We start from the raw sequence: 140172 nt of genomic DNA on the forward strand, positions 1-140172 counted from the left end.
CTCACCCCCGTGAGATCAAGAGTTTGCACGCTCTAGCGACGGAGCCAGCCAGGCGTCCCTGGGGAGGGTAGGATTATTCCCATTCTACAGTCAAGGGCACAGAGCGACAAGAACCGCACCCGAGCTGGCCAGGGCGCGCTCCAAGGGCCGCGGCCAGGATCAGACCCCAGGAAGTCTGGCTCCAGAGCCCGGCAAGCTCTTCCTGCCCCGGAGCACCGGCCCCAGAGCGGGGAGGCCCTTGCCAAGCCCAGCAGAGCGCCTCGCGTCCTCTCCGTCCTCCACCTGAGCTCTCCCCCATGCCGCTCGCGCCCGGGCCTCCCGAGGACCCACTCGCGGCTGAGGGTGCTGCTGCTTCCCGCCTTGGCGCACCGACTCGCTAAGTGCTGCCAGAGCCAGGGCATATCTGGGCTTTTCTATTTGTGTCTCAGCACTTGCCGGACACCTGGCATGTGGGAAACATGAATATTTACGAAAGAAATGGAAGAAAACATCATCAAGTCACTCAGGCTTCAGATTTCCCGGAAACGTAAGGACATGTGTCAGAAATTGGGCACTTTCAGCCTCATAAACTCTTACCTGACAGTCGGTGACATCGATCAAGCGATTGAAGTCTTCGGGAGGGGGGTCTTTATTAGGGGTTCACATCACGGCAGCAAAGGAAGTGAGCAAACACAAGTAGCTTAGGAATCCATTTGCAGGTGAGCTAAGCCCAACCTGGTTTTGTGCCCGGGACCGTCTGGCAGCGTGGATGCCTCAAGAAGGTCCTCAAAACACCGAAATTATGCTTAATTACTTCATGAGTCATTTGACTTGAAAATTGATCTTCAGCTTGGAAAAGCCTTAATGGCAAATACTACCACAGAATGAATTGCAGGGATTTAAGGCTTAATTGGTGGGAGTTTGCTCTGAAGTGGGGCGAGGAGATGAGGAGGAAACGGAGCCGACCGTGAACAAAGGAAGGGCCAAAGCCTGTCTCCGATCTGGCAGGAAAGGGGCTTTCTGCGTGAGCGTGTCCCCAGGGAAACGCGGAGGGAGGCCCCGCTGCAGACCAGGGCTGGCCTCCTGCGTCCGCCACCCTGCAGGGCTCTTTCCTCTGCCGGGTTCAGGGCCTGTGACCCAAGGGAGGCCGGATGCAGGCTCCCCGGTGCGCTGGCCCGAGGTCAAGGATGCGTGGGCCACAGCTCCTCCCCTGTGTCCGCCCCGTGGGCCGCAGCCCTTCCCTTGTGTCCCTCCAGTGGGCTGGGGCTCCTCCCGTGGGGGTGGTGTGCAGGGGAGGGTACCCGCTTCCACAGCAGCGTGGTGGGACTGGGCATGTGTTCGGGGGCTCGGCCCAGGGGGACAGCCCTCTTCCCTCTCTCTCGGGGTCCTCCCCTTTGCCAGGGGCACCTGCCCGCTTGCTTGGATGTGCCGGGAGTCTGCGTGATGTCCTGGCCTAACAACAAAGCCGCTTGCACTTCCGAGGGCAGAGCCCCAGGTCCCCAGACGGCCACGGAGAAGCCCTGGGCCGTGGGCAGGGCAGGGCAGGTTCACGGTGTCACTCGTTTGGGTTCATCTCCGCAGACATGCCTTGGGTAGGAGAATAGGGAAAATCTGTCCTTCTCGAAGTGCAGTCTTATGTTCTCTGCCTTTAAGTGTCCCACCTATGTGTTTGTAGTTTGTTTTTTTTCCATTTTTTTTCCGAAGAATTTATTTGGCAGACAGAGAGAACATAGGCAGAGGGAGCAGCAGAGGGAGAGACAGAAACAGACGCCCCGCTGGGCATGAGGCCCGATCCCAGGACCCTGGGATCATGACCTGAGACAAAGGCAGATGCTCAACTATTAAGCCACCCAGGAGTCCCTGTAGTTTGATGTTTATTCATTTAAAAAAATAAATAAATAAAAAAAACCGTGGGCCGCGGCCCCTCCCCTGCGTCCGTCCAGTGGGCCGCGGCCCCTCCCCTGCATCTGACCCATGGGCCGCGGCCCCTCCCCTGCGTCCATCCAGTGGGGCCCCTCCCCTGCGTCCGTCCAGTGGGCCGCGGCCCCTCCCCTGCGTCCATCCAGTGGGCCGCGGCCCTTCCCGTGTGTCCGCCCCCTGGGCCGCGGGCCCTCCCAGGCGTCTAGGCCGCGTGGGCGCTCGCAGAGTTCAGTGCTCACTTGCTCACTGGCTGGTTGACCGAGGCTGCCACGCCGCCGCTGCCCTAGGGTCGGAGCTCCCTGGGGGACCACCAGGCCCTCTGGCCGCTTCCTCCTGGTGAAATAACAAACATGCGGGTGCTTGGGGATGGATCGGGGTGTGTTGGCCGCTCGGCCTCTGCTGAGCTCAGCGTCTCAGGGTCGTGAGATGGAGCCCGGGTGGGCTCTGTGCTTGATGACGAGTGGGCTTGGAACGAGCTCTGGCTCTCCCTCTGCTCCTCCCCTTCATGCTCTCTCTCTTCTCCCTCTCTGTCTCAAATAAATAAATCTTTAAAAAAAACAATAAAATAAAATGATAAAACAGTACGTACCTCACAGAACTGTGGTGTGGATTAATGGTGGTGGAGGCCCATCCCTCCCATGCTCCGGGTAGAGGCCCTTGCCATCCTAGACCCTTCCGCAGCCCCTGTCAGGCCCAGGAAACCACAGGGGCCCGGCTGCTCCTTCAGGTGTCAGCTGCCCCCCTGCAGGCCTTGGAACCCCATAAAGTTTTTTACCTGCCCCTTCCAAGTTGCCCTGGTTCAAAAAGCAATTTCATAAGAGACAATAATTAGGGGTTTTATAGTTCTTTTTTCTTCTTCTCTCTCTATTTGGGAACAAAAACCTCCTCTTTTATAACATGCAAAATGTTTGTTGAGTACCCACCCCATGTCAGACTCCCTGCTAGGCCTGGTGACGTCTGTTTAATGCTCACCAAGACTGTGAAAGTGCTACTAGCATTTTTTTTTTTAAGATTAATTTATTTATTAATGAGAGACACACAGAGAGAGGCAGAGACACAGGCAGAGGGAGAAGCAGGCCCCATGCAGGGAGCCCGATGCGGGACTCGATCCCGGGTCTCCAGGATCACACCCTGGGCTGAAGGCGGCGCTAAACTGCTGAGCCACCCAGGGGTCTCCCTTAAGGATTCTAAAATACTCTTAAACACAATCACCGTCACCGCCCTCTCTTACAAGAATACCGGGAGGCAGGTAGAGTCACCGAGTCCGGTTTCCAGGTGACAAAGCCCAGCTCCAGAGCACCCGCGGCCCAGCGCCGAGCCAGGGCCCAGCCGGCTGCACGCTGTAGCCCAAACCCGGACAACCCTTGCGTGGCTATTTGTCTGTGTTGTTCCCTTGGGAAATACAGATCGGAGTCACTTTTAATTTTAATTTTTTAAAAAGATTTTATGTATTTATTCATGAGAGACACACACAGAGAGGCAGAGACCCAGGCAGAGGGAGAAGCAGACTCCCCGCGGGGGACCCGATTCGGGACTCGATCCCGGGATCCCGGGGTCATGCCCTGGGCCAGAGGCAGGTGCTCAACCGCTGAGCCCCCCAGGTGTCCCTCACTTTTAATTTTTAAAGAGATCTGATAGAAACTGGGTTTTCCTTAAAGCCAGTGGCAGTGGCGACCACGGTGGCACATGTTGCACCCTCAGGTCTGCAACTGCAGGCCCACCCCCTCACGGCCACTCTGGATTGCTCTCAGGCCCCGGGTGCAGGCTGTGAGGAGGAGCCGGGCCTGGAGCCCGCCTCAGGCTCTCTGTCCCTCCGCCCCTGCGGCCTCTCATGTGCCTTGTCCCTGTGTCTCTCACGCTCTCCTCTCAAAGAGACATTGTCCTGTATGCACCTCTTTTTAATTAAGTGCCCTTGAAGCAAAGGGGACCGCGTGGGTGGGTGCGCAGTATTTTATCTCCAGCCTGTCACTTCCAGATGGGGAACCTGGAGCCCAGGAACTGAGGCCAGTTCCTCTAAGGGGACCCTCGGGGCTGGGGGAGGCAGTGTGGCTGTCGCCCACAGGAAAGGGAGCCCAGGAGCTGGGGCTGTCCCCTGCGGGAGGTGCGTGCTGGGACTGCCGGATGCTTGAGACTCGCCGGGGCACCGCGTGTTTCCCGCTGTGAGCCCCCCACGGGCTGTGGGTGCCGGGAGAGGTTCGCAGCAGGACCCGAGAAGGGGACACAGCAGGCGGGTCAAGCTGCGTGCCGTGGTCTGGCCCTCCAGATGCCTCCCTGTGCCGCATGCTGCCTCCCCGCATGCTCGAGACACCTGCGTGCCGAACCAGGTGCGTGAGCGAGGAATCACTGTGCCAGAGCCTCAGGCTGCTCACCGACCTCCTGACAAGAAGGCACGAGGATCACCTGCTTTGGGCCCATCGGGCCCCCGCTGACAACAGGTAAGTGAAACCCCAGAAAACCAAGCGAGGATACGGGGCAGACGACTAAACACATTCTTGTGGATCCAGGTCACATTTCAAGTGCATAGAAACACCACCTCTTTCTTCTCCTTTTTCTTTTTAAGATTTTATTTATTTATTCATGAGAAACACAGAGAGTGAGAGGCAGAGACACAGGCAGAGGGAGGAGCAGGCTCCATGCAGGGAGCCCGATGCAGGACTCGATCCCGGGTCTCCAGGATCAGGCTCTGGGCTGAAGGAGGCGCTAAACCACTGAGCCACCCGGGGTTCCCTCTTCTCCTTTTTCTTAAAGATTTTATTTATTATTTATTTAAGAGAGACAGAGCAAGCAGGAGCAGGAGACAGGGAGAGGCGGACTCCTCGCTGGGCAGGGAGCCCTGACGCAGGCTGATGGGATCCAGGACCCCGAGATCTCGCCCTGAGCCCAAGGCAGGCGCTCAACCCCCTGAGCCCCCCGGGCGCCCTCCTTTCTTTCTTAAATAGCAAAACATTGGATCAAGCGGAGGGTGAGTCTTGATGTTGTGCCCTATCAGCCCTCACTTAAGTTCCTTGGTATTAAAAGGAACGTCTCACCTAGAGGCATCATTACTGCTCCAACGGGCGGAGCTGGCAGCCTGCCGAGCCCAGCGCACCCCGTGGAGTGGCCTGGGCACGGGCGAGAGGGGCCTTCCCAGCCTTCACGATGCCCCGGGACCTGCCCTCGTCCAGGGAAGCAGAAATGAGGCAAGACTGTGGAGAGATGGTGGAGACAGGTGGGTCACCGGTGTGGGGTGCGGGTGCGGGGGTGTGCGGGTGCGGGGGTGCCAGGCGCTGCGGACCCTGCTCGGCCGCCTTCTGCTCGCCTGCAGCGGGCCTGGGGCATCCGGGGTGAAGGCTGCTGTGTCTGCTGGGGGGGGGGGGGGGCGGCTCCTGCAGGCCGCGGCGGCTTCGCGTCCTGCCCTCCTCGGGCTGAGGGGCCCCAGCCTGGAGCGGGAGCCGGGCTCGGTTTGGGAGCGGCTGCTCCGGGGCGCAGGACGGGGTGGTGTCGGGGCCTGCTCGACTCCCAGGGGGGCCGTTCTCACGCGGGGCTGGTGCGTGTCCCCGCGGCGCGTGGGCCCGGGTGGGGGCTGGAGACGGGCACCTGCCCCGGGCAGGGGGGAGGCTGGGGGAGCCGCTGGCGCGGGGGTGCGGGGGCGGGGGCGCGAGGGCCCGGGGTCCGGGCGGCGGCGGGCGGCGGCGACCTTGTGCGTGTGGCCGGGCGCAGGCCCGGGGGGCTTCGGTGGGGCCGCGGCCGTCCTGGATGGAGCCGTCGGAGGCCGCGCCGCCCCCGGAAGCCGCAGGTACACGCGCGTGCCCCCGCGGGGCCTCGCTCCGCCCCGGCGTGGTCCCGCCCGCGCAAGTTCGCGGAGGAGCGTGCGGGGCCGAGGTTCGTGGGGGGCGGGCCCGGGGCTGCACCAGGGGACCCTCCCCCCCGCGGCGCGCCGGGGCTCGCTGGGGGCTCGCTGGGGGCTCGCGGGCGTGCAGGTGGGGCGCGGGGCGCGGGGCGCGGGGCGCGGGGCGCGGGGCGCGGGGCGCGGGGCGCGGGGCGCGGGGCTGCGCGGGGCGGGCGGGGCGGGCGGGCCGCGGGGGGAGCGGCGGGCGGGGCGCGGGCGCGGGCGCGGGGGGCGGCGGCGGGCGCGGGGGGCGGGGGCGGGGGCGGGGGCGGGGGCGGGCGCGCGGCGTCACGTGACCGCTCCTGCTCCTTTAAGCGGCGGCCGGCGGCGGGCGGCCCAGTCTCGGCGCCGGCCCCGGGAGCGCCCCGCGCCGCGCAGCCCGGAGTCGGGGCGCCCGAGGGCGCGGGGGGCGCGCGCGCGGCGAGGGGCGCAGCCATGGCCGGGGCCATCATCGAGAACATGAGCACCAGGAAGCTGTGCGCGGTCGGGGGCGCCCTGCTGGCGCTGCAGGTCGCCGCCTTCCTGGTGGGAGGCCTGGTCGGTGAGTGGCGGCCGCAAACTTTTCCCCGCGGCCCGGCCCGCGGCCGCCTCGCGGCGACGGGTCCCGGCGCCGGCGCCGCCTCCATGAGCTAATTAGCGCCGCTATTGTGCGGGGAGCGGCCGCCCGGCGCCCGGGGCACCCTCCGCTGCAGGCTCGCGCGGAAGCGGGCGAAAAAGTTTTGGCCTAGTTTGGGGGCGCCCGGGCGGCGGCGGCGGGGGGGGGCCCGGCCCCATCGCGGCCCCATCGCGGCCCCATCGCGGCCCCATCGCGGCCCCGGCCCCATCGCGGCCCCCGCCCCCGCCCGGGGGTGCGCCCCGGGGAACCCCCTGCGCCCCGCGGCCGCGCCCCGACACCCGGCGGGAGGCGGCGGGGGACCCCGCGGAGGGGCCGGAGGGGGGACCCGCCCCGGGAGGTGCTGCCCCGTCCCCGGACCCCCCGGACCCCCGCCCCGGCTCCCCGCGCCCCGCGGTCGCGCCCCGAGACCCGGCGGGAGGCGGCGGGGGACGGGGCCGGGAGGGGGGACCGCCCCGGAGCTGCTGCCCCGCCCCCGGGACCCCCGCCCGCGCCCCCCAAGGCCCCGCGCCCCGCGGTCGGCCCCAGACCCCGGCGGGACGCGGGAGGCGGGAGGCGGAGGCGGCGAAGGGGGGGAGTCCGGGGCGGGCGCCGGGGGCCTGCAGGGGGGACCCGCCCCGGAGGTGCCGCCCCGCCCCCGCCTCGGGCCCCCCGACCGCCCCCTGCGCCCCGCGGTCGGGCTCCGAGACCCGGGCCGGGAGGCGGGATGCGGCGGGGCGGGGAGGGGGGGGGTGAGAGGGGGCCCCGCCCCCGAGGAGCTGCCCCGCCCCCGCCCCCGCCCCCGCCCGAGCGCGTCCGGGACCCGACCCCACCCCCATCCCCCGCCCCCATCCCCCACCCCCACCCCGTTCCCTCCGGGCCCCCCCCCCGGTGGCCGCTCCCCGCCGGTCAGCGCCGCCGCGCCCGGGGGGTGGGGGCCCAGCGGGCTTCCTGGAGGAGGCGTCCCGCCCCGCCGTGGCGCCGCCGCCCCTGCCCGCGGGTCCCGGCCGCCCTCGCCCCCTCGCCCCGACCCCGACCCCGACCCCGACCCCGACGCCTCGGACCGCGCGGCGCAAACTTCGGCGCCAACTTGGCGGCGGGTGCGGGGAGGTGCGGGGGGTGCGGGGGGGTGCGGGGCGCCCCGTGCGGAGCCCCCCCCGCCCCCCGCCCCAGGGCACTCGGCCCCGCGGGTCCCCGGGGCTCCCGGGCAGGCCCTCACACAAAGGGCAGGGGCGGAGCGCCCCCCCCCCGCAGCCCTGCAGCCCCCCCGCCCCCTGCGCCCTGGCCGAGCCCAGCCCTGGGCCCCCCGCGGTGACCCCGGTCGCAGCCGCTGCTCCGCGCACACCGGGGCCAGAACTTCCCGCGCCTCGTGCTCCGGGACTGAACCGGCCCGTCCCCCGCCCGACCCCGCCGTCCCCGAGGCCCCGCACAGGCCGCGGAGCGCACACGCGGGGCTGCCGGGGTCGGGCGCGAGCCCTTCCCTCCCGCGACTCCCTCCCCGCGAGGCTGGTCCCGGCCTCGGCCTCGGGGAGCCCGTGCCCGCCTGGGGCCGCCCTCGGGGGCGCCTGCTGCACCGGCGGTGTCGGGCATCGTCGTGCCGCGGACAGAGGTGCGGGGCAGCCGCGGCGGCCGGACAGCGGGTGCCCGGGGGGGGGGCCGCCCCGTGTTCCAGGGGCCTCCTGGGGAGGCGGTGCCGGGGCTGCTCCCCGCGGAGCTGGGGCCCGGGCGGCACCGCGCAGAGTTAGCGCTGGGTCCTCACTGCGGATCCCTCCGGGGACGGGGCTGCGGTCCCACTGCCCTGGAGGAGGAGGACCCCTGTGCGGGGCACTGGCTGGGGCAGCCTGCGGGTCCGCCCCGGGCCCCCCCCCCCCTCCGGTGCAGGGCCTGTGCCCCCTGCCCGAGGCTGCGAGACCAGACCCAGTCCACTGGGTCAGCCCGGCCCCGCCGGCTAGAGCCTGTCCCTGTGTCCACCCATCTGAACTGGGCTGCAGGGGGCTGGGGAAATAGGGGCGGAGGCCAGGGGGATGCTTCCCCGCAGGACGTCCCTGACACGGGCAGCGGTGAAGCTGGGGGAGGGCGAGGGCGAGGGCGAGGGCGAGGGCGAGGGCGAGGGCGAGGGCCGGGGCTGAGCACTGGGCCGGGGCTGAGCACTGGGCCGCTGGCACCGGTGCTTGAAGACGCGGTTCCCGGGCTGCCAAGTGGCAGCTCCGCAGAGAAACCTCCTTCCCCCTCCACTGTCCCCAGTGGGAAGAGCAGCCCTGGCAGCTCAGCGCCCCTGCTGAGTGGGAAGCGGGTGTGTGTGTGTGTGTGTGTGTGTGTGTGTGTGTGTGTGAAGTGTCTTTTCACCTCATCTGCAGAGGCCAAGTGAGAAAGGAAAATCCTTGCTTTGAATCGGCCCTAATATTTGTTTCTTTTTCATCACTCTTGTCCCCCACGAAAGGGAAACGCGGCAGCCTAGGAAGGGGGGGTCTGAAGGGCAAAGCCCCGTCCGTGAGAGCCCAAGGCCCCCGCGTGTGGACCTGCCAAGCTCAGCAACCAGCCACCCCCTGGGTCGCGGCACACTGTGCACCCCAAAGCCACCAGGCACTTAGCCAACAAGTTTCACTTCCCTCCTCGGTGGAGTTTCATGGGATGTTTAGACTGGTGTCTGGCTGCAGCCTTCTAGAGTGGATGGGAAAATGGAAACGTTAGATAAAAGCAAATAGGGATTGGGTTTTCCTTTAGCCGGCTTAAATACTTCCCGGGGGCCTCCTCTGAACCAAGTTTTTGTCTCGGTTTCTGCTTGTTTTGGTCGTCAGCTCTTCTCTTGCCAGTTCTTTATGCTGCAGACCTTTCCCGGTATTTTGTAAAAAGGCTCTAGAAACCAGTACCTTATATGATAGCCTTTGGGGTATTCAGAAATTCACAGAGTTATGCCATGCTTCTGTAAAAACTTTGAGCCGCTATAAAATCCTGCATCTGATTGTTTTCCTGCGTGTTGAGAAGGGTTCTTAAGTGGCTGGCTTCCTTAGTCTTTAGAATGTATTTAAAAACTGTGAGAACCCCTAAAGGAAAATAAGATATTTTAAAAGATGTAGCCTAATCTTTATCCTCCTTAAAAAGAAGCCTGCAGAAAATGTAAAAAAAAAATAATTTCCCTTTGATTTCATGCAGGGAGAGGCAGCTGCTGGGGTGGTGGGGAGGGGGAGGGGGAGGGGGCCATGTGCCCTGAAACAAGAGTGCAGCCTACTAAAAATCATGAACTTGAATCCCTGGCCCATTATGTGCAATTTGCTCAGCTTCAAATTAGTCATGTCTGGGGGATATAATGGTTGCAGAAGCAGGTCACCGTTCCCACCTGTTCTAACCCTGCGAGGAAGAGTGTGGAGATCAGAGCTGAATGAATAAAACATGATTGCATTGTTCTGAGCAGGCCGGAAACGAGGCTATTCCAAACTGAAACTCCAGATAAGTATCAACAAATCGCCAAATATTTCATCTTCCGGGAGGATCGCCTTCTTCCCGAAGCTTACCCTGAGTAGCCTTCCTTGTGTCTTAATGCCGAGAATATCCCATATTTATAAACAACATATAATCAGTTTTCTCCGTTGGTACGTGGACTTATTTACTGCTTTTCAGTGATACGGCCCATGTTACGCTGCTATTGTTATTTAAATGGGAACTATTGATAGTCTTGATTGTGGTCCATTCATGTGGATTTTTGTTTCTGCTACTGTTGTTTAGCTGGCAGTTGCAGGATTTTAAGAAACCAAGTAAAGTGAGAGCTACGCAGAGTATGTGAAGGTTTGCTTCCCAGGACGTTAGGTTTTAAGCTTGCTGTGCTGTACGTTATATTTCCGCATATATTAATAATGGAATGTCTGTAACCCTGCAGTGTTTGGGTGTCCGGTGAGAATCTCAAAAAGAACTAATTAGTTGGCATGTGGTGGATGTTAGCCTACATTTTTTTCTGTATTGGAGTCTCCTTTTTGTTTTGCAAAATTTCACATCTGGCTAACCATGTAATTTTTTTCTCTTTGTTGAACCACTGGAGTACCTGGTGTGGTTTGTGGGACTACCGTGCAATCTCAAAAATTCTGCTTGTAAAAGGTGGGAGATTTTTTTTTTTCCAGTGGGAATTACATTATTTGACTTTTAAAAAAACTTCATTATCCTCTGGGTTATTGCAGCAAAACCATGCTTGTTCTCGTAATCTCTCATCACGCTTTCATCTAATCGCTAGCCGCCCGTCTACCTTTCTACTGGAACTTTCCCTTTTCCTTATTCAAGGTGAGAAACATTTCCTTGAGATAATCATGTCGTGTAGGGCTTTGGAAGGCTTTTTCAGATCTCCCGCCTGAACTCAGATCTAGACTCAAAGCCTTTCCTAGCTAGTTGACATTTTGCAATAATTTGGCCTTTACATTTTTTTTGAGTTCGTGTAGACTGAGGAAAGATTCTTATCACCCTCGTAAAGGTGTTTCTATGGAGATTTAGAATTTGAGATTCTGTGAAAGTCCTTAGCTCAGAGCTCCTGTGGGTCCCCTGCCTCATACGCCGACTATTGATGAGAGCCGGCCGTGTGCCCAGGACGGGGCTGCAATGCCTCCTGGGGGTTAGGAAAGAGGAGGCTTGAAGCCGGGGTAGCCCAGGAGAACCAGAGGTAGGAGGGGGTGCTTCTTAGTCCAAGTGCACTGGCAGAAGATTTCCTACCGTGAAGTTCTAGCATCAAGATCATTCTCGCTTATTTACCGAGAATCTGAGAACACGCGAGATGCGTAGCCCTGTCAGTCACACTGTCAAATGGTTAATCTTTCATCTCGAAGAGGCGTATCGCTAAAGCAGCACAGCGGATGTTTAGCGTGTGTGTTAGACGTGCGCCGTGAGCCAGACTACCTGGTTCGGTCCATGCAAAGCCTTGGCGGATTGGTAGCCCCGAACCTGCCTTACATGGAAGTAAACCGAGATGACCCAGTGAGTCAAGACTACCCAGCTGGCCGGGGTCAGAGCTCCGCGTGGACTCTAGTCGGTCTGACATCAGAGCCACAGTCCTCAACCATCGGGTTATCCTGCCCCCACCTTCCAAAGCCTTGAAGATCAAACGGATGCGGTTCAAATCCAGAAAGAGACGATGAGTAACGCTGTGAACGCAGCTGCTTTCTCATTTTACTCATTACGTGACATATCAAATGGGAAAAATCCAATACGATGATGAGTGAAACGGAGCTCGGCTTTTTATGACTGCGGTGCCTGACCACGGCTAAGGGGAGGGCACCTTTCGAGAAGTTCTGCATGTGCCTCTCTGACCAACTTCTTACAGGTTCTAGCTAGTTCCTGTAATTGTCTGAATCATCCAGTTGGCTGAGCAGCCAAGTTCATTATCCATAAAAGCGTTTGAGCTCTACTTTAAGAAAGATTACCCGATTTTATCTTCCCAGGTTGGTGGTTTTAGCGTATTTACACAGTTTATATACATCAGGGCTTTTTCAAAGGAAGAGGAGAGAAGGGATCCACTGGGTGGAGAGGCTTTTAGAGGGTGTGGATTGGCAGCGATGGGAGAGCCTTGAAAGAAGAGCCTTTAACTCAAAGTTGAAAGTTCTCTTCTCCAAAGGGGAATTTCTGTTTGTACACACGCCCGTGCATAATAACGAGAGAGCATGTCGGACCGGAGGCTTCCATGCTGACACCATGAATAGGTACATTTTGTTCTTTGGGAGAAATGCTGACGGGCTTTCTCTATTCAAAGATGTACCGCCCTCCGTTCTGATAGAGCCTCTGGGAGACGGTGGGAGACGGGACACCGAGAGGTGAAATGATTGTGTCTGATTCATTCATGCCTGGTGTGGTCGGGGCGGCCTAACACTCGTGCGCCCGAGGTGGACGCTTCTGAAAGTGCCAGGATGGGGAGCGGGTGGCAGTGGAGGGGACCTCGACGTGTTGATGATTGCAAACTTTTTTTTTTAAATGGCTTTTTTGAAAAAAAAAAAAAAGATTTTATTGTATTTCTTTGGGAGAGAGAGGGAGCACAAGCAGGGGGAGAGGGAGGGGCCGAGGGGAGGGGGAGAAGCAGGCTCGCTACCCAGCAGGGAGCCTGGGTGTGCTGCAAGGCTCCAGCCCGGGACCCCGGGATCATGACCCGAGCCAAAGGCAGTTGCTTAACTGACTGAGCCACCCAGGCGCCCCGATGATTTCAAAATTGATGATGAAATGTTTTGCAATCACTCATTTTCCTAATAGGGCTAATGTAAAGGGATTGCTAAATACCAGAAAGGAGCAACCCTGTGTTTGAGAATACAGAAATACTTGGTTCACCTCTTTGCCTTTTACTGCTACCTCTTCTCCCCTGCGTCCACCATGTTCCACCTCTAATTAAATTTTATAGGGGAGCAAAAGCAGTAATCAGATTGTCATCGGACCAGTAGTGAGGGATCTGCCTACTTGTGATTTGTTGCTTTTTGAGGATTCATTGGGAGGCTACGGAAAGTATTTTACACGTGTGGATTCCTTTAACCATCATGACCTGGAGAAGCAGGTGCTTTCTCCAGTTTTCAGATGAACCAGATGCTCATCTAAGGAGCGTTTCAGAGGTGACCGAGACCGGAAACGAGAAGGCAGGCACGTGAGTGCGTGATTCTCCACTGCCTCCGAAGTCGTGCTCGTAAGTCCAATGCCGCTCCCCTATTGTTCCTTCAAGTTCTACGGAGACCAGGTGTTGAGCGTGATAAGACCCGTTCCGCACAGGTTCAGCACAGGCTGGAAGTCCACCCTCCCCCTTTTCTGTTTCTACCTCTTTCCCAAACCACGTGCCCTCGTCGCTGCGTGGGTACTAATCGTTGACCTAGTTACGTCCTAAACCAATGATCCTGATTTGGAGTGCAGCGGCCGCCGGAAATGCTGACCAGCGCTTGCAGGCCGAGCTGGGGAGAGCGGACCTGGGAAAGTACCACCCCAGCTCCCTCCAGAGAGAAGTTCTCCCACGCAGCGACGGGAACTGAGAGTTGTCGTTGAAGAGGACTCAAGATAACCACAAAGTCCCGAACGCCCGGGATGCCTCCTGGACCCAGCTCGCAGGAGAGGTCCTGAGTATAGCCCCTGAGCGCAGGGGAGGCGAGGGAGGGAAACTCAAGGCCCTCTCTTTGGGACACGACTTAGGTCGTACCTGGGTTTCCGAAACCGATCTCCGATGCCGTCCGCCGCCCCCAACCTGAGCTGTTTCCGTCTCCTGTGTTTTTTAAACCCCGGCCCTCAAGGGCGATTTCCTGCTCCCTCTTCCTCCTTCTCCCCCACTCGGTGAGACGGGTGTTCCTCCTTCCCTGGACCCTGGGAGTCTGGGGCCTTCTGAAACGCCCGGGAGTGCCCTGGGTTAACTCAGAGGCTTTATCCGCAACTACGCATTTCCAGAGCCCAAGTAACTAAAGAAGAGGCCAAGTTCTTACATTTGCTCTGCAAGCTCAGTTATGATTTTCATTAGAAGGAAGGTAATGGAGCTGCAAGTGGTTGGTTCTTCTTCTTCTTCTGTTTCTTTTCTTCTTTTCCCCCAAAGCCCAGATTAATAAACCAAGCTCACCAGGCCTGGTTGGGGCCCAGTTGACTGCTGCCTTAGTCCTGGCTGAGCTGCTCCCAAAGAGAGAGGGAGGAGCTCCCCATGGTGGAGGGAAACCTGGCTTGACCTCGGCAAACCTCCTGTGGTCTCAAGGGTCTCAAGTCACAAAAGCCTCTTGGCCTCCCCCCTCGACTCTGTGGGACAGGGCCCTCCTGCGTCATGGTGATTGATGGCCGTGAGGAGCCACCCTCTCCGGGACATGGCACCTGTTGGGCTGTCTCAGCGGAGCAGGCCCAGCGAAGATGCGATTCCCAGAGGACTTCCACCGAAGCCGTCTGCCTGACCTCACGTCCATCGCCTACTCTTCTTTCCCCGTCCTTCTCCGTTCCTGGATCTGGGGCAACTTCCCTATGATATCGTTTATTTCCTATTCCTCGTCTTCCTTGAGTCAGCACCACTTTGTCCAACACCTCCAGATTCGGGAGGTCTGGGAATGACCCAGAACATAGCTGCTTTGGGCTCGAGAGTGCGCAGAGAGGTCATCTTGCTTCCAAACTGCAGTTCCCGTTAGCACCTGGGGTCTCGTGAGCCTTCCCCAGATGGTGCTAACGTAGATGGTCAGTCAGAACGCAAGTCTACGTGGTCGTCTGAGCAAGCGCACTTTATTCCCAGGAGAATTCCTCATGCTTTTATTTGAGGCCTGTTCATTACTTTTGCTTCATACACGATTAAAAAACATTTAAGTAACTTGCCTACCCAGCGTGGGGCTCAAACTCCAAGATCAAGAGTCACACGCCCCACCCACCGACCCAGCCAGGCGCCCCTGCTTTCTACACCATTTTAATAGAGCTCAGGTGTGCCGTTTCCTAAGTCTACGGTCGTTGGGGTGATTCGCCACCCGAATTCACTGGCGGCAGGGAGATGTGGACGTGTAGCAGGTAACACGAGGACGAAGGAAGCAGGCCCAGGGTCCTGGGGTCTCTGGGATACAGGCGCGTCGTCTCGCACCTCGGTGGCCCCCGGGCGGCGTCATTGCAGGCCGCCGTGACAGCTGTGCTCTGCAGCCGTGGGTCTTGTGACCTGCAGGAGTGCAGCTCGTCGGGTCCACCGAGTCTGCACGGTGGTGGTGTTTGGCCTGAGTGGAGGCTGTGGGTCTGCTATCAAACTGTAAAGGGGCCTTCGGGACCATCTTGCTTGACCTCTGTCGAGGAGGCATCAGAGTCCCAGGAGGGGGAGGGGCCTCGGCTTACGCAGTTGGAGGCAGGGCCATGGCTTGGACTGAGCGTAGGGCCAGTCAGCCCTGCAAGCTCGTATCTGCCGAGCTTCAACGTCAGGCTCACCCGGAAGGCCCTGTGGTTTGTGTGCAGAAACCGCCGCGTGTGGTTCCTAGAGCTCCGTTGACTTTGCTGTTACTTGAAAACGTGATCGTGAGGCCCCTGGGGGGCTTGAGGTGCCTGGGGGCTCAGTCGGTTGAGCATCTGCCTCTCGTTTTTGGGTGGGGTCATGGTCTGGGGGTGGTGAGGTCGAGCCTAGAGCCTGCTTGAGATGCTCTCTCGCCCTTTCCCTCTGCCCCGCCCCCCCTCCTCTCTTACAAAAGAAGAAGGAAAGAACAACACGAATGTCTTCTCACTCTTGCCTTCCACTTGGTATTCGTGGCAGTAGAATCACACCCAGTGCTGCCCTGTTCTACGCGGATTTTGAAGAAACTACAGAACTTGACAACAACTAAATTCCTTCCCTGCGTGCAGAGTGTGGCCCGGGCCCTGCGTCCTGCTTGAGAGCCTGCGGATTTAAAACTTAATGATAAAAGAGAAACCCCACAACCTTGGTCCTTCCTCCTGCCACCTGGAGTTCCGTCCTTGTGCTGAGTCTTAAGACGTCACCAGTCGCAGGCGTCCTTGTCTGAGAGTCTGTGACTCGCTCTTCTACTTTCAGGGATGTCTGGGGCGGGGATAGATCTGAAGTCGCAGTGGGTCTGGGGGCGTCCACGTGCCCTAAATTCTTTTGGTCTGCACTTGCTCATTCTTCATCACCACCTCTTTACCCCGCCGGTAGTCGCAAGCAGAACGTTCCAGTTGGCCCAGTAGGACTTAGAGTGGAGCGCTCCGTGCCTTGAGGGCTGCCGTGCATGTTTGTGATTCCACAGGGCCACGCAGGGCACCGTGAATTCTCCGTCCTCCGCCTGCCCCTTGGTTGGAAGGAGGCAGTCACAAAGACGAGTTTTCCCCGCGTCCTCTGATTTAGCAGGAGAGTACGGACTTCCTAAGTGACGTCTGATGAGCCTGGAGCATAAGTGCCCGGCGTGCAGCACGACGCCTGGGTGCTTGTCTGTCCCGCGAAGTGGTCACCACGGAAGTCTGCCTACCGTCGGTCACCATGCAAGCGTACACGGTGGATTTTTCTTGCAATGAGAACCTTTAAGATCTCCTGTTTGAGCAACTTCCAGCCAAGCGCTGCAGTGCTGAGGCTGCGGCCCCTGCCGTACCCTGCACACACCCCCGTGACTGACTTATTTCATCCCTGGGGGTTAGTGCCCCTTGACCACATTCACCAAGTTTGCCTGACCCCAACCCCCACCCCTCTGTTAACTACCAGTCGGCTCCCTGTAGCTCTTAGTTTGGTTTCGTGTCTTCATCTGGTTTGTTTTGCAGGTTAAGATACAAGTGACACCATAGGGTATTTGTCTTCGGGTTATTTCATTTATTAGTATGATGTATTCAGGGGCCGTCTTTGTTGCTGCAGATGGCAAGACCTCACCCTTTTTCATGGCTCAGGACTATTCCGTTGCGCACAGGCCTCACATCCGCGCCCGTTCATGTGTCGATGACACTTGGGATGTGTCCGTAGCCTGTCGTAAAGAATGCTGCAGTGAACGAGGGGATGCATGTATTTTTTTGAATGAGTGTTTTCACTTTCCTTGGCTAAATACCCAGGAGTGGAATTGCTGGATCACACGGTCATCCTATTTTTAATATTTGGAGGAAGCTCCGCAGGTTTCCCACTGTTTACACAGTGGCTGCGCTGGCTTCCTTTCCGACCCTGCACAAGGGTCCCCTTTACTCCACGTCTTTGCCAACACTGGTTATTTCTTGTCGTTTTGGTAGTAGCCATTCTAAGGGGTGAGGTGATATCTTTCTGTGGGTTTTGGTTTGCCTTTCCGTGCGGATTAGTTCTGCTGAGCATCTTCTCGTGTCTGTTGGCCATCTGTATGTCTTCTTTGGAAAAATGTCTATTCAGGTTCTCTGCCCATTTTTAAATCAGATTGTTTTTTGTTGTTGCTGTCGTTATTCGGTTGTGTGATGTGGCTTTTGTTTTTGTTTTTTTTTAAATATTTATTTATTCATGAGAAACACAGAGAGACAGGCAGAGACCCAGGCAGAGGGAGAAGCAGGCTCCTTGCAAGGAACTCGACGTGGGACTCGATCCCGGGACTTCAGGACCAGGCTCTGGGCTGAAGGCAGGCCCTAAACCTGCTGAGCCACCCAGACATCCCTGTTTTTCGTGTTTCTTTTTTCTTTCTTTCTTTCTTTTTTTTTTTTTTTTTTTAAGATTTTAAAGTAGTCTCTACCCCTAACTCAGGGCTCAAACTCAGGACCCTGTGATCAGAGTTGTGTGCTATGCTGACCGAGCCACCCAGGCACCCCAAGTTCTTTATGTATTTTGGGTATTAGCCCCTTTGGGGATCTGTGTTTTGCAGATATTTTCTCCCATTCAGTAGATTTCCTTTTCATTTTGCTGATGGTTTCCTTTGCTGTGCAGAAGCTTTTAAGTTTGACGTAGCCTTGCTTGTTTATTTTTGCTTTTGTTGCCCTTGCCTTTGAAGTCCGATCCAAAAAATCATCGCCAAGACCAGTGTCAAGGAGCCTACCAACTATGTTTTCTTCTAGGAGTTCTGTGGTTTTAGGTCATACATTCAAGTCTTTAATCCGTTTTGAGTTCGTTTTTGTTGCGTGGTGGAAGAGAGCAATCTGATTTCCTTCTTTTGTTCAGTTTTCCCATTTATTGGCGAGACCGTCCCTTCCCCCTTGTACATTCTTTGCCTCAAATCTTGGCTTTTGAGTCCCTGTTTCACATGCTTGCCTTTAGGTGATCACAACCAAAAGTTGGGTTCCATATTTTATTAAATCCAGCCCTTTCTCAAGGCAAATCGGGTCTTTTTGAAGCCCTGTTCTTTTTACTCTGGGTTCTTAGAGATTTTATCTGCTCTCATTTAGGTTGTAACTTGCCCGAGAATGGAATGCCTTCAATGTGGAAAAGACATGTCCCCACATTCCTTTCTTTTCTCTGTTCTGTTAAGCTCGTTCTGGCTTGTGTGAAATGGGCTCCAGCCTCAGCCCCAGCCTGCCTGGGCGAAGGGAACGGGTAGATAAGATTTTTACTGAGCCTTTGAAAAGGCTGAACCGCGTGGGGCCGGGCTGCCGCTCACAGAACACACCTCTCTAAGCTTAGAAAGGCTCAGCTTCTGAATTCTAAGTAGGGCGTGGGGTGGGGCTCGCCTGCGACTGCCACGGGAATCCGGGACCTTAGGCATCTTTTTGCTCACCCGTCCTCCTCATTTACCCAGTTTGCAGGTCCGTGAGCCAGCCAGGGTCACATCCCCAGCATCATCCTTTGAACATGCCTAAACACAAAAGAGTTTTGTACTGAGAACATGACGTTTCTGGACAATCGATGAAAGAGAAACAGGATAATTTGTACACAAGATCTGTAACCTCAAAGGACACTTAAGGTCACTTTTCAATTAGTATGCTTGCTTGCTTTTCTTTCTTTCTTTCTCTTTCTTTCTTTCTTTCTTTCTTCTTTCTTTTTCTTTCTTTTCTTTCTTCCTTCCTTCTTTCTTTTTTTTTTCTTTTCTTTTCTTTTCTTTTCTTTTCTTTTCTTTTCTTTTCTTTCCTTTCCTTTCCTTTCCTTTCCTTTCCTTTCCTTTCCTTTTCTCTTTTCTTTTTCTTTTTCTTTTTCTTTTCTTTCTTTTCTTTCTAATAGGTATCAGAAGAATCCTCCCATTCCCCTCCTCCCTGCTTCACCCACCTGTTTAAAAAAAGGCAAGAGAGAAAATAGAGTTTGGGAGAAGGATGAGCAATCCATTTGGGATCCGAACAAAATCAGCATACGTATATATTTAAGACGGTAATATTTCTTGTCGGGTTACGTCCTACGTTCTTGGGTTACGTCCTGACACCAGCCCCCTCTGGGGAAGTCCTCTGCCTCACATCATAGTAAGTCTCCTGGCTAACCTCAGCTGCTGCGATAATTTTCGACGTTGCCTTTGATGACTTGGGCTTCTGACGGGATTCCTAGGGAACAGTCACTGTATAAACAACAAGGCAGTTGGTTCAGGGTTTTCCCTATGATGCTTATGTGTTTCGATAAACATACTGATCCTTCCATTCAAAGTGATCAGCGTTCTGACTGTCGGCATGTGGTTTTATGGTTGATCAGTGGGTATGATCTGGTTTGTTCACAGATTTGCTTTGTAACTTGGATAAACCATGTACGTGCTGTGAGCCTCAGTTTCCTCATCTAAAAATGTCTCCTGGGGCACCTGTCGGTAGAGCGTGCGGCTGTTGATCTCAGGATTGTGAGTTCAGGCCCCACGTTGGTGTAGAGCGTACTTAAAAAAATAAGATAAAACTTCCCCTTTATAGGGAGGCTGTAGGGTTTGAGGAACCTAAGTGACCTACACCTACGTGTCACATCAATCTGTGTATTTAGCTATTTCCCTGATTTACGAGTTGTCACTAATTAACTTCCCAAGGTTCGCTCTTTGATTCTTTGCTTCTTTTGATCCATCTTTCTCACTCTCCCTCCTTCTTTCTTTCCTTTTTTGAGTCCTCCTCTGTCTGGTTAGGCTCATGGCAGAGTGTTTCTGCTTCTTAGTGGAGGATGTAAAGTTAGAAACCCAGCAACCCTGCTTGACAGCCTTCTGTTAGGCACCTTCCATGCTATAGCCAGCAATTTAAGAAGCATGTCATTTACCCATTTGGTGAATTAGAGCAATTAACTTTTTGAGCCAGTTAGTGATAGTTTTCACCAAGGTTTAGTTTAAATCCTAAATTTTTGCCTTCTTTTAAAATGCCAGACCAGTTTTCATGGCTCTTTATAGCATGGAGAAGCCCAGGTAGCAAGACTTAAATGGATATCACTCAGTACATGGGAAGAGGTGTAGTCCATCCATGCTTGCTGCAAAATTGAATCCCAGTTGTTCTGTTTTAAATTATAAAATTGAAGTCATTATCCATTGGGAAATTTTCTGCTTGCAGATAGGATGTAAATGACAAAGACCTTTGAAAGTCAAACTTCGAGGGGAAAAAAAAGTGATGATGATCTTTTTCTTATAAAATATTAACTACTTCTGATACATTAGCTAGACTTAGAATTGTATAAGAAATCGTAAACAAAAAATAAAGATGAACATCTCACCTCCATGAGACCGTAAGCTACATGAGAGCAAGGAAGGGCCTAGTTTGCTTGCCTCTATCTTGAGGGCTTGCCACAGTGCAGTGCAGCATGGGTGCCCAGAAATAGAGAAGAGAGGGAGGGAGGATGGGAGGGAGGATGGGAGGGATGGAAAAGAGGAGGGAGGAAGGGAAAATGGGAAGGAGGATGGGAGGGAGGGAGGATGGGAGGAGAATGGGAGGGATGGAAAAATGGGAGGAAGGGAAAATGGGGAGGGAGGATGGGAGGGAGGGTGGGAGGGAGGGAGGAGGATGGGAGGGAGGATGGAGGGAGGGAGGGAGGATGGGCCTCCCCGGTCCCTTAGACTGGGCCTCCCCTGAGCTCAGGCCCAGGGTCAGGGAAGCCCGCCGCGGGGCAGGGAGCCCAGGCTCCTGACTTTGGTCTCCAGACTGACCATACGATTGAGAACATTGACCGGTGTTGGCAATTGTGCTTTACTGTCTACGTTTCCTTCGTAGTAAATGCGTTTCTTCTGCCCCAGGAAGGCTGGGTTTCAGGGGCTTCTTTAAGAAGAGCACATGGTTTGTGTGACGTCCTGTAAGCTCTTCAAGCTGGGAAACTCCCATTGCCCACTTTGCCCCTAAGAACTGTGCAGACGCGTTTGCAGCTCCTCGGAGGGATGGGTGATGCGTCAGGATGGCCGCCCTTGTCCTGCCCTCCACAGGAGAGCCCGGCGCTCAGGTGGCCGCCTGTGTGCGGGCGAGTGTCCCCTGGCCTCCAGGCCCCGGCCCGGCCGAGAGGGATGGGGGCCTGCCGACTGTCCAGCGGAGCAGGTGGACGTGGGAAGAGACTGAGGAAGCCGATGTGATCTGACAGGGACGGAGACAGAAGCCAAAGAGAAGCCCCACGGACGCTGGACAGGGACGGGACGTGGGATGGGACCGGGATGCCGGACAGGGACAGCTCTCAGCTTGGGGGGGGGGTGCTGGGAGAGCTGGGGCTGGAGAGCAGGTGCCGGGCCTTCCTCCCCAGCTGGGTCATCGTGTCACTGTCTTCCTCTAAAATAATGAAGATTCTCTTACCCCTCCCCCACCTCCCCTCCCCCTCCTCCCTTCCCTCCTCTTCCCCTCCTCCTCCTCCCCCCCTCCTCCCCCCTCCTCCCCCTCATCCCTCTCCTCCCCCTCCACTCTTCCTCCTCCCTTCCCTCCTCTTCCCCTCCACCCCCCCCTCCTCCCTCCCTCCCTCCCCCCTCCCTCCTCCCTCCCTCCTCCTCACAGTGCCCCATCCAAGGCTCCAAAGCCTGGGTAAAACCGCACTGGCTAGGGGGTTGCTGTTCTGTTGTGCCCCAGAACTGAGGGGTGGGGAGCAGCACTGGGCGCACAGGCCAGCCCCCCCTCACGTGGCTCTGTGGCCCCCGCGGACACCCCACCCCAGAGCCTCAGTTGCCTGGTCCCTCAGATGGGTGAATAGGGCGCGGGAATGCGAGGATTGAAGGGCCTAGTAAGTGAAGAAGATGAAGCTTTGAGATAGGAGCAGGGCCTGGGCTGGGGACGTGTGGGGTGCGAGGTGCTGCTGCGTCGTGGCTGGTGGCGTTTGGGCCGGGGGGAGTGCCTGGGGTCCCCGCCACCCTGCTCCGCGGGGAGGTAGGCGCTTCCAGGGTCGGCTGGGGGGTGCCCTGTGGACATCTAAAATCTAGAGATGAGGGTCACATATTTTTGTTCCCTCCTCCTCCTCGTTTTTACTGATGTTTTCGAACAAGAATACGATGCTGGTAAGGGCATTAAAAACGAAGAGAAGGGTCCTCCGGAAAGCCACCATTTCAGTACAAATCCGTGTTGATTTTTTATTCTTTTTCTGCGACTGAACGTTTCCAAGTTCATGTAAAGAAGCGGAAAAGCCCAGCGGCAGAGGCTGAGGAGCTGGCGGCTCGGGCAGGTCAGCAGTCGCCCCCGCCCTCCGCCGCCGCCTCCACCCGGCTGCTTGCTGAACCACTGAGCCATGGGAAATTCATTTTCAAAATCGGCTTAATTGCTGTGAGACTTTTAATTTGTTCTGGATGATGGTGCTAATGTCTGGGAACGGAGCGCAGCCTCCGAGGTGGCTGATTCAGCCGGCCGGCGGGGGGGCGCCCAGCTTCCCACGGGGCGTCGGGCCCCTCGTGGCCGCCTGGGCCCGGAGGGACGGGAGCCGCCCGCCGTGGGGTCGGCGCTCGGGGCGGACTCCCGGGACGCTCTCCGCGGCCCCCTCTGGGCTTGCCCCGCCGCCGACGCCGGCTCGGGTTCAGGTGGGGCCTCCGCTCGGGGCAGGTGTGGTGTGTGCCCACCTGCGCCTCTGCGGGGACCCGGGGACCGGGGGTGTCGGTGCGACCCCGGCCGTCGGGGCCCGTAGCCGCCGCGCTTCTCCGCGGCGCGACTGGTGAAAGCTCGCTCTGTCCTCCTGATAAATTAGCTTGTTTATTCCTCTTCTGCTTATTTCCATCCCGCTGTTGATTAGCGTAATGAAGCGGAAGCGCATTGTGTGTGTTCACTGGGTAGCGCTCCTCGGGCTCCAAAGGGGGTAATTGAGTAGAAAGGCAGAGGCTGCTGGCGCCGGGAGAAGTTAACACCGCATGAGGTCACCGGGCTGCGGGCTCTAATCAGCGCAGACACAATGCGACCGAGGCTGTGAAAGGGGTTTGTTTATGGTGTGCGAGCAAGGGTCAGTAGTTAATTTGAAATGCTGTAGGTGTGTTTTCCTTGAACCGAGAAGGTACAGAGCATGTGTCACGGGGGACTGTAAATATCCTCGAGGGAGGGATGTAATTGGGGTAGAGGTTTAAAAGGACGCCGCTTACGCTCCAGCCTGCTTCCCATTGACCCGGCGCGCTTCATTTAAACGTGCACCGTCCTTCCAAGCGGGAGGGAGGCTGCGGGGGACGCCGCGGAGGCCTGGAGGACCGAGGAGCGGGCCGCCGAGAGGCACTTGTCGTCGTGGTCGTGGTCGTGGTCGTGGTCGTCGCCCCGAGCAGCGGTTTCCGTGGGGGGTATCGGGAGCGCTCGGCCTGCCACCCTCGGGAGCCCCTGGCCTCGGGGACCGTCCCCGCCGACAGCCCGTCCTGTCCCCTCTCCCCTCGGCGTGGCCCTGCCCCTGGCGCCCTCCGGGACTCCGTCCCCGTTCCCACGGCTGGGAGCGCCAGGCCTCCAGGATGGCCCGGGACCCGCTGGCGAGGGGACGCCGGCGCTCGGTCGGGTCGCAGGGCAGCCCTGAGGGTGGACCCGGCTCCTCGGAAACGGCCGGGCGGGGTGCGTGGAGCCCACGCGGGCGCCCGGGCACTTTGTGGGTGCGTGTTGCGTTTAGGCGGTGAATCCCTGCCCTCGCCACCTGGCGCCTTCAGACTCTCCTCCTTCCTCACAGCGCGTCCTTCAGCCTCGGAAGGGGCGTCGGGCCTCGGGTGGCGGGTGGGGGCCTCGGATGGCGCCTCAGACCTCGGATGGCACGTCGGGGCCTCGGGCAGCACGTCGGGACCTTGGGCCGTGCCTCAGGTGGCGGGTCGGGCCTCGGGCAGCACGTTGAGACCTTGGGCGGCAGGTCAGACCTTGGGCAGTGGGTCAGGACCTCGGGCAGTACGTCGGGACCTCGGGCGGCGGGTCAGACCTTGGGCAGTGGGTCAGGACCTCGGGCGGCGTCAGGTGGGCCCCCGAGCACAGCCGCCTTCTAAACCCCCGGGAACCGAGGGCGCGCGGCCCCGTGGCAGGGAGTTGGGCGACGTCTCACTCGCTGCGACCGGCCGGGTGGAATCACGGGGATTTGCGGTCCAGTGGCCGCCGAGCGTCCGTGGGGCTGCGGAGGGTGACCTGTCACGGGAGCCCCGTGTTGGCCGAGCGTCGGGCTGCGAGCTGCCCCAGGGACGGTCAGGGCCTCAGCGCTCTCTTCTCGTCACCCTAACCTGCTGGGACACGGAGATGCCCCATGAACAGTTGCCGAGTATGAGGAACGGCCCTTTGAAGGATCCGCTAACTTCAGGTGTCGGGGAACATCCAGATGTTGCGATCTTTCCTGGGCAGCATCTGGATCCTCAGAACCTTGTGGTAAATCTTGAGGAGGAGCCGGGGAGCCCCAGGCTGGAGTGCGCTGACTCGCGAGGTTTAGCGAGCGGGTGGCGTGTGGGGTCCCCACTGCGCTGACCCGGGCGCCTTCTTCCGTTGATGCCGCCCGCCGTGTAGGCGTCCGAGGGCCCTTTTTGGTGCTGGTGTGATACCCGTAGAGTCGAGGTCCTGTGACTAGGTCACTCGGGGTCCTGCAGCTGGACATTGATCTTTCCCCTTGGGGGGCGGTGTGTTAGCAGCACTGGGGACATCCCTCTGGCAGTTAAATTCTTGTTGATACCCTTGATTGATTATTTCCTTAGAAATTTCCTTCTGGGCCCCTGGGTGGCTCAGTCGGGAATAAGCACCTGCCTTCGGCTCAGGTCACCATCCCGGGGTCCTGGGGTGGAGCCCCATGCCTGGCTCCCCGCTTCCCTGCTTCTCCCTCTCCCTCTGCCGCTCCCCCTGCTTGTGCGCTCTCTCTCCGTCAAATAAATAAAATCTCAACCAAAAACAAGAAAACAAACTCCGTTCTATGAATTTATCTTAGGTCAAAAGTCATACTTTAAGGGGTCCCTGGGTGGCTCAGCGGGTTAAGTGTCCAGCTCTCGATTTCAGCCCAGGTCTTTATCTCCGTGTTGTGAGGTTGAGCCCTGCGAGGTTGGCTCCACGTTCACAGGGAGTCTGCTTCTCTCTTTCTCCCTCTCTCCCTCCCCCTGCTCGCACATACATGGCGCTCTCTCTCTAAAATAGGTAAATAAATATTTTTTTAAGGCGTGCTCATTTTTAAGGATTTTGATGGAGCCTGCCAACTTGCGTTTCGGATCCCTGATAACCGCTGTATAACCCATCAGTCAAGTCCGGAAGTGTCCATCTCCCTGCATCTTGGCCGGTCCTGGCATTGTTTCTATTTTTAAAAATTTTCTGATGTGCCAAGAATATCTTGTAATTTCCATGTCTTTGATTACTGGTGAGGATGCATCTCTTTTCATATGCTTTCTGGCTGTTTATACTCTTTTGTGACTTGCCTGGTTATTTCCCTCTTTATGTCCATCCCTGTGAATACAACTTCTTAGAGATGAGGGCAAGAGAGAAGACTTCCTGGGGAGGGTGGTTCAGCCTAATCCTGTCCGTAGCAGGACCCTGAGTGTCCTTGTTGCATCTCCCCCTCCCCACTCCTCAACTGTGTGGTTGAAGAGAATCTTCACCTGCGTCTCCGGTGATGAGCACGTAACCAGGCCACAGTGAACACCCGCCTCACGGTAGTAGTCTTCTCGGACTGAGTTCTGAGGCTTGTTGGAGGCCACCACCACGACAGGTCTCTTCTTTTTCTTCCTGACCTTGAACCTGGATAATGGGAGCCCAGAGCTGTTGGAGTCCCTCTAATGAAGCCCAAGAATGAAGCTAATAAGATCTATGGTAGAATTCAGAGACTGTAGAGAAGTGAGATCTGTTCACAGGATGTCGTCATTTCTCAGAACAATCCCTCTCCAAAGACCACTCTGTCTCTGGACATTTTTCAGCTTCACCTTGTTAATCGGTTGATTAATTTTTGCTAAGGCAACTTTGAGCGAGATTTCCATCTCTCTTGCAACCCCAAGACCCAGACTGATGCACTTTACTGCACTTTGGTTTGAGGATAAGTTGGTGGAGACCATCCGTATACTGCAGAAGGGCGTATTCAGAGAGTTGGCTCATGTTTTATGCAGTAAGTCTTCCGTAACAATAAAAAATCAAATCAGGTATGGAACCAGCCCTCTGTGAGGCGTAGCTCATCCAACCAGGGTAGCGGTCGAAATGATGTGTATGTGTGCGTATTGTACACTGTTGGAGCATCAAGTTGCTGGTGAAGATCATTAGTGACAATTCCTGGAGCTCGGCCAGGCTGCTGGCTTTGAAGTGAAGCTCATTGCGACACGTACTCCTGCTGAGCTGGATGTCTGTGTGAAATGGATGGCAACAGGATGTCCCAGCAGCTAAAACGAGGTTCTCGACGGCATCGGAGAAGCTTTAATGACTGCCCAAGCAGAGCTGTGTTTCTGGGGATGGTTGGGAAGCTCGAGGGGATGCTGCAGTGGCTTGAGGTTCCTTCAGGACACCCAGGAAGGAGTCTGAAGCAGAACAAAGACCGAACCGGCACGTGTTCCCATCGTCCCCGAACCCGGTTAGTGACGGCTACAGACGGAAGTGCACACGTGGCCCTTGCTTCGAGCAACTTAAATCTGATTGGAGAGGCAGGATCGATGACATGAGACAGTTTGTCGTTAAGGTCAACGCTGGGGGAAATAGAGTGTGTTCTAAGCACTTTTCAGATCAGATCAAAAGGGTTTTTTTAAGAACTAGAGAGTTTGACCTGGTCCTGTAAAGTACAGGGTGGGCATTTGAAGCAGAACTTGATGTGCGTAATCCATGACAAGACTCACCGCATGTAAGGCACTGAATGAAAAATTGAGCTAAATAGAAAAAGCCATGAGCAGATTATCCAGAGATCTGACTCTAGCCCCTTTTGCCCCCTTACACGGATCTTTCAGTCCCCCTGCTGCTTCTTGTCTTTATTATTTGCTAAATGGACCTGGTAATGCTTTTCCTTGGCAAATAAAAACAGAGCCATGTCTTTCTCAAAGCCAGATAGGTTGGCTTTTCCACCCATTTCTTTTTAGAAAATCCTTAATAAATCCTCAGAGCCTTTAGGTTACCCACAGTTTGGAAAACCTAAACAAATTTTAGATGGCGAAAAAAAAAATTTTAGATGGCGATTAAGGTATATTTTAGTGCGTTGCTGAATTCTGAGGAATATCAAGAGCCACAAGAAGTGATGACGCGCTCGTCCACGGAAAGAAAGCACCGGATGTGAAATGAACAAATTTGGGAATTGACCACTTGCCCGCGGTGAGACCAGGTTTGCGTTCCGTGTCCCATCCATCACGTGCCATAGACCGGCAGGACCTAGGATGACGACGCGCAAGAAGGTGTCGATGATGGTGTAGATGGCGCTTACCCTTTGGAATGGATCGAAGACCAAGTGGCGCTGCGTTCGCGGAGTAGATAGGCAGGACGTGAACAAGACTCTCCTTAATAAATCAGCGGCGTATGGTGAAACGCCAGTGGTATTAACTGGAGCGTTTACCGCGTGCCTGCAGCATGCTAAGTGTTTAACATGTGTTCTCTCAACTGCTAAGGTGCGTGGAGCTGGGAACTAGAATCTTTGTCTCACTTTTGTTTTTATGTTCAAAAGTCTTAGAGATAGGAGGATCCTTAAAGCCGTGGTTTGGACTTTCTTAACTTGTTAACTGGTATTTTTTTTTTTTTTAATTCTTAATTCTAAAAGCAGAGGAGTTTGGGGGACACGATCTGGAGGTGGTTGTAAATCGACCAGAGGGTTTACAAATACCCGTAAGGACAGGCATTATGCTGGACATTGTGGGCAAATCCATTCAGCCCAGGGCCTTCGGTCGGTATTTTCTTTTGTGAACTCTTTTGCTGAATGTCCCATCATCCTTTGTTGAGATGAGGTCCTGTTCATCCTGTCTGCTTGCACGACATGAATGTTTTAGGGACTCTCCACAGACTGGCTGGATTGTCTCTGTGAGCTCTGAACAGATTGTGTGGGTGATGAGACAAGTAGGAAAAGACTCAGCAGTCAACAAAGCGAGTGGAAAGCTCTTTCTCTGGCTTTCAGAATGGAGCTTAGACACAAAGGAAACTTCGTTAATCATGCCTCCTTTGTAATCAGAGTGGTAGGGGCATTTTTTTCAGCCACTATTATTTTGTCCTCTGTCTCGTCTGAGTTAAGCCAATTGTTAATAGCTAATTGAGGGGTTAAAATTTTCCCAGACACAGCCAGGCGGAATCCACTTCCCTTGCTAAAGGAGCCGGACGGTTCTGGTCGGGAAAACCAAACCAGGTGTAGGGCAGGTTTCCCGTGGTCGGGGCCCGTGGCCTGGTAGGCTGCCCTCGTCCAGGGTCTACGTGGGGGCAGCGTTGTGCTTCGAGGATGATGAAAACGTGATGTGAGCGTGAGAAGTGGGGAAGAGATGGGTAAGACTTGGGGGTTTGGGTGCGTTTACAAGACTCAGTCACTTTTTAGTACTGAGTCTCTAAAACAAGCACTGGATGGAAAGCTCCAAGCATCTCAATTACTGAGCAACCTTGGACAACTTCACTTGCTTAATCTTTCTGTAGTTGCTTTCTTAGAAATCAAAGGAGGATAGTAATCTTTGGTACCCACTTAACCAGCCTTGTGTGAAGTAATGAGACTGTAAATGCTTTGAGTGCCCTGGAGATGAAGAGATAGGGAAGATTCTCTTGAGTATTATTCATGTTTAATATGGAAAGATGAATCAGTATAGGGTTTTTTTTTTTCTCTAACCTGTTGGGCTCTGAGCACCTCCCTTTTACAAGAGGATGTGTGCCTGAGCAGAGGCTGACTTTGTAAGAATTCAGTTCTCCAACACAGGCCCCGCAAGTTTACGACGTGGGTTGGTTTTCGACATGGGTTGGTTTTCGAAGAGGCGAGTTTGAGGGCGGCCCCGTCCTCCCCATCCCCCGACTCTACTGGTGAGGGGTCCTCTCTAAGGAACTCTTGGTTGAGCGTGAACCAAGGGTAGTGGTACCACGGCGATCTTCGCGTTTACCAGAGAGCTAATCGGCTGTTGCTCCAGCGAGCCCCTCGCTGTGTGTTCGCTACTTCCTCTTCATGGACTTTGAAGCCAGAGTAGTGAGAGGTGGCCGCGGATCCCAAGGGGAGGCAACACCGTGCTTTAGGGCTGGAAGCTGCCTGACTCCTGCTCTCTTTCAGCCCTCGTGCCCCGTCTTGGTCGTCTGTCTAGGGCAGGAGGAAAACGTCCCCCGCAGAGCCTTCGCCTCCTGTATCTTGTCTCCCCTACATGTTTGCTTCCCAGGCGTGGCCGGGGTTCACGCCTCCCCCCGCGGGGAGCGGCTGTGCTGGCGCTTTCCGCCCAGTGGAGATTCCCACCGCCCCTCCCCACCATTTTTCTGTTTCCCACAGGAATCGACGATTTCCCAGTTCTTCAGAGAAGCAGGTGCATGAGCATTATCCCGTCCGGCCTCACCCACCTGGGGTCTGCCCACAGGGACCACCTCCCTGCCATCACCTTCTCATTCCAGTGCTTGTTTAACTTTTCAGTCCAGTTGAAACGCTGATGGTTAAGTGTCCTCTCTCATCACTTAGTGGAGACGGAAAACTTCCATTACCACGTCGTAATTTCCATTTACAGATCCTGGATTTTCCTTTTGAAATAATCTAGAACACATGCTCCCCTTCTGTGGGCTGGTGGCCTTTCAGATACTTGAAAACAATGACCATGTCTGTCCGATGACTTTCTATTTTCCAGGTAAAAAACATTCCTCATCCGGTTTGACTCCTTCCCGAACTTGCTGTCCCTCTCGGGTGATTGTATTCCCAGTCAAGATTAAGTTTATCTCGGCTACTATGGCAACTAGCTATTGCTTGTTTCTCCTCAGAGGAAACCACCATTTTCCTGTTTTCAGTAGAAAATCTGTAATTAAAAAATCGACATTTGCGTTGCCGGTGGCCAGTTTATTGCGGAGGCCCGTGACGTCTGCAGCAGCCTACGCGCCGGCCTCCCCGTTCTAACTCCCGTAACTTACCCTAAATGCGTTTCCCAAATCTCTCTCTGCGGTGGTTTTCTCATTAGGATACATCGTGTGGCATGAGTCAAAGAGAGACTGTAGGCTCCGATGAATTTAGGTTCAAACCCCAGTTCAGCCACTTACTGGCTGTGACCTTGGATGAGTCACTTACATGTCAGAGCCTCATTTTCCTCATCTCTAAGTGAGACAGTAACTACTACTTCTGCGTAGACGCAAATCAATCGAGTTAAATCCCCTAGGCCAGTGCTTGGCACATAAGAAATTTCCAGCAGACGGTGGTTGTTATAATCCTTTATAGCGTGTAGATGATAGCCTGATGCGGGAAGTCCGGCAGGTGGGCAACTGCAATGGTCATGGACTGTCGAGACTTTGGAAGCCCCGAGTTGTCAGCTCTGTACAGGGAGGGTCACGGAATGGCTTGTGGGGTTGAGTATCCCTTCTAAGCCTGGGTGGTTAACCAGGAGCGGTTTCCCACAAGGGGACGTTCGGCCATATCTGGAGACGTTTTTTATTTTCACGACTTGCTGGAGGAGGGTGGAAGATGCTATTAGCAACCGGTGGGAGTAGCAAGTAGCATCCTGCGATGCACAGACGGCCCCCAGACAGTCATCTAGCCCCGGGTGTCAGTGGCGCCTAGGTCGAGAAACCTGGGATAGAAGCACGGGGCGGGGGGCTTCCAGGATGACTAAGAAGGACCCGGCAGGTGCAGCTCTCTGATGGTGAGGAGCCCAGACTTTGACCAAAATATTGAAATAAGATAATGACCTGGTGTAGCTGCAGCTCTAACCTCATGTAGTCTAGCCCCATAATCCCAATGTGCCTTCCTAGGATGTCCCTCCTTTCCAGCTTCCAGTGTCCTGGGGTAATTAAGTAAATCCTGCCAAAGGCTTATATGAGAGGTTTGTGCCTGCCGTCTTATGTTTTTATGTCGCCCCTACTAAAGGCGTCCCTGAGCTAATTGGTCCAGTCTTGAAGCACTGATTGTGTCACAGAAATGGACAATCAACCAAAAATCAATTCCAAATAATCCCATAACTTCAGTTCTTTACTTACATTGCCAAAACCTGGTAGGGAAGACCTGTAGTCTGTAGCAATGCTTCTAGACATCCTCCTTTCCCCTCCCCTCCATTTGATACTTCTAGGCTCTTCCGGAATCTCTCAGAGACCTCCTCTGGTGAGACGGTCCCCCCAACCTTAGCCGGTCTCCTCTGCTGCTCCCTTTGTCTTGATTGTGTCTCATGAAAACCCAGAGGGGCCGCACCTAGCGACAGCTTAACTCTCACGGGGTGGGGGGTGGCTGGGCAGGTGAGGGCGTGCAACAGAGGAGGCAAAAAGCATCCCCTGTACCTGTTGGGAGGAGGGGAAGGAGCAGGGAACACCCACGTAAATACTTGGGACTATCATGATTTTATAATTTGCGAACACAGTTGTGGAAAGGAGGTGTCATAGACCCATTTCACTGAGGAGAAAACTGAAGGCTCATTCTCGTGTTCCCTCAAACAACAGGTTGCTTAGGATGTCCCTGGGGTATTTCTCAGGGAACGGCGTCTTAAACGTTCAAGTTAAAGTTCTTCAAGAATCATCTCTGATTGTGGGGGCTCTTCGCTGAGAGGCCAGGAGACCTAAGGTCCCCAGATCCAGACCTTCTAGTTCCCTACACGTTGGCTTACCCGTCCCTAGGATAGAGAACAAGGAGCATGGTGCCCGCTTCCACCACATCATCCTTGTCCGTGTGTTGGCAGCACCGTTACCGCTAACATTTAGGGCCTCACTATGTGCACGGTGCTGGAATAGGCTCTTTCTATTAATTATCTTCGCTAGAAACCTACGGGGTGGGAGCTCCTCGTGGCATTTCACAAAGGGAAGCCGCCTGTGAAGCTGTGCGAGTTCCCTGACTGAATGGCTAGTAAGTAACAGAACTGGGATTTGAATCCCAAGGTTTTGGGTTTTTTTTTTTTAATTTTTATTATTTTTTTTTTGTATCTACAGCTTTTGCTTTCAATTTTTTCTCATTCTGATTTCATAGAATACTTTGGTTTTTTTCCAGCAGCACAAAGAGCCCTTCCTGTAAGAGCAGTTCGTTCCCTTGTCGCACTGTAATCATGGTGTTTCTCCTACGGAATATTTATTTTGTAAAGGGTAATCTGGGGGTAAATTTTGAAATATATTCCGAATCCCGCAGTTTAAATGAAAATTTGAATGTCGTGAAGTGAAGTCTCATTAGCAGATTTTGTCAGTGATCTTTTGGCTTAGGGCAGCGTGTGCCACGACTTCCATTTCTTCTGAATAATAGAGTCGGCTCTGGCGAGCTTATTTCTATCACCCTGAAAAATAGAGGTTGGACTGGCTCCAAATTATTTCATTGTATTGGAATGTCTTTGTGTTGTATTACGCGGTGAGTGTACGGGCCATTGGCTGGAAGCTGGAACGGAGTTTTGCTTTTTTATGCCTTAAATGATTTCATTATGATTGGATTAGACCCACCTTCCCGTGGTTTCTTTTATGGGGATGCATTTCGTCATGCCGAATACATCAGCGTATGAAGGTCTACATTTGCTCTGGTTTGCCCTTGCTTCCAGAAGAGTTAGTTGGTCTCACCAGCTGTTGAGAGATAGAAAACACCCAGAGCCCCCCGGGACCCCTAAGAGCACCGGAGCAGAGTAGGAGGGTTCAGACCTTTTCCTCTAACAAATGTGAACATAGAAGGAAAACGAGGGGAGAAGGAAGGGGCCTCCACGGACAAGGCTTGGTGGCCTCTACTCTGGGTGTATAAATTGACCCTGACTTAAAGGTTATTTTTTAACCTTAAAAGAATGACTTTTGCCGTAACCTAGAGCATATACATTCCCCTCAGAGGCACGGGACTTCCAAGTCAGGAGTGACCGACAGGTAAAATACTGCCTTTCCCAGCTGAGAGACCTGGGGCCCCGTGTCAGTTGGTTGCCTGCCTCGTCGTGTGTCCGGCACTAGACCCCGGCGATCTGACGTTGTGGGGTGATCCCTTCCGCCCAGATCTTCCCAGGGCGCAGGAGTTCAGGAGTAGCAGACGGATTGGTGGCACGGAGGTGGGGCTCTGCATGCACCAGGGGTGGTCACAGTGATGAAGGAAGCCCTAGAGGCTCTTGTCCTCCCCGTCCAGTGCCCAGATGTCCTCTGCTCGCTCTGCCCTCCCGAGGGGTACAGCAGGTGCGCCTCACTCACGGCGTGGGCAGCGCAGGGTCTCCAGCTCGGGTTGACTTTGGGTCCTCAGATTGTACGGGCCTCAGATTTCCTTCCTTGGAACTTGCAGCATTGGGACCATCTGGAATAAATCTAATTCTTCTAACAGATCTTTTTTTTTTTTTAAAGATATTATTCATTTATTCATGAGAGACACAGAGAGAGAGAGGCAGAGACCCAGGCAGAGGGAGAAGCAGGCTCCATACGGGACTCGATCCCGGGACCCAGGGTCACGCCCTGAGCCGAGGGCAGATGCTCCACCGCGGAGCCCCCCAGGGGCCCCCTCAGCCGAGTGTTTGACCTTGGATCTGTAACCCGTTCCCCTCCGCCCCCCTCCAAGTCCAGCTCTCCCTGTTTACAGGCTCTGCGGCCTCTGCAAGGGCCCGATTCTCCTCTCATTCCTCTCCCTAGCAGTGACGCTGCCCCCTCTGCTCTCCGGAGGACCCTCGGGGACACCCCTCCCTTTCTCACTCACATCCCCAGGAGTCAGTAGGGTCTGCAGACTCTTCCTCCTGAGTAGGGCTTCCCTCCCTGCACGTCGCATCTACCTGTCACCAGCCAGAACTTCCGTGTGTCCCCTCGAGGCTTCTGGTCCCTGTCCCGTGCTCCATGGTTTCTTTCTTTCTTTTTTCTTTTTTTTTTTTTTTTAAGATTTTATTTATTTTTGAGAAACACACACACAGAGAGAGAGAGAGAGAGAGAGAGAGGCAGAGACCCAGGCAGAGGGAGAAGCAGGCTCCACTCAGGGGGCCCGACGTGGGACTCGATCCCGGGTCTCCAGGGTCACGCCCTGGGCTGCAGGCTAGACCGCTGAGCCCCCCGGGCCGCCCACCACGGTTTCTTCACACCTCGTCCTCCGCTGCTTTTCCGCGCTGGTTCTTCGGGAACTTTCAGACGTGAAGCATTCAACCAGAGAGAAGAACGAACGCATTTAGAGCTGCGAGGAAAATGGGGTCCTTGGCCCATATTTCTGTCTGAGCCTGTTTGTAGATTTGACCTCAAAAGTAGGAATTGGTGTCTTTGGGCGGGGGGGGGGGGGGGGGGGGGGGTGTTTGTTTTTCTCTCTGGTAGGACGTGTTTAGAGGATATTAATGAAATGGCCTGAATTCTCCCTCTGCGTGTTCTGAGCAATATAGACTTTGCCGTAGAAACTTTAGAGGCAGCCGTGAATTATACGCACTTAAGGCAAAGGTGCGAATATTTTATCTCACGTTGTCTCCTGTTTTCTCTCCAGCATGTGGGCTTTGATCTCCTTAGAGCAGTGCTCCAATATGGTAAATAACTATAAGTCTTCCTTTTGAGAACCTCAATTTCCAGAAAATATGCTCAACAGTAGTTACCTAAACATGTTTCCACAATTTTAATGTTGGCTGCAATCCCTTTAGGGAGGACTTTTTTCAGAAATTCCCATGTTTTTGCTTGCCTGTTGTCAGTCTCCTACACAGTCTTTTGATGTGTAAATTTACTTTATTTCCTGTGGACTGGGATGATAGCATTTCAGTTTAGGAAGAGGTCGTTTTGTGGTTGTTGAAAGTTTTTTTTTTTTTTTCTTTTAGCAATGTTTATACCCATCTTGGATCAGGACCCCAAGATCAGGAGTCACAGGCTTCTTCTGACTGAGCCAGCCAGGCACCCCATTTTGATGTTCAAAATTTAGTATTCAGTTTATGTGTAGGTCGGGACAGTTCTGAAGGAACCATCCTAAGTGGCCATCGTGAACCTCAGCTGGGGAACAGGTGTAGCACCGAGAGGCTGGCATCATGGAAGACAGCCACGGCGTCTCCCCAACTCTGAATGCCTGTCTCGGTCGTACTTCCACGTAGGCAGGCTATGGATCTAATCCACTATGGCATTTTTATTTTTTTAGATTTATTTTTAAAATTTCCTTTATTTATTTGAGACAGAGAGAGAGCATGAGCGGAGAGAGGGAGAAGCAGACTTCCTGACGGGCAGGGATCCTGACACGGGGCTCCACTCCAGGACCCCAAGATCACGACCTGAGCTGAAGGCGGACGCTTAACCCACTGAGCCACCCAGGTGCCCCACTATGGCATCTTTCAAAAATGCCTTTTAGGTGTTTGATAAAAGCTTCTTAGGTAAATCAGCATAATTTATTATTTATTTATTTATTTATTTATTTATTATTATTTTTAAAGATTTTTATTTTTTAAGATTCATTTATTTATTCAGAGAGAGAGAGAGAGAGAGAGGCACAGACACAGGCAGAGGGAGAAGCAGGCTCCATGCAGGGAGCCCCACGTGGGACCCGATCCTGGGTCTCCAGGATCACATACCAGGCTACAGGCAGCGCTAAACCACTGAGCCACCAGGGCTGCCCATTTATTATTATTTTTTATTTTATTTTTAAGTAATCTCTACAACCCAATGTGGGGCTAGAGCTCACAACCCCCGAGATCAAGAGTCCCGCCCTTTTACTGACTGAGCCAGCCCCGACACCTGTAAATCAGCATAATGTAATGCTAATGTGCTCATTAGGGCGGAGGGACTTGTGTTCAGGTTTGGAGGACGGGCGTGTTCAAATCCTTATGCTTGGTGCCGTAAGGAAGGATAAGATGTGGTCCCTGCTCTCCGGAGCCTATAGTTTTGTAGCGTTCAGAAGCTGTATCTGCAAATAAAGTGGAATCTGCAAGGCAGACCCGGGCCAGGTGCTCTTGGCATCAGAGGAAGTAGGGATCATTCGTTGCTGAGGGGAAATTGGTGAAGGCCTCACGTGCTGGCACGGTGGAAGCACTGAACAGGTGGAGGGAGGTGGCCTTGGAGCTAGAACCTAGAACTGATGAAAATATTAGAATATTTACCAATACATAGTGATTTTGCTTTATTTTGTCATTTCAGTGTTTTTGTAAAAACAGTTCCTAAGAGTGTGGCTGTTAAAATTGCAGTTCACCCTTAAAATTTGCCTCTTTGCCTCCAGTTCTAGGGAATTCAGAAGTCCTGAGGTCTCACCTTTTCTTTGAATATTCAGGGAAGGACACATGGTGATTCCTGGCATTTCTGAAATTCCAGATCAAGCCCTAAATGAGTCTTGCTTGACCTTGGCTTCAGCTTGAATGATCGGGCGCTGAAGCTGTGGCCCTTCCGGCCCGTGTGTCGGTCCTTTGATTGCTTTGTCTGTTGTTTGATGTTCTGAGATGGGTCAGAATGTGGGGAAAATAAATGGGTAAGTTGATGGCGCTTTGTAGTGGGTCTTTCGGCCTCCGTTCCCTGGCACCCCCAAATGTGGTGGGCGTCCTGGTTGCGGTGGCCCCGAGGAAACCTTGCTTGGTCAGGTTCTCGCGGCTCGGCTGGCTAAGGTTTCCGCGGGTGGCCGTCGCCTCCCCCGAGTGTGCCCCATGAGCAGCGAGGCCTGGGTTAGGCTCCTGGAGCTGGCGGCCGGCCACTGTGTCCTCGGGTCTGGGCCCGGTGGGTCCGGGACGGCAGCCCCCGGCCTCCAGGGAGATCGCCGCTGTTTGGCAGCGCATGACCCCGGCGTCCCTGTGCGGAACCGTGTCCCCGAGCGAGGCCCCGGCGGCTGGCTGGCGGTCCGTGCGTCCTGTGGGCCGAGCGGCAGCAGGGCCCGATCCCGGGTCAGGGCGGCGCAGGGAGGCGGCGGGGATGGGAGGTCGGGGTGGCTGCCCGTGACCGTGACCGTGGTGGCCCCGGGGAGCGCTCTCCAGGAGGTACGTGCGGTCCACGGGCGGCATCTGTGCTCGTGCCAACCCTGGCAGTGCCGCCGCCAGTGGACTCTCGTGGCTCCTAAGTGAGCGGGTGCAGGCAGCAAGCGGGGCCGGACGGGCCGCGGCGGCCTCCGAGCAGAGCCTGCCTCCTAGCCGGGCCGTCGGGGCCATCGGTACCCGCGGTCCTAAGGCTGAGGTGCCGGCGGGCTTGCTCGCCAGGGAGGGCCGGCCGCCCCCCGTCGCCCCCCCACCCCCAGCTTGGCCGCCGGCTCCGAGGCCTTTCCCACGCTGGCGGCCTGAGATCACGGCCGCGGAGCAGACGGGGAGGTGCGGCACCCGTGGCCGTCGGTGGTCTTGGCTGCGCTCCCGGCCTTCTGGCTGCAAGGTGGCTGGTTTTGAAGCCTGGCCCAGACTCAGAACTTCGGCCCAGATGACTGGCTTGCGAGCAGTGAGCAGGAGCGTCGGCAGATGAGCCGTTTGGTTTTTCTGTGGAGGTCTTTGGTGTTTACTTCATGTGCGTTTGATTTTTACTGTTTTGGGTATTTCTGGAGCGATGGAGAAACAGGAATTTCAGGCATTTTTCAGACACAGAGGTTAGAATTAGTAATTTAATGTACTTACCTTGAGCTTCCTGATTTAGTCTCTGTTTGCTGCTAGATGTTAAAGGTGAAGGTCATTTTTTTTTAAGATCTTATTTATCTATTAGAGAGAGAGAGTGTGCACACACGGAGGGAGAGGGAGAAGCAGACTCTCCACTCAGCAGGGAGCCCAACGCGGGACTCGATCTCAGGACCTCGGGATCATGACCTGAGCCAAAGGCAGGCGCTCCACCGACTGAGCCACCCAGGCGCCCTGAGGGTCGGTTTTTTAATCTGCATTCAGGATTTGAGGTTTTTTTCCCCCAAATAGCCTATCCAATGGCTGGCAGATTTTATGTGCCCTTTTCTACGGGGCCCTTTATGTGCATTTTATTGTTTTTTTCAAGAAGATAAAAAAAAAAAAAAAACCCAAAAAACTAACACCAATCTTGAGCCTAAAGTAATTTCATGTTTACCACAGCATCTCAGAGACGATGTAAGAGTTTGGCTCTGTGTCCCACAGCACTCTTCATTTTTTTCCCCTCTTGGTTCCAACGCTCCTCATTTCCACGGGATCCAAGCCAGGCCAAGTAATGGAAGCCAAGTGGCGCTGCTTGCTTGCCGCATAGATCCTGACAAATATAGAGTAATTCTTCTATTCTTCAAAGCTGTCACATCTTTGCCTCCAGAACAATTGGGGTTGCAGGCCACGCATTTAAAGTTCTCATCAGCCTAACATGTAAGCATTAATATTAATAATAATGTTTATTATTTAAAATTAATAATATTTTTCAATATTTCTTTTTTATCAGAATGAATTACACCAGTGTTTGCTACGGTTTCTGAGACGTCGCCGTCAGAATGTGTCATTTATCCTTGAATTTGTCACGTGGGGAATACTTTTAAGGGCTTGACTTGTGTGTACGGCACGAGTTACTTTGCGTTCGACTCTGCCGTGTGTGTGTGTGTTTTGGTGCTAGAAGTTGAGCGTAGAGGAATGTTCCGTGTTGGAGAATTTAGCTCTCCTAGAACAGATGTTAGCATAATTAAGACTCACTGAAGATCGCTGGCGAGAACGAGTTCCTTTCACTCGGCAGACCCCGTTACCCGCGCTAGGGCGCAGCGGGGACCATTCGGAAAATCATTTCTCCAGGCCTTGGCCCTGCGGACCCACTTTCCGTTCCCCGGCACTTGAGATTGAATCGTAAAGTACTATCTCAACTAGTAACCTAGTGGGGTCGAATGGTATGGTTGACAGATGGGGGTTCCCTCTTCCAGGCCAGTGGCCGAGGTGCAGCGAGCGCCTGCCCCGTACGGCTTCGGCGCACTGTCAGTAAAGGAATTAGCAGACCGAGTCGGTTAATTAATTCCAAGGCACTAAGGCCGTTTAACCCAAGTATTTACACTTTAGCTGAACAATCCGAAGCGGCCCTTCCACCGGGACATCCTGCAATGTGCAACCTGCTGGAGCAGACACCAAGGGAGCTTCTTAGAAAGGACTGACCTGGGGGGGACCATACGCAGACCCGGCTCAAGGAATCGCTGGTCGTCTAAAGCCTCACAACGCAATCGGATAACACGACCTGGCTCCTTCATTCGTTCCGTGAATCCCACGCGTTGCCTTTTAACCAGACATAAAGCAGGAGGCTTTTGAGCTTGAGAAAGGGAGGCAGCGTCTTTGAGGGAACTCCGTTTAATACATTAAAAGCCAATTTCTAAACCCTGCCGAAGTTTCCTTTATGTGAAATAAGTGCTTTTGGGGGCCTTTGAGTAAAAAGCGTAGTTGTATAAATAACAGAAATTCATGGGGTCCACGTGGTTTCTGCCACCTGTGGTCCTTTCCCCTCCCTGAGGCACATCAGAAAGTCCCAAACAAACCCTGCAGTCGTGCAAGGGCCCGGGAGCCCAGTACGTTTCGTACAGGTTCTCATTAGGACAAACATAGATGTTGGGAAGGAAAGGCCTGGGACCCACGTGAGTGTATAATCTCTAACGAATCTGAAATCCCGCTCATTGTGAGGCCGTGGAAGTTGTGTCCACGATACAGAATGAAAAGTAGCTTTTAGCGACCTTCAGCTTTGTAGCCCGTGTGAGCGTGGTGGGGGCTCCGGCTTCCAGCTTTTGTCCTCCGCTTCTGTAGCTGTGGACCTGGGCCAAGCCATTCTCCGCGCCCTACCCCCCACGCCCGCCCCCAGCAGGAGTCCTGTCCTTTCAAATCAGCCTCAATTCTTTTTTTTTTTTTTTAATAAAGTCTAAAGTCTACTTTCTAGTAACCCCAGATCTTTTAGGAATGAGCTAGAAAGTAAACAAATGATATTAGAAGAGATAGATAAATAAACGAAGCATCAGCGTGTCTACAGGTGCAGGGACCGCGGCAGCAGAACCTTAAGTGAGCCTAGAGCGCCGCGGTGAGAGCGCCACGGTGAGAGCGCCGGTGAGAGCGCCGCGGTGAGAGCTCCACGGTGAGAGCACCACGGTGAGAGCACCGCGGTGAGAGCTCCACTGTGAGAGCACCACGGTGAGAGCTCCACGGTTAGAGCACCACGGTGAGAGCTCCACGGTTAGAGCACCACGGTGAGAGCGCCGCGGTGAGAGCTCCACGGTGAGAGCACCACGGTGAGAGCTCCACGCGCCGCGGTTAGAGCACCACGGTGAGAGCTCCACGCGCCGCGGTTAGAGCTCCACGGTTAGAGCGACCGCCTTGCTGATCCCTAGAAGAAGTTCTGTGGTAGCAGTCGCCCGTGTGTTGTTAACCGGGGGGGGGGTGTATTTTGTTTTCATCTCTGTTAGCTGATTGCTGCGGCGAAAGCGCAAGTGTCTCAAGTGTTTCCGAAGCGTTTGACCATTTTTACTTAAAATCATTACTTTTTCAAGTGAGGGTTTCTGATCGCTGATGTTTGTAAATGCGCCTCTACCCCCTGATGGTCCGTTCTGCACGTCCCTTCCCCTCGCAAGGCCGACATGGATCACGTCTTTGTCGCAGGAAGACGCGCTTTCTCTGGTTTAGGTGACCCAGACTCCGGAGGCTCCTTGGAGGCCCGGTGGCCAGAGTAGGAGGCAGAGCTTCGCCGTCCCCCATCCCTGCCCCCGTCCCCACCCGTTCCCTCCCCAGGCCCCCTTGCTCCTCCTCCCAGGAGCCCTCACGGCTGGCCTTGGGGCTGCCTGCAGGACAGAGGCGGGCGTCTGGGAAGGAAAGCTCCCCGAAGTACAGGTTCGGGGCCATGTGCAGATCTCGTCCGTCGTCTTCTCTCCGTTGCTTTGCAGCATGGAGCGGAGGCCGCGGGGCGGGGGAAGCCAAGGCGCCTGCCTGACCGCCGGCGCCGCGTTTCCAGCTACCGAATGGTCTCTTCATAAATTCTGATACTCAGGTGCCGGTGTTTCCAGAACGCCCTGCGCCCCAGGTGTCCGTGGCCTGGCACACGCTCTTCCCCGGTGTCCCCCCGGCCGGCCGCCCTGTCCCAGCTGCCTCCGCCCGGGCGGGTTGCAATCCGGAGGGACGTCCCACGCGGCTGTGAGCCGCTCGGGGCCGGGGCGGTCATCGTCCCTGCAGGTGGCGCGGTGCCCGCGGCGGCGGTACTCCTGGGCCGGCGTGCGGGAGGCCGTGCGGGAGGCCGCCTGCCTCGCCCCGGGGCGAAGGGAGGCCTGGCCTGGGCTGACCTGAGCGGAGACCATGTGTCATGTCAGCGTGTTGTTTTAATTTTATTTTAACCTTTCTAGGAGGCGACTAAGTCTCGTCTGTCCGTCCGGCTCTTTAATGACCGGTTCGGGCAGGGGTGGGGGCCAAGGATTTGCCGTTGACTCAGCTCGGCCGGCCGGGGCCGCGGGGGCCTGGCTGGCAATTTGCGAGCGGGCGGCCGCTGGAGATGCTCCAGCGGGAAGCGGCCCGGGGCCAGGAGCGCTCCAGAAGGAGGGCAGGGTTAGTCACTGGTCCTTACGTTTCCACTCGAGGTTCTGTTGGCACGACTGGAGTTTCTGCCTCATTCTAGTGAATTCGTTTCTCTTAGCTCCCAGGCGTCTCCCTGGTGCCCTTTCTCGGGTGGCGTCAGGACGAGATGCGGAGGCGAGCCGCTGTGCCGCGGGGGCCCCGGGGTGTCTGCAGCGTCTCAGGGCCCTGAGCTGGAGGTCCCGCTGCTTTCGTCTCCTTTCGCATCCAGTGTCGTCGGGAATCGCGTCTCCCGATCGCTGTGCCGCGGGGGACGGGCGCGGGCCGAGGACACGGGTGTGCAAGTGCGCGAGGAAGGCAGCGGCCCACGTGGCACCCGGGGAGAGAACTGCGCTCCAGGGAAGGGCTCGCAGCTTTATGACCCCTGCGCTTGGCGGGAGCCGCCGCGAGCCACCGCGAGCCACCGCGAGCCACTGGGAGCCACTGGGAGCCACCGCGAGCCACCGCGAGCCACCGAGAGCCAGCCGGCCCCGTCCTGCGCACGCTCCTCTCCGGCCACATTGCCCTGACGACTCCATCCTGATGCTGGGGGCACCTCTGGCCCGTCTTACCCCCCAGTTAAAGGCTTTGGGTGGGCAGAGGGGACATGCAGGACGCGTGTGCGGCAGCGGGCGCAGCGGGTGGTGTCGCGTTACCGTCCCGTCCGGGAGCTCTGAGGAGTGGTGACTTTGAGCTTTCACCTGAGCAAACATGACTCAGTGTGTTGACCTGAATCCATCCAGGCCCTTCCTAAATACACAAACTCTACTAATTCCCGGAGCCACGCTAGTGACTAAGTAGGGCCTTCGTGACCTATACCTGCTCGTTAGTTGCTTGTGGTGTCTTCAAAGGTCGCGGGGAATGTCAACATTTTCCATTTTATTCTTTCCACTTACAGTAAAACCCCTCATACTTTTTCTTTGTTATTGTTGATTTAAAGATAGAAATCAAGCTTTTTTTTTTTTTTTTTAATTTTAGACACTGTTCTGTGATCCGTGTAGTCACAATTTTGGCTATAGCTAGTGAAAACACGGCCTCCTAGCTAGAAGCTTTGCTTTCAGTTGACTTTGATGGACTTTTTCTACATAAAGAAACATCCAGGAGTTCACCTGTAGCTGGTATAGGAAGTTGTCTTAAGTTGTAAATATAGGGGCGCCTGGGGGCTCCGTGGTGGAGCGTCTGCCTTCAGCCCGGGGTGTGACCCGGGGTCCCGGGATCGAGTCCCACGTCGGGCTCCCTGCATGGAGCCTGCTTCTCCCTCTGCCTGGGTCTCTGCCCCTGTCTGCGTGTCTCTCATGAATACATAAATAAAAACTTAAAAAAAAGTTATAAATATGTTATTGGGAGAGCATCAGCTGTTTGAATATCAGAATATTACTTTCTCAAAAATTACAAGCACTGCTGGAAAATCGAGAATGTTGAATTATCTTTAGGTTTTGAACCTATGCTAAAGGTTTTTGAGACTAGAGACTAGAGGGCTAATTTATTCAAGTGAAGAAAAATGTTTGTGACTCTCATAATACGGCTTGAGATGCACTTGAGGCTTCTCCAAGTTCGCTGCCATGAGATTTATGAAAATATTAGTATTCCTGGGATTTTTTTTTCTTTATGCAAGATACACTAGACTAACGAAAGAATGAAAATAATTCAGGCTGCTACAAAGGCAGGCGTTCACTGTGTCCATTAAAAATGCAGCCTTTGTGCCCGTAAAGTGTTCAGCTTCTCTGTTATTAAGTTTGGAATGTGGTTTTGGAGCTTAGCTGAGGAACTCAGTTATTTTTCATTTTGGTCTAAGGAGGGAGAGACTTGTTTTTCAAAAGTGGGGAGGGGAAGGAAAGAAATGAAAAAAAGGTTCGTTTTAGAAGAATCGAAGGTTTAAAATGTAGTAACTATTTTCTGCAGCAAATAGGCTGAGTGTGTTATAGTCAAAAATAAAATTCATGAGTTTTGTCTCCCTGTTTATTTCTTTAGCTACATTAAAAAGGGTTCAGTGAAATGGACCATTTGGTTTTTCCAACGTCAGGGGGCGGTTTGGCTAGGTCGGGATAACCAAAGTTTGATGGATTCATATTTCTCATAAGCCAGATGTCTGATTTTAGGTGGATTAGGTGTAAAATGTCTTTGTGATACAGTTTTGAGTTTTAAAGAAAAACTTCCCTTGCCTGGATTACTAGTGGTTCTGTGGTGCCCGAAGGACCTTCAGCCAGAGCTTAGTGGTGTTGTGTTTCCTGATACATTTTAGTAGACTTTGCCACACCTTTCTGCAAACATAACATTTTGCCAAAAATTTACTGCTAGGACAGATATTTAGGGATAGAAAAAATATGTATCTGAGCATTAGACGCAGGGCAAATATTAATAATGCACACTTTTGCCTCCTTTTTTTTTTTTAAGATTTTCTTTTTTTTAAGTGAACTCAGTACCCACCAAGGGGGCTCGAACTCACAACCCCGAGATCAGGAGCTGTGCAGTCCCCTGACTGAGCCCTCCAGGCACCCAGACCGCTGTCTCCTAAGTGACCTTCCTCCTGCTTTATTTATTATTTCTCTGGTTGTTACCTGATGTCTGTCACATAGGCAGTGATTTCTGTTCATAAAAGGTGTGAAAGCACAGTGTGCCAGGGATCAGATGCACAGAAGTAAACGTGCTTAAGCCACCATGATCTATAATGTTGTCCTTTCCCTGTTCATTTTCAGAGTTACATTTTATAAATCTATTTTATTTTTTTTAAGATTTTTACAAATTTATTTATTAATGAGAGACACAGACAGAGAGAGGCAGAGACACAGGCAGAGGGAGGAGCAGGCTCCCTGCAGGGAACCCCACGTGGGACTCGATCCCGGGTCTTCAGGATCACGTCCTGGGCCAGAGGCAGTGCTAAACCACTGCGCCACCGGGGCTGCCCTATTAATCTGTTTTAAAAGTATATTGTACTCGCAGGACCTATAGGAAGAAAATTGTGAAAATTTTCAAAGAGATATCAAAACGGACTCCAGCTCATGGGGAAGGAATCGCTGTTCTTTGACAGGAAAACTAAATGTTGGGAAAGGATGTCCATATTCATTTGTAGGTTTAATGTAATTTCAGTCAAATCCCAGCAAAAGGATAAAAAGGGTAAATTTGAAATGGATTGGGGGGGATTTACTCTATCAGATATTGATAGAAGCTAATTTATAGGATTCAGCACAATGTTGTATTGAACCATGAAGTGACATGACAGTTCAATACATGAAATCGAGCAGACTGTCCAAAAACATCTATAGGCCTACATGAGATAAAGGTGAGGTCATAAGTCAACAAGAAAGGAGAGTCTGTTCAGTAAAGAATAATGTAAATGTTTAGCAAAAATAAAACTTGGGACCTCAATTCGTCTTTTATATCAAAACAAATTTCAGATGGACCAACTATGTAAAGATTTTTAAAAATTAAGTTGTAAAAAAATAGAAATTAATAACGGTGGCTGTTTATTGGATTTGGAGATAAAGAAGGTCTAAGCACAAAAGCACGGGAAAAACCTAAAGCTAAAGAAATATTCCTTTTTTTTTTTTTTTTTTAAGATTTCATATATTTGAGAGAGAGCGAGAAAGCCGGCATGTGAGAGTGGGGCAGGGGCAGAGGGAGAAGCAGGCTCCCTACGGGGCCGACCCCAAGACCCTGGGATCAGGACCTGAGCCAAAGTCAGATGCTTACCTGGCTGAGCCACCCAGGTACCCCAGGTAGAGACAGATTCTGTATAAAATCTGGAACTTTGGGGATCCCTGGGGGGCTCAGCAGTTTGGCACCTGCCTTTGGTCCAGGGTGTGATCCTGGAGTCCCGGGGTCGAGTCCCGTGTAGGGCTCCCCGCATGGAGCCTGCTTCTCCCTCTGCCTGTGTGTCTGCCTCTCTCTCTCTCTGTGTGTCTCATGAATAAATAAATAAAATCTTAAAAAGAAAAATAAGTAAAAACATGCATTTTTAAAAAAAACTCTATCAGGTGTGCTCCTGTTTTCTAGAAATGTACATTAATGTTAGTATGTATTATGAAGTTACAGACTGTAACTCATTTATAAATTTTATCTAATTACACCCTCCTAGAAAAGATAGTATTTTGATATTTTTCCAACAGCGGTTACTTCCCTCTAGTGGGATTTTGGGTAAATGTTGTCCTGAACTTTAAAATTTCTGTATTTCGCAGATTTTCTTTTATAATCGTGTGACCATTTGATAATCACAAAACGGTGTGTTCTTGAATGTTCCGTAGTTAGATGTGCCGACCTCTTTTGCGACGCACAGATCAAGTGCGTGGGTTAGATACTCCCGACGTCCGGCCTGTGCTTCAGTCCTCCCGACAGCTGCGTGCCACACGGGGCCCGGGGTCGGCGTGGCTCTTTCTGTCCGTCGGATGCAGCGTAGAGCTCAGGAGCGTCTCGGAAACCAGCTGCCTTGGCCGGTCTTAGGAACGGCCCGTCTTGTTTCTCAGATGAGGGTCCTAAAGCCACCAGATCAGACCCGCTTGCCCGAGACTCAGTGGCGGTTCACGCGGGCTTCAGGCCCTGTGCTCGCTGAAGTCCTGGGGCCTCCAGCCCGAGTGGCTGGGAGCTGCAGCACGGTCGGTCGATTTTTGTCACATTTGTTTGGAGGAAGAAAGTAACTGAACCAGGGATGCACGGGCGGGTGTTTTGGTGGTTGAGCGTCTGCGTCTGGCTCAGGTGATCCCGGGGTCCCGGGATCCAGTCCTGCGTCGGGCTCCCCGCACGGAGCCTGCTTCTCCCTCTGCCTGCGTCCCTGCCTCTCTCTGTCTCTCTGTCTCTCATGAATAAGTAAATAAAATCTTTAAAAAAAAAAAAAAAGGAAGTAACTGAACCAGAGTGGTTACGAATATATTCTTTCCATCAAAGTGACAGTGATTGAAAACCTAGTGCGAAGACTCTTGGAGAAACTTGGTGACACCTGTGGAGATCCTGAAGGATCCTCACCTGGGTTTGGGGGCTCCCTGGGGACTACGATCCCAATTATAGAAGGCCGTGTGAAAATTGGAGGCAAATGTCAGCCAAAAAAATGAACATTTCAGTGGAAGATTTTTCTAAAACGAAAACATTTTCTTTTCAGCTCCAGGACCCACGACGGCAGTGTCCTACATGTCCGTGAAATGTGTGGACGTCCGTAAAAACCATCACAAGGCAAAATGGTTAATGCCTTGGGGACCCAACCAGTGCGACAAGATCCGGGACATCGAGGAAGCGATTCCAAGAGAAATCGAAGCCAACGACATTGTATTTTCTGTCCACATTCCCCTGCCCTCCATGGAGATGAGTCCGTGGTTCCAGTTCATGCTGTTTATTCTGCAGCTGGACATCGCGTTCAAGCTGAACAACCAAATCAGTAAGTGTTCTCTCTCCTCGCTCGTTCCTGCCTCGGCCGTTTTCCTCTTCAGGTTCACGTTCTCGGCGGTTCCCTGAGGTAGGTCTTACTATTTCTTCCTGTGGATAGAAACCTCGGGCCCCCGCGAGGTTGCTCAAGGTCAGAGGCTTAAGAGAGTGGAAGGGCTGGGGTTCAAACCCGGGCCGCCTGGCTTCCGAGCGTCCCCTCACCACCGGGCTTCATCGCCTTCGTCCTGTGAAGACGGAGCTCAGCCCAGCAGAGCGATTTGAAGAATTCTGAAAGGTCCCGTGTTTCAAAATGTCTTTTCCCACTAGACTTTGGGAAAAGGCGTCATCTTGGTTAGGGTCCCTGTCAAAATGGGAATGCCAACCCATGAGCACCCATTTTCCCATAAAACAGGGGTTGGGTTTTGTTTTGTTTTTGTTTTTTGTATCTTACTCGGTTGTGGCTCAGGGTTCTGAGGGCGTGGGACATGCAGACATCTCATGAGCGGGAGAAAAAAACGTTTGTCTCAACCTAACGTCCCCTATACTGTTTCTCAGACGCAAAAGTTAGGTTGAGACAAACTTTTTTTTTTTTTTTTTTTTTACTAACACAGGGTTAGGGGTGAGACGGAAAGAGAAGACGTGTGTTGGAGGCCTCCCTGCCCGGGGCCTGTCCTTGGATCAAGGCACTTTTTCTAATTCTGATTTTCCTGTATCAGCAATAATCCCCATATATAATCAGGAAATTAATTTTGCTTAGGACTTTTGCTAGTATATGTGCTTGATTGACATCTTATTGGGAACAAACAGATATGCTGAGATAATTTCCAGAATGAAGAGCCCCCCCCCGCCCTGCCCCGTCCATTCGTTTAGTGCACCCCATTGTTCCAAACCGTTTGCGGTGCCTACCACTGCGGGGCCCTGTGCTGATGGCCAGACATACGGAGACGGGAAGGTACGACTGCCCTTTAGGGGTTTATACTCAAGTGCAATGACGGGCAAATGAATGATCATGCCAGTGTGATGCGCAGGAGGCTGTGGAACACGGTGAGGGAAGCTTGCCTCGGTACACGTGTGAGCAGGTGTGTGTGCACGCGCGTGTGTGCGGAGCTGAGCAAATAGATCTCTGGAGTGAGCCTCACGGAGTGGAGACCCTGGGGGCACCCGGGTGGCTCAGTCCGGGTAGAGCGCAGCTGGGAGCAGTCAGAGGTACTTTGCATTTCACATGTCCACATTCTCGTATCTGTTGTCGCCGCTGTTGGTCGTGTAACAGGCTCATTCACTCATTCAAACCTTATTATGTCTCAACCGTATGTTAAACACGAAGTACTGAGGATGCAGGACTGGAAAACAAACGTCCTTTTAAGGAGTTGGGAGAGACCGTGGTTGGGAAATAGACACTTAAGCTTACCAGACTGTATGTGTGTGTACATGTGCTCTAGTAGGGGAACAGGCGGTGTTGTGAGTGTGATTTACGGGAAATATGTATTTGGTCATCCAGGTCACCAACACGTATTTCTCATATATTTTGGGTTTTACCCACAGTTCCTGGCTCATGGTTCCCAAAACCCTTAGAATTTCCGGAGTGATGAGAATAATGGGAGCATCTTTTGTTATAATATTTGGTCTCTTGTCCTCAGTTCCTGAAAGAGCGTCAGAAGCCATAAAAGTGAAATGGGTGTTCTGGTTCATAACAAGCCCCTTTCCGCCGCAACTGGGCTTGTGTTAATGAGGTGACTTCTGGAAAGCACCTAAGGGGTGGGGGCTGGTTGCCAGGGGAACCAACCGTGAATAGAGGGGTGGCACTTTCAGTTCCACTCCTGGTTTTCAGGGAGGGGAGAGGGGCTGGAGGTCGACTCAGTCACCAGTAGCCAAGGATCTAATCAGTTGTGAATATTAACGAAACCTCCATAAAAATCCCAAAGGAAGGGAGTGCAGAGAGCTACCCGTTTGGGAAACCAGAATGCTTTCTTCTGCTACCCTCCCGGCCCCAAACTCTGTGAGGAAAGAAGGAATTTCTTTGTTTTAGATTTTCCTTATTTATTTATTTGAAAGAGAGAGAGAGAGAGCGAGCACACGCACACGGGCAAGTGGGGGGGGTGGAGAGGGAGAGGGGGAAGCAGACTCCCCACTGAGCAGGGAGCCCGGCTCCAGCCCACGACCCTGAGCCGAAGGCAGACACTTAACCAACTGATCACCCAGACACCCCAGAAAGAAGGAATTTCATTAGGGATCTTGTCCCAGGGATCTCTGACCCGGCTGTTGGTTCATATCCTTTGTAACAAATCAGTAATCTAGTGAGTTAATGGGTTTTTCTGAATTCTTTGAACTGCCCTAGCAAATTAAACCCAAGTGGGGGCTTTTGGGAACCTCTAATTTTAAAGCCAGTTGGTGAGAAATGCAGGTAACGCCCCGGGCTTGAGATTGGCACCTGGAGTGGGTACAGTCTGTGGGACTGGGCCCGTAACATCTCCAGGTGGACGGGGTCAGAACTGAACTGTGTTGTAGGACTAGGCTGGTGTCCGAGAACTGTTGGGTATGTGGCCCCCCCCCCCATCTTACTGGGTGGTCAGAAGCGATCACATGTTTTAACAATGAATCACTTCCCAGCAGATATTTGTTTTTAAATATTGTGTTTGTTTATTTGAGAGAGTGAGCCCACACACGCAAGGGGGGGCAGAGGGAGAAGCAGGCCCCCCGCTGACCAGGGAGCCCAACGAGGGGCCGGGCCCCAGGCCCCAGGATCATGACCCGAGCCGAAGGCAGATGCCCCACCCACCGAGCCACCCAGGCGCCCCTACTTCCCAGCGAATATTAATCCGAGACATTAAAAATGCCTTCACTGGTGAGGCTTTAACTAAAACATTTCTTTTTTTTTTTAAGAGACAGCTCTTTTTTTTTTTTAAGATTTTATTTCTTTATTCATGAGAGACACAGGGAGAGGGAGAGAGAGAGAGAGAGAGAGAGAGAGAGAGAGAGAGAGGCAGAGACACAGGCAGGGGGAGAAGCAGGCCCCATGCAGGGAGCCCGATGCAGGACTCGATCCCGGGTCTCCAGGATCACACCCTGGGCCGAAGGTGGCGCTAAACCCCTGAGGCACCCAGGGGTCCCAACTAAAACATTTCTATATGTAAATGAATTAGAATGTGTCTTCTATTTTCTCTCTCAAGTATGTACCCTGCCTCGAAAATATATTTTATCTCCATCTAGAAAAAAAGACTGTACTAAAGATTCTTATCTTAAAACATTGTTAAATTTCTTGTACTGGGAGGGCCCATACCTCATAGGGGCACATTAAAAAATTAACCAACAGCTCCTTCAGTTAATGTATAAAATAACTGACACCGTAGAGCCATCAAGAAAACCAGGTCAAAAAAGTGCTTTCTGGGGGCAGTAGCTGTGGGTGGGAGCTGTTACCTTTACTCTGAGAAGGCTGGCCATGTGTCAGGTTTGTGGGAATATTTTTTTCCTTAAAATTTATTCTCTGTACCTTTGTTTATGGACACTGAGGGAGGCACCCATTAAATTAAATATTAAATAGGGATGGTGTGTCTTTGCTCACAGAGAGGTATTTTTAATTATAATAACATTTAGTAGGCCCCGTAGGTCTGTTTTCCTCTGATTCTTATGTTAAGAATGCATGAAAGTTCTGTTTATGTTTTACCATGAGTCTGGATGCCTTTCTGGCAGCAGTAAGTAGGACAGGAGGAAAGGGATCAGGAATGTGGTGAACAAGATCCTATTACATGTGGTCGACTTCCTGTTTATCAGAGATTGAGCCATAACAGTATTATCTCAAGTGTAAGGGAAAGTCAGGACCGATTCTGTTTTTTCTTCAAACTTTCTTAGGCAGTCTGTGAGATGAATTCCTGATTTCAGATAATGAGAAGAGATTTTACATTTGGGCTATGAAATTAATATTGAGATTTCCGGGTATACGTAAGCATGGCCAGAGTTTCCAGCTGCCTTTGAAGGGCCTTTGAGCAGATAAAAGAATCTAAGGACTATGTATCTTAAGTGACTTTAGTCCTTGGGTGTTAAATGTATATTCTTTTTAAGCTTTTCCATTTATTTTGATACAGGTTTTGGCTGGAATTTGAGGTCTTGACAAACCCCAGAAAGCAGAAATCATTGACTGACTCTTTAAGAGCTTGTCATTACTTAATCAGTTCCACGATTTCATCACATCGAAGCCTTTAGGGGGGAAAATGGTGATATTACGGGGAAATTGTCCTCAAAGTGGTTAGAGAATGTGCAAATTATATTTGATTGTTGACAAAGAAGATGATCCCATGTGTGTTAATGTAAAAAAACATAATCCTTGTTTGAAAAAGCAATTGTAAACAGAACCTCTACTTTTCACCATTAAAATTTTTTAAAAGATTTTATTTATTTATTCATGAGAGACAGAGAGAGAGAGAGAGAGAGGAAGAGGGAGACGCAGGCTCCATGCAGGGAGCCCGACGCGGGACTCGATCCCGGGTCTCCAGGATCACGGCCTGGGCTGAAGGCAGACGCTTCACCGCCGAGCCACCCAGGGATCCCAAAACATAAGCATTTTAAAACCGACAATTGTCAAGGGAGAAGTATAAAAAGTGGCGGGTTGAACTTTGAAGCGGTGACAGTTTTAAAACCACAGGCTGCAGGAGCCGGGAGGGGAAGCCCGTTGGAGGGGATCTGTACTCAGAGATGCTTGGAGGCGGGAGTGACCGACCTGTTGGTGAATGGCAGTGACAGGTCCGGAGCAGACCCCTCTGTCAGGATCTGTGATTGGGTCAGTGCTCACTTTTTCCTGACTATTTCAAAGACTTGGAATTAGCCTGTCTGTCGGGGCCCTAACGTGGTGCTTCCGTAGGGTCGTAGGAGTGCCCTGAGACGGGAACAGTGGGCCGAGCCCTCTGGCCTCTGGATAAGGGGTTAATCACTGGGGGAAATGAATGCTTATCTGTGTGATGGGCATCGATTTTTCTGTGATCCCAAATTCTGTTACTTGAAAATATCTTCTAAAGTGGATGTACCTCGGGACACCTGAGGGGCTCAGGGGTTGAGCATCTGCCTCTGGCTCAGGGTGTGACCCCGGGGTCCCGGGATCAAGTCCCCCATCGGGCTCCCTGCATGGAGCCTGCTCCTCCCTCTGCCCATATCTCTGCCTCTCTCTGTGTCTCTCATGAATAAATACATAAAGTCTTAAAAAAAATAAATTGGGTGTACCTTCATTTTAAAGTGTATTATCAGTCATTCAATTTATGTATTTTTCTGCAAAGCCAGGTTTGGATTGGCTAAGATGGTGCCTGCTCCTAAAAAGGAATGTCACTCTGCTGATTAACGCTGCAAGTCACATACTTAGCATAACCTCAGACTCTCCATGGGGCTTCTTCTGAGGAACCTGGGCGCAGAGATCAAAGAAAGTTGGGTTTTTCTGACATGTCTCTACCCAGCTTTCACATCTACAGGCCGTTGAAATAGCAGCCCCGAGAGTCATTGGCGGAAAGCCTCAAGATGGATTGATCTGTGTTGGGTAGTAAATCTAGAATTTTAAGGGGTTGAGAAATTCCTTAGTCTGAAAAAATACTGGAAAATGCTGTGGGGTAGGAAAAGCCAGCACATCCGTTCTGTTCTTAGGTAATGAAGTCGTTATGTTTTGCCTTGAGCCCTGTGCTGTACGTCACGATGGAGTATTAAGCCTTTCTTGGTTGGTTCGTTACCGCGAATGACTACATGAAATGATGGAATCATTTCTATAACTGACAAGTGATTTTTTCTTCTCTCAACATTTCTGTAAAACAAATTTCTAGTCAAAAAAATAATTACAATGATAATATTACCCCCTTTCTTTTCAAGTTTCATAGCTGAGAGTCCTAACTCTTTACAAAGGGATTGTGCTTTGCCATTTGTACGTCTATGATGGAATGTTAGGCACCACATGAAGACACTTGGGATAAAAAAGACCAGTCTGCTAACTGTAAAAAAAAAAACAAAACAACCAAAAAACAACAACAACAAAAAAACCCAACTGTCATGTTATCTAAAATGATTAGGGGTGATTTATAGGAGGAGGAAAGTCTGTGGACTTTTGGACCATTAGCAAGGGTTGTGGTTCATCAGTTCTGTATTTCCAGACGCCTCTTGGGAGGAGTCCACGCGCCTGCTAATAACGGCGCCAGGCCATTGGTAAGATGGCATTCATGCGGCTGATTTCCGTGCTTTATCAGATAGTCCTTTTTAACAAAATATGTTGAAGCAACTACTAAGAAACCTGATCGTATTCTCCCAGTCCTTTCAAAAAGACACCTTTGAGTCCTGACCATGTTACGGTCTCTGTTTATAACAAACATTTCTGATCGGATAGGGTTTTTGTTGTTGTTTTTAGGTTTACTTATACATTTGACAGAGACAGGGAGGACGAGGGGGGCCCAGAGGGAGAAAGAGTCCATCCGGGGCTGGTCGCAGGGCTTGATCTCATGACCCTGAGATCACCACCCAAGCCTCGGAGTCCAAGGCTTAACCAGCTGCACCACCCAGGTGCTCCTGATTGCATAGTTTTTGTTACAGGCGGTGTCACCAATATTTTTAAATTATCTATTAAATTTCTTTACCTAAATCAGAGTCAGTATGAGCAGAAATGACCTCACATTTTCCCTCTGCCCTCACCTCCCTCCCCTAAAACGATAAACTGAAAAAGCTCAAGATCCACCAAAAAAGATCCAGGAGACTTAAATGTGGCAGAGTTTGCAGAGGTGGGTAAAATTAGGGGGTCGTCAGTGTTTGAGGTGGGCTTATGGGGCCAGTCTGCTTTCTTCTTATGGAGTCACGTACCCCTTCAAACCCGGATGAGAACCTAGAATTTTCTAAAGTGAATCAGTTTTACCTACTGACTTGGGTTAGGAAGAAAGTAAATCACAGGAGAAGACTATTTTGTTGATTCACCCAGGATAGTGGAGATTAGGGACATCATGTTTGTTTGCTTTCGTTTATGGATTATCTTTCCCTTTGAGGGACTCTTCAGGCACAACTATGGAATTAACCGTTATGAACAAGTTTATATTGGCAGGAAAGTGGGAACCTTCGGCTTTGTTTTATTTGGGTGTGATTATTGGTAAGCTCGTTATGTGGCCGGCATCACTAGAAAACCCTCAGGATCTCCGTCATGTGGCCGGAAGGTTTCGTGTGAGGTCATGTGTATCCAAACGAAGAAACACAGCCTGGAGACGGGGTTGGGCTCCTCTAAAACCTTCCCAGATTGCTAAACTAATGTTTAGAGTTTGGTGTATCCGGTCCCTCCTACTTCCTCCCAGTCATCCATTGGCTTATGGGTCAATTTAACATTGGAAAGGAGATCCTATTGGGTCGGTGTTTAGTCACAACAAAACGCTCACCTGTGGTTTGAATGATTTTCATTCAGTAATTGTTATTAAACCAGCTGTGTGATTGCAGACTTCCGCACTGAAGGAACTTGACAGTGCCTTAGTCTGGAGATCTTCAACCAAGAAGCCCGGGGGTGGATCCCAAGGGCCAGGCCAGCCCCCTGGTATTCTATGTAAAATTTCGGTCATATTTATTATATGTATTTTTGGAGTAAGAGGGTTTGTGGCTTTTGTCAAGGTTTCAGATTGGCTACTTAATGCCAAAATGTTAAAGGGGCTAATCCTTTAATTTACTGGGTCAGGAAGCCTTATACCCCGAGATAGGTGCGCACCGTGGCACAGCTGGCGGAGACAGAGCAGGACCTTGTCGCTGTCGTTAACCACGTAGGTGGGTGGACGCTCCATAGCAACAGGCGCGCTCCCACATGCAGGTCCTGAGCCTTCTACCCAACAGCACCCAAATATTCCTGGACAGAAGTTGCACTGGTCTCCCTAAAATGGTGTATTTTCTGTTTTTCGTTTCTAAATCTCCCAATCTGTAGTTGAGGGAATGTAGTGCAGGCTAGAATCTGTTTATAGTGCCACAGCTGCACATCACCCACGTGTCTGATTTCCTGCTCTGAGTTTAGAATATAGACGAGGAGATTCTCTTTGCATCCATAACAAGTATATCCTGGTTACTAAAATAAATCCTTGTGACATCAGTGAAGAATGTGAATAGCAAAGCAGCAGCAGATTCCTTGGTAGCACCCCCACTGTACGTATAAGGTGGTTTCAGGGTTGTTTCGTTGTTTTTTTCTTTTTATCTCCTCTCCTCACTTGGAGTATTCCTGTCAGTATTTAAATGCCCGTCAGTCATCCCATAGCTAGTGAGAGGTTATTTTACTGAGAAGCGTGCGTATCTTTATTTTGGTTCACTTAAGAACATGTGAAGAAAAACTGTTTTCTGGATTATGCTTTTCAAAGCAAAAATAAGTGAGGTGGGGGAGGAAGATCCTCTGATAAACAAGGCAGAGCAGAATTCTACTTGCAGAAGTAACAGGGACTCTACATTTGGGGAAAAAATTTCCCTTAGTATCTACCTGTAGTTTGCACACTGATGCTAGACGTGGTTCCAGTTCCTCTTTTGCTTTGGCAAGTTGGTGCTAATTTGGTTGGAGGGCAGTAGCAATTTTTTAAAGCAAGAGGAGGTTCTGATTTTTAAATTTTTCTGGGTTTAGGTTATTTCAAAATAATTACCCAATCAGTGTATCTTTGCTGCCTTAACTGTTCATTCGTGTGGCCATCAGGAAAGCCCAGGCCTAACCTAACAAGCAAGATTGTTATCTTCTTTAAGGAGGTAAGATTTGGGGGGGAAGATTGAAAATATTTAAATGAAGCATCTTGGGAAAAAAAAGGTGTTGTCACATGGTTGGACTTGTCCCTTCAAGTACGGAGCAGCTTGTCACGGTGGGTATCAAGCGAACGCTGATTGGGGTGGAGAGTCCAGGATGACCACAGTGGTACCCTATGCTGGGCGGCCCTCTCTTTACAAAGTACTTCTTTTTTATTTTTTAAGATTTTATTTCTGTTTATATATCCATGAGAGGCAGAGAGAGAGAGGCAGAGACACAGGCAGAGGGAGAAGCAGGCTCCATGCAGGGAGCCCGACGTGGGACTCGATCCCAGGACTCCAGGGTCACACCCTGGGCCGAAGGCAGGCGGCTTAACTGCTGAGCCCCCCGGGCGTCCCTACAAAGTACTTTTGTACCAGAGATGCTGATGGTTGTCTTTGTTGCCAGCCATTTGCTTTGGCTTCACACCATGTTCTTGCAGCACTTGCCCCCTGCCCTCCCTCAGGGTGTGGGCCTCCCCGTGCCTGCCCCCCTCCCAGATGATGGGATTAGGACGGGGCCTTCACCCAAGGAGAGCCAGCGGGTTCCCGTGTGCCCGCTCAGGCCTCTGTATTTCCAGGCCCCTCTCACTGGCGTGTGCCTGGGAAGTCCCGAGGGCTCCCCGGGCGGCCATCCGTCACCCCACGCCTGGAGAAGCACAGAAGGTTGTTTGGCAGAGCAGGGAGCCAGGGGCCACGGACGGGTGGACGTGGAGTGGGCGGTTGCTACGACCGACCAGCGGTGACCTTCTTGCTGGTTCAGGTTCCTCAGGTTTGGTAGCACTTTGTGCCCTCAAATTTCTTGAGATATCCGTCTCCTTCCAGCTAATTTCCGTGGGAGCTCGCGTGGGTGGAACCTTCCTACCCACAACCAAACCATGTCCGATTAAGACGACGTGACTTTTATTTCAACCGATCATCTCAGCAGGTCCCCCTGGCAGGTTCCCTGAGCTGTCCGGGGTCTCACAGCTGAGAAATAGAGGGATTGAAAGCTAAAGCGATCTCGGGGCTCCAGTGCCTCGACCCCCAGCCTGAGTCTGTCTGTAGTGCCAGGGGCGTGCCCCTCCTCTGGGTAGGAAATGGCCCCGGATGGCCCCTGAAGTCCTGCCTACTCCAGCTCTGCTGCGAGGCCATGACTCACTTCAGATTCTCTGGTTTTCTAAAAGCCTGTGAGTATCCGTCCCTCCAGCTTTGTAAACAGGCGGCTTCTCAGACCCTCACGTATGAGCCATTTTAGACGATGCCCGGCCGCTAGTGGGTGAGCCTGGTGTTGACATGAGTGAGTTTTCTAGTATCTTCTTCCATTACGTGTTTACCTTGTGTTCATTTCTAGTCCTTGGGTAGGCAGACGGACGGTGGACTGGAAGTGTATTTTTAGTCTGACATTAAAAAATGTATCATAGACACCAACACAGGAAGCAGTTTTTAGGTGAGTCAGTGTATAAATAACCTCAAAGAGTTTTCATAAAGGGAAGGTGGACTTTTAATTCAACAGCCCGGCTCCTGAGGCCCTCTTCCCAGCTTCCTTTATTCATTCAGGGTCACTTATTGGGCTTCTACTATGTGCTGGCATTTTTTTTTACTTTGAGTCCTTACCCTTTACACTACAGTGTCAGAAAACTTCAATGGCCCTTCTTTGTTTACTTGTCTCCATCCAGCAAGACTGGGTTTTGAGAGCAGGGCCTGTATCTTGTTCTTCCTTTTGTCTCCGTACTTAGCATAGCCCCAGGCCGTATAAATACTCAAGGATGTACTCAAAATAATTAATTAGGAGCTCACGGTCTAGTCCAGCGAGAAACAAAAAATCATACCGATGTGTTCAGTGCTAAGTGCCCAGAGTATCGCATGAACAAAGAAGGGGGAAATGATTAACTTCTACTGAAAAGGCAAGTTTTCTTTTCTTTTTCTTTTTTTTGGTTTTTAAAAAGTCTTATTTAAATTCGACTTTCCAACGTACAGTATAACACCCAGTGCTCATCTCATCGTGCGCCTTCTCTAATGCCGGTCGCCCAGTTGCCCCATCGCCCCCCCCCCCCCCCCCCCCCGCCCCCAGCCCTTTGCTTTCCAGAGTCAGGAGTCTCTCATGGTTTGTCTTCCTCTCTCATTTTTCAGAAAAGGTTTTTTTTTTTTTTTTTAAATTGAGTTTTGAAGGGTGGAATCTTCTAGGAGTTGTTGAGATTCATGACTGCCTAATGTATGACGGCCAAGAAACAGCCCCAGAGCAGCTATATTTTGTTCGGGGAAACCAGAGTGTTTGGGCTAAATTCTTGTCCTGACACTTGTCGATTTCGAGACACCTTTGGTAAGTTCATGAACTTCCTTCATTTCTTCAGTATAAAATAGAGATAATTGTAGGGCCATCCTTTAGGATTGTTTTAAGGATGAAACTAGAATAGTATGTATGTGGCTTTTTCATAGAAAGTGCTGGTATGTGGTAAATGCTCAATAAAGGTGAGTTGTTCCTGGACCTGGGCAGAGAGGAGGGGTGTGAGTTCTGGAGAGAATGCAGAAGCCTAGCAAGTCCAGGCGTGCAGAACAAGCACCTGCGGGGCCTCTGGCATCGGCCTTTCATTACTTCAGGACAGTGGTTCTTTTTTTTTTTTTTGAAGATTTTATTTATTTATTCATGAGAGACACACAGAGAGAGGCAGAGACACAGGCAGAGGGAGAAGCAGGTCCCATGCAGGGAGCCGGGCGCGGGACTCGATCCTGGGACTGTAGGATCACGGCCTGGGCTGAAGGCGGCGCTAACCGCGGAGCCACCCAGGCGACCCGAGGACGGTGGTTCTTAACTTTGGATCAAGGACCTTGACCTTGGGGGAAAAATGTGCGTAGGTCCCATTCAGGTGTTTTGTGTTCATATTTCAGCTGAGTCCCCGAAGGTCATCTGTGGGACTCAGAGGTTCATGATTCTCGGGGTAGGGCTCCAAGTTCGTGAGATAGGTTGACCCCGTGAGTTTCAAGTTACGTATCGGTCAGCACTTGGGCAGTCGGAGACACTGTAAGGTAGAAGATGCGGAGAATTCTCAGCTCCGCGGAGTATGCCCAGGAGGCAGGGGCTTAACTACGCGGGACTGTAAACACGTTAGCAGAAGATTAAAGGTCTTGGAATAGGATGAGAGCAGAAGTGTCTGGACACGACCTCTTGAAGCTCTGCAGGCTGAACGTGTGGCAGTGAAGTGACTTCTCCAGGGTCACGGGGTTTGCACACGAGAAAGGGCCCAGGTCCCGGGTTTCCTGAGTGAAATGCTGTGAAAGATCCCGTGGCAGGAGGACAGTGAGCCCGCGTGTTAGGCTGCAGCAGAATTCCCTCTGGGTGAGGGAAGATAAGCTCCTGACACACGGGGGGCCTGGGGCTCGCAGGATGGCCAGGCAAAGAAATCGGAGTCTGATCCTTAAAAGGAAGTGGTCTGGCGGGTGGAGCGCTGAGGTGCGAAATGTGGAATTCAGGATGTGGGCCTCAGGGCCTGCACCGGCACCCGGGCCCAGCCGGGCCTCACGGCAGGAAGGCTGCTGAGCCCCGAGTGGGAGAAGTGGGCCGCGGGGTCAGGGCTGCGGGGTCAGGCCGTGGGGTCAGGCCGTGGGGGTCAGGGCCGCAGGGTCAGGGCCGCTGCAGGGTCGGGCCGCGGGGCGCCCCGGGCGGCGGTGGAACCCCAGGCCCCTCGGCCGCAGCCGCAGCCCGGTGGCCCGCATCCGGGGCTGCCAGTAATTGTGGGTTTAAGCCGCAGAGGAAAAAGATGAGAGAGGAGCAGGGCTGGTTTTTCCGCAATTAAACGTGGCCTCCCGGGCTTCCCTGGCGGCAGGGATCCGAGGGGTCAGGAACCGCCGGGCACATCCTCTCCCTCCGGCGCCCGCCTTCATCTGTGTCCGCTCCTCGCGCGGGGACGAAGAAAAGGTGCGTCGGAAATGAAAGGCCGCGCTAGCCCCCTGTCTCCTGCGGAACTTGCGGGAAACAAAGCTCTCCCGTGAACGCGGCGGAATCCCGCCTGGCAGCTGCCTTTCCTACGGGCGGGGACGGGGACGGGGACGGGGGCCCGTAGAGCAGGTGCCGTCCCGGGGCCGGGGTGGCTTTCAGCCCCTGACACGCTGCGCGCCCGCCGTCTGCGCGGTGGCCACTGTGCCCGCTGCTGAAGGCCGAGGCCGCCGCCGTGGCCCAGGGTGGAGGAGGCCGCCCACGGCGGGGTCGGGAAGGCCCTGGCTAGTCCCCCGCAGGGCCCGAGCTGCACGCGGAGCCTCTGCCCCGAATGCCCGCCGCCGCCTCGCCAAGCATCCCCGTGCGAAGAGCACCGGTGCCACAGCGGCAGACGCGGCCCTGCCCGGACCTGGGGTGCGGCTCGACGGGACCTGGCTGCAGCAGCCCCAGGGCGGCCTGACGGGCCCTGACCCCCCAGGGTCTGTCCCCCGCCGGGTCTGTCCCCCCCCCCAGGTCTGTACCCCCCCAGGTCTGTCCCCTCCCAGGTCTGTCTCCCCCCAGGGTCTGTACACCCCCAGGTCTGTCCCCCCAGGTCTGTCTCCCCCCAGGGTCTGTCCCCCCCAGGTCTGTTCCCCCCAGGGTCTGTACCCCCCCCCGAGGTCTGTCCCCCCAGAGTCTGCCCCCCTTCTACCCCCCCATCTGCTTCCTGCCCACAGGCCTTCCCTTGCTTCTTGAAGCCCAAGGCTCGTTCTCTCCGTGGGTGGCTCAGAATGAGCAGAGAAACTCAGACATTGTCCGACCAGGAGAGGAAGAGAAATGGTCACTCCGTGAGGCACCTGGCCTCGCCCTCCCCGTCCCGGCTTCCCTCCGGGGTCACGGGCAGCCCCGGGAAGGCGGCAGGCCTGGGCCGCGGTGGGGGAGGGCGAGGCCAGGTGCCCCACAGAGGGGGCCTCTTCCACGCAGTCCGGAGCAGGCGTCGATGGCTGAGCGCGTGCGGGGCCGGTGGTGCGGGAAGGAGTCCAGGGGCAGGCGCCCAGGGCCGCCCAGCGGATCTGGCCAAAGCCTTGGCTGCTTTCATCAGGATTTGGGGAGGGCTGATGAAGGGCCACGGGGCCGCCCGCAGCCCTGCAGCCCCTGAAGACCTGCCCGCTGGGTTTCTGTGCAGCCGGGGCGGCCTGTGCACTGTCGGTTGTCGGTTCCGCAGTCGTTTCGTTCAGTTACTGGGGTGGGCGGCCGGCGGCTGCGTCCCGAACCTGCCGTGGGCTCGGGTTAGATGGAGTGTGAGTGAAGCCTTCCCCTGACTGGGGGGGGGGGGGGGGGTCTCGGCAGCTGTTCTGAAGGCGCTGGCATTGGGGCGTCCCGGGGGAGCAGCAGAGAAGCCTGGGCCTAGTCCTCCTTGGGCCGCAGGTTTCTTTTCTCTCCACATTTGTGTCGATCGTGGTCAAATGGGAAATCTCGGGGTCCCGGGGCCCCGGTCAGCAGGGAGCAGTGCGCTGCTGAAGACAGGGAGGGCGGCTGGCGATCGTTGCCAGGAGGGACAGGCCTCTTGCGCTTGCTGAGAACCGGGTGGGAGCCGCGGTGACCTCCAGCCGCTCACCCTGCCCGGTTCCTCTCTGCCTTTCACACCCCTGCCGGGTCTCTGCTCCGACATCTCTGTGAACAGGATGCCCCGGCGTGGGGAGCAGGCTGGTCCCCCTGCCATCACCCCCCCCCCCCCGTCCCACCCTCCGCCACGTGGGAGCTGGTTTCTCCGACTACAGGCCGCTTTGACGCTTCCACGTCCGTCTGTCTGTGGTTCTTTCTCTTCGGTACCCAACGACCTTACTCCTGTGCGTCAGTTAGACGTCACCTCCGAGGGAGGCCCAGGGGTCCCCTCAAGGAGCCACTTTGGCCCCAGCCAGCGCTCGCCGTGGTCGTGCTGACCGTCCGCCTCAGGCTCTCCCGTAGCGCCAGCCCCCGTGGTTGTCCTGATTCGTGTTGACGCTTGCGTCCCTGCTTCACCGTGGGCAGTTCAGGCCAAAGTGCCTCGTAGGTCCTTGTGATCCTCCACCATTGGTGAAAACTGGGAGGTGCTTAAAAGTACCTGGTGGAAGACAAAAGGCATCGGCCTGGACGGTGCATCCAGTATTAGAGGTTTGGGAGGCATCTCGACTGCGTCCTGGCAGCGCCGGCTCTTACGGGCTCCGGGATCCTCGGGCTTCCCTTCCCGCCTGGCCCGGGAGGCCTCGGTAGGTTACCAAGGACACGGCAGCTAGAGCTCGGCGCGGTCTCTCCTCTGGAGCTCTTGCAAGCAGCCCGTCTGTTCTCATCCTCCAGACTTGGGCAGGCGTGACGTATCCCTCCAAGGGCCACCCTTTAACTACTTTGCTTGATCCTTAAACCGAGAGACTCCTTTGATCCGTAGCCTCCGAGTCACACCTTGTTTCCTCCTTTGCCCTCACGAGCCCTCTCAAGCAGAGCATTAGTGCAGCCCCGTATTATAACTGAGGGGGAGGGGACAGCACCTCCCTCGGGATCACTTCCCTTAAAAGCCCCCCTTCCCAGTCCTGGGGAACAGGTGCGTTGTTCCTTGACGGGACCACTGGGCCAACCTCGAGGGCACCGCCTTCCTGAGGGGCGCGTGTGTGCATGGGGCGGGGGGACCACGGCAGGCACCGGGGGAAGAGTGAGTGAGTGAGTGCCGACGAGACAGCGAACGGCAGACCACACGCGTGGGGTATACAGAAGAGCTCTGGGGTCGTGAGGTCCCCGGAGGAAGAAGGATGATGGTAATTGGACAGTTCATGACCGTCCCATAAAGACGTGAGCGAGGATAGTTGTGAGCAAGACCGAGCAGTCCCCGGCTTCCGGGAGCCTCTCCGTGCACGGGGTGGTGGGTGGGGAAAGGCACGGTGAGGTGGTTGCATGGCTGGGGTCCTGGGGCTACGTGCGACAGAGCTGGGTGCGCCGGGTACCGAGGGGTAAGGGGGCGCTGGGGCGAGGCGCAGTGAGTGCGGGAGGCGGGAGTGGGCAGGGAACCCAGAGGTGAACGGGAGTCTGCCGCGAGGGGCTGCAGTGTTGTCTACGGCCACAGGAAAGGGAACCTTCAGTGATTCAGCCTAAGGAGACCCCTGCTTAAAGCTTGGGGTGCTAGCAGAGGCCCCGAGTGCAGCCAGCGCGGGGGACCCCGAGTAGCAGCCCCGAGGACCGCCGTCCGCGTTTACTGAGTGTTTGCTGTCTGCCGGGGCTGTGCCGAGCTCGTTTAACCCTCACAACCGCAGGGCGTGGCCGTCGCCCGTCCCCATCCGTAGGTGGCAGAGGCACTTGCCCCCACTGCGCACGCAGATGCGGCCCCGTGGGCTACCGGTGCCACCGCCTGAGCTCTCAGCGTGTCCCGAGGCCGCGGGTGGGGCGCCGAGCTACGCCCCAATGGAGAGGAACCCCGAAGGTAGGAACCTGGGGTGCCAACCGGGGCCCCATATTCGCCTTTTTCTTTTTCCCGTTGAAGGAGTTTCTGCGTTAAACATTCTGAGGAGGACCCGCGAGGGCACCGGCAGTGCCTTCCGAGTCCTCTCCTGGCAGCGCGCAGAGGGACAGGAGCGGGGCCCGTGGCGGGCGGCTGAGGCCTGGAACGGAGGTGGCCGTGAGCAGGAGCTGGGTCTGTGGCTTCGGCCGCCGGCAGACAGAGCCGTCGGTGGGGAGGGGGCAGGCAGCTGTGGGACCCGGCGGGGGGACCTGGACTTGGGAAGGGGGCCGGTGCCCCAGCGGCAGGTGAGACGCAGGTGAGACGGCCGGCGGCGGCCTGGCAGAGGCAGAGGGAGCCCCTGCCAGCCTGCTGAGCGGCGCCGCGGCTTCTCTATCCCGCGGGGCTGTGGGCCCGTTCTCGCGCGGAGCAGGGGACCTCCCCAGCGGCTTCCCGGAGGGACAGGAGCAGCGAGCGGCGGACTTCCCAGGACGTTCCCTTTGATTTCCCAGGATGTTCCCTTTGCAAGTGGCCCGGGGGGGGGGGGGGGGGGGGGGGGAAGGGACGCTCCCCTCATGCTGCCGGACGCTCCGAACCTGCCTCCTCACACCTGGAAAATCTTGCTCCCAGGTGCAGAGGCTTGATGCGATGGAGGAAAAGGAGGGAGGCGAGAGGCTGTGAACTAAACTGTTAGGCCGGTTTGCGAAATAATCGTCCTCATTCATTTTTATGACCGTGCACACCCAGGCCCCGAGGGCATCTTAGGAAAACAGCCAGGGCCACATTTATAATGAGCCGAGCCCACTTTGGCCAGGCCTCACCGTGGATGTAGGACGGGCTTGGTTTTGTGATTTCCTTAATTGAGGACGTCAAGAAAATACCAGCCGGGTCAGAGAGTTTTTGATGGGGGAGGAAGGAGCAAGGCTGGCGGGGGCCGGGAGGAGGCCGGTCTGTGCGGCCTCCCGAGGTTGCCCACACGGGCCTTGGTGACTGGCAGCTCCCTGTGGAATGTGCGAATGCCTGTGAGCGTCTGGAAATTAATTTTCTTCCCAGGGCCGGGGCCTAGGGAAACCCCGGGTTTCTCAGGGAACCTAAAAGCTTCTGACAACCATTAAAATAATTCTTTATTTACTCTTAATGCAGCTCGCCCTCCCCTTTCTCCCCTTTATTTCCAGTTAATAGGTCAACCCGACCGTCTTGAGCCTGGATGGAGGGGAAACTCGTATTTTCAAGTACTTAGGGTAGCGAATGGTCCCATCGGCCTTGGGAAGGAGGCCCAGCGATTTCCATGTCGCAGACAGGGAGGCTGGGGCTCATTCAGGGCCGCTCATCCAGAAAGTCGCAGACACACAGTCACAGAACATCTCTTGGCCTGCACTCTGCTGTCTTGGCCGGCAAGCGCCAGTTTCAAGTCTAAGTGAGAAGCATCCTGATGAGCGCGCCGCGGCCCCATCTTTCTCTGCGTCGCCCCCCGGGGCCTGTTCTTACTGTGAAGCAGCTGCCCTAGATTCTTGGGGCGCTCAGGTTCCTCCCGTTGGGCCTCCCCACCTCTTCCGGCTGATGCAAAGCACTTGCCCTCCTCGTGGCTTTGTGCTGGCCGTGGGCAGAGTGGGCGGCTCCAGGGACGAGGTTCTGTGCTTCCCGAGCGTGACTGGTCGGAGCTGCGCAGGGGGAAGGCGCGCATCTTCCCGCCCGTCTGACCCTCCGCCCTCGCAGCGCAGAGTTCCTCCCGCCAGGGCTCTGCCTCGACCAGGGCGGCCGTCCCGGGTGCAGGACCCTAGTGCCTTTCCACACCTCCTTTCCCCGTGTTCCGAGCGGATTTTCCACCCAACTGGTGTGTGTCTCCAAAGCCGTTTGAGCAATGTGGGCCTTGGGTAGCGCACAGTAGAGCGAGCTGCTGGTCTGGGGCCGTGAGGAGAGCGGCGCCCCGGGTCTCTGCACACCCTGCATCGATAACCTTAGGCCTCCACCCCATGGAACTGGTGGAACCAGTGTCCTCGTTTATAGGGTTGGGTCCTCCAGGTGCCAGAGGCGGCCTCGGCGGCCTGCCATTGTCCCAGGGCCTGCAAACTGGAGTCTTGGCTTTCATGAGGTCCCAGTGGGGGAGCCTGTAGCCCACGTGGTACCGGGGGCACGAAACCAGCATTTTATTGCGTGCAACACGGTCGTTAAAGCTGGACTTTCAGTCCACTGGAGGCCGGACGGAAGATGACCCAGGCGGCTGACCTCACAGCTCGGGCTCCCCTGCCCCGTGTCCGAGGTCGGTGCCCTAGGTCGGGTCGGGGCGTCCTGGGGCCCGGGTGAGGCTCCCGCTGCAGGGTTCCCTTCATGTAGAGCCCAGGCCACGGGGGCTCGCGGGGACCCCAGGCTGTGACCCACGGGCCCAGGCCGTGACCCGGGGCCCAGATCGAGTCCTGCATCGGGTCCCTGTGGGGCACCTGCTCCCCCTCTGCCTGCGTCTCTGCCTCTCTCCGCATCTCATGAGTGAATAAGTAAAATATTAAATAAACCGTGGGTCCCAAGTTAAGGGCCCCTCCTGCCGGCGTCACGGCCAGTGGTGCTCCGAGCCCCGGGCTCCAAGGACTGATCCCCCCTCGCACAGCTTTCCAGGCCTGCGCTGAGCCCCGGGTCCGAAAGTCCCAGCCTGTGCGCCGGGCCAGGAAGGCTGCAGCCCGTGCCTGTAGCAGAGCTCGGAGGCCTGATGGAGCGGCGGGTGGGTGCGCCCAGCAGGAGGCCTGTCGAGCAGGGCGGCCCACGGCTCCTGTGCTTGGCCCTGGGTCCCTGCGCAGCCCGGCGACCTCCAGCCCAGGTAGGAGGATGTGCAGGGGCTGCAGGTGCACTGACTCCGGGGCACACTCTGGCCCAGTCACCTGTGACCAGCACCTCACCTGCCTCTCTGCACCAACGCTCTGCTCAGGTCCCGAGTGCCCTGGACGGCCGGCGGACGGAGGGTTCACTCTTCCAGGAGGTCCCCTCCCTGTGGCTGTCGGGAGGTCCTGCCTCAGCTACTTCTCATTTTCTTAATTCTTTATTTTTTTTAAGATTTTATTTGTTTATTCATTAGAGAGAGAGAGAAAGAGACAGAGACACAGGCAGAGGGAGAAGCAGGCTCCATGCAGGGAGCCCAACGCGGGACTCGATCCCAGGACCCTGGGGTCAGGCCCTGGGCTGAAGGCAGGTGCTCAACCACTGCACCACCCAGGCTGCCCATCTATTTCTCATATTTAAGCAAGTCGTTGCAGTCTCTGGTCTGCCCGTGCCATTACCATTATTTTGCCCTTGAGATTTAATATCCTTTGTTTCCTTTTACTGTTTTTTTTGTTGTTGTTGTTGTTTCTGTGCTGTTGCGGGAGGCAGAGGAAGAAAATGGGAATGGCCATTTCACCACGTCGGAGGACTGAAGTGGTCCCAATAAAGTAGCAGGGTGCAGGTGTTGACTGAGGGTTTCATCTGGATCCAGATGGCCTCAGATCTCGCCTTTCCTGCCTTTCCTGCATTCTTGTGCTCTCAGAGGACGCTGTCAAATTGGCTTTAAGGAAGTCACACTGGGCCAGTGGATAGAAAGCCCGAATTCTCCAGACAGCACCTGTTCTCCATTCCGCCTGTGACCCGTCAGGCGCTCGGGTGCCGGAGCTTAGAGCTGAGCCCGTCTCCTAGCCCCAGTGGCGGCTGCCTCTCCGTTTTGGAAATGTGACCTGTGCCTTTTTTTGCCCCATTAACACTCTTCTGTTCTTGAACTTGCTCAGCCCGGTAAAAAATAGACAAAATGGGTAGATGTGATTTTATTCGTCGAGTCTCCTTAACACCCAGCTACGGCCCTTACTAATAGGGAAGTCCATGTGAACGTCCATGTCCCCAGTTACGTGCTCATTATCGTGTTCTTGCCTGTGTAGAAGTCTTTGATTTTGGAGAAACGCTTCATCTTTCACATTAACTTTCCCCACAATTTGCAGAGGGGTTTTGAGCTTTTGAGAAGCAACAGGTCCCATATGGAGAGCTGCTTGGGGAGTAACCCGTTAGAAGGATGCCCCGAGACTAGAGAATGCTCAGGAGACAGCACGGAAGTTCTCTGTCATGTCTCTGGGGGGTGGTTGGAAAATTCTTGTCAGGAAGAAGCCCCAGGAGATGAAGCGTGGGTTCCAGGTACGTGGGCACTTTTGTGGAGGAAGGACCTCCTGTTCCGTGTGACCCCAAGGGGCAGACTTAGGACCAGTGTTGCAAGTCCCAGGAGAGAAGTGTCGAGCACGAGTCCCCGGGTGCCCGTGTGAGCCGCTTCAGAGCGGCTGAGAGCCTGTCTCCGGAGGACTTGAGGGCACCGGCCTCCACCCTGGACGTTCACCCTGCGACTTTTTTAAGTTTTCAGATTTGGAGACTTGGATTTGGAGTTTGTTAGGAACTAGTGTGTTCTGTTTGCCTCGTTGGGCTCCAGGGCAGAGCCTGTGAGAACCTTTGAGCAATTTCCCCGTTACCTTCCCAGATACCATTTCTGAATTGTGCCTCCTTTGTCTTGCAGGAGAAAACGCGGAAGTTTCCATGGATGTCTCCCTGGCTTACCGCGACGATATGTTTGCTGAGTGGACTGAGATGGCCCATGAGAGAGTGCCCCGGAAGCTCAAATGTACCTTCACATCCCCCAAGGTAGGACGCCTCGCCGTCTACATTGATGGGGTTTGTCTTTGGGTTCCAGGTACAAGAGAAGATTCACTTTACAGATCGTAGATACGTTCCTTATTCCTAGTGTGCATGACCGCAGAGGTCGGTTAGTCGTCATCTTTGTCTTAGTAGAGAAAAGGGCGATGCAGAGATGTTACGTCCCTGCACAGGGAGGAGGCCGAGAAGGATGCCGGTCTGAAGCGACGTAGTAGTTTCTCTGAACTACCTCCATAAAAACAAACTCTTGGTTCCTTGCGCCGAGAGCGTCTGAAGAACGTTGCTAAGTTATTTTGAGGCGCAAGGATCTGTTCGTATTGGATCAGTGCTCGTCTCTGCTTCCCTGTTTCGTAGGCATCCCTGTTGCCAGAGTTAATGTGCAGGTACAAAGACTGAAACTCCCAGCGAACACCGCACACGAGCAGAGGCCCTGAGGAAGGGAATCCAGTTTCACTGGGGACCTGGGTCTTCCAACCCATTTTAAGGCTCTGTCTTCTCTGATGCTTCCAGGAGCTCTCATTCAGTCACCCAGCGGAAGGACGTTAGGGAAGGAGGTTACCCTCTTGCGTTGAACATAGTCAGAGGTCTTTAATTTCATGATTCAATGAAAATGCAGAGATTGACTCAGGGACCCTCAGAGGACAGTAAGATTTGACGGTACGAGGACCAGGTCACAGCTGGCCAGGGGCCGTTTTCACTGGCGGGGGCTGTCCTCCCGCACACGCCTTCCCGAGATCCCGACCCCCCGACCTGCACTTCCCACCCGGTCTTGAGAGTTTCTGTGGAGATGAAATGGAGCCGCCGTCAGTGTTACTCCTATCCCTCAAGGGTGTTGACACGGGGCAGCGGCAGCCAGGGGACCTCTGACGTCCCTTCAGGTACAGGAATGGTCTCATTTTATGTGTGTGTGTGTGTGTGTGAGGTGCACCGAAGCACATTCTTGATCATGTCCCTTGTCACTTGGCATCTTCAGGTCAGTTCCTTTTTTTTTTAATTTTTATTATTTTTTTTGGTCAGTTCCTTTTTAAAGGATTTGGACAGCTTGGTGGTACCTACTCCACTGATGAATTTGGTTCCTCTTCTCTCCTAGCAGTGGCCTTTCCTGACCTCACCGTGGCCTATCCCTGCAGAACTGGGGTTCCCTGGGAGTGGCAGGATAATGTGCGGGTGAAAGTGAACGGTCGAGAGGAAGTGGAGGTAGCGGGAGAGAGGAGCATCTGACGTTTTCAGATCTCTATATGCAATAGGGGAAGTTAATTAAAACCTTTTCAACTGTCACTGCAAGCTGATTGTATCTTCCAGAGGTGAGATTGGTTGGATGCCTAACCTAAAGGATATGAAGCTCTGGCATATGGAATTTCATCCTCGGAAAGGGGGAAACTCATTTCTCACCTTACTTAAACACGTGGAGGGCGCCGAGCAGCAGAGCGAGGAGGAGGTCATTAAGAAGCCTGCAACTGCTTCTTAATGATGGCTGCTTAATTATCTTTAGGATGTGTTGATCCCTTTCAAGAAAGATATTAAACCTTGAAAAGTGTGAAGGAAATGAATCATCAAATCTCTGCTTTTTGATTGCACTGAAATTTAGTCTTGAGTCTGAAGATTAAATGAGAAATTGCTCTAAAGCTTTTTAGTCCCTGGTGGATTGTGAAGTCGAGAGGGAAAAAAAAAAAAAGTCAAGTTGCCACCTGCTGTAATTTGTCCTAATTAGACAGGCTCATGCTGGAGTTGGGGGAGGGCTGAGGGGGGTGGGGGAAAGGGGGGGAGTGTCTTTCTTCTTAAATGCCCTAAATACTGGCAGAGGCTGAACCTCTGCATAGGAAGAGTCCCTGACAGGATTCAGCGGGTTTGTCCCTGAGACAGGTAGGTCGGGCCAGGGTCCCAGGAGCTGATGTATCTGATCTGCTGAGCTTCGGTCACGTCTCATGGAGTGGTAGTGTTACCCCGCCGTGAGGACCGAGCAGTGGGGGATGCCCCGGGGACTGTCCTGGGGAATTGGAAGGAACCCCAGGGATCGTGTTTTACGTGGAGGACAGAGGCTGAGTGAGGCAGGCGACCTTCACAGCTGCCCAGCCGGGGGCAGATCTAGGCCTCCCTCGGCACAGCATGTCTGAGGCGGCATCACTGTCTCCTCCCCGATGTACTTGAGGGTCCTCTTCGCCGTCAGAGCTGGAGGCTGGACGTGGAAGGCCCCTGTCCCCACACCAATGTCGCTACGACTGGGACCTCGGGCGAGAAACGAATCAGTGGCATTAACACTCAGTTTTGGTTCCCTTCCCTCTCAAAACTCTCAATTTGTAGAAATAAAGCGAGACCCTCAATGGAAACACGTTAGAAAATCTTTTTCATGCTGTTTCCACGGAGGGTAATCCGCTTCCTCGGCGCAGCTTCATCTGGAGCCAAATCAGGGCCTCCAGTGTATTGTCAGTAGTGCCTGCAGGGCCCGGACCGGCCCGACTCAGAAGGACAAAGGCAGGAGCAGAGGGGAGGGAAGGAGTCTGTGTGGGAAGGTTCATCCAGGCTGCGGCTGAAGTTTGGGGAGAAGCAGGAAGCTCTCTACAGGAGAATTTTTCAAATCTCGCAAGCCAAGAGTCGTCAACTGCGACTGCTGAGAGCCCCTGGAACCTCCGACGACGAAGAACTATCGCGAGTGCCTAGTAGTGGCTGCTGTGAGTGAGGAATGGGAGGGTGGATTGTGCACTCAGCTGTTGGTCTGCTGAAATTCTGTGTGTTGCCCTCCAAGCTCTGAGCGTCCAGTAAAGAATCCCCCAAGATCCTAAAAGGAGCAGAGGCCCTTCTACGCACGTTGGGCTGCAGGCTCCTCGTACCTTCCTCTGGTTTCTCCACTGGACTTTTTACTCCTGAGACCGAAAAATATTTGTGTGGGTCATGAGAATATAGGTTCAGGAACAACAAATCACACTTGCTCAGGAGCCGCATGCCAGCAAGCACTGATGCTGGCACAGGAACCCTCCGCTGATGGCAGACACTCCGCTCTTCCCAAGGGGAGTCCCTGGCTGCTAAAGCTCCTGCCTCCTCACTCCCACATGTACCCCCACCCCCAGCTCCTTGGCCGGGGCACACGGCCCAGGGTCCTGGGTGAGTCAGAGCGGAATTTAGTTTTCAAAAGCAACCTGTACCCGCCCCCCCACTCTTTAATAACCATGCTCTGGGCAGTAGCTCTTCAATCATTGGCAGGAAGTCTAAGACTTTTTCTCAGAATTGGGCTAAATTTGGTTTAATTAAAATCTCTGGGCAGCCTGGGTGGCTCAGTGGTTTAGCACCTGCCTTCATCAGGGCGTGACCCTGGAGACCCCGAATCGAGTCCCAGGTCGGGCTCCCTGCATGGAGCCTGCTTCTCCCTCCGCCTGTGCCTCTGCCTCTGCCTCTCTCTCTGTCTCCTCTTTGTGTATTCTCATGAATAAATAATAAAATCTTTAAAAAATAAAATAAAATCTCTGCTCCCTCCTGCCATCTTACCTTTTGGGCAGAAAACCCCAAGTGTGCGTCTCTAGCAGACTAACCCCATTATTACCTTTTGCCCTTTCGGTCTTCCCCAGATTCTAAGTGCTCCCTGACTGACTGTTTTTTCTGTGAAATCCGTAAAAAGAGGATCGTTTCGCCTTCTTGTAGCTTCTCCTTCAGGCCCAAACCGTGAAAATAATTAGCCGTCATCGAAAAGTGTGATGAACACCAGCAGCGGCTTCTCCCTGAATGTCTTAGAAGCTGACTGGTCTACGCAGCCGCGAGGTCTCCAGTGATGCGTTGTGCGTAGAAGGCCCTTGCGGTCCTCGTACACCAGCTTAGTCTGATGCGAGGACTGTGAGGACTGGAGAACCGTGGAAGTGTTAAGAGATAGAGGAGAGTCGCTTTTTATCTAAAACTTCTGGTTCTACTTCAAATGTGGCTGGGTTTTGGGGGGCGGGGGCAGGAGCAGCCGGTGGACGCCGAGCCTCCAGCGTGCCCTGTCCCCTGGAGCTCTGCGGTGCACCGTTAAGCATCAGCTCGTGAGGACGGGTGACGCGAGGCCAAGGCCAGAGCGATCCCCCGTAGCCTGTGGAAATCGTGACTGTGCCTCAAACCCCCTGCTCTCTTGCAGACCCCAGAGTACGAGGGCCGTTACTACGAATGCGACGTCCTTCCTTTCATGGAAATTGGGTCCGTAGCTCACAAGTACTATCTTCTGAACATCCGGCTGCCTGTGAACGAGAAGAAGAAAATCAACGTTGGGATCGGGGAGATAAAGGATATTCAGTTGGTGGTGAGTGAATCTCATGGACCCAAGCGGCATGTGGCACCGGGACGCTGGCTCAGGACACGGGGCTGTGAGCAAGGATATCGGAAGGGGGCCCGGGTCACCCTTGGCACCTCCGTGTGTCAGCTGCTCCACCTGAGAAATAGGAATAACATCCCCACGATGACTGGGGGCTTACATGTACACGAGAGACTGCAGACGTGGAAAGCAGCTCAGTTACGTGCCCGTTGAAGATCTTATCGTAATGGTCACGGTGACATCATAACACCGGGATGAACTTTTTTTTTTTTTTTTTTTAACATGTCTCACCTCACAAGCACAAGTGTTAAAGCAGTCGTTTTAGGTTCTTTCCATTTTGTTTAACATGGAAAAAAAAGTAGAACATGAAGCAAAAGGCTTTTTTACAAATCTGAAAAAAGTGATATGAAATATGTATTTATTGTAGAAAATTAGGAAGCACAGGCATGTAGAAAAACATAAAAATTTAAAAAAAAGAACATAAAAATTAAAAAAAAAACATAAAAATTACCTGTAATACGTAGAGAAAGAATCATTGTTGAGGTTTTGATGTCTCTCCTTATAGATCTTTTTCCTGCATAGATAGATGGGAGCATATGGTTTTTTTACCAAAACCCAAAAAAAAAAAAAAATCACACTCAACTGATTTGTTCCTTGCTTTTTTTCATTTAATAGTATTTTGAGAATATAATATACTTGGCAGTGCTGCTTAGCGTTCCACTGAATAGATTTGCCTTAATGCATTTTACCAATCCCAACATTTTGGGCATCTTAAAATATCTCAACTTTTCAATTAAAAAACCTTAGGGAAAAAAAAAACTTAGGAAAAATCTTTGATCATGTTTGTAAGGATTCCTGTTGTATAGACTGGGTCCATTTTGTTTTGTCTTGTTTTGTTTTTTGCCTTTTAGTTAGATTTCTGCCTGAGGGAGGGGCTTGGGAGAACGTGAAGAGGGTCCATGCCTGAGTGCTAAAGCTCTGGATTGAAAGTTCAGCAGAAAATAGCTCCTCTCGCGTCTCCCCAAGATGCATTTGCTGGTAGAAAGCGGCACTAAGATATACTCACCTTCAAAATTATGGTTGGTCTCTGTCCAGGGGATCCACCAGAATGGAGGCTTCACCAAGGTGTGGTTTGCCATGAAGACCTTCCTCACGCCCAGCATCTTCATCATCATGGTGTGGTACTGGAGGAGGATCACTATGATGTCCCGACCGCCCGTGCTTCTGGAGAAGTAAGAGCTGGTTTCAGAGCCCTCGTAAGGCTCCGGGCACCCCGGGTCGGCCCGCCGTGGGCCTGGTGTCCCTGGGGTCTGCCTCCAGTGGTCCGTGTGTTGCTCGGGCTGGTGATTGGACCCGGTCATCCCGGACTCTTCTTGCTCCTTCAGGTTTCACGTGCAAATCACCGTTAAACCCTGGGGACCGTACACCTCCTGTTTCTGGCTCTCGGTTCTCTCTTTGCTCGTCATTCCCGTGGTCTGAGTCATAACTGTCTCTGTCACAGAGACAGGGGACACACGCTCTTGTGCCTGAGTCCGACCCCCTCACCCCCGGGAGGACAATACTCTCGTCCACACATTCCCTTTCTGTCCCACGTTCCTGATTTCTCCTTTCTGCCGGGTTATTCTCATCACCCTACAAACGTGCTGTATCCTTCGCTTTCTTGGACAAGACTCTGACCTTTCCTACTCCCCCCGGAAGCCACCGCACCGTTTTTCTGCTCCTCTTTACACCAACCCTCCTATAAAGAGCCTCGTCTGCCCTCTTCTCCGCCGGCCCTCTCTTGAGCCCGCCCCACCCCTCACTGAGCCTGCTCTTGGCAGGGTCATCCGTGACCTTCACGCTCCTAATCCGATGGTCACGGCTCAGCTCTCACTTCTCTAGACTCGGCACCAGCATTCAGCGTCTTCGGTCACTTCCTTGTTGTGCACGGAGCCTCCTCCGCCTTCTCACGGTTCTCCTCCTCCTCCGCTGGCCGTCATGGTCTCCGGAGCCATGTCCAGCCGGCTTCCCGCCCTCCTGAACTTTGGAGCCAGGGCTCCGTCTTCGACGTCTTCTCTTTATTAGCTCTGCTTGTTCCTGGAGTGGTGTCTAGCCTCATGGTCTTGAAAATCATCTAGTGTCGATGACTCTTCATTCTTGTCCTTACCCTCGGCCTCTCAGCCCTAAACCCAAATATTCCAGCTGTTAATTCAATGTCTTCACTTTCCGAAAATGTAACACGTGCAAGGACAGTGTTCTGTGCCCTCCTGCTTCTAACTGGCTCCTCTCCCCGGCAGCCCCGTCCAATGGGGATGGAAATGGCAGCTCCAGCCTCTCAGCTGCTCGGGTTAGGGAGTGGGAGTTCATCTTTGCTTCCCGGGTTTCTCCCCGGCCCTCATCCAGCCCAGCAGGACGTCTCACCGTATCCATCGCTGCCCCCTCATCTAACACCCCATCACCTCTCAGTCCGCACCTGGGCTGTTGCACGCGCCTCTCCACTGTTTTCCTTCCTGTGGTCTGTTCTCACAGCAGCCAGTGTTCCCTTTCTGGTGTAAATCAGATCTTGTCACTCCTCTACTCAGAGCTCCCGGTTGGCTTCTTACTTCCTTTGCTCTGACCGCTAAGCCCTTGATGACCTGGACCCTTGCTGCCCCTGATTTTGTTTGCTGTCCTCTGTGCCAGCTTGATGATGCTCATACACGTCTGACATGCTCCCACCTCGGGGCCTTTGCACTTGCCGCTGTCTTCACCTGAATGCTCTTTCCAGCTACCTCCGTGGCTCAGTGTCCTTCTGGCCAGCCGTAATGTCTTTTATTTTTAGCCTTTATCTTATCCGCCTCCTATAATACCCTTTGTCTCTCCATTCTCTTACCTGGCTTTATTTTTCTCCATTACATTCCTAGTTCATAAGTTACCGTTCGTTCCTCTCAGACCCCTGTCTCCCCTCTTGAATGCAAGCATCATTAGACCAGGATCCTGCCTGCTTTGTTTACTGCCATGTCCCCAGCGCCTAGAATAGTGACTGGCACATAGTAGGAGCTCAAGAAGTATGGATTTATTTAATGAACGAATGACGTCACCCCGTTGTTTAAACTTCTTACTGGAGCCTCCGTTTTTTCAAGCTGAATTTCAGATTCTCTAATGGGGCGGGCACGTTTCTTCATGAGCTCAGCCTTTTTCTACTTCTCTGGTGCCGTGTCCCATCATTTCCTCGATGTCCAGCTTGCAGCTGCCCAGATGATTGAGGCTGTCCAGGCTTCTGGGCCTCATGCAGGCTCTCCCCTGCTTGGAAGGCCCTTCCACGTCCCCGGTCTCGACCCACGAGGCCTCCCAGTCTCCGTGTCTGTCAGGGGTAGGAGTCCCCGTGGCAGCCTGTGCGCGCTTCGCCAGTATCTCCGGTCACTCTTTACGTGGCTCAGCCGCCGCCGAGTCTTCTCCATGGGTTGAGGAGCCCTACGTCGCCCAGTTATCGGAGGCCCCCCCCAAATGCCCAGCCTGAGATCCCTGCATGATTAGCACTTGCATATTCCGTAGGTGTGATTGAAAGTAGGGATGAGTCCCTTAAACAATGAACGATGTTTGATAGAGCGGTGGCAGTTAGTCGTGCAACACGGGGAAAAGCAAGCACAAAAGTAAGCAAGCCGCTAAAAGAAGTTGTATTTCTTGCTGTTGGGGGAATTTATTACTGAAACCAATGTGCTCGCCTAGTTCATGACTGCTGAGGATATTGTCGTCATCGTGGATGTTGTGAATGATCAGGTTAATGATTATCTGAAGACGTAAAAGAGCATAATTCTGTCCAGTGAGGTCTGTTTAAGGAGGCAGAGGAGGGGACGCCTGGGCGGCTCAGCGGTTGAGCATCTGCCTTCAGCCCAGGGCGTGATCCCGGGGTCCCGGGACCGAGTCCTGCATCGAGCTCCCTGCACGGGGCCTGCTTCTCCCTCTGCCTGTGTCTCTGCCCCTCTCTGTGTGTCTCATGAATAAATAAAATATTTTTTAAAAAAAGAAAAATGAAGGCAGAGGAGGGGACAGCACCACAGAACTCCTGATCTGACGTGGGCCCAGAGTGCAGCGCAGGGCACAAGGAGGTGAGCCTCAGTTGTACAGGAGGGTTAGTGTCACGCGCCTTCATTCCGCAGGGGAGTGAACAACGTGGGGCACGTGGCCTCAGTGTAGAAACCCACGGTGAGAGCTGAGGATGCCGTCACGTGGCTGTGGTTTCAATATGTACCGTCCTAATTCTCAAGCAACTGGGTTGGGAGTTTCTGTTTTTTTGTTTTGAAAATCTGCCTTGGGGATGAATAAAATGGCTTTCCTGGTATCTTCTCATGATCAGAGTCATCTTTGCTCTTGGGATTTCCATGACTTTTATCAACATCCCCGTGGAATGGTTTTCCATTGGATTCGACTGGACCTGGATGCTGCTGTTCGGCGACATCCGACAGGGCATCTTCTACGCGATGCTCCTGTCCTTCTGGATCATCTTCTGTGGAGAGCATATGATGGTAAGAGCTCCCGAGGATGGAAGGGCAGGCCGCGGGCCGGTGAGCTAGTGGCTGCAGAACCGAGCCGTGGAGTCGGGACAGCGGTTCACACTCTGCCTCCACCGCTTGTGACGAGGCAGGTGGCCTTAGGCGAGTGACTGTGGCTCAGAGTCTCAGGTTCCTCGTCTGTAAAATGGATTTTAAAGGCCTGGCATAGAGCTTTCCTGAGATTCAAGCGAGACAACGTGAGTATTTCACAGAAAGTCCACACACTTCTGCTTTGGCTTCAGCTCTGCTCATCCCAGGACCAAGGTAACCCCCGGAGCATGTGGGCCTGACTCTTTCCAGCTGGCGGTGTGTCCAGGCGGCCCAGTAACCCCTGTGACCCTGACATACGGACCTCCCTGGGCTCCGCCTGCACAGGCATCACATCCTATTTCAGGAGGCACTGAAGGTACCGTGGATAAAAATAAGAGCGGTGCCGTCATCACGTTGTGGCTGCGGCGATCGCTGCCAGCTGGAGCGGGGCCTCCCGTCAGGCAGCGGCCTCCTGGCAGTGCACTGCTCTTGAATTCCATCGGGGTGGGTCATCGCGTCTGAAGTCTCGCAGCCCTTCTGGGGGAGCCGTGAGGGGAGACAGCTTGGCTGAGAGCTGGGGCAGCCGGGGTGGGCGTAGGGCTGCTCCTGCAGTGATGCACCCAGAGCCCCCGGCGGCAGAGGTGGGGGCCCCGGGCCTCGGGCCCAGCAGCAGCACAGCAGCCGGGTGGGCGGCCTGGGGGGACTTGTGTGCACCGTCCCACCCGGGCTCCAGCCTGGATGCTGACATTTGTCTTCTGCCTTTCCCCGTTTCCTCGCTCTACATTCCTTCGTCTTCTGTTTCTTAGCGTCTTTGTGTATCAGAGGAACCACGCTTGTTTGCAGTGGAGATGTGGGGAGCGTATGTGTAGTTTCCTAACCATGAGACACATTGAGGTATCTTTTGACGTATTTTAATGCCTCCGAGTCTTTATTTTGTCCTCTGGGCATCGGTGGCCTGAACAAACACAAGTGATGATTCACAGAAGAATTTAGTTCTGGGGAAAAAATAATAATAATAATAAAATAAAAAATAAAAAATATAAATAAATGGAAGAAAGAAAAAGAAAGGGAAAGAAAGAAAAAGAAAGAAAGGAAAGAAAGAAAGAAGAAAGAAAGAAAGGAAAGAAAGAAAAGAAAGAAAAGAAAAAAGAATTTAGTTCTGGGGACGCCTGGGTGGCTCCAGGGTGGAGCTCCTGCTTTTGGCCCAGGGCATGACCCCCGTGTCCCGGGATCGAGTCCCACATCTGGGCTCCCTCCATGGAGCCTGCTCCTCCCTCTGCCTGTGTCTCTGCCTCTCTCTGTCTCTCATGAATAAATAAAATCTTTAAAAAAAGAAAAAGAATTTAGTTCTGGGGGCACCTGGGTGGCTCAGTGGTTAAGCATCTGCCTTTGGCTCAGGTCATGATCCCAGGGTTGTGGGGTCAAGCCCATGTCGGGCTCCCTACCCGGTGGGGAGCCTGGTCATTCGGCCTCTCCCCTCAACCCCCCCCCCCACTTCATGCTTGCATGCGGACTCTCTTTCAAATAAATAAATAAAATCTTTAAAGAAAAACAAAGAAAGAAAAACAAATGAATTAAACAATTCATTTAATTGTGAATGCGTGATCTTGCGCAGAGCTTGGGCTGCTAAGGGTGCAAGGCCCTTTGTGTCCGGGGCATCCTGTGCTCACCCTGTGGATGGGCCGAGACATCCTCCGTCCTTTGGGACGGGGGTTTTGGACTTGCTCTTGGCCGTGTGCTTGGTATGAGCAGGTGGTCCGCAGGGGCTGTGGGAGGGCCCGACGGACCCGGAACGGCTTCGATGTCTCTTCCCTCATTTTCCATGTTGCTCTGCCTCAGGATCAGCATGAGCGGAATCACATAGCCGGGTACTGGAAGCAGGTGGGACCCATTGCCGTCGGCTCTTTCTGCCTCTTCATATTTGACATGTGTGAGAGGTGAGCAGGTGCCGGGGGCCTGGGCTCAGTGTGCACCCCGGGTCCACCGCGGCTCTGGGAGGAGCATCCTAAAGGCGGGAGGCTGGCGGGAGCCTGTGGGGTCCGGGCATCGGCCCCGCTGCTCCTGAGCCCCAGGCTCGGTACGGCCGAGCTTAGACACGGGCCAGCCGGGCGGAGGCGCCGAGGGGGTGGACGGGGCGGCTCCCCTTTGCCCGTGGGCTAATGCTCCTTCCCGTCTCGTTCTCTTCGCAGGGGGGTGCAGCTCACGAACCCCTTCTACAGCATCTGGACGACAGATGTGGGAACGGAGCTGGCCGTATCCTTCCGTGACGGCTGCAGGGCTTCCTTCTTGCCGCAGCTGCCTGGTGCCCCAGGACCACTTGTGGGTCCTGCTGACGTCCGTGCGCCCAGCCGCAGCTCTGATCCTCACCCGTGATAATGGCACCGTTAGGGCCAATCATAGGAAGAACGAATGCTCGCTTTTAAGCCGGGCCAGAGCGGGCGAGCGCGGAGGGCGCGGCGTGTCCCCCGGCAGGGCGGCGGCTGGTGGCCTTGCTGGCCTCGCGGTGACCTGCCGGCCACCTGTTGGCCGCACGCTCAGGCGTGCCTGGCTCGTCCCCGGAGCCACGGAGCCCCCGGGCCCCGTGGGCAGCCCATTTCCGAGGTCGGGCGTGAGCGAGACTCCTTCCTCACGTGCTCCTGCCGAGCGCGGGGGTGAGGCCAGGGCGCGGTGGGGCTGGCGGGGCCCTGGGTAAGCCCCGAGCAGCATCTGCGCGGGCCGACGCCAGGCCGCCTGTCCCCCGGGAGGCTGGATCCGATGTTCTGTGTCCCTGAGCGAGGTGTCCGTGCTTGGGGTGCTTGGGGCGGACGGCGGCAGTCCTGGTCCCGGGCAGTCCCTCCCCGCGGGCCGTGCACCTGTCCGGCCGTGCAGCCTGTGCGGGCGCCGCGGTGTCGCAGGCCCGGGGGAGCAGGAGCAGGAGCAGGAGCAGGCCGATGCGTCGCGGCCTCGCCTGACGACAAGTCCAGGCCCCCCCTGCCCCCCCGCGACTGTGGCGTCCCCGCGCGGGGCGGACTTCCCTCGTGCTGTCCTCCGCCCGTCCCTTGCGCAGAAGCCGTGAAGTCCCAGGAGGCAAATAAAGTGTCCCCGGAGCGATAGGCGATGTGCCCTTCCTTCGGGCCGGCCGGCGTGAGGAGAGGAGCCGCGGCCCGCAGGCCACCTAGGGAGCCGCGCCCTGAGCTCACGCTCGCTCGTGATTTGGACTAGGCGGCTCGGGGTGGGCGACCGTGGAAAGGACTTGGGTCAGGCTCAGCGTGCCCTGGGTCTGCGTGGTCCTCGCGTGGAGCTTTCTAGGCGGCTCCTGCCCCCACCCCCGGGCCCTGCTCTCCGTTCGGGCCACGGGCTGCCCTGGTGCTGACCGAGAAGGGCAAGCCCAGCCCCACCCCGGCCCAGCGTCCCCTGCTGCTCCCACCCCCAGCGTCACCTCCCGATGCCGCGGCGGCTCCCGGGCCTTATAAACGTCCAAGGGGGAGCCCAGCGGTCCTCAAGCACGACCATGCTCGGCTTCCTTGCCCTTGGAATGCCCTGGAACCTGGGCCGTGCGCTGACCCATCTGCTGACTTGGAGGCAGCGTCGGTCCTACGCGAGCCGCCACTGGCATCCAGCACCCAGGGGTCTGGTGCTTCCCCGACGTGCGTACAGGTCTCCTGGGGATCTTGCTGAGAGGTGGGTGCTGACTTGGGGTGGCCCCTGGGTCTGCATTTCTCATAAGGGGGCTCCCTTCCTTCCGCTTCTTCCTGGCCTCAGAGAGCGACGTGGAGCGTCCCTCTGTTGGGCTTCAGTGTCAGGAAGGCCCTGCCTCTGGCGCTGGAAGGTAGGTAGGTGCCAGTGTCGGTCCCCCCGAAAGCTGCCGAACCGTTGGGAGTCGAAGGGCGCCGCAGCCGCGGAGCCGAGAGGCGCGTGTGCCGACCGTGAGCCTGCACTTTCCTTTACTGGGCGCCTCAGATGGCCTTCATCATCGTGGCCGGCATCTGCCTGTGCCTCTACTTCCTGTTTCTGTGCTTCATGGTGTTCCAGGTGTTCCGCAACATCAGCGGGAAGCAGTCCAGCCTGCCTGCCATGAGCAAAGTCCGGCGGCTGCACTACGAGGTGAGCAAGCCCCCAGGCTGCGCGGGGCGGGGGGGGGGGGGTGACCCAGTCTCCCCGCTGGTGTCGACCACAGCACGCACCTGCACCGGGCGGTCCGCACCCTGTGTCGCTGCACACGAGAGGCGCTCCCGTCCTCTGGGCCAAGTAAGAGGCCAGCCCCGACCCCGAGAGGCCGCAGGCTGGCTCCTGTGGATGTTTTCTGAGGTTTACAGTCTCTCCGTCCTCAGAAGGGGGGAGCTTGCTGGACAGGTTCTGCAGCTTTGGGGTGGAATGTGGTTGACACCAGAAGGGAAGCTGGGCGGCGGAAGGGTCAGGGCCTGGCTCAGGGAGGCTTTAGGCAAGGTTCCCTTGCTGAGAATCGCCTGGAGCCCGGGCTGCAGCCCAGGTGATCTGATTTTCAGACTCTAAGAGGCCACATTTCCCCTAAAATATCCAGCAGGTGATCAGATAAAATTCAGTAATCTCCTTTTTTTAGATTATGTGCCTCATGCAAGGGAAAGCGCTCAACATCCTCCGACCTCATGCAGGCAACACAGTCTTAATTTTTCAAGGATCCCTTGGACTCAGCCTAAGTGGCTGTCCTTGGAGACGTGGGCCTAATTCCTCTGCAGCACCCTGGGGTTTTTTATATGCGGCGGATCTGCAGCTGTGAGCCCCTGAATAAGACGTGTCTGTCCCTGCAACACAGGTTGCCTTAAATCCTGCTCTCGGGAAACCCTGGGCGCCTGCCGAAGCTTTGCTGTCTCCAGAGCTGGAGTGACACACGAGAAAACTCCACCAGATCCACTTCATGTTGATTAATATGCACATTTCTTTTTGTTCACTGGAGCAGAATTTTATTACAACCACAGAAAACTTGGATTTGGTGACTTTGAACCCTTGCAGAGAAGCATAACCAGCTTAGCAGGGAAATTAGCAGCCTCACGACGTGCCGTGAATGTAATTTCCCAGGCTCTGATATCCGTGTTCTGTGGGAGATAAGAGCCCGGGAGATGCTTGGCCCGTGAAGGTTTCAGCCGCCCTCACCTCTGCAGGGGAAATGTCTACTCCGTGCAGTTATTTTACTAGTCGCTCTGAGGGGTTTTGTTTTATGGATTTCTTTAAAATTAGATTTTTTCTATAGAGATTTTTATATCAAGAAAAGGGTCTGTGCCGGTCTAGCCACGGGAGGGTCGACTAAACTGTCTCCTTCGCAACAGGGGCTGATTTTCAGGTTCAAGTTCCTCATGCTGATCACCTTGGCCTGTGCTGCTATGACCGTCATCTTCTTCATCGTTAGTCAGGTGAGTGGACCCTGCAGGGTCGGGGTGGGATGTCCCTGGAGCCGTGCCTCGGCTCTGCACAGAAGGTTCTAGAAGGCCGCTCAGGGCGCTCCAAGGCCCCGGCCTGTGTGCTCCTGGGAGGAGCAGGAAGTCGCTGCGTAAACGACAAGCCTGCAGCCGGATCGCAGGGCACTTCCCTGGTTCACTGAAGAAAACACACTTTTCAGGCCCTAACGCGGAACCCTAACAAGCCCGTTAGCTTGACTTGATCCTCATCCGCCTTCACGGAGATCCCTTGACAGCCCGTCGGCCATTCTCGGTAATAATTCTGTTTCCACTGAAGTAGGATTCAGAGGTCCCCTTGCTGGGATCTTACCCACCCACCCGCTGGTGATTGCCCACACTCAAGATTTGGCTTCTCCCTGAAAACCTTAATAGTGGTAATAATTCAAAAACGTCGGTGACTGGTTTTAGGAAGCGGAAAGCCCCGCGTAGGTCCGACGTACGGCCTGTCGTTCACTTGAGCTTCACAAAAATCCCGCGGGTTCGGCAGGGCGGTGGGGGCGGGTGCCCCATTGCTAGGATACGAGATCTAAAGGTCTGAGAGGCATTTCCCGTTTCTGCTGTTTCCCAGCTTGGGGGTTGGGGGCGAACACCTTGCTTACCGGCCCCGAGGTGGGCGCTTCTCCCCCGTGTCGTGGACGTGCTCATGGCACCGCTGCAAGAGGCGGGCGTGAGGGCCCGGGGAAGTGAGGCCTGCAGAGCGGTTGCTGCAGGGCGTGTGGCACGCGGTGAGCAAGGGTGAGCGTCGTGCCAAAGAACACCGAGTAGGCCGGGGCCAGACCCGGAACCTTGGACCGTCTGCGCCCGCTGTCCCCTCCTCCTGGGGGACGCCCAGCCCGGGGCTGTCTCCCCGTGGGGCCCGTTTCCTCCTAGGGGAGGGCTCCCGTGCTTCCCTTGTGCGGCACACGCCTCGGGCCTGCAGCACTTGGGGTTTCAAAGATACGAGCGGTTGTACGTGTTACAGACGCCACGGGTCTGTGTTGTGGCTGACACGGAAGCGTCGTGGCTTCTGCTGGAGACAGAATCACAGGTGGTGCCGGGGGGGTACAAGCAGCAGTTTGTCTTCTCCGTTTGTAACTGAAACAACTTGAGTTCGAGGCTGGTGACGGTCAAGCTTCGGCTCTCCTCACTCGGCTCGCGGACCCCGTGAATGGGACGCGCGGCCGCCCGAGGGCGCCCCGAGCCACGCGAGGAGCCCCCGGGCCTGTGAGTGTCGGGGTTGGAGGCTGAAACGAGCGTGGGGAAAAAGGATCCCTAATCATCGTGTCCTCGTGGGTTCCGCTCATCCCGCGTCTGCCGGGGCCTCACCGGGGCTGTGCTTGCATCAGGCCCTTTATAGAGCCCTGGAGACGCCCCCACTGCGAGTGCAGCAAAGTATCCCGGCTCTGGGTGAGCCCTGCTCACCCGGCTGAGGCTCCAGCAAGGGCGTCTGAGGCCTGACGTGTCCTGGGGCTGATCCTCCCGTGACCAGCGTGTCCAGCCCTCCGATGCTTGGGAGAGCGCGGTGGCGCCAGCAGGGCCGGGTGGGGCGTGAGGGACCGCGGGGCGCCGGGCTCGGGCGCACGAGCTTCAGGAAGGCTGGGCTCAGGGCGGAGAGGTGACCCCAAGGCGCGTTCTCGGGGCGGGAACAAAGGGCACTTTGGGTCCCAGCACATGTGTCCGTCCCCTGAGCCAAAGCCACGCTCCCGCGGCCCCCCCCGCCCCCGCCCCCCGACGGCTGGCCGAGGAGGCCACGCGTGCCCGACGTAGCCGTGCTCGTGTTAAGTAACTGGTGCACCATTTGGAAGCCGGGGACGCCAGTTCTTCCAAGGAGCAGAGTCGGTGGCTTTTCTTGGGGGAAAAGATTAATATCGCATTGTCCCAGTATTTTCTATCAGGGCTCCAGCCCGGGGCTGGCTTTTTATATCCGCCGCGACAGTCGGCCCGAAGTGGATTTCGGCTCCAAGGGGGTAGCAGCGAGCTCTTTCGGATTCCATTAGGTCCTCACATTCCTCCTGCTGGGCTATTTTTTTTAAGGTTTATTTATAGATATCTAAGACGTTTTCAGGCATAAGTCTCAATGTCCCGGGTACTGTACTAATATAGTCATCAGAGGGTTTATTTTTTTAATGTCATTTTGGAATGTCTCAGCAATGAGCTCACCTGAAAGAAAACCCATTGGGTAACTTTTTGAAATAGATCCCAGCCTTGGGTAAAAGGGCTGTGTGAAAACTCCCATTATACTCGCGGGCTTGCTGAGAGAGCTTGCATTTAAGCCCCATGAAATATAATGCGAGGGGATCTCGCCAGGATATTGAAGCTCCGAGGCCGGGAACGCAGGACCCGCAGGACGCTGTGGGGTGCGGCGACCTTGAGGCTTTGTAGCTGGCCCTGAGGGGCAGCGCTTTAATGCCAGGCATTTTAATGGCCTCAGTCGTAGCAGCCAGGGGATGGCACATCACAGTCTGGTGTTTCAGCCCCTTCCGTCTGGAAAAGAGGCGTTCGGCGTGGAGGTGGCGGGCAGCAGGGGACAGAAGTGCGGTGCGGGGAGAAGGTCGCCAACCTTCGCCAAGGGGACCCCCGGGGGCCTGACGTCCGGGTCAAGCCTCCTGCAGCAGACTCCCGGCGAGCCTGCCCGGCCCTTCCGTGTGGGGTCGCTGCCTCCGCCACTCACAGAGGAAGTGTTTCCAGCAAGGCAGCCTGTGTCTGGGATTCGGAAATCTTGTTGTTAAGTGGAATGTTGGTTGTCAAGACTACTGGGTGTAGAGGGATGTGACCTGCGCTGGGCTCCAGGGGTATAATTGGGTGGTTTCACACAAAAGTAAATTGTTCGAATGTTAAATCGGGAAAAGCAGGGACTTTTAGAAATAAGACTTCTGCAGAGGGAAGAGGATTTTCTTTTTTCTTTTTTTTTTCCTGGTTGGGGCTGATTTTTTCTCCCCCCTCCGGGAGTTAAAATGGGGGGACTGTCCCCTCGCCGCCGCCTTGGCATTAATAAGATCTCGAATTTCCAAGGCCTGCTCCGTGGAGGCCGTGTACTGTGGTTCGTGGTGGTGGGAACGGGCTGTGAGCTCGGGGTCCCAGGCGGGACGACCGAGAGGGGAGGTGGACACCCACTGACAGGCCGACGCTGTGCGTACGGCTCCTCCTCATGCGGAGCCCTCTGCCCTAGGAAGTAGTGCACTTGGAGTACTGGGTAAATGGTGCGGGCAGTCCTGCAGCTCGGTGCTCCCCGAGGTGCCCGTGTCGCACGGCGGACGTGGGATGGGCGTGAATCCGCCAGTGCCTGGGCCCTCGGAGCGCCGGTGTGCGCCCCGCGGTGTGGGCCTCTCGATCCCGTGGCCCCTCCGGGAAGCCGTGGCTCCCGTGTACGTCCAGCTTTGAGCACCGCCCGTTCCTACGTCTAGGATCTCTAGGGCGCATGTGCATGTGCTACTGGATTCTGTGTGGATTTCGGTGTGCGAATCTGTGTGTGTGTGAATATGGACACGCTGCACAGTGAGGGGCCTTGTGGTCAATCAAGTCAACCTTGGAAGGAAGTTCGGGCTCCGCGGTAGCTGCTCCATATGCCAACGTAACAGACTCCCCCGTTGAAGACAACGTCCCTGCTCTGACGCCGCGTGACGGTTAACAGCCCCTTGTCTTGGAGTCAGAGCCGCGACTTTCCGACGGAGCAACCTGGGGAAGGACCACGTGCCTCACCGCGGCGTAGTTTTCCCACGTGTTGAGTGGGAATATCACCTGCCCTGGTACCGTCCGTGTGAAGTCCCTACTGTAGTGCTTGACCCGTCAGCGTTGAATAAATGTCCACTATCATCCCCCTTGTTACTATGTTAGAAAGTCTTAGTTTTGCGGATATCTGTGTTTGCAATATTTAAGTGAAATAACACGGACTGCCCATGGGCTTACTTTAAAGGGCAATTCTCATTATTTACCGGGGAATACAGTCTCTTCCCTTTGCCATCAGATACTTCCTCACAGTCCCTGTCTCTGTCCCTGTCTACTGCCGTGCCCCTGCCCTGGCGCTCCCGCCCAGCCTGTACTTTTGTCCATGTTCATCCAGCTAACACCGTCTGTCGAGTACCACGGTGACCAGGTGGGCAGGTGGACATTCCCTTGGGCTGGTTATGCCAGTCCCAGTAAGGATCCATTTCAGGAAAATTCAGTACCGAGTATTCCCACTTTGTGTCATGGGAAGTAGGGTCTCTTGCAGGAGGGAGACCTTTTGGGGCCTACAGCCTTCACAGAGAAGAGGAAAATTAGCCTGGAGCCACCCAGCCTCCCCCGCGTCACCTACAGAACAGGTCCCTTTGTTGTGAAAGCGGGTACGTGAATTTCCAGGAATTATCTTAAGACTTCCTCTCCTCCTCCATTATATGCATTAAAAATCATTTTATTTTTTTTAAAGATTTTATTTATTTACTCACAAGAGATAGAGAGAGAGAAGCAGAGACACAGGCAGAGGGAGAAGCAGGCTCCATGCACCGGGAGCCCGATGCGGGACTCCATCCCGGGTCTCCAGGATCACGCCCTGGGCCAAAGGCAGGTGCTAAACCGCTGAGCCACCCAGGGATCCCTAAAAATCATTTTAAGCATGCCCTAACTGCTGAACTACTGTAGTTTTCTTTTTTTTTTTTTTTTTTTTTATAAAGTTAGGATATTCTGTTAAGAAAAGTGACACTTGGCGACCTTTCTAAGAAGTTAGTTCTAAGTAGCTTGAACATTCACACATGGTTCCAAAACCAGGGATGGTCATAAAATTCTTCTTCTTCTTCTTCAAAAAAAATAATATATTCCCGAGTACATTATATCAAATGAATTATCTTCGAAAATAAGGGTTCGCGATAGTGGTTTGTGCATCACAAAAATGAAAAGTTAATGCTCACCAGGGCCCAACTAAAACGGGTTAGTCTGCAGTTTGTTGACCCAGTGAACTGACGCTCCAGGTCTTTCAGAAGGAAACACCTGTGCTTCCAGCTTTCTTCCGCCTGGGGCCCCAGGGGGTCGTGGGCTACAGCTACGAGGAGGTGTCAGGTGGATCCAGGCTCACGAAGGCCACCTGCCCGCTGAGTCATTAACACCTAGATACAGCTCGAGGCCCTTACGTCCTCCATCGTCCTCTGTCTTCCCCTGTAGCTCCTACAAGGGGCTCCTGGAGACACTTCACATAACCCAGCTCATGTTCTCACAGGGGCATTTGGCCATCGGAGATGCCCTGTGGTTGGCACAGGTGGTCGGAGCCGTTCCACTCATCTCAGAGCTGGCACAGGTTGTTAGTTGCCGGTGCTTGGCGTGGTCCACAGGCCGTCAGCCCTGCCAGCCACGCTCGGGTCATGAACGTAGACAAAAGCAGCCTCACCGCGGTCTTGGAGAGCTGCGACGCGCACGAAAGCCTGTGTCGGTTGGTTCCGGTCTCGCTGTTGTGGCTTCTTGGCTCCAGCTGAATGTCGTCTCCTTTCTCCGTAGGTGACCGAAGGCCACTGGAAGTGGGGCGGCGTCACGGTCCAGGTGAACAGCGCCTTCTTCACGGGCATCTATGGGATGTGGAACCTGTACGTCTTTGCTTTGATGTTCCTGTACGCGCCGTCCCATAAGAACTACGGGGAGGACCAGTCCAATGGTGAGTCCCAGTCTCAGCACAGCTTCGTTCAGGATAAGTAGGCTCAGCCCCTGCGGGGTTCACCCAGCAAAGGCCCTGGGGTCCCCAGTCAGGCCCCCTCCAGGTGTCCGTGAGCACCCCCCGGGGACTGGGGAGCCGTGAGACGAAAGCCACCACAAGGCACATACTTCTTTCAGTCGTCGTCTCTCTCTTTTTTTTTTTTTTTTTAATTTTTAAGCATTCTAGTCTGAAATATGTGCCCGTTTTATTTTAAAGCTTAAGTTTTCTTTCCTCAATTTCTTGAACAAAATCGACTTTCTGAGATTAAGCCACGTTTATTCTTCTGGTTTGAAAAGCATGATCTTAAGATACCAGGTGGCCTGGGACTGGGTCCTGAGACTTGAAGACTGAGCCGGCGTCGCGGTTCTCCTGCTCGTTCTTGACGCGCCTCGGCCGATGGCTAGTCCCTGCCCCCGGGGCCTCCTCCTCCTGCGGGGCTCCTGATGCCTCCAGGAGCCTCGGGGGACTTGGCCGACCTGGTTATTTTGTAGATGGGGACCTGAGGTCCAGAGAAGGGAGGCGCGGACCTGGGGCTTCTCCACCAGCCGTGGCAGAGGGAAGCGGCTGTCGCTGCCTAGGGTGTGCCCTGGGTTTGGAATTGGTGGCCCAGGGAAGGACAGATCGGAGAGCTCCTTTTCCTTTGACTACTCAGCCCTGCGCTGTCTGGCTCCACCCCTGCTTTACCCGAGCCGTGTCCTTGCTGTTCTGAACGAGTGGATTCCTCTCCTGGGTCCACCTGGGCCCTAATAAAACCCTCCTCACCCTCTGGGCCCACTCAGAATGCTTCCTCTTTCTAGAAACCTATTCCTGATCGCCCCCGTTGGAGTCCAGCAAACTGTATTCAATCGAATGTTGTTGCCGTAGGATATTGATACGTCTGAGTAGTCAAACGACTTTGAGAGTCATTGGGTTTTTAATCAGCATTAATGAGGCTTTTCCTGCAAGACATCTTAATGCCTTTAGTACTTTAATTTGTACCATAGGCCTTTTTTAAATGGGTGGGACGGACAGCTTTTCCCCAAATTATTAAATCATTTGGCCCTATACTCCTTTTTCCAGGCAGTGTTTTGTTTTAGGTTTCTTGGGGGTTTTTGTTTGTTTGTTTTTTGGAAATCGTGTTCTAAGGAACAGTCCTGGGGAAACACGATTATACCCTTCAGAGGACCCCTAAGTGTCCTAGATGAGCTTCCCGTGTCTCCTGCTCCGCCGGAGAGCTAACTCCTGAGCAAGGACAGGTCCTGGAGGGCGCTTGGGAAGTGCTGATTGAGTCGAGGCATTAGAAGTAAGAGTTCGGGCCTAGTTTTCAGACTTCACAGATGGGGCCGGTGATGTTGAGAGTTGAGGTTAACACGAGGGGCGACGGCATGAGACGGTGTGGGAGGTAGAGGGCCCGTTGCTGAGGGTTGGGGCCGCGGCCAGCCCTCAGCCACCCTCCACCTTCTGCACCGCGCCCGCCACCGCGTCGGAGGGTCCTTCCGGCTGCTTGGCCGCCACCCTGAGCATGGACGTGGGGCACGTAGCCCCTCAAAGTGGGCCTCCTCGCAGTGGCAGGAAGGGATGCCGGGCTTGTGATCAGGGGTCCGGTTTCGTGTCGTGGTCCTCCTGCCGGAGCCGACCAGCCGCGTGGGCATGTTCTTGAGAGTCTCCAGCAGGAGCCCAGAGGTGAGGTGCTTCCTCCCGGGAGATGCCACGTGAAGCCATCGCCGGACTTCCCGGGAGGTTGGGATGACCCTGCTACCGGAACAGTCCGCGGACCCTGACTTGACGTAAACCCCCCGGTGGTTCCGCTTGTGACGTGGGCGCGCCGCCTGACCTCTGCCGCCTGACCTCTGCCGCCTGACCTCTGCCGCCTGACCTCCGCCGCCTGACCTCCGCGCCGCGTGTCCCCGCGGTGCTATCCTGGAGCCTTCGGGGCCGCGCACGTCTATAGCTGCGTTTCTCCTCATGGCCAAAGGGCAGGAGAGAACCTCGGCCCGGGCTGATTGTGTCACGGCTCGGGGGTTTCCAGCCGCTGGCGAGGACCTGCCGTCCAGCCCTTCTAGGCCGTGGGGGCCGGGGCTGCGGCCCGCCCTGCCCAGGCTGCCTGACCGCTTGCCGCCCGCCGGGCCAGTCGCCCGGGTTGCAGGCCGGGGTCGGCCCCTCCGCCAGGACGGACGCCCTACCCTGCACCACAGCCACCCCAAGGCTTGAGGCCTGCGGTTGACACTAGCACCGGGTCTGTTCCCCGTGGGTGTTTCTTTCGTTGTGCTTTTTTGTTTTTTTGTGTGTTGTTCTTTGTTTTGTTTGGTTTTGGTTTTTGTTTTTGGTTGAAGGCAGCTTGACCTGGAGTTTCACAGAAAGCTCAAAAGCTAGTTCTCACCAGCAGGTCCCATCCCTCCCCCAGGCCCCCCGCCAGAACTGTGCATGCCTGCTTGGTCTTGGATCTGCCGCTGTGACCGGGAGGTGCCCCTGGTACTTAGGGCCAAGCAGGTAGACCCCTTGGGACCCTGTCCCGGTCACGAACACACGTCACACACCTTAGCAGCCGTGCGATGGGGACACGATCAGCTGTGACGGCGCAGCGGCCCCGCAGCCCCGGCAGCTCGTTTGCCATCCTGCTCCCACGTGGTTCCGTGGCCTCGTGCATTCGGAGGCGGCTGTGCCACGTGGGCTCTCCGATCCCGCTACCCCCCTGCCCTCCTTCACTTTTTGTCTCCTCGACTGGCGCCAGCCTCCCAAGGCCTCCCAGGAGTTACGGAGCATTTGCCAGGATTTTGAAGCCCCTTGGAAAGAGCTGGTTTGAAATATTACATGGAAACCTAGAAAATGAACTCGGGGGATACGCTGTATTTTTTGAATTCTCTGGGCCTCTGGATGGCATCCCTTCCCCTCCCCCAGCCGCCCCATGCTCCTTTTCCTTTCTCATGCAAAGTTTTTATTTTTGAGTTGGCTTGGGCTCCCCTGCTCCCCTGCTCCCCTGCTTGTAAGGTCCAAGCCAAGAATTGAGGCCTTTTGCTGTGGAGCATGAATCCCAGGTGTGTGGTTTCTTGCCTTCTTGAGGTGGGTCCTGGGCGGACCTCTGGAAAAAGCTCATCTCCAGGGACTTGGCAGGTGGTTTCTGATGCAGCCAAAGGGGACGAGGAAATAGAACATTGAGGAGGTCGTTGTGTTTGGACGTGGAGAGAGATGCCAGGAGGGGGCAGGAGGGGCAGGGGTAGGACGGAAACGAAAGCAGCAGAGACTCCGGCGTCTCCCTTTTGCTCAGGAATGGACTGAGAGAAACACAGCGGACGGCAGGTCCTAGAAAGGGTTGTTTTCCCAAAAGTGTTTTTTTTTTTAATTTTCCCTTGCACGTCTGTGCCTCTTTTATTGTGTGGATAAGACAGGGCAGGGACCCTTAGAAATGAGCCACCGGTACCTGGGCCCGGCGTCAGGCTGGGTGAGACGGGGTGGAATGAAGCCCGAGGGAGGGACGAGGCCCCTCTGCGGCGGCTGCTGGGTGCTCCCAGGCTGTGGGGCTCTGGGTTCCGTCTTGCTGGTGATTTACCGGCTGGTGGCACCGTTGCGGCCGCGTCAGTTATTTCACACATACGCGTGTGTGTTTATGGACGCGTATATTTATTTTTTTATTTATTATTTTTTAAAGATTTTACTTATTTACTCATGAGAGACAGAGAGAGGCAGAGACCCAGGCAGAGGGAGAAGCAGGCTCCATGCAGGGAGCCTGATGCGGGACTCGATCCTGGGACCCGGGGTCACGCCCTGGGCTGACGGCAGACGCTCAAGCACTGAGCCGCCAGGGGCTCTAAATAGGATCGTGTCTTGTGCGTGTGTAGGGACGTTTGTGCACACACGTCCCAACACACGCAGACTTTTGATTTAGCAAAGATCACTTCGGCCTCTTTCTTTTAAGCACCATTCACATCCTCTGCCCTGTTCCTCCTGCCATTTCCTTCAAGTCGTTTTCAGCATCGCCGTAAGCGGTCTGTGGAGCACCCGGGTGTGCGCCGGGCAGGCAGCGGGCAGGCAGCGGGCAGGCAGCGGGCAGGCAGCGGGCAGGCACCGGGCAGGCAGCGGGCAGGCAGCGGGCAGGCAGCGGGCAGACACCGGGCAGGCCGGCACTGACCTTAGGGCCGAGCGACCACAGCGTCTCCCTGGGATCGTGGGGAGAACCGTCGGAGCTGCTTATGAAGTGGACACTTGTTAACAACAGGCCTCATCTCCGTGCCTTCGTCCGTAGACTTTTGGTCAGAAGGTTTAGAAAGAAAACCTGAGCCACGGAATTCCTGACCGGATGACGATGACGAAGGGACCAGGAGACGCCCATTGCCAGCCGGTCCCGTTCTGTTTCTGTCTAGTGGGCCTCTCCCCGGCGTGTCGGGGACCCGGCCCCGTGGTGCCCGTGAGCGTGATGCACGTGGTGGGAGCCCGCGGACCCGAGGTGGCCCCCGCCGGAGCCGCTTCCCGGTGAAGGTGCGAGTGGGCGGCCCAGTCCCTGCTGCGGCCCTGTGGGTGGCGGCCGCCTCGTCGTCTGGGGCACGTCGCGCCTCCCGAGCTGCCCGATGGCCGGGCTCCGTCAAGCACCGCAGCCCGTGGAGCTGAAACCGCGAAGCGTGGGCATGTCCTCACGGCTCCAGAGGCTCGAGGCCCCAGACCGAGTGCGTCCGGCTTCCCCGTGGCTCGTGGCTGCGTGTTCCCTCCGTGCCGTCACGCGGCCTCTTCTCATGAGGACGCAGGCCAGGCCGGACGAGGGCCGCCCCGTGACCTCATGGTGACGTCCTGACCTCCTGCAAGGCCGTGTCTCCCCACGTCACGTCCCGAGGGCTGCCAGCCAGGACTTGAACAGCTACATTCGGCAAGGCTAGGGTTCGGCCCATAGCATTAGGATTTCACTCAAAACTTGTAGGTTTGGTTGTGCCCACCCTGTTGCAGGCACCAGGGACCCGGTCCCTGGAGGTCCTTGGGGGCCGGGGGGCAGTGGCTCACCCCTCCCGGAATAATCCACCTCAGTGGCCGAAGGCGACCGAGGGGCGGCTGGCTGCAGGCCGCTGCACCCGTCCCTGCAGGGCTGGAGCTCGCCGTGTGCGTGCAGCCGGGAGGATCTGGACCAGCCTGTACCCGGACGTCGTGGTGGGGGGTTTAATGAGCACTTACTACCTATCAGATTACTGCACTGGCTATTCACGTTCTTTGAAAAAGAAATTTTTTTTAAAGATTTTATTTATCTATTCATGAGAGAGAGAGAGAGAGAGGCAGAGACCCAGGCAGAGGGAGAAGCAGGCTCCATGCAGGAGCCCGACGCGGAACTCGATTCCAGGACTCCAGGATCACGCCCTGGGCCGAAGGTGGCCCTAAACCGCTGAGCCACCCAGGGATCCCCTGAAAAAAATTTTTTTACAGATTTTTTTAACACCCACTGTCCACTGTATTTTTCACATCCCAAATGTAGGAAGGACGTAACCTCAGAGTAAACCATAATCCTTTACGTGGAAACCATCTAGCTTTGCAAACACCACCTGCTCCTCGTTTTCCTCATCGTGCCGTGAGCCGGGCTGGACTTTATTAGTTATGTTTGAGCTTAGCTTTGAGGGTGAGTAGGGGTTTGGTCGGTACGAGACTAGAGGAAATTCCGCAGGGAAGAACGGGGTCGGGAGTGTTACAGGAAGGACATAAGCTCTGGGGGTACACACAGGTGGTCTGGAATCCGGCTCCAGCAGGTCCTGAAGAGCCAGGACCTCGGGGCGTGAGAGCTCCCGGGCGTCCAGATGGAGGCAGTGGGGTGTCCGCCTGCTTTGGGAGCCCCATAATGGCCGGAGGCTGCGGGTCTCCCAGACCCCTGGATCAGCCGGGGCGGTTCTCCTCCCTTCTCCTAAGGTAGCCGCAGACGCGCAAGGGACGGCTGTCGAGATGCAGCCGCGGCGGGGAGCTGCGGCCACTGCTGCCTCCCTGCGGGGCCTCCCTGCGGGGCCTCAGAGCGTTCCGGGTCTCCAGGAGGCTTTCAGCCGCAGGTGCCGGCAGGTAGCCGCGTGCCTCGGACGCCAGGTCGTAAATACGGACCCAGCGATGGTCCTTAGTGATGGAATCGGATGCCAGAGGTTAGCCTCCTTCCACAGCAGCTGCACAGAACAGGCCCTCGTCTTGTCCATCAGCCGACAGGAGCCGACACCAGACCCAGGGAAGGAGACTTCTGCCAACTGAAGGATTCCTTTCTTCACCTTTCTCCGTTGTCTCCCCGTTTATTCTCCCCTCTTCCCAAAATAAGAAACATACCACATTTTCGAAAAGGTGTTTTATTTTGTGTTTAGAAAAGGCTTTAAGCCCTTCTGTGCACTAAGTAGCAGGATCCAAGAGGGAGGGAGAACAGCAGGTGGAGCGAGACCTTGGCAGAGGTAGGGGTTGATGGGATTTGGAAGAAACGGAGGGTCCCCACTCCTGCCGTATTCCCATGTTCTCCCCCTAAAGGGGGAAGAGTTGGCCTTCAGGGCACAAAAAAAACACAATTTGGCCGCTTGGGCCTCCTTGGCCTGGGTCCTCAAACGGGATCCCATTAGAGGAGCTGATGGCTAAGCCTCCGCGTCTCCCTGGCACGCAGAGCCCCGGGAGCCGCCCGCGGGGCAGACACCGAGTCCCAGCTCTGGGGACCGTCAGGGCGCCCGTACGGCGCGCTCTGGATTCTCTTTCATCGGATACAGAGGCAGAGCTAACGTGCTGAGCAGTTTATCCAGACCCCGCGTGCGCTTACGGCCACGACCCGCTGCACGTGGACTCCTGCGTTGCCGGCAGACCCACTGGACCTTGGAAACCGGGAGGTTTACCTCCGGGCTTGAGAGCCCGGCTCCGAGCCTTGCGGTGGAGTCTGAATCCCACATCCCAGTGCACCAAGCCGGCCCTTGGCTGGGCCAGTGACTGACCTCTCTGTGCCTGTTTCTTCGTGAATAGAGTGGAAATGATGACAGCGGCCCTGTCGAAGTACTGGCACGAGGACTGAGCGCGTTAGTGTCTGCAGAGTGTTTGGACGGGGTCGGCACGCGGCAGACACTGATGCGGGAGCTCATGAAAACAAGCTGAAGTCATTTTGGCCCAAGGGAGCTGTAGGATCCTGCACATTTTGTGGGACATGTGAGGAGAGTCGACATTGTAAGCCTGAAGAGTAGCACCTTGGGTTCGAAGCCTGAGTACAAGTCCATTCTGGTGTCTGGTTTGAGTCTTTGGTGAAAGGGATTCTTCGGGTAAACACTTGGCGGTGCCGGTGGGTCCACGGGGGTGGCCAGGCCTCCCTTTGGAACTGTGATGACTTGCACAGACACGCAGATCCTGACGGCGGCTTTGGGGTTTCCAGGGCTCACCCAGATCCAGAACCGGCTTCGCCTGAGAAACCTGAGGCCCTGGCACGGTGCTAGGCCCGGGAGTGGGCTAGAAGCCGCCGCAGCGAGAAGGCGGGCTGGGGCCCTGCCTGTTGTGTACGTAGTGGGTCAGCGTGGCCCTCGCGCCCCGCTGGTGTGCGCCGCCTCCCGTTACCTGCTCTGCCCCCCAGCCCGTGGATTGGACCTAGTGCACAGGGCCCCAAATCCTATCAGCAGTCCTGCAAGAGCCGAGGACCTCGCTGCTGAAAGTAGGGAGGCCTGGGTAGAGCGCTGCACGCCAGCGTTCAGTAGGACCGCCTGGGCCGCGCCTCTGCTGGCAAACGGGTCTGCAGGGGAACCCTGGCGGCGTGTGGCACGTGTGAAGGGCACCGGCCCTGCAGCCTGCGGGACCTGTGTCCGGGTGACGCCCAGGGGTCTGAGCCCGTGCGATGCACCGATGCCCACCATCGGTGACATTAGTGGCAGGCGTAGGGCCAAAGCTCTCTTCCAACTTCCCATCCCAACTGAAAATAGCACGTATTTCCTTAATCCTGGGCTTTGAACTAGGAAAAATCTTAGTCCCAGAAAATAGGTCTCCACAGTATAGATATAAAACTACAAATATAAGCTGTAATAATATGTGATACTGTGTATAATAAAAATACCTAATATAAATATGAACAGAGCGTGAACGCCGCAGACCCCACCCTGGCCTGGTTCTCTCCAGCGTCGCTCCCTGTCTGCAAATTTGCAAGTGCACGTGCGCCCCCCACACGCTGTCGGAGGACGGCGGCCTCTTGGTTTTCCATTTCCCCTCTGCCAGTTGTGCATTTGTTTGATCTCTCTGTGGTGCCCCCCCACCGCCCCGGGCCGTGTCCTCATTGCCCCTCCCTGTTTCCTCTTGCGTGTGGCCCTGGGGGGGGGGGGGGCAGACACCAGCCCCTGGAAAGCACCGGGAGCTGCGTGGTGCCAGGTAAGCCCTCCTGACGCGCTCCTGGTGACCGCGGGGACGGAGCGTGGTGCAGGCGCATGGTCGCTGGGGTCTCCTCTCTGGGGGCCGGGAAGGCTCTGGAAGCCCCGCGGGGTGCGAGTCCGAGGGTGGATGTGGCCGACGTTGGCGCCCCGCCGGCGTCTGAGGCCGGGAGGGGGGGGAGGGCCGGTCCCGGGCCGCCGGCACGTCTAACGCCCGCACCCTGTTCCAGGTGACCTGGGCGTCCACAGCGGGGAGGAAGTGCAGCTCACCACCACCATCACCCACGTGGACGGCCCCACCGAGATCTACAAGCTGACCCGCAAGGAGGCCCAGGAGTAGGAGCGCCGCGCCGCGCCGGACTTCCCCACGGCCCCGCCAGCTAGTGGGGAGCGTGCCAGCGCGGGGCCGACGGCGCGGGGCTCCAGCCGTGGCTTCGTGGGCCGGTGGCCTAGACGCGTGTCCGCTGGCCTTCGGCTGCGGCTCCGGAGGACGGTCCCTGCGGCCACTAGGGCGTGCGCGTGGGAACAGCCTCCGATGGGACACGCTCTCTGCTCGTCGTGAGCTAGTGACGTAGGAGCATCCGTAGCAGGTGCTCAGGAAGCCTCTTGCGCTGGGTGCTCTCCTCGGGGGATGGTTCGGGCCGGAGGGGTCTCTGTGGAGTGGAATATTGACTCTTTTTCCTGTTTTAGATTCTAGGATAGATTTTAACACCTTTGCAGGCCGGGGTAGGCTGGTGGCTTAGTCTTCTCAAACCTAGTCTGTGACCACTTGGGGTTTTTTTTTTTGGTCTCATTTTTTTTCTATTTATATCACCAGGTAGCCTACTGAGTTAATATTTAAGTTGTCAATAGATACATGTCCCTATTTTTTATGGCATAATATGAAATAACTGCATTTCACGAGGTCTGTTACGCCAGGGGCATCTCAGCTTTGAAACCAAATCTGTGTTTCCAGTACTAACCAGTCGGATGTGGGTTTTGAAAAACTGTTTGCTAAACTACCCAAGTAGGATTCATTGTATTAAATGGCCTTTGGGTCTGAAAAGCTTTTTTACCTCTTGCTTAAAATGTGTTTTCTTTGGATAAGATGCTTCCCACAGCCTCCCAACGTGTAGATCCCACCGTTTGAATAAACCTGTCTGTACACGCACGTCTGTATACACACACGTCGTCCTCCGCCCGGCGCCCGCGGCCCGCCCAGGCTTTGCCCTGCTCACTCTGGGGTGGGGGGTGGGGGGAAATGGGTCGTGGAGAGCCAGTGTCTGGGGGCCGGGAGGTCTTTCTGGAAGCCGGGGAGTGTCTTCTGTGCCAGGTGCTTCATCTGCCTCGGCTGGCAGGGGCTGCTCACACGGGCGGCCTCAGGCGCGGGGAGGACGCGGGCAGCCCCCCCAGCTCCCTTCCCCAGCAGCCCGTCCGGCCCATGGTTTTACCCCCGCGTCCCTCCCAGCGTGACCTTGGTGCAGCCTCCGGGCCGGGCTGTCCTCGCCTACTAACCGGTTCGGAAACTTGAACCGCTCCGCGGGGTTGCGGCCCAGTTCAGGATGTTCCTGAAGCTCGAGGCCACGGAAACGTGTCCTTCCGGGAGCCGAGAAACCATTCTGTGAGCGTTTTCGCTCGCCGCAGGCCCGGGGCGCTGCCCCGTAAGGTACCCGCTCCGCAGCTCCGCCGCTCCTGGGCCCTGCTTTTGGCTAACGTGACGCCAGGCCACGACGGAAGGAGACACGTTGGCTTTGGCTCTCGGCCGGGCCTTTCCCGGCCGGTCAGCACGTGATGGCGCAGGGGCCCGGGCACTCAGCCTCTGCTTTGTGATGGGCCGCTGTGGTGCCAGGGATGGAGCGCGGCCTCGCTTCACCGTCGGGGACGGAGGGGGAGCCCGAAGCGCGACTGATCGCCCCGTCCCGAGGGATGGACAGTTTCTCCTCAGGAGACAGGAGTTTAGCAAGACCAGGGGGCAGAGGGGACGGCAGGACGGCAACCCTAGGGGACGTTACGGAGACTGGCTGGGGCTGGCCCCGGGCCTGGCCGCTCGCTCAGTACGCGGAGTCGACATCCGTGGGCCCCGTGGCGCCGTGAGCACGACGAGGTGGGGTTTGGACGCCCTCGATGGGCTGTAGGGCCTCCCCTAAGGCTCTGGGCCGAGAAGCCGCATGGCCACGGCGACCCCTGGAGCCTGGAGAAGCTGGATGAGCACCGCAGAGAGGGCAAGGCCGGAACCAGGGTGGCCGTGGAGGACGTGGAGAGGAAGGGGTGACTTGGCGCTAAGACAGACATGAACGGGAGCCTCGTGGAAAGGGTGGAGTCAAGCCTCGGGGCCCTGCTGAGCGAGAGCTTCCTAGAGCTGGCCCAGGGGGTCTGTTACTTACGGGTCTAAGCGGAAGGAGCCTACTCCAGCAGCCTTGGCCAACATGAGAAGTTGCCCAGAAGGTTCCTGGGGCATCCCCTGGGTCCGTGGAAGAGTGGGATCCTCCAGAAAGGCAAGCAGCCGGGCCACTCACTGTAAGAGACCCCGCACCAGGAATCACGGCCCTGTCCCCCAGCCTTGCACCCAGCAGCTGTCCCCCAGCCTTGCACCCAGCAGCCACCCCCCGTCCTTGTCTCGGGAGAATGAGCCGCTCAGCCCCGGGCGGCTCCTGTCCCTTCGCAGTCAACTGCGTTCAGATCAACTCCAGTAGCTGCTAGTGGCTCACCCCGTGGACTGGGGTCAGTTCCTAGAGAACCCACTTTGAGCAAACACTCCGGAAGGCTCTGCCACGACGGGCAGGACGACGGGCAGGACGGGAGCTTGGATTTGCCGGGGCTGAATTTTAAAAGCCACCTTGTGGGAGAGGCGACAAGCAGCCATCGGAAACCAGAGATAAAGAAAGTGGCGCGCTCGGGGCGGGACGTTGGCACCGCTGGCACTGCGAGCGGGGACGGGGCCTCGGAGCCTCGGGAGGGGCAGTGCCAGAGCGCTGAGGAAGGAGGCAGGTTGCCCGGAAAAGGGCAAGTTGTCCAAAAAAGCCAAAGATCCGGGTCCACGGGGGAAGAGGCCAGGAGTCCCGAGGGAGCTGCAGCATTGAGGGGATGAGACCTGCTGGATCTGGTGGTTTGCTCGTCCGTGACCCTGCAGGTGGTGGGGGGCACGAGCTGGACGGGGTCATGTGGGCAGGCGGGAGTTGGGGGGCTGCTCCAGGAGGCGCCAACCTAAAAGGAAGGCTGCGCCTGTACCCGGAGGAGAGACCCGGGCGGGCCTGTAAGGCCGCGGACGAGAGCCCGCTGTGAGGTCAGTGAGAGGAGGCCCGAGCCCCAGGGACACAGATGTGGGATCAGGGGCGCTGGCTGGTGGGTCGGTTCTGAGGGAAAGGTGACGTCCACCCTGAGACCGGAGGGAAGGAGCAACGTCCGGGGCACCCCCTCGGCGCTGCCTCTTGTCCGCAGACCAGGGCCACCGGGGGGTTCTGAGGGCGCCTCGCTCCGGGCGCAGGCTGGGCACCGCCAGTGACGGGAGGGAAGTCGAGCGGCTCCCCAGAGGTCGGGGAGCTGTTCCTTTTTGTTTCTAAAGATTTTATTCATTCATGAGAGACCAAGAGAGGTGGAGACCCAGGGAGGGGGGGGAGCAGGCTCCATGCGGGGACCCGGTGCGGCACTCGATCCCGGGACCCGGGGTCATGGCCTGGGCCAGATGCGGACCCCAGCCAGTGAGCCAGGTGCCCCGAGGAGCTTCCACTAAGGGCCGTGGATCCAGGGGGACCGCGGCCTCCCTGCCAGTTCTGCGGGCGCCCTGGGTCTTCCCGTGGCCGGAGGGAGGTCGGCCAAGGAGCCACGGGGCCCGCTCACCTGCTTCCCGAGAGTCGGGGACCGCAGGGACCGCGCCTTTTACTCGGCGGACCCGAGTGGCCGTGCCCGAGGCGCCCCTGCAGCTCCCTCCGGGCGCCCGCCACCTGCGGTGCTCTGAGCCCCTTGCAGACCAGGGTCGCCAGCCCTGCCTTCACGGCGAGGAGTGTCCGTCACCACGGTGCTGGGACTGCGTGGGCCGCCCGGTGACCCGTCACTTGTCCTGCGGAGCCTGCGGCCCAGCCTGATGCAAGTGCGCGGGAAGGTCCTCTGCTCGTGCAGCGCGGTGCGGGTGCGGGTGCGGCCGCGGTGCCCGTGATTCACACACACACTCACCCAGACCGAGGAGCCTCCCGCAGCTCGGCAGCGCCCCGTGCTCACCGCTCTTCACGTGCACGACAGACACGTGGAGCAGACGCACGCACAGGCACACACGTGCACATACATGCACGGACACGCACGTGCACGCACAGGCACACACGCACATACACACACCCACAGATGCACGCACACACGTGCACATACACATGCACCCCCACCCACACGTGCCCGCACACGGCCGGGGCTGTTGCGCTCCCCCTCGGTGGTTCCGTGACGAGGAACTCCGTGCTGCACACGCTGCCCTAATGTCCCCTCGACGGTCCTGAGGACAAGGTCCTGCGTCACATACTAGGGAGCAAGCCCGGCCGTGACGTGACCGGATGGGGGCTGAGGAGGCCTCCGCTCAGGTCCCCGCGGGGACGGCGTGTTTGCAGCAGGAGCCCCCGGGCCGTGGGCCGCAGCTTCCCCCGTGGGCCTCCTCCTCCGGTTCCGGGAAGCTCCGGCCCAGGCTCCATCCGCGGCAGGTGTCTGCCCTCTGCTGGCGGCGGAGGATGGCGGCGGCGACCCGGAGCGGGGACCTGCGGGGGACACGGGGCGGGAGGCGCTGGCCACAGCGGCCACGGGGGCGGGGGAGCCTCACGGACCGACCCCCGCCCGCCCAGAGCTGCGCTGTCGCAGGCTGCCAGGCCGCTCACCGCCCGCACTTCCCTCTAACCTAGAACTTGCCCTCTTCACCGGGAGCTCCTCTCGGTAGGAAGCTTGCGCCCGCCCCGACTACCCACCCCGCGGGCGGGGGCCTGCTCCCCACGGCCTGCCCCGCGCTGCCCAAGCGGCCCTCCTCCATCCGGGACGAGGGAGCCGTGGGAAGGGGCTGGGCGGCCGTCGGGGGCTCGGTGGGCACCCCCCCCCCCCCCCCGCCCTGCTCTGACCCAGCCCCGGGGCACAGCAACAGCCCCTGGGTACAGCCCAAGCCCCAGGGCACAGCCACAGCCCCGGGGCACAGCAACAGCCCCAGGGCACAACCCCAACCCCCGGGGCCCAGTGACAGCCCCAGGGCACAGCGACAGCCCCAGGGCAGCAACCGCCCTGGGGCACAGCCACAGCCCTAGGGCACAGCCACAGCCCCAGGGCACAACCCCAACCCCGGGGCCCAGTGACAGCCCCAGGGCACAACCTCAGCCCCAGGCCCCAGTGACAGCCCCAGTCCTGAGGCCCAGTGACAACCCCAGGGCACAGCGACAGCCCCAGGGCAGCAGCAGCCCCAGGGCACAGCCACAGCCCCAGGGCACAGCCCCAGGGCAGCAACAGCCCCAGGGCACAGCCACAGCCCCAGGGCACAACCTCAGCCCAGGGCACAACCCCAGTCCCAGGGGCCCAGTGACAGCCCCAGGGCACAGCCACAGCCCCAGGGCACAGCCACAGCCCCAGGGCACAGCCACAGCCCCAGGGCACAGCGACAGCTGCAGGGCAGCAACAGCCCCTGGGCACAGCCCAAGCCCCAGGGCACAACCCCAGTCCCGGGGGCACAGCCACAGCCCCTGGGCACAGTGACAGCCTGACAGTAGCTCACAGGGGCCCCCCGGCCTCCATGCGGGGCGGGGGGCGGGGGCAAAGAGTGAAGGCCCTGCCGGGCGCCGCGTGTACCTGTGGCTCCGGGACCCGCCTGAGTCCACAGCCACCGGGGTGCGGGCCCATCAGGTCCCACGGCGAGTTCACCGCGTGGCGGGGAGGCCCGGCCACGGAAATGCGCTGCCTGTGTCACCGCTGCAGCCGCAGAGCAGGTGCCGTCGGGGGTGAGCCTTGTGCTGGCTCCGGCGGGGGTGTGGGGGTGTGACCACGACGCTGAGAGCGGGGACAGCGGAGGGCAGGGGCAGGACGGACGGCGGGGGTGCAGGTAGGGTGGGCCTGCGGGGAAAGGGAGTAAACCAGGTGGGGCCAGAGGTCCAACTGCTGCCAGTCATTCCAGGTGACACGCAGGTGAGTGTGGATGGCTCAGGGGGAGGGTCCCTGGGATCAGGACGGATGGTCCCCAGGGGCTCAGGACGGAGGGTCCCTGGGGCTCAGGGGGACGGTCCCCGGGTCAGGATGGAGGATCCCTGGGTCAGGATGGAGGGTCCCAGGGGCTCAGGACGGAGGGTCCCCAGGTCAGGATGGAGGGTCCCGGGGCTCAGGGGGAGGGTCCCCGGGTCAGGATGGAGGGTCCCCGGGCTCAGGGGGAGGGTCCCCGGGTCAGGACGGCCCCAAGTCCCCGCGAAGCGCTGCTCCGGGCCCCGCGCGCCGTGGCCTTTGCCGCCCTCTGCCGGCGCCGGCGCGTCGTGGCGCCTTGGGGAGCCGGGTAGGCCGCGGGGAGGCCCCTGCGCCCCGATCTACTCCGCCGCGCCCTGGACTCGCCCTGGACTCGCTGCCCCAGGCCCGGGCCCAACACAGAACTTGGGTTGACGACACTAGTCTCTTTTTTAAAGGATTTTAGTTATTCCCGGAGGAGCAGGCTCCCTGCGGGCCCCGATGCGGGACTCGATCCCGGGACCCGGCCCCCCCCCAACCCGCAGGCGCTGCACCGCGGAGCCCCGGCCGTGACCTGCGCCACGCACCGCGACCTGCTGTACCCGGGCGAGGTGCCCGCCGACCCCTGTGGCCCCGGAGCAGCTGCCGCCCCAGAGGCCGTGGGTCCCGGGAGCGCCGGGCAGCAGCAGCCCCGCGGAGCCGACACGGGGCTCGGCCTCGGCCTGGGCGACCACGAGCCAGCGCCGCCCCCGCCCCGTGGAGAGCTCCGGCTCGGCAGGTGCCCCCCCCCGTGGGGAGCTCCAGGCTCGGCAGGTGCCCCCCCCCCCCCCCGTGGAGAGCTCCGGGCTCGGCAGGTGCCCCCCCCAGGGAGAGCTCCGGGCTCGGCAGGTGCGCCCCCCCCCCCGTGGGGAGCTCCAGGCTCGGCAGGTGCGCCCCCCCCCCCCCCCCCGTGGAGAGCTCCGGGCTCGGCAGGTGCCCCCCCCAGGGAGAGCTCCGGGCTCGGCAGGTGCGCCCCCCCCCGTGGGGAGCTCCGGGCTCGGCAGGTGCGCCCCCCCCCGTGGGGAGCTCCGGGCTCGGCAGGTGCCCCCCCCCGTGGGGAGCTCCGGGCTCGGCAGGTGCGCCCCCCCCCCCCCCCCCGTGGGGAGCTCCGGGCTCGGCAGGTGCGCCCCCCGCCCCCTCTCCCGCCCCCGAAGCCTCTGGAAGCTGCTGCGGCCCGACCCGCGCCTGGGATTCGTGCGTCTCCCGCCGCGCAGTGGGCGCCCCCCCCCCCCCCCCGCCGGGACTGGACGGGACGGGACGGACCCGACGCCTCCCGGCCGGGACCAGAGCCCGGGGCAGCAGGACACAGGGCGGGCCTCGGGGTGCGCCCCCCGCTCGGGGGCCTCCTCCACCTGGGGGCGGCGCAGCCCCAGGCTCCGGGTGCCCGAAGACGACGCGCCTCCGCCTCTGACCTGTGGGCGCGGGAGGACGCGGATGCGGGTAGCGGGGGCCTGGGGGCGGGCGGGGGGCGGCCAGCCCGGGCCGGGGACCTGAGGCTCAGAGGGGCCACCATCCCCGGGGCCCCCAGGGCGGGGGGGGGGGCATGACTCGGTACCCCCCTCCGTGCACAGTAAGTACTGGGGGCAAAACTCAGTACCCCACTCTGTGCACAGTCAGCACCTGGGTGGGGGCATAACTTGGTACGCCCCCTCCGTGCACAGTAAGTACTGGGGGCATGACTCGGTTCCCCCACTCCGTGCACAGTCAGTACTGGGGAACATGACTCGGTACTCCCACTCCGTGCACAGTCAGTACCCAGGTGGGGAACATGACTCGGTACCCTTGCTCCAGACACAGTCAGTACTGGGGGAAGCATGACTCGGTATCTCCACTCTGTGCACAGTACTGGGGCGTGTGATGACTCGGTACCCCCACACCATGCACAGTCAGTACCCAGGTGGGGAACATGACTCGGTACCCTGGCTCCAGACAGTCAGTACTGGGGGAAGCATGACTCGGTATCTCCACTCTGTGCACAGTACTGGGGCGTGTGATGACTCGGTACCCCCACTCCGTGCACAGTCAGCACCCGGGTGGGGGGCGTGACTCGGTACCCTTGCTCCAGACACAGTCAGTACTGGGGGAAGCATGACTCGGTATCTCCACTCTGTGCACAGTACTGGGGCGTGTGATGACTCGGTACCCCCCACACCATGCACAGTCAGTACCCAGGTGGGGAACATGACTCGGTACCCTTGCTCCAGACACAGTCAGTACTGGGGGAAGCATGACTCGGTATCTCCATTCTGTGCACAGTACTGGGGTGTGTGATGACTCGGTACCCCCACTCCGTGCACAGTCAGCACCCGGGTGGGGGGCGTGACTCGGTACCCCCGCTCCAGACTACGTCCCCAAGTGAGGGCAGCACGGTAAACTGAGGCGCTCGCCTGTAGGGCCTAGGGACCCCCAAGTAGCTTCCTGAGAAGCGGAGAAGGTGCATCCCTGGGTTCCGTCGGGCCCTGGGCTGCGCGGCGATGGGGGGGCGCCTCGGAGACGGGCTGGGCAGGTCCCCGGGATGCAGACCAGCAGATGCCCGAGGCCGGGCGGCCCGGGAAGGGACCCCGAGGAGACAGGTGGGGGCGGCGTCCCTCGCAGGGCAGGAGGACGGACTTGCGTGGGCGCGGGAGGCCCCTGGAAGTCCGCTGTGGCCAGCGCGGCCGGGCCCAAGCCGAGCGGTGCGGGTTAGTCCTGCTTGCGGTCTAGCCTGCCCTCCCCCGCGGCACCGACTGACTCCGGGGCCAGCCAGCCCCCCGGCCCGGCGGCGGCGAGGCCCTGCGTGGGCACCTGCTGCGGGCTCCTCCGGGGCACATGGGCACCCGCCGGGGGACACGGCGGCAGCGGGAGGGAGGCCCGGCACCCGGGCGGCGGCCCTGCGGGGTCACGCGCTCCAGCCCCACCCGCCTCGGCCTGGGGCCCTGGGCCGGCTCCCAGCTCTAGCGGCGGGGACCCCGGGACCTGGAGCACCCCTGGAGCTGCTCTGGTGTCCGCCACTCACCTGGCACCTGGATCTCCGCGTCCCGGTTCGTAGAGGGGCTGAAACCAGGAGCCAGGCCTGTGGCTGTTTCCTCACGTGGGACCTCAATACACTGCTCAGCGCAGGCGTCGCGGGAAGGAAGAGGAGTTAGGGCGGCGCTGGCTCCTAGGGCGGCGCGAGGGGTCAGCCGGGCCCTCCTCCCCTCCCCCAGCGTCGTCCCCCTCCCCATTGTCATCCCTTCCCCCATCATCCCCTCCAGCTCCCTCCATCATCACCCCCCCATCATCCCCCTATCATCCCCTCCCCCCTCCATCATCCCCTTCCCCATCATCCCCTCCCGCTCCCCCACGACCCCCTCCTCCCCCCATCATCCCCTCCCCCCTCCATCATCCCCTTCCCCATCATCCCCTCCCGCTCCCTCACGACCCCCTCCTCCCCCCATCATCCCCTCCCCCATCATCATCCCCTCCCCCATCATCATCCCCTTCCCCTCCCCCCATCACCCCCTTCCTCATCATCATCCCCTCCCCTCCCCCATCATCACCCCTTCCCCATCATCCCCTCCCCTCCCCCATCATCCCCTCCCCCATCATCCCCTCCCCCATCATCCCCTTCCGCTCCCCCATGACCCCGTCCTCTCCATCATCCCCTCCCCCATCATCATCCCCTTCCTCTCCCTCCCCTCCCCTCCCCCACCACCCCCCTCCCCCCATGACACCCCCCCCCCCACTCTGCGGCTCTGGACCCACCCGGTGCCCTCGAGGACAGGTGAGTGACGGCCCCTGAGTTCCTCCCGCGCGCGGCCTTCCCGTGTCTGCCCCACAGCCCCACGCAGCAACCCGAGCCGGCGCCAAGGCTTGTCCCCCACGTGGCGGCTGCCCCACGCGCGGACCCGGGGCTCTGGAGGGGCTCGCGCGTGGGCGACTGACCGCCACGTGGCCCGGTCCTGCGGGCGCGCCCCTTGCCCCCGCAGTCGCCTGTGCTGTGGTCGGGGGGAGGATCCCGGCGGGCGACCCCCTGGGACCTGCTCCCGGGGCTGCGTGGGGGCCGCGCGGCTCCTGAGTTACCGCGTGGGGGTGACTGGTTCCCCGGCAGCGCTCAGACTCGCCCCGTGCTCGGCCCACCCGGCCTCGCGCGTGACCCCGGCCCCGTGACCCCCTCCAGCGACCCCCAGCTTGCCCCCCGGGGTTACGAGTCTCTTGTCCTTCGTGTCCCCCCCCTCCCCGTGACCCTGTGCCCGAGATTCCTGGATGAGCGAGACCGTGTGGCGCTGCCCCGCCTCTGACCTCCTTCCCTCCCCTAACACCCTGCGCGGCGGCCTTGCACGGGCAGGACCCCAGGGGCCCTGACGCCTGACTGGGCATCACGCACGCGCAACGCACGAACATATGCACGCGCACATGCACACACACGCACACACATGCACACGCACACACATGCACACGCACACGCACACACATGCATGCACATATGCACACACATGCACGCGCACATGCACACACGCACGCGCACATGCACACACGCACACACATATGCACGCACACACATGCACGCGCACATACACGCACGCACATGCACGCGCACGAACACATGCACGCGCACGAACACACATGCACGCGCACACGCACACACATGCATGCACATATGCACGCACACACGCACGCACATGCACGCGCACGAACACACATGCACGCACACACGCATGCACATACACATGCACATGCACACATATATGCACACATGCACGCACATATGCACACACGCACGCACACATGCACGCACACACATGCACGCGCACATGCACACCCGCATGCACATGCACGCACACGCATGCACATACACATGCACATGCACGCACATATGCACACACGCACGCACACATGCACGCACACACATGCACGCACATATGCACGCACACATGCACACACGCACGCACATGCACGGGCACGAACACACATGTACGCGCACGAACACATACACGCGCGCATTCACACACGCACATGCACGCGCACAAGCACACATGCACGCGCACATGCACACACGCATGCACACACGTACACACACATGCACGCACATATGCACGCACACACATGCACGCGCACATACACGCACGCACGCACATGCACGCGCACGAACACAGATGCACGCGCACATGCACATACGCACGCACATATACACGCGCACATACACGTACGCACATGCACACACGCATGCATACTCACACACGCACATGCACGCACACTCAAGCGTACACAGATGCACGCACACACACATGCACGCACACGCACGAACACACATGCACGCACGCGCATACGCGCACGCACATGCACACATACACACATCCACGCACCCGCATGCACGCGCACAGGCACGGGCACCCATGCACCAGGCACGCGCACACACACCCACCCGCCACATCTTCATCCGTCGGCGGGCGGCCCCCGGGCTCTCCGGACGCAGCTGCCCTGCGACCCGTTGCCAGGCGCCCCTCGCATCTCGGCGGCCACGTCCCCTGGATGCACCCCGGTAGCGCGGCCGCTGGGTGCCTCGGGTCAGGGCCGCGGGGTCCCGGGCAGCGCCGCTCCCCACGGTCCCCGCCCCCCCCCCCCCCGCCTCCGCATCCAGACAGGACCTAAGAGGCCCCCAGCTGCTCGGAGGAGCCGCACCCGCGGCCCAGGACACGGCGTCTGTGCGGAGAACCCGACGGCGGCGGCGCGGCCCAGCCGGGAAGCCGCGGGGTCCTCCTTGCGGCCGCCGGGGCTAGGGGGGCGCCTCCCGCCAGCCCCGGCGCGGCCACCCCACGCGCCCCGCCCCCGGGGAGCAGAGCTGGGCCCCACGCAGCTGCGGCGACCGGGCGGGGGCACCTGCGTCCGGGGGCTCCCAGCGGCCGCCCAGGTGCCGTTGTGGGGCGCGCGCACTGCACACAGCGCCAAGGGGGCGCGGCCCAGCCCCCAGCCCCCAGCCCGGACGCGCCTCGGAACCGCCCGCCGCCGCCTCGGGGAGGACCTCGCCGCAGCCGCGGTCACCGGGAGCACCTGCGAGGCGGCGGGGGGACGTGTGCACGCGGACACCGCGGCCCGAGGCGAGCGGGGGCCTAGGCCGGGGACAAGCGCTCCCCGCCCCCTGCGGCCCCCGGAGCCCCCTCCGCGCCCTTGCTCCCCCCCCCCCCCCGGGGCCCCCAGCCCCACCCGCCCCGCCTAGGCAGCCGTCCAGGCCCTGTGCTCGCGCCCTGAGCGCGGGGCGCCCCCCCCCCGCAGGTGCAGGTGCAGGTGCAGGTGCCGCCGCCAGCGCCCTGGTGCCTCAGTCCCGAGGGGCCCAGGCTCCTCCCGGGGGGGGGCACCTGCGCCCAGGGGCCCCCCTGCAGGCCCCGCGCCGCTCCCCGCACCCCTGCGTGACCCGGGGGCTCCGCGGCCGCCCCAGGGGGCGAGCTTGGGGCTCCGGGCGTGGGCTACTAGCCAGTGGTGGTCACAGCCCCGAGAGGGTCCTTGTGCGGCTGTGGACGTCCCTGCGAGCAATTAGAGGAAATGCGGAAAGCCCCCCAAAGCCTGCGAAAGCCCCCCAAAGTCGCTGTCCCGCCCCTGGGCCTGCGGGCAGGTGACACGGGGAAGCGCCCAAGGCTTCCTCTGCTTTAGTTTTCCTTTGCCTGATTCCTCCGTTGTATCACCTCCGTGTGGACGTTTAAACAATGTTTTGTTTGCTTTGGACATCAGGGAAAGGTAATAAGCTGCACGAACTACTTTTTTCTAGAATCCGAAACTACCTGGGATGCATCTTGAGTTGGTCATATAGTTAGTTTTACTCATTTCACATTCTTTTTTCTTTAAGATTCTTAAATTTTATTTGAGAGTGGACAGAACTAGCAGGAGCAGGAGCAGGGAGGGGAGGGAGGAGCAGCCTCCCAGCTGAGCAGCGAACCCCAAGGAGGAGCTTGACCCCAGAGCCCCCGCAGCCTGAGCCCCCCACGCCCCTCTCCTGGGCCTTCTTCTCCTACCGCCTCCTCGCTCGTGTGTGCCGGCGTCCCCCTAGTTACACACTGAGGACTGGAGCTGATGGGCCATAGAAAATGCAAGCTTTCAACTTTATTAAATGCTGATCGTCTGGAAAATGATCATACAGATTTCACTATCAGCTGTGCGTAAAAGCTCCCGTTAACCCACATCCTCATAAACACTTGCCTTTGTATTAATTTCCCCCAATCTAGTGTGTGATCTAGTGTGTAAAATAGTGTGTCATTGGTCCTAGTTTTCATTTTCCTGATCACTGAGATTAACCATACTTTCATATCTGTATTTATGTTATTTCTTCTGTAAAATGCCTATTTGCATTCAGTTTCTATATTTTATTGTGTTGTCCTAATTGATTTGTAGAATTTTTAACAATACAATGTGGACGTAATTCCTTGTCAGGTACATCTGTGATATCTGTATGAATATCCTTCACCAAGGCATTTGATATTTTTCACTTTCTTATGGTGTGTTTTGGTGATGTCAGGGTAGTCGATTTATCAGTTTGAGGGGTGGTACTTTATCTTTTTAATAAATCCTAAGGTTATAAATATATTCAGTTTTTTTTAAAGATTTTATTCATTTATTCATGAGAGAGAGAGAGAGAGAGAGAGAGAGAGAGGCAGAGACACAGGCAGAGGGAGAAGCAGGCTCCATGCAGGGAGCCCGACGCGGGACTCGATCCCGGGTCCCCAGGATCACGCCCTGGGCTGAAGGCGGCGCTAAACCGCTGGGCCCCCCCGGGCTGCCCAGATATTCAGATTTTCTTCTAAAAGTTTTGAAGCTTCACTCTCCGTGTGTAAGATTTTATGCCATCAGAAATCAATTTTTGGATATGAAAATAAGGATTGTCCTTCCTTTCCTTCCTATCTGGCAGCCAGTGACCTCGCCCCATGTATTTCGTCCGCCCGTGATTCCTACCACCTGCTTCCTCCCGGAACTTACCGTGTTCGCGTAGTTCTGTGTCTCTGGGGTCTTAATTACCTTCGCTCCATAGTAAGTCATGCAAGTCTAGAAAATCAAGCTCCTTTGTCCTGTTTGTCTTCAAAACGTCTTGGTTCTTCTTGGACATTTGCTCTTCCATCTCATCATATAATCATGTGCCAGTAAAACTATCTGAACTTCTTTGCAGAAAGATTTTGGGCTCCTGTGCCAAGTTATTTCGTAATGACAAGGCTATTTGGATTTTCTGGTTCTCTTTCAGTTACTTTCAGAAGTAATATTTTCCCAAGAATCTTTTTTTCATTTCTTTGAAAGTATCGGTGTGAATACTTTATTCTATTCCCACCTTTTAAAAACTTCTGCCTATCTGTGGATATGGCCCTTTGTTGATGTGTGTTCTTACCTTCTCTCTTCTCGATCTTACCAGAGATTAATCTATTTTTATAATCTTCTCAAAGAACTTTTACTTTGGTAGTTTCTCTCTATTTTATCTTAGTCCTATTACACTAATTTCTCTATTATGTCCTTCCTTCTACTTTACTTGTGTTTCTTTTATTAGAAAATCAGGTTGATTCCAAATCAGCTTTTTTTTTTTTTTATCAACAACTGAGTATTTGGCTTTCTTAGTTCTAATGATTATTATTACTTGTTCATCTGCCTTCCATTTTGTAAAAGTTTGTTGCTGTTATGTTTTCTCATATTCTGCTCATCCTTGTGGGTTTATAGCAATTAAAAAAAAATCCCACTACTGTAGTTTTAATGGAAATGGTTTGGGGGAAAGGAATAAAATTAGATATATGTTTTCAATCTGTTATTTATATCTGGAATATTTTTTATTAATTTTTATTTTATCTGGATCATTATTTATTAATCTTTCTTATTTATCATCTTCTAGTCTCCCTCAGATATACCTTGTTTAATTTCTTCAACTCTGTCTTTCATTTCACAAATTCTTCTTCTGTTTAACCCACCCACTGGGTTTTATTTGAATAATAACAATTTTCCTTTATAAAAGTTATGTCTAATGGTCTTTGAAATCTTCCATTTTGATGGCATTGCATGCTTACTTCTGTGAGTTTACATTCTATTTAACGATTTAATCCATAGCTATTTTGCTTTAATATGTGATTATTCCACTACTTAAAGTCCTTCAAGATCTAAACTAGGTGTTCTTTGTTTCCTCTTCCTCTCCTCATAGTGGTTTGGCTTCTTGTGTGTTTGGTTCTATTTTCTGCAGAGCTGATATTTATCATATTGATCTTAATCAGTGACCATCCTAGAAAGCCAAAGTGAGGAAGCTCTCCCCTAGACAGGGTTTGCATTTGCATTTGCTTTTGCTCAGAGCCAGAGGGTGCTCCCCACCTGTTAAAAACTCGAGCCCCAGCTCGAAGCCCAGGCTTAATCTCTCTGCCTTGTTACTTAGCTTTCGACTGAGGTTTTAATTAACCCCCGCGTTTGCCAGCGGGCCCGCTGCGGAGGGCTGTGGGTGAACTGCTCGCACCTCCGCTTCTCACGTGTTGCGGGGTTCTGGGGCGGGAGGGGAGGCGTCCTACATCTCTTCCCGCAAGCCCGGAGATCGAATTAAAAGCATGGTCTCGGGCCGTGTGGGTCTTACGGTAGCAAGCGCTCCATCAAGCTAGTTCTCCGTCGGGTCAGGATGCGTTTCAATCTCGGGGTTCTGCTGTCATGGGGTTTCGGCGTCGATGTTCACTCAAGACAGAAGTTCTCTGATCTTCGCAGTCATCTCTCCCTCCCAGCCAGTGCTTGAGTACCTTCAAACATTCCCATTTCCTCCCTTTATCTTCCTTTGGCTTTTCTCCAAATTCACAACCGCCTGGGTGTGCTAATTTTTCTAATGATACAAAAATCTCCCCCAAATTTTTCAGTCCTTTGACTTCTGTTTTACCTTCTCCAGAGAATGAGCCTATAGCCCTGAGCTGTACCATGTGGTAGCTACTAATTCCATGTGACTACATATTTATTTTTCTTCTTCTTCTCTCTTTTTTTTTAGAGGCGGGGGGAGAAAAGAGTGGGGTGAGGAGGGGGAGAGGGAGAGAGAAACCCTCAGCAGGCTCCACACTCAGCACAGAGCCCAATGGGGGGCTCCATCTCATGACCCCAAGATGGTGACCTGAACCCGAATCAGGAGTCAGCCACTTAACTGACTGTACCACCCGGGTGCCCCGCCCCCCCGCCATGGGGCTGATTAAAATGAAGTAAAATAAGTTCAGTTCTCAGTGAAAAAAAGGTCTCAAAAGAGGAAGATTCTGAGTGACTCTGTTCTGCATGTTGATGGGTTCCTTTGAGTTCAGCTCACCACCTGTTAACTGCCCGTCTCGGTCCCATCGTAGCGGAGAAGGAAGCAGGCGAGACCCTGTGGAGCCTAGAGACGCGTGGGACTGTTGGTAGGGAGGGGTGAGCACTGGCTTGGGGGCAAGGGCAGTGGTGGACACTCCTGGAGTTCTCTGACCTGCTCTGCTCCTCAGTCCTGGGACATAGCATGATGACCCCCACTAATGACCCCTTCTAGAAGATGAGGGATCTGAGAACCTGAGAAGTGAAGGGAGTTGACCGCAGCCGCATAGTTATCACGTACAAAAGCCAAGATTCAAAGCCAGGTCTTTCCTTTAAGGGGCAGCTTTGTCCAGTGAGCTGGGAACCGGCCGTCCAGAGTCCTCTCCATCCCGAAACCCAGCCGGCGAGAGGCTCGGGAAGCCAGCGATGCCGGCAGAGGCTTAGCGCGCCCGCGGCAGAGCTCCCGGGGCCGAGGGAGCGGATGGAGGGCACAGCTGCCGCGTGGACCCGGGTCCAGTACACGTAGGGGTCATTATCCGCCATCCTCAAGGTCGGCCAAAGCCCCGTTGAGCCTGGCTGCGAGGCGCACCAGGAGCACTTTGCCTTTAGTGTTGTTTCCGCCAGACTCCGTTTGTCCCCCAGAGAGCCGGGTACAGAGGGCAGGGATGCTTCTAGGCTGGCTTTCTGCAAAACTGTGGGACAGCCCTTCTGCATCGAGTTCACCTCGGAGCCCGGGCTTCAGGTCGGGCGCACCTGGGTCCAAGTCGCCGTCCTGCCACTTCCAGCGCCGCGCCTGTGGTTGGACAGACTGGGCACCTGGCTCACTTTCCACCCCTGTGAAATGCGAGTCCTGGGACAGTTCGTGCCATATAGGTTTGCCACGAGGGTGGAAGGTCCCCGCCCGAGGCGTACCAGCGACTGTGTGAGGCTGGTTTGCTTTGTCTCCATGTGCCCGTGTGCATGTGCCTGTGTTTCTATGTGTGTAGAGGACGCAGGCATTTAATGCCTGAGAAACACAGAACTTCCTGCCCTGAAACCTGGCATTGTTGAGCAGCTGGTGGTGAGGTCCTAGATTCCCCAAGTTTCTGGAATAGAGTTGGGATTAATTTTCCTCCTGGATGAAATAAAGCCACAGCCCACTATCCCAGGCAAGGAAGGGTGGGTTACGGGCCTGAGGCCACTGAGCCTGGGGTTGTACCTCTGCCCAGGGGTGCAGTCTTCATCCACTGCACTGCACCCTGACCCTAACCCTAATCTCAACCCCTAACCCTAACCATAACCCCTAACCCTAACCCTAACCCCTAACCCCAACCCCTAAACCCTAACCCCTAACCATAACCCCTAACCCTAACCCCAACCCCTAACCCTAACCACAACCCCTAACCCCTAACCCTAACCCCTAACCCTACCTCAAAACTTAACCCTAACCCCTACAGATACCCCTAACCCCTAACCCTAACCCCTAACACTACCCCTAACCCTAACCCCTAACCCTAAGCCTAACCCTAACCCCTACAGATACCCCTAACCCCTAACACTACCCCTAACCCTAACCCCTAACCCTAAGCCTAACCCTAACCCCTACAGATACCCTAACCCCTAACCCTAACCCCTAACACTACCCCTAACCCTAACCGGTGCAGGGGCCGCACAGAGTGCTGGGAACCCAGAGACTACTGTCTTCCAGGCACACTTTGAAGGCCCTTGGGGTCTCCTCGTAGCCATCCCTGCCCGTGCAGACTCCACATCTTGCTGGAGCCTTCTCCCTGGCCTCCCCCGGCCCTGGGGGCCCGGGGCCCTCCCTAGCCCCCTTCACATTCTTTAGGACTAAGTGCCTTTTAGTAAGTCACCCAAGAATGCACGTAGTGTTGACGTACCCACGTTGTAAATGGGCAGCATTGCTATGGGAGTGGCCGTTGGTTGCTTTTGGCGGGATCCTTTCGAGGCACGAATCTACGCCAAGGAATTCTAGAATTCCAGAGCCATGCGCTTGGCTTCCTATAATCAAACGTGGACAGCAGTGCCCCATGTTAAGGTCATTATTCTGAAAGAATATGGCAGGAAAGTGATGGCGTGTCACCATCTTTTCTGGCCTCCCGTCCCTGGCAGCTCAACACCCAGCCCGCGCCCCTTCCCCTGCTGCGAGGTCTCCGTGCCCGCGGCCTTCCGAGTGGGGGCCTGTCCCCGGCGACGCACACTCGGAGCCTCGTCCTGTCCTGCCTCCTGTTTCCTTGGGTCGGGCCCACGCGGACTCTGCTCCAAGGCCGAGGTGACTCACACACCCACGCTCCAACAAATACGTCCTTTCTGGATTTCTGGTTTTACCTGGCAGCTAGTTTCCTAATAAATCTGAGCAGAATTCGGAGAAAACTCGGGTCCCTTTCCCTCCGGGCTTTGGACTTGCTGGATCCCAGGCCCCGGCCGGTGATTTCTGCCCCGTCTCCCTGTTAGAATGGGCAAAGCTGCCGCTCAGGATCGCTTGGTCCTTCCTGGATTCTTTCTCTGCAGCGAGGCAGCCCCGGTTCTGCTCGGTGGCGCAGGAGTCGACTCTCCGTGGGAGGAGCCTGAGCGACAATTTAGCAAATGGGCCCGCTCTCAGGGACCCTGGAGCGCTGTTAAAATCACGGAGCGCAGCCGGGCCAGACAACGGAGGATCTGCAAACGGCGGGGGCTCAGGTGGGAAGTCTTTTCCCAAACTCCTAAGCTCTTACCTCTCACAAGGACAACGCATTACCCTGCAAACTGACTGTGATGCTTCCACTGATTCTAGAAAACGCGAAACTGCTCAGCTCCTGCCTTTCTTCCAGCTTTTCTGTCAAGGAACTGGAAGGAGAGAGGATAGCCATTGACAAGGGCCAGATAGACCTTTAGCCTCCAAAACACGCTGGTCCGGATAAATTCGAGTCGAAGACACGGGGCCACGCAGATGGGATCAGTTATCCACGGGTGGTGACGGCCTGGGGCCTCCAAACGGGGCGGGCTGCCAACGAGCCCGAGGCGGGATCGCCGTCCGCGTGGGTCCTCCTCACGCCGAGGTAAACCGACCCCTCGATCTCAAATCTTACAATGCTGACGCTCAGCTGATGAACTTGACGGTGGAAGAAGCCACGGGGCCAGAGGGCCCTGGACTCCCACAGACTCGGCGCGGGCGCGGGAGCTGGGTGCTGGTGCGGCCGCCGAGGACGACTAGCCCGGGGCCACTGTGGTCCCATGGAGGCCACGTGAGTGACCGCTGGGATACACCTGCCACGGGCCAAGGTAGAGTTCAGCCACGTTGGTGGAGGTGTTTCTGACCCCGGGGTCCTGGGGTCAAGTCCCGCGTCGGGCTCCCGGCATGGAGCCTGCTTCTGCCTCTGCCTGGGTCTCGGTCTCTGCCTCTTTTTCTCTCTGTGTCTGTCATGAATAAACAAAAAAATCCTTAAAAATAAATAAATAAATAAATAAATAAATAAATAAATAACAAATAATAAATAAATAATTAATAAATGAATAAATAAATTCCAGTTAACAGCAAGGTTATATTGGTTTCAGGTGTAGAACTCGGCGACTCTCACCGACATGAGCACCCAGTGCTCATCACCACCCCCTCCTAAACACCCACCACCTGTGTCACCCCCCACCTGCCCTCCAGGAACCTCAGGCTGTTCTCTACGTAAGAGGCTGTTTCTGGGTTTGCCTCCCTCTCTCTTTATTTTCCTCCTCATGTTCATCTGTCTTGTTTCTTACGTTCCCCCTGCGAGCGGAATCCTGTGGTGTTTGTCCTCCTCTGGCTGCTCTCACTTAGCGTAACGCCCTCTCGCCGTCTGGGTCTTTGCAAATGGCAAGATTTCATTCCAAACCCATTTTAAAATGAAGAGTCCTTGCAGACGTTCTTTAATCTTTCCCTTCGCCCTGGGAGCTGCTGTTCACCACCCCCCCCCCCCCCGCTCTGCTCAGTCCCCTGATTCCTGAGCACAGAGGGGGGATCTGCACTATTTCATCTTTCTAGGTTTTCCACCCACGAGGGGGGCACCAGAGCAGTCCCCGTAGCTCCCTCTTTAAGCCCTTTGGCTTTTTTTTTTTTTTTTTAAGGATTTTTATTTATTTATTCATGAGAAACACAGAGAGAGGCACAGACACAGGCAGAAGGAGAAGCAGGCTCCATGCAGGGAGCCCGACGTGGGACTCGATCCTGGATATCCAGGATCAGGCCCTGGGCTGAAGGCGACGCTAAACCGCTGAGCCACGCGGGCTGCCCACCCTTTGGCTCTTTGGCAAAGCAATGGAAAAACCCTTTATAAGGACCGTGGACACATCACGGTGGAAGCCAGTCCGTGACGGTTCCCTCCTCACCTGCTTCCCAAAGTCAGCTCAGCCAAAATCCCTTTGAAACAAAAAGCACAAATTACGGCTAATTTAGGGCAATTACAGGATTTACAAATTAAATGTATCCGCACCGGTTCCCCTAGCAACCATCTCTGAATCACAAGATGACGAGCTTGAACTATTGTTCTATTGAACGGACCCCAGTATGGAGAGAAGGCCGCGTGCCTGAGCCGTGAGTGCCCACCTGCGTGTGGGCAAGAGGGGCCCGCGCGTGGGCAGGCCAGTAGGGTCAGATCCATCCCAAGACGCTGGTGGGGCTTCAGCCGCAGAGAAAGGGGCTTGAGCGGAGCTTGGCAACAGAGCAGGCCGGGCAGGGCCCTGCGTCCCGCCACCAGCGCCTCGCCGGGGCTGGGGGCGTGCCCCGTCTCAGCTTTTCACCTACGCAAGGGGCTCGAGCTGGATCCTTTCTCTGGCTTCTCCAGCTCTCTAAGGAGAATGACTTTTCTGGTTCTGGACCAAGATGTCGCATTTACAGTCACCAACGGTGAATGAGGCAACCTTAGTGGTGGTCATGCTGGAGCCCTCCAACGGGACCTGCCACCAAAGGGCTGAGTCTGGACCCCCACAGGGCAGCCCGGGGGCAGATGCATGGGGGGGACAGCCTTCCCAAACCCATGAATTCTGGAGAAAGAGACTCTCTGGACCCTAAACTGGGATCCAGCCGTGTTTCCCAGGGGGCAGCAGCTGCAGCAAAGAAGTGGCTCCAGCCTGTGCGCAGCCACCTGAGAAGAGGGCGCGCCAGTCGGGACCATAGTGGGGGCTCACGGGAAGAGGGTCCCTCCCTCCCGTTGGAAGAAGCGAGGGAGAGGCTCTCGGGGCCCGTGTGTAGACCGGCAGGAGTGCCGCAGAGTCTCCTGAGCCCCCTAACTCGGGGTGAGGCTCCTAACCCCCGGGGCAGGTGCAGAACGGAGGCCGAGGGCGCACGTGGGCCGTGGGGGCTCCTCCTTGCGCCTCCTTCCTCCCAGAGGACGGACGTCCGGCCAGCACACCTCTGCCTGGAGACCCGCGAGGAAGGCGGCCCTGTGCCCGCACCATCCGGGGCCCAGTCCCCGAGAATGAGGACGTGCCAGGAGATGCTTCAGCTCCCCCCGTGACAAGTTTGGGCGGGCGCAACTCTGGAGTCACTGAATTTTAATGGGTTTTCTATGGTTTCTCAGCATGAACCAGTGGAGTTTTGTGATGTTTAAGGGGATGTGCTTATGAGCGTGCAGTTTGCGAGCCCTTTGCTGCCAATCACGCGGGACTGTCACCATTGGGAGCGTCATCCGTCCTCGCTGCACTCTTTTAGGTTCTTCCGTACGATACTTCAAAGTCCCCCGCTTGGGAACCAGCACATAAGGAGTCAAGAGCCCTGTGACGTGCTTCGCCCTGGACGGCGGTGGGTGACTGTCCACGGGTCAGACGCGGGAAACACGGCGTTCAGGGACGAGCTGCCGCAACCGCCTGCACTGGGTGGGGTGGCCGACCTGTGGCCGTGGCCGCCCTGCTCCCCGCGGGCCTGAGTGACCGGCCCCCAGCCCCCGTCCTTCCATCCTGTGGCCTCCGCCGGGAACGGGCTGTGGAGGAGAAGCCGCCCGGGTGCCACCTTCCGGGGAGGAATCCAGGCCCCCGGTTTTCAGAGTCAAGGAAGAGTCTGCAGGGTGGAGGGTGCTGATGGCAAAATCCAGCGCCGGTGACATCGATCAGCCCCTGCCCCTGCGCCAGGCGTGGTGCTCAGTGCCTCACCTTACGTCCCCGACCTCGACGGCAATCCCGTGGCAGGTGGGGCACGCGAGGCAAGGAGGCTCCGAGGAGCTTGTGTGCGGCTCCAACTAGAAGGCGGAGGGACTCAGCCAGTCCGGTGTTGGCTTTCACCTCCCCGCCCGCCCCGTTCCTCCCGGCCCGGCCCCAAGTGACAGGTGCGTGTAAAGGAAACGTGCCTGGAATTGGGATGTTCCTTAAGTGTTTGGGTCTGCGGGGCACCCACACCTGACCGATTGTGTTCATTGCTCTCCGGGCTTGAGAAGAGACCGCAGGTGAGGAGGAGGCGGGTGGCGGAGCAGCCTAGATGCGGGGGCTGTGGGCACTGGGGTGGGCCTTCCTGGGGACCCCGCGCCCCGCCAGCTCTGGCCACGGGGACTCGCCGGGGCAGCGGGACTTCCACTGCCTGCCTGCAGATGTCCTCGCTGCAGCGCCAGCCGGCTGGAACTGGGAGCACGCCAGGCTTCCCCTGGCACCCTACAGCATCCGTGACAGAAACTGCTAGAAAGGCCGCTGTTTTCTCTGAGCGACCATATCTGCTTGTTCCTTGGCAAATGCTTAGGTGCCTACGCAGGAGGCTGCTGCACCTGCCGCCCAAGCACCTGCTGCCCCTGCCGCCCGATGATGCTCCCCTAGGCCCGTGTGCTGGCGGCGCTAGTGCCCCCGGCGTCCTGCTTGCAGGCCCGGGGTGGCTGCGCACGGTGCTCTGCTCCGGGTCCCAAAGCTGGCGACGGGGGAGGCAGGTCGCGGCCAAGCCATCCAGCCCCAAACTCCACAGGCTTTACCTTGGTTTTGCTCGGAGACCATGGGCTCCCGCGGCTGCCCACACGGCCCCATGAGCACCGGCTTGCTCCCACCTTTAGCAAAAGGGCGAGCCCCGGGGTGTGTGTTCCAGGTACGGGGTCCACCTCCAGCACCCCCGCCGGCCTGTTTTCCTCCGATCCTTCACCCCACCCGACATCCCCCACCCCCGGGTACGTCTGTTTGCACTTTTACCAAACATCCTTCTCGGAAGAGGATAAGAACATTTAGAAGAGTAACCAGAGTAAAGGTGATTCGATGACGTGATTCGGGATCTCCCCAAGTGGCTTGCTGGTCCCTCAGCGCCTGGGCTGAGCTTGCGCGGCCGTGGGGCATGGGGTGAGGGAGGCAGCCCTGCGGCGACCGGACCGGGGGCAGGCTCTGGGCTGGACGGCAGCGGTGCTGGGCAGTGCTGGGAAACGTGTGGAGGGTGGGGAGCCGACCCCCACGTATTAGGGTGGACGCACGACGAGTCTGCTGACGTGCCGTGGTGAAGGACACGGGCCCACACATCCAAATGCTCCCCCGGAGCTTCCTCGGGGTGAAGCATCTCTCCAGCTCCCAGAGCCCAGCACCTAACTGCACGCACAGATTTTTAGAAGGATGTTGTACCCGGTCCTCAAATGTACTGAATTTTCCAGGAATACGACTCCCATGCAAACCAAGGCAAGACTGCACTTTGCTCGAGAGCTTTACCAGGAATGTATCATCACCGCCAAATGTGCCACCGTCAGGGACCCTGCTTCGGGCGAGCGAGTCAACAGCACAATCCACCTGCCGCGTCTGCATTTGCGCGGGCGCGTTCGCGATGACCCTGCGATAGGTACACGCTCGCTCGCGTGGCCTTTCCCTCTAGATGTGCAGCACGAAGAGCGAGCCGACGGTACACATTGTCCGAGGGCTGTCTTGCATGTCCTACCACCCGGGTTACGCACCGTAAGGTCACGCACACGTCTCCCAGCTCCACGATGTCTCCGGTGTCCTCCTGCCTGAACACACACGTTCGGGTTGAAATACATATTCTGGGTTTTTTTTGTTTTTTTTTAATGGAGCATAGTTGACCTGCAGTATTAGCTTCGGGAGTCCAGCCTGCTGGTCCAACAGGCCCGCACGCTCCTCTCTGCTCGCCGTGATGACCGTGGCTGCCACTGTCGCCGTCCGACGTCATCCCGGCATCGCTGGCTATGACCCCTGTGCCGACCTCCTCCTTCCCGTGACTCCTCTCTGTTACAACCCTGCGTTTGAACCTCTTCATCGCCTGTTTTGCCCCTGACCCCCCAACTCCCTGTGCTCTGGTGATTACTAGTTAGTTCTCTGTATTTATGATTCTGTCTCTGTTTAAATTTTCTTTTTTTTTAAGATTTTATTTATTTATTCATGAGAGACACACAGAGAGAGAGAGAGGCAGAGACACAGGCAGAGGGAGAAGCAGGCTCCATGCAGGGAGCCCGACGTGGGACTCGATCCCGGGTGTCCAGGATCACGCCCTGGGCTGAAGGCAGGTGCTAAACTGCTGAGCCACCCGGGCTGCCCCCTGTTTAAATTTTCATGTAAATTCTAGTTCGTTGACATACAGCACGATATTGGTGTCAGTCGAATTCAGTGATTTATCACTCACATGCAACACGTGCCCTCCTTCGTGCCCGTCCCCCACCTCCCTCCATCAGCCCCCATGCAGAGTCTCGTGATTCCCACCCCTCCTCCCCCTTCCCATGTGTTCCTCTGTTTGCTTCTTAAATTCCACATATGAGCGAGATCCACGTGGTTTTGTCTTTCTCTGACTCACTTCACTGAGTGTGACCCACTCTCGTTCCATCCACGTCATTGCAAATGGCAAGACTTCATTTCTCTGACGGCTGACGTTCCAGCACGTCTTTGCCGTGCTGGGAATGCCCCACTGAGGGGATGGATTATACTGAGAAATAGGCTGACGATTTGTTCTTGTTTATTTTGTTTTATTTTTTATTTTTTTAGGCTGACGATTTGCACACTCCTCCTTGTGCGAGATACATTTCAATAATTTAATTCAAAAACCAGCGCTGCCTTAGATCGGTCGCAAGGAGCTGTTTGCTTACGCTACCCGTGATGATAACGTAATAGTTGATGTGACGGTTGATGAGCAACATTGATGAAATAAAAGGGGGAATCCTCCAAGATCAAGAATTACTAATAAAAGAATTAAGTTGAACTCTTGGGGGGAAAAAAAGGCCACACACAGAATGTAACTTGAACGTTTTGTCTCCGGGTGCACTCTCCGGGTTGGGAGATCGAGGCCCGTCAGGCTCCGTGCGGGGTGTGGAGTCTGCTAACCTCCCTCCCCCTCTGCCTCGGCCCCACTCACCCCCGCGTTCTGCGAGGGTCTTGCTGATTTGCGCCCAGCCTGCGTTTCCTCTGGTCCCGGAGACACTTTGGTCTTGCCCTTGGTCTACCGGAGGGCAGAGGCTCTACACCTACCGGCCAACGGCAGGACCAGGACGGGAACGGCTCCAACAACACGGAGCTGCGTGATCCACCCGAGTGAGTGCAGGGAGGGAAGCTCCGCTGCAGGAGGAACACGCTTGCCAGCGCCTCGGTGCGGGCCACAGGCTCCCCCGTCTACGTGGGGGATACGGAGACTTGGGGCTTAGGTTTTCACCTGCGTGTACGGCTTAGTAACGGGGCTGTTCTCCCCTGAGGGGCTCGGTCTTGGCCGTTGCTGCTCTCGCTGTTGCATAAGAGAAAGGCGAGGGGTGAAGGGATAGAGACGCTGTGGTCCACGTGTACGCCAGGATGTTCCTCAGCCGTTAGAAGCGACAAATACCCACCATGTGCTTCGACGTGGAGGGACCTGGAGGGGGTCATGCTGAGTGAAATAATCGGAGAAGGACACACATTATATGGTCTCATTCATTTGGGGAATATAAATAATAGTGAAAGGGAATAAAGGGGAAAGGAGAAAAAATGAGTGAAAATATCAGGGAGACAGAACATGAGAGACTCCTAACCCTGGGAAACGAACTAGGGGTGGGGGAAGGGGAGGTGGGCGGGGGGTGGGGGTGACTGGGTGACGGGCACTGAGGGGGGCACTGGATGGGATGAGCACTGGGTGTTATGCTATATGTGGGCAAATTGAACAATAAAAAAATTTTTTAAAAAAGAGAAAGGCACGGGGCAGGGGAAAGTGCCCATTCCCTTGCCTGCGTTTCGAGGCCCTTGTAATCCTTCCTTAAGCGGACTGAGAAGTCAGCGTATCCCCCACTGATCCCTCGCTGGTGCCTATTAACCAGACAGAAGCCACCACCGCAGAACACGGTGTGCTTGTTACGTTTAAGCTTTTGTCTAACTGGCCCACTTATCCCTGGATGAATCACTTCTGCCTTCGGGGCTGAATTGAATGCGGCTTCGTCTGAAAGCTCCCGAGCAAGCTCTTCCCCGTGCGCTGCAAGGGCTACGTACTGGCTCTATTTTCCACGCGCTAAATCAGAGGGCATGGTCTGCAGAGGATTTGGCAACCAGTTTTGGGTATGAGTAGCTATTTCTGAGATGTTTGAAGGTGGAAATACCGGAGTTTCCCAGGTCAGCCATTTCCCTACTATGGAAGTGCATTTCATATGGGGTGGGCACTGGTGTCAGACGCTCATATACGCGATTTCCTTGAATCCTCATGAAGGTACATGTTACTCCATATTTGCCCAGGGCTATTCTAGAAACAATGAATTGCAGGGCCGGAGGCTGTCTGATTCTTCAGGACATGCCCCCCCGCCCCGCCCTGCACGGAGCTGCTCACAGGTGTGGGGAAGGGCAGTGGCCAGGATGGAGAGAAGCGGGGGGAGGTGAGGCTGCGCTGGCCCCGGGGCTTCGTCCAGGTCAGATGGGTGCGTCCTGAGCCAGAGCTCTCCTCAGGCAGCAGCAAGACCCTACGTGTGAGTCCGAAGGCTTCGGTGACACATCTGGAAATCCGGGGCCGGCAGCCGCTCATCGTTTCAGAGCTGGTGTAGCCCAGTGGCTGCACGCGCAGCCCCGAGAGCCACGCCGAATGCATTTCCATCCTGGTCGGGGGCTCTGACGAGTCACTTGCCCCCTTTGAGGTCACTCTCGGCGCCTGATTCTTTTCATCGGCAACATGGAGGCGACAGGGCTTACCTCTCCGTGCTGGGCCCGACCAGTCTGCAGAGTATCTGGCCAGCAATCTTCGGAGCTCTGGAGGTCAGGGGCAACAGGGAAGGTCTGCGAAACCGTCACAACCAAGGGGACCGTAAGGAAACACGAAACCTGCATCATAGACAAAGGACATTAGACAAGGAAATGAGGAAATCTGAATACAGAACGGAGTTTAGTTAAAAATAATTGTACCAATATTGGTTCATTCATTGTAACAAATATGTCATGATAATGTAAGATATTTGTAAGAGGAGAAACTGAGATTTATAGGAACTCTCTATACTGTCTGTGCTGGATAATTTTATGTGTCCGCTTGGCTAGGCCATGGCCCAGCTGTTTGGTCAAGCACAAGTCTAGATGATTCTTTGAAGATATTTTTTAGAAGTGACTACTATGGAATCAACAGACTCTGATGAAAGTAGATTACATTCCAAAACGTGGGTGAGACTTATCCAATCAGTTGAAGGCCTTAAGAGAAAAGCTGAGGTCCTCTCAGCAGAAATCTGAATAAAGCACAGACTTGCATTCATAATTATGTATCAATATTGGTTCATTAATTGTGACAAATGTACTCTACTAATTAAGATGTTAATAATGGGGGACACTGGCTGTGGGGTATACGGGGTATATCTCTTTACTATCTTTGCTCTAATTCTGTAAATCTAGAACTGTTATAACATTTTAAAAAGTGCTTTAAGAAAATCAGTCTTGCAGAATTCAGCTTTACTGACAGAAATAGAATCTTGCTTTCAAACAGTGAAACGAGGAGCATATGCCATTTTGTTCCACAATAGCATCCAGAGTCTTGCTGTAGTGACACAAAGGAATGAAAATGGGTTTCTCTTTATGGACTTGCACAAAAACGTACTTTTTGTTTAACCAATGAGTGTTTTATAGCAGAAACACTGTGCATATGGAAACAATCAAAACGGAATACACTGGGAAGCAGAATTCTGTTACTTAAAAGGGACATAAAACGTGCTTCTTGTTTTTAATGGGGTAATTATTTTTCATTCTTTAATCATTTGTCCTCTCTTTCTAGGTAGCTCTTTTCTGTCACTTTAATAGCCCATAGTGGTGAAAATAAAGAACTGGGAATGGGGTTAAAGTAAATGTTGGGATGAAAGGTCTTAGTTCCGTCTGGCAGGTCCTGTTCAGAATGTCAGGCAAGTTGAAGATGAAACTATTCATTCAGAAATATTTATTGTTTGCCTACTGTATACCAGGAAGTGTGAGGCTTCTAAAATGAATCATTTACAGGTGCTATCCGCAAGCATCACTTTTTAAAAAGATTTTATTTATTTATTCATGGGAGACACACACAGAGAGAGGCAGAGACACAGGCAGAGGGAGAAGCAGGCTCCCCACAGGAAACCTGATGTGGGACTCGATCCCAGGACCCTGGGGTCATGACTTGAGCCAAAGGCAGATGCTCAACCACTGAGCCACCCAGGTGCCCTACCCTCAAGCATCTTAGCATTGTTCATATATAAAGCAGACATGCTTTATATATGAATATATAAATTATATATTGTAATTTGTAATAAAACATATAAATTATATCCTTATATATCATGTGTGTATAACAGTTGTAAATATGTAAATCATATATATATATATATCTCCTACATATTTCACTCTTTCTTTGCCTCCCATAGACAACTTTTCTAACGTGTTTAGTATGTATTTTATATGTGTGTGTTCCTACAAAAATTTATGATATTGATTTGTAGGCATATATCTTTAGTTTATATAAATGGTGAGGTGCCATATATCTCACCTCATTTTCTTTTTTCAGCAAAGTATGTTTTTTTTTACAGTTTTATTTTTTTTAAGATTCATTCATTTACTTATGATAGACACACAGAGAGAGGCAGAGACACAGGAGGAGGGAGAAGCAGGCTCCATGCAGGGAGCCTGACGCGGGACTCGATCCCGGGACTCCAGGATCGCGCCCTGGGCCAAAGGTGGGCGCTAAACCACTGAGCCACCCAGGGATCCCCAGCAAAGTATGTTTTTAAGACCCATTCTTATTGTTATGTGAATATAAGGCACCCTTATTGCTACATAGTATTCCAAGGTGACCATCTTAAGAAGAAAGCAAGCAAAATAAATGAAAGAAGGATGAGAGAAAGGAAAGAAAGAAAGAAGAAAGAAAGAAAGAAAGAAAGAAAGAAAGAAAGAAAGAAAGAAAGAAAGAAAGAAAGAAAGAAGAAAGATTGATTCTCTTTTTTTGGTCCAACTGTGGTATTGGACACTCTCCTCCCACCTACCTCCTCCTCAAGGAGGCTTCAGTTGGCTTGTGCTTTCCCTTGGGTCTAGAGGGTAAGTATTCACTTACATAGACCTAATTATCTAGGAAAGTTTCCAAGGGAGGATTCCAGCTCATTTCATTAAGAAGACTGTGGGTAGCCTCTTCAAAGCTACAATTAGTGCTATTCTATAAACCCTCTCTGCTTTCTGAGAATATATCAGTTCTGATTCCTATGGAACTTTTTCTTCCCTGACCCTAGAGGGCTATGATAATTCCATCTCTAAAACTCCCATAGTATTTCTGAACATTAATTATGTTCAGGATGTGCACCAGTGGTAGAATGACGGTGAAGGGTCTGAGAGACAGGGGCAGGCCTGTCCTGGCTGAGACTGAGGGTCTGGGCCCTCTTTAATGGGTCTTAACCTCCTTCTGTGGTTAGAATAGGTGCTGAAGTTATTCTTCCTGTGTTTGAATCCTAGTTCTGCAACTTTCTAGCTGTGTAAACTTGAGCAAATTACTCATCTAGGAAATGAGGTAATTAAACCACAGATGATTTATAGGGTAAATTCCAGTTCAACTACCGCTTCATCCATAGATACTTTCTTGCCTCTGTGCCCTTTTGACATCATTCTTTTCTCTGAAATGTCTTTTTCCCAGTGCTCTTCTCTCCCTTCAAGGTTGTCTCCAGACAGCATGTTCTCCAAAAGGTTTTCCTTAGAATTCAGATTTAAATAAAGAATGAAAGAGTGTTGAAGATGGAATAAATAAAGGTAAGATAAAATCTTTTTTAAATTAATTGATCCAACAGATAACTGTTTAAAGTATCAGTAGTAAATAATACAATTTATTAGGTGATTACAGCATACGGGTGAGTGAAATGAATGACATTAATGGTGCAAGGGATGGGACTGACAAATTGGGGATACTGTGTTATAAGGTACCTGCATTGCATGTGAAGTGGTACAATGTAATTTGGAAGTGGACTTAAAATTGCTATAAATATATATTGTAAATTGATATGCTTAGAGAGGAGAGAAAATGGAATTATATAAAATGCTCAGCTCAAACCAGAAAGGGCAGAAAAAGGGAAAAAAATAAGCACAGGATAAACACAATGAATAGAAAACACTTACAGACATGGTAGATAGTAAACCCCCCAAAATCATTAATCACGTTAAATATAAATGATCTCAACATATTAATTAAAAGATAAAGACTGTTGGGGTAGATTTTAAAAAATCCAAATATATATATATATATATATATATATATATAGTTTTTTTCAATAAGAAACCCATTTTAAATATAAAGAAACAGATTAAAAGTAAGGGGATGGAACAAGATATAATAGTACTAATCAAGAGAAAGCTGGAATAGCTATAGTAATTTCAGATAAATTAGATTTTAGAATAGGGAAATTATCAGGGATAAAAGGGGTCATTACATAATGAAAAAGGAGTCTATTTCCCAAGGAAATATAGCAATCTTCAACACGTATGTACCTAATAACAGGACATCAAAAGACATGAGGCAAAACCAAAATGAACTGCAAGTAGAAATAGACAAATCCATTGTTACGGTTGGAAACTTAAATATTCTTTCAGTAGTGGATAGATCCAGCAGACAGAAAATGAGTAAGAATCCAGTTGAAAAAAAGGAGCACCATTAATCAACTAGATCTAATTGACATTTATAAAATACTTCATCCAAAACCAGCAGCATACACATTTTTTTCTTCAAACTCATGTGGAACGTTTGGGGCCATAAAGCAGATTTGAACAAATGTATACGACTAAAAGTCATACAAAGTACATTTTCAGACCACAGTGGAATTAAACTAGAAACCAGTAACAGAATGATAGCTAAAACAAAACAAAACAAAAAAACCCCAAACCCTCCCAGATATTTGGAGATTTAACAACACGCTTTTTATTGGATGTAAAGAAAACAGTGCTCATAGGGGAAATTTATAGAACGAAGTGCCCATATTAGAGAAGAAAAATCCAAAAGCAATCATCTGACTTTTCACTTTAGAAAACCAAAGAAGAACAATTTACAACTAAATCAAGCAGAAGAAAGGAAATTTAAAACATTAGAGCAGAAATCAACGAAATTAACTAGAAAACATACCCCCATAAATCAATGAAACAAAAAACTTTAGCTCTTTGAAAAGATTAATAAAATTAATAAAGCACTTGCCTAGCTAACCAAGAAAAAATAGAAAGAAGACACAAATTATTGATATCAGAAATGAAATAGGGGTCATTGCTACGTACACGATGGACACTGAAAGGTCAGTAAAGGACTACAGTGATCGAGTAAGGAACTACACGGGTGGTTTTAAGATTTGCTGTATCAGAAGTACCTGAGGGGGCCTGTTAAAATGCAGACCCCGCCCCCAGGTCTCACCTATATAATCTTTTTTAATTAATTAATTTATTTATTTATTCATGGTAGACACAGAGAGAGAGAGAGGCAGAGACACAGGCAGAGGGAGAAGCAGGCTCCATGCAGGGAGCCCGACGCGGGACTTGATCCCGGGCCTCCAGGACCGCGCACTGGGCTGAAGGCAGCGCTAAACCGCTGAGCCCCCCAGGGATCCCTCACCTATATATTCTGATTCTGTAGCTGTGGGTTCTGTATTTTTAACAAGAACCGTAGGTAATTCCAGTACACCTGATCCTAGGACCACAGGCTGAAAAGCACTCCGGGGCTCACGTGAAGGCCTTAACCCCGGTCGGAGAAACGAGAATATAAAGTAGGATATGTCTGGGCCAGGGGCTGGTGGCGTTTTCTCTGGGGGCCTCCTTTCTTTATGAGGTAGAGGAAGATACCTCTGTGGACAAGGGGTCATTTACAGCTGCAGGAAGCGGTCAGGCTGGGAACAGAAGTGGTAGGAAGGGGCGAAATGCTTGCATGGGGTTCTGAAGCAACCCTGATCCTGGAAATCGGCATTATAAAGATACCACGTCCTTGTGAAGGATGGAGAACACAAGTGCCATTAGTTTTCTTTTTTCTTTTCTTTTTTTTTTTTTTTTGCCATTAGTTTTCTACAGAGCTTAAAAGGGGGAGGAGCCTAGAAAAAAACTAAAAAAAAAAACAGGCTTCTAGAATTATAATTGTGAGGATCCTGAGCACCACCACCTGTCTCTGCTAAAGAGGCGAGCCAGCCTCCCCAGCCTCTACCCAAGAGTCCTCTCTCCCCGCCCCGTCTCCTCAGTGGTAAAGTGCAGACAAAATAGTTTCCACTTCGTAGGCTCAGAGCGGGGCCTGAATGGGCTCACGCACCGGAATTATTAGAGCAGCGCCTGTCTCGCGGCAAACCCTCACCTGCACATCAGCTCACTCTCGCTCCACAGGCAACACCCTGCTTGACTTTACACAAATAAGCCAATTAATCTTACTTCACACATGGCCACTTTGTCCCCATTTTACAGGTGAGGAGATGATGGAAAAGGAAAACCCATTGTCTTAAGTCCCCGCAACCAGTACCCGAGCCAAGGGGACTGGAGACTAGGTCTCCCGACTCCAGCCTCACTTCCTGAGAGTTTACTTGGTGCCAGGTATTGCGAAAAGTACTTTTCTCTTTTTCTTAAGATTTTCTTTGTTTATTTGGGAGACAGGACATGCGTGAGAGCGCCAGGCGTGAGCCGGGGAGGGGTAGAGGGAGGAGCAGTCCCTGCTGGGCCGGGAGCCCGGGATCAGGGCCTGCGCCAGGGCGATGCCAACTGCCGAGCCCGGGCGCCCGAGGAGGGTACCTTGGAGCGCGCAGCCATCGAGGCTCCAGGGAAATGCCCTAAGCAGCAGGCCCAGGGCAGCCGGGCTGGCACCTGCGCCCCTGGGGACCCTCGCCTGCCCCTGCCCCGCCCCTCTGAGCCCCACCTGCACCTGCAAGGGCATCAGAGCTAAGGAGTCTCAGCCCCGCCCGGGAACAGCTCCTAACTACTCGGAACCAGGAAACCAGTGCCTGCGGGGCCACAGGTGCGCGGGCTGGGAGGGCTTCCTGGAGGCGGGAAGTAGTTTGCAGGTGAGCCTCCCGCAGGTGGAGCGGGCTGGGGACGGGTGCGGGAGGAGCTGAGCGCAGGAGGCCACGGAGAGCGCTCGGAGGATGGGATCCACAAGCCGGCTGTGCCAAGGCTCGCGGAGGGTAAGCTTTGAAAGGGATTCGGGGTCTGTCCAAGGGAGCGCGGAATATGGGCGAGGCTTTGGGCTTTAATAGGAGCCACGAGTCGGTCGTTTGGGGTTTTTTGCGAGCGCCTCTCAAAATGAATGGCTCTTTACCTTGACCTCATGGCAGAGTCAAATGCAACTCTAAGAAATGACAGAGAGGCCGAGTACCCCAGTCCGTGTCGGTCAGCGGTGACACCTTGCACAAGGTGCCGGGGTACTAACGTCCACGCAGTCCCCGTCGTACTCCGATCCCGCAGTGTAGCTCACACCTGTGTACGTATTTGAGTCTGTGGGATTCTCTCGCACCCGGAGGTTTGCGTATCTATAACCACGGTCGAAATATGCGTCAAAGATGATGCCCTTTTGTCCCTAACGACTTTATCATTGGGCACGTTGTATAGAAGTTCCATTATCCACTTTAATTTTACAAGGTGAGAGATTTGACTTGAGCTTTTTGGTTGCGAATGTGTTTTTGTCTACGGATGCCCGACGGCTGGCACCGTTTACTGGGAAGACCGCCTGTCTGCGTTCAGTTGCTTTCGCGCCTTTGTCAAAAATCACCGGAGCCAACGGAGCCCGCCTGTGTGCCCTGCCCTGGGTTCCCTCGTCCGCTCGCTGGCCCAGTGTCCGTCTGTCTGCCAGTACTGCGCTGTCTTCATCGCTGCGGCTGCGTCATTTTATCCGACCCCTTCAAGAGCGTTCGCTGCTCCAGGGGCTTTGCCTTTCCCTGTGAATCTCAGAATAAGCCTGCCTGGTCCTCAGAAGCCCGGCTGGGGTTTTGGCAAGAATCGCGCTAGATCTTAGGTCAACTTGTCCTTCTCCCTCTCCGTCTGCCCGCTGTAGCCTCTGCTTGTGCGCGCGCTCTCTCTGTCAAATAAATAAATAAAAATCTTAAAAGAAAAATTAAAAAAAAAACCTTAGATCAATTTGGAGGGAACCGACATCTTTCAAAGTTGAACTACATGAACATACTCTTTTTAAATTTGATTTCTTTTTGCATTTAGATCCTTTGTGTGTTTTGTTAAGTGTATGCACAGGATTTTATTTTATTTATTTATTCATTCATTCATTCATTCATTCATGAATAAGAGAAACAGAGACAGAGAGAGGCAGAGACCCAGGCAGAGGGAGAAGCAGGCTCCATGCAGGGAGCCTGACATGGGACTCGATCCCGGGTCTCCAGGATCAGGCCCTGGGCTGAAGGCAGGCGCTAAACCTCTGAGCCACCCAGGGGTCCCCATATTTCATTTCCTTTTTAGCAACTGTAAATAATACTGTTTTTAATTTCGGTTTCCACATAACCTGTGTTACTGTATAAAAACACCCTTTAGCTTTTTTTTTTTTTTTTTTTTTAAGATTTTATTTGGGAGAGAGCACGTGTGCACAAGTGTGGGGGCGAGCAGGGCAGAGGGAGAAGCAGACCCCACTGGGCAGGGAGCCCGATGCGGGGCCTGAGCCCAGGACCCCAGACCACGACCTGAGCCGAGGGCCGACGCTCAACCACTGAGCCCCCCAGGCGCCCGCATCCTCTTACTTTCAACCTACCCTCGTCATTAAACGTGAAGTGAGTCTCTTCTCACCGTAAACACCATGTATCGGCTTGTGCTTCTTTTCGTCTGCTTGTTCTAATCCACGCTGCCAACCCGATTTTTTAATTGGTGTATTTACACCATTTACGTTGAAGGTGAATCTTGATAGATTTGAGCTTAAGCGTGCCGTCTTACCGTTTGTCTTCTGGTTTTCCTGTTTCTCCTCTCTCACCTTTCTGTGGGTACATTTTTCAGAACTCCACCTTAATTTACCCTTAGAGTTTTTGAGTGCATCACTTTTTATAGAAAAACTTCCATTCTAGGTGTTATAATGTGTGGATGCGACTTACCACCTCGAGTGGAGCGCGGAGGCCTGGGTGGGTCCCTTGCCTTCCTCAGTCTCTAACAGGATTACCCGGAGTGTCAGATGTTTTCATCACCAAATGTGATTGTAAAAACTCATGACAAGGATCTTCTATTTACCCCAATTTTTACCTATTTTAAGATTCTTCTTGGGTGTAGAATTTACAACGGACTGTTCTTTTCTTTCATCACCTGAAAAGCGTCCTGCTATTTCCTCCGCCTTCTGTGGTTTCCCACGAAGTATCTGCGGTCACTGAATTAGTGTCCCTCTGTCATGTTGCTTCTTTCCATTTGCTTTTAAGAGTTTTTCTTTGTGTTTAGTTTTCAGAATTGAATTATCGGCCTGGATTTCTTGGGAGTTATCCTGGCGGGATTTGCTCATCTTCTTGGAACTGTAGCTTTGTGTCTTTCACCAAATTTGGAAAGTTTTTCAGCCATAATTTTTTTCTAGTGCTCTTTCAGACCTTCCGTCTTTCTCCTCTCCTTTGACTCTGATTCTGCAAAGATTGGAATTTTGATTACTGTCCCACGGGACCTTGTGACTCTGTTCATTTATACCCAGTCTGTTTTCTCTCTGTTGTTTATTTGCAATGAATTTACAAATTCATTCACAATGGATTTGATTACTTTATATTCAAGTTGACGCAGTCTGTCCTCTGTCATCTTCATTCTACTACTGAGCTCATTCAGGAAATTTTTAGAATTCCTATTATTGTAGTTTTCAGTTCTATAATTTCCATTTAGATCCTTTTTATGCAGTTTATTTGCTGAAATTTTTTTGAAGGATTTTATCTGACTGAGAGTGAGGGAGCACACACAGCTGGATGGGCAGGGGGAGAGGGAGAAGCAGGCTTCCCGATGAGCAGGGAGCCCGATATGGGGCTCGATCCCAGGACTATGGGATTATGACCTGAGCCACCCAAGTGACTGGACATTTTTTAAATTTTAATTTGCTTCAAGAAAATCTACAAGTGATTCCGGAACTATTCTTATGATGGCTTTAAAAATTCCTTGTTAGGTAATTCTAACATCTGACTCATTTCGGTCTCGGTTTCAGTTCTCTCTCCCTCCCTCTCTCATACATCTCCAAACTTTGGATCCCAATTAGCTGCTATCTGCTCCTTCAGGGCTGTTCTGTTCCTTTGAGGTGTTGGCCCAGTGCAGTGTTGGTTCCCTGGGTTAGGTCGCTTATTAAGATTAAATCTTTTATACTGTCTTTTGGGGTACAAACTTGATTTTGATGTAGGAGCTATGATTTCATATTTTCATCATTCCTTGTTAATTCTATTTAATAATCTCTTAATTTGACCCTCCTAGCATTTAAATGTTTTAGCTTTGGGATACATAGCCTGCAACCTGTGGGGTGCCCTGGCTGCTGGGGGGTCCTGGGGGGGCACAGGGAGGACAGCCCTCCAGCCTGTGGGGCGCCCTGGCTGCAGTGGGGTCCTTGGGGGGGAGCACAGGGAGGACAGCCCCCCCCCCCCGTCTATTGCGGTCCCAGCCCCCCGATTGCGGGCTCAGCCACCCCCACTGCGGGCTCAGACCCACCCCACTGCGGACTCAGCCCCCCCATCGCGGGCTCAGCCCCCCCATTAGCGGGCTCAGCCCCCCCATTAGCGGGCTAAGCCCCCCCCGTCGCGGGCTCAACCCCCCCATCGCGGGCTCAGCCCCCCCATCGCGGGCTCAACCCCCCCCATCCCGGGCTCAGCCCCCCCATAGCGGACTCAAGCCCCCCCATCGCGGACTCAGCCCCCCCATCGCGGGCTCAGCCCCCCCATCGCGGGCTCAGCCCCCCCCATCCCGGGCTCAGCCCCCCCCATCCCGGACTCAGCCCTCCCCATCCCGGGCTCAGCCCTCCCCATCCCGGGCTCAGCCCCCCCATCGCGGACTCAACCCCCCCCATCGCGGGCTCAGCCTCCCCATCGCGGACTCAACCCCCCCCATCGCGGACTCAAGCCCCCCCATCGCGGACTCAGCCCCCCCATCGCGGGCTCAGCCCCCCCATCGCGGGCTCAGCCCCCCCCATCCCGGGCTCAGCCCCCCCCATCCCGGACTCAGCCCTCCCCATCCCGGGCTCAGCCCTCCCCATCCCGGGCTCAGCCCCCCCATCGCGGACTCAACCCCCCCCATCGCGGACTCAACCCCCCCATCGCGGGCTCAGCCTCCCCATCGCGGACTCAACCCCCCCCCATCGTGGACTCAAACCCCCCCATCGCGGGCTCAGCCTCCCCATCGCGGACTCAACCCCCCCCATCGCGGACTCAACCCCCCCATCGCGGGCTCAGCCTCCCCATCGCGGACTCAACCCCCCCCATCGCGGACTCAACCCCCCCATCGCGGGCTCAGCCTCCCCATCGCGGACTCAACCCCCCCCCATCGTGGACTCAAACCCCCCCATCGCGGGCTCAGCCTCCCCATCGCGGACTCAACCCCCCCATCGCGGACTCAGCCCCCCCATTAGCGGGCTCAATGCCCCCCCATCGCGGACTCAGCCCCCCCATCGCGGGCTCAGCCCCCCCATCGCGGGCTCAGCCCCCCCCCATCCCGGGCTCAGCCCCCCCCATCCCGGACTCAGCCCTCCCCATCCCGGGCTCAGCCCTCCCCATCCCGGGCTCAGCCCCCCCATCGCGGACTCAACCCCCCCATCGCGGGCTCAGCCTCCCCATCGCGGACTCAACCCCCCCCATCGCGGACTCAAACCCCCCCATCGCGGGCTCAGCCTCCCCATCGCGGACTCAACCCCCCCATCGCGGGCTCAGCCCCCCAATCCCGGACTCAGCCCCCCCATCCTGGGCTCAGCCCCCCCATCCTGGGCTCAGCCCCCCCATCGCGGGCTCAGCCCCCCCATCCCGGGCTCAGCCCGGCGGTTCCCGCAGTTCCCCGAGCTCCCGCTGCCGGGGTGTCCGTCCGGCCCCCGAGGCTGTGATTGGTCGCTGCCGCCGCCCCGCCGCCCCCCAAGCCGGGAGGTGCCGCCCGCGCTGCCAGGGGCACCGTCGCCGACGCGGACCGGGCAGCAGGGAGCCTGCGGGCCGCGCAGCACCTGGTCCCCGGGCAGAGGTAGGGGGCTGGGGGGTCGGGGGGCTCGGAGCGCTCGGGGGGATGCGGGGGGATGCGGGGGGATGCGGGCAGGTGCGCGGGCAGCGGTGCCGGGCGCCCCGGGCGCGGTGGTGAGGAGCGCCCTGCCCTGGGCCCCGACCCCCCCCCCCCCCCGCCCCGCCTAAGCAGGTCCCGGCCCGGGCAGCCCCCAGCGAGGCCCCGGGCCTCAGGCGCCGGCAGCGTGTGCAGGCCGCGGCCCGGGCACGGCGCTGGGCGTTACAGGAGGGAAGGCGGGCGGGGGCTGGGCTCGCGGGCGCGGGGCCGAGCCGTCCCTTGGGTGGGCGCCGGGGGTCGCGCTCCTGCGGCAGGTGCGGCGGGTGCAGCGGGCAGGCGGGCTGCGCGGCTCCAGGCCCTGCAGCAGGTGCGGCGCCACAGGTGCGGGGCCGGGGAGGCCCGGGAGGTGCGCGCGCCCGCCCGCCCTCCCCGCGCGGGCGCCTGGGGGGCACCTGGGGGGGACCTGGGCGGGGGCCGGGGGGATACCCGGGGGGGCACCTGGGCGGGGGCCGGGGGGGGCCCCCGGGGGGGCACCTGGGCGGGGGCCGGGGGGGCACCCGGGGGGCACCTGGGCGGGGGCCGGGGGGGCACCTGGGCGGAGGCCGGGGGGGGGGCACCGGGGGGCACCTGGGCGGGGGCCGGGGGGGCACCTGGGCGGGGGCCGGGGGGGCACCGGGGGGCACCTGGGCGGGGACCTGGGCGGGCACCCGGGGGGCACCTGGGCGGGGGCCGGGGGGGCACCTGGGCGGAGGCCGGGGGGGGGGCACCGGGGGGCACCTGGGCGGGGGCCGGGGGGGCACCGGGGGGCACCTGGGCGGGGGCCGGGGGGATACCCGGGGGGGCACCTGGGCGGGGGCCGGGGGGGGCACCGGGGGGCACCCGGGCGGGCGAGCGGGCCGTCCCCCGCGGCGATGCCCACGCGTCCTCGCCTCTTCCTCCCCAGGCAGCCGCCCCCCGGCCGCGCCCCGCCGGCTCCGCCATGGGCAACCAGTGCTTCGGCTTCCGGACGCGGCTGCTGCAGCGCCTGCGGCCCCTGCCCGCCCTCCTGGTGGTGCGCGGCGCCCCCCCGCAGGGCCAGGGCAGGGACTACCACGTCGCGGTGCTCGGCGCCGCCGGCCTGGCCAAGGGCGCGCTGGTGCGGAGGTGGGTGCGCGGCGGCTTCCAGGACGCGTGCCTGGCGGGGGCCGAGGGGGCCGACGAGGGGGCCAAGGGGGCCGAGGGGGCCGACCAGGGGGCCGACCAGGGGGCCGACGAGGGTGCCCGGGACACCCCGGCCGCCGGCCCGCCCTGCGCCCCCCGCGCGCCCCGCGCCCCCCGCGCCCCCCGCGCCCGCCGCGCCCTGCTGCGCCGCCTGGCTGCCGGGGCGCCCGCCTTCCCGCCCGCCGGCGCGGCCTCGGAGCAGCAGATCCTGGAGGAGCTGCAGCCCTTCTACGAGCTGCTGTGCAAGGTCAAGGGCCGGAACGTGCGCCAGTACCCGATCGTGCTGGTGCTGGGCAGCCGCGGCGAGCAGGGCCGCTGGGAGCTGACGATCCGCGAGGGCGTCGCCTGCGTCGAGTGGGACTGCGCCTTCCTGGAGACCTCGGCCGCCATGGGCGTGGGGGTGCAGGAGCTGCTGCACGCGCTGCGGCGCCACGAGCGCAGGCCCGGCCCCGCCGCCCCGCCCGCCCCGCCCGCCCCGCCCGCCCGCCGCGGCGCGCGCCCCCGGCTCGCCAAGGCCGCCGAGAAGCTGCTGGGCCACTGCCTGGTCCTGTGAGACCGCGACCCGCCACCCGAGCCAGCGAGCGACCGACCCCGGCCCGGACCGGACCCGGCGGGCCGGCGACCCACCCCGCGCCGCCCCCGCAGCTGCCCTCATGCTCAGCCCTTCGTTTTCCCACCGAGAATCCCGATGGTTAGGGCCTTGGCGTTGGGGGAGGGGAGGAGGATGGGGAGGGGAGGATGGAGAGGAGGGGGAGGGGAGGAGGATGGGGGAGGAGAGGAGGGGAGAGAGGAGAGGAGGGGAGGATGGAGAGGCGAGGAGAAGAGGAGGAGGGAGACGAGAGGAGGAGGGGGAGGAGGTGGGAAGGGGGAGGGGAGGAGACGGGGAGGACGGAGAAGAGAGGAGGAGGGGGAGGAGGAGGGGCAGGAGGAGAAGAGAAGAGGAGGGGGAGAAGAGGATGGGAGGAGGAGGGGGAGAGAAGGAGGAGAGGAGGGGAGGAGAGGGGGAGGGGAGGAGGAGGGAGAAGGAGGGGGAGGGGAGGAGGAGGAGGGAGAGGAGGAGGGGGAGGGGAGCAAAGCCCTATGCAGTGGAAGGCTCCCGGATACGCCTTAGAGATGAGTGTTTGAAAGCCAGAGCCAAATGCTGAAATACATTGGAAGAGGCCACCGCTCTTCTTGTGACTCTGTTGTGTGAGTTTTAAACATTCCAAGTCCTATAAAGTCTCCACTGTGTACCTAATTGTCAAAAAAAATGTGTTTTTGCAAAAAATGAAAACAAACCTGGCAGATGACGTCCAGCCAGACATGTCAACCAAGGTAAACGGACGTTCTTAGCTGAGCGGTGAAGCTGGGGCGGAGAGAACAGTGTAAGTGGGACTTGTTGACTCTGCGTGTGCCACTTGTTTCCAAAGTCATGTAAAAATGTTTGCTGTTCCACATAGCAGTTTTTGTGAATTAATAAAGCTTTTCCTGCAGACAATCAGCTTTATGACTTCTTTTTCACTGGATAACAACAAAAATACCTGTTGCATTAAAATTTGAACCACATCTAGGGAAGGTTCCTTTTTTATGTTTTTATGATCCTGGAAACTTTTATTTTGTAAAAATTTGAAAATATGGAAAAATAGACAAAGTGTAATCACCCATTATCCCCCTCCCCAAATAATATTTTGATGCTTTTTTTTAGGTTTTTAAATATCCCACTAAAGTGTTGCTGTTTTCAGATATTTCCATAAACCTATTTTCACAAGTTTAAAAACTCTTCCATTTTCAGTAGTTCGAACACACATTGGAATCTACTTTCAAGGTTCGTTTATCAGGGCCCCTTAAAAGTGCTGTTCCTTCCTCCTGTAGCACTCGCGGTGTTTTAAACCTAAGTCCACCTTGCCCACATACGGGGTAACACCCGGCGCGGCTGGCCTCCCGTGCCCTCCTGGCGCCTGTACCCCCCCACCCCATCACCCCATCCCCCGGCCCACCCTGGGGAAGGTCTCTAACAGGAACTCATTCCCCCCGGGCCCCAGCCGGCGGGGTAGGGGTGCAGGTCAGGGGCCCCTGCGCTGCAGAGCTGGTCTCTGGCCATAACCACCCCTGCCCGACGTTGAGGAGACCCCCCCTGGGTCTCGGGGGAGGCTGCTCACCCTGTTGCTGTCTGGGGACCCGCCGTGAAAAGCCAGCCTCAGCCTTTGGCGGCCCCAAAGTCTTCCCTCCAGAATGCTAGACCGAGGGAGCGGGGAGGGGGCGCGAAGGTCAGGGGAGAAATAGAATGTGGAATTTGAGAAATTCCTCCTTAAGGGAGGAATATATATTAGTTTTATATTTGAACATAATTTTTTGAGTGCGGGAATATGTACCTGTACGTATATTTTTGAGTTGTTTTTGTTTGTTTGCTTGTTTTAATTGGAGGAAGGAGGTTCCACCGCAGAGCCAGCAGGCGCCCCTGATGTGGGTTTCCAACGTGGAGCTGGTGTCCAGGCTGTGCAGGGGGGCCAGGAGGCGGGATCGGAGGCCTTGGAGCAGAATCCTGGGGAGCACAGCACGTCAGAAGGCGACTGGCCCGGAGGAAACCGCGGCACACGGAAGCGAGCAAGTGGTAGGAGGAAGCCCCGGGTGTGCGGTGGAAGAGCCGAGGGAGAAATGAGCTCCGAGGAAAAGCGTGCCGTGTCCTCCACCGTGACAGAAGCTCCTTAAAAATAGGATCAGATGAGGTTAGGGATGTTGCTCGCAGTTAGCAGTTAGGAGGTTCCTGGGCGCAGCCTCCACTGCTCTCAGGTACTACCTCTCACCGCCAGACCACCCCGGACAGAACCCCTAAGCAGAGGAGAAGGCGTACGGACGGAAAGAAGGGGCTGCCTGGGAACCTGGGCGAGGGCAGCGCCGCCACGGCAACTGGGGTGTCCTTCTCGGCTCCCACCCGCACCCTGAGACCTGCGGAGTGTCCCCAGGTGGGCGCTGCCCGCACACCCGGACCGCAAACACCGACGAGGGCCCAGTGGCTTAGCCACAGAGAGCCTCTTGCTGCCGCACCCAACACGGAGCAGCATCAGCCCACCCCGCTCTCGGTCCTCCCCCGGGGGAACGTGCCCTGCCCGGGGAGGCCGATGGCAGTGCCCTGGCGCCCCTCCTGGTGCTGGACAGCAGGACCCTGGAGCCACGCATGCCCCAACCCCATCCCCGCCGGCACAGCGACGTCCCCGCGGTGAGCCCAGTCCATGCCCTCAGCTCCCTTCCAGGGTCGGGTGGGCAGGTGCGTGGTGGGAGCGGAGCCTCCCTCTGCAGCTGTCGGCGGCGACGCTGAGTGAGACGGTGCAACCCAGAGCGAGTCAACCATCCCGCCCCCCCGGAGTCTCGGCCGCCTTGACCACAATCAAGACTTCGGGCCGTGATCTCTTACGTCTCTCCCGAGGAATCATAAGTGAGCGACTTTACACGTTACTGCCTGGCTGGGAGCAGGGAGGGTGTGAACCTTTCTAACCCTGCTTTGAGCGAACGGCGCTATTCAAAGGAGCCAGAATCTTCTATTTTTGCGCCATCCAACATAGCAGCCTCTGGCCTTGTGCGGTGCCTGCACTTAGTCCGGACCGAGACGTATTGAAAGTGTAAACTACACCTGAAGCTAACTGCAGAGGATGAATGTACACTAGCCCAGATTTTTAAATGGCTGTTACATGTTTGAAATGATGTTTTATGTTTTATTTTTTAAAGATTTTATTTATCCATTCACGAGAAACACAGGCAGAGGGAGAAGCAGGCTCCATGCGGGGAGCCCGATGCAGGACTCGATTCTGGGACCCCGGGGTCATGAGACGCTCCACCGCGGAGCCACCTGGGTGACCCCAAATGATAATATTTTAAATAGGGTAAATGAAACATACTATTAAATTAATTTGGTGTTTTTTTCTACTTTTTTAAAAAATGTCATCTTTAAGTGATCTGCACACCCAGCACGGGACTTGAACTCACAACCCTGAGCCCCAGGGTCTCGTGTCTACTGAGCCAGCCAGGTAGCCGTCTTCCTACTTCTTTTTTTATTTATTTTTTCCCGTCTTCCTACTTCTTTACAGGCGGCTCCCAGAGGGGCGTCTGGGTGGAGAATCGGTAAGTGTCCGACTCTTGCTTTCGGCTCCGGTCGAGATCTCAGGGTGCTGAGACCCAGCTCCGCGCTCAGCCTGGCGTCCGCTTAAGCCCCCCTCGCCCTCTGCGCTCCCCTCTGCTCATGCTCTCTCGCTGCCTCTGAAATAAATCTTAAAAACAATGTGGCTACCAGAATATTTGAGGTCACACCTGTGGCTCCTCATCATCGCGTCTTGCGTCATCTCCCGACGAGGCTGCGCTGCTCATGTTCAGAGCAGGGATCACGTGTGATTCCTAATTTGCATTTGGCCACATACATTAGCCAGGATCGACACTCAGGTGCGGAAAACCGTCTGTTTTGTGCAAACCGCACCGTATTGTGGTTGTCGGCTACCCAAGCGACTTCACGAAACCCGAGATCAAAGGAAATGCAACAAAGTCCCTG

The 140172-nt window shown here is 55.7% G+C and overlaps 2 protein-coding genes across 3 annotated transcripts; both read left to right on the plus strand.

Annotated features, from left to right (window-relative positions):
* The first annotated feature begins 4516 nt into the window (after nt 1-4516).
* On the plus strand, nt 4517-96762 carry WLS (Wnt ligand secretion mediator). 2 transcript variants are annotated; one of them, XM_025986683.2, is made up of 12 exons: nt 4517-5107; nt 46461-46733; nt 67322-67446; nt 71558-71719; nt 72827-72963; nt 76047-76215; nt 78112-78209; nt 78462-78525; nt 80212-80355; nt 81555-81638; nt 87126-87279; nt 95843-96762. In XM_025986683.2, exons 1-12 carry the CDS (start codon nt 5038-5040, stop codon nt 95950-95952), a joined length of 1590 nt encoding a protein of 529 aa, XP_025842468.1. In that variant the 5' UTR covers nt 4517-5037; the 3' UTR covers nt 95953-96762. The 2 variants fall into 2 exon arrangements, with proteins under 2 accessions (XP_025842468.1, XP_072611015.1); XM_072754914.1 differs by lacking the exon at nt 4517-5107 and adding an exon at nt 6105-6308.
* Nucleotides 96763-134185: 37423 nt separating this feature from the next.
* On the plus strand, nt 134186-136407 carry DIRAS3 (DIRAS family GTPase 3). Its single transcript, XM_072754915.1, has 2 exons — nt 134186-134423; nt 135400-136407. The coding sequence occupies exon 2, from the start codon at nt 135436-135438 to the stop codon at nt 136207-136209; it is 774 nt and encodes a 257-aa protein (XP_072611016.1). The 5' UTR covers nt 134186-134423; nt 135400-135435; the 3' UTR covers nt 136210-136407.
* Nucleotides 136408-140172: the final 3765 nt, after the last annotated feature.

The sequence above is a fragment of the Vulpes vulpes genome, chromosome 3 (assembly GCF_048418805.1).
Source record: "Vulpes vulpes isolate BD-2025 chromosome 3, VulVul3, whole genome shotgun sequence".
In the NCBI taxonomy this organism is placed as follows: domain Eukaryota; kingdom Metazoa; phylum Chordata; class Mammalia; order Carnivora; family Canidae; genus Vulpes; species Vulpes vulpes.

What these genes read in the sequence shown, in the direction of transcription:
- WLS (XM_072754914.1), top strand. Translation starts at nt 6,203, where the DNA reads ATGGCCGGGGCCATCATCGAGAACATGAGCACCAGGAAGCTGTGCGCG. An exon ending in TAAAGGATATTCAGTTGGTG is followed by an intron (nt 71,720 to 72,826) that starts GTGAGTGAATCT and finishes GTCTCTGTCCAG; the next exon opens with GGGATCCACCAGAATGGAGG. An exon ending in TCTGTGGAGAGCATATGATG is followed by an intron (nt 76,216 to 78,111) that starts GTAAGAGCTCCC and finishes GCTCTGCCTCAG; the next exon opens with GATCAGCATGAGCGGAATCA.
- DIRAS3 (XM_072754915.1), top strand. Translation starts at nt 135,436, where the DNA reads ATGGGCAACCAGTGCTTCGGCTTCCGGACGCGGCTGCTGCAGCGCCTG.